This window comes from Mesoplodon densirostris, chromosome 8, assembly GCF_025265405.1.
Source record: "Mesoplodon densirostris isolate mMesDen1 chromosome 8, mMesDen1 primary haplotype, whole genome shotgun sequence".
Taxonomy (NCBI): Eukaryota; Metazoa; Chordata; class Mammalia; order Artiodactyla; family Ziphiidae; genus Mesoplodon; species Mesoplodon densirostris.
The window spans coordinates 112,619,191-112,757,338 of NC_082668.1; positions in this window are offsets into that span (position 1 = coordinate 112,619,191).

The window sequence follows — 138,148 nt, forward strand, 5'->3', positions numbered from 1 at the left end:
TGAGGGAAGAGGTTCCCTGTAGCTGGTGCAGTGCTGAGGAAATCTAGCTCCCTCCAGGGGGTGTGCAGTGCGTTGCCCTACACCCGGCATACACAGAGAGACTGGGAAGGGCTTTCCGGGCCTGGATGCCGCCGAGCAGGCCAGTGGAGCCTGCCGGTATTCAGGGGCCTTGCAGGGATTGGGTGCGAACGCGAGGGTCCTGGGTTTCCCGGGCGGCGCACTAACCAAGAAGAGAAGAAAAGAGAGGCGCGACGAAGGCCTCTTGGAAAGGGCTGCATGCCCCCGCTTCAGCAGGGCAATAAAGCGACTTTCCTCGAGGCGAGGGGCTGACGTTCGGTCTCCAGGTAGGTATTAGAGCATCGCAGCATGAGCTCCCGAGCGGGCCCTGGACGCACCCTGTTTTCCGAGAGAGAACTCATTTGCTTCCCAGAGCCATGCCTACCGTGACGAGAGGCCCGTCCCGAGGGGTGGTCTCATGGTGGAGTTCAAGGCCCGACCAAGGGAACTTTCACAGTGGGGAAGGCGGCCTGTGCCTTCAGGCCCGCATTGCAAGCCAGACAGGCAGGAAACGTAAGCTGGCCCCAAACCACACCAGGTACACAGTGGGCCCTCCCCTGCATCCACTTGTTGACGCAGGGTGTTCTGCGTGGAGCAAACGGCCTCAACCAAGGCAGGCTCTCGTGAGGCCTCTAAGCGCCTGCCTCTTCCAAAAGACCGCAGTGCTGTGTTTGCCTGAAGAACTCGGCTTTAGTTGCCGCTGCCGTGCAAGCTGACTCTCTCCGTGAGTAGAGTGACTTTCCAACCGAGGGGCCAGAAGGCGTTCGAAGCAGACTCTTTCCTCAGTGCAGCTGAGAGAAGGTCAATGTCGAACCCTTCCAGGGCACGGGGGACTGGCTAGCAAGGCGTGCCTGATGCTGTTGGAGTGCCGAGGCATCGTAGGCGTCCCCTTTAAAAGCGCTGGGTGTAGTCCTTCCCTCGGCATGCACAGTAGGCCCCTCTCTCAAGGGCCTAGGGGCCTGGGTGTGGCACAGCATGCCCCCAGGGGTCGGGGGTTTTCGCAGGGAAAAGGGGGCACACCCGAAGCGTCTAGGAGTCCTGAAACGGGCAGCACCGATCCAATAAAGCACACCAGTGACTAAGACCTCCAAGAGCTTGCTGCGTGCTCCGTTCCTGCAGGGCGACTCAAGGCCTTTCTCGAGGCAGGCACTCAAGGGGCCGTTCCCTGTAGTCCGACAGCCTGACAGGATGAGCTCTCAACACGGCTCCGGAGGCACCCTGATTATTCAGAGAAAATGCCTTCTCGTTCCCGAGCCCTGCCTCCAGTGCCGAGAGGCCCGTCCCAAAACGGGGTTATTCGGGTAGCTTCAAGGCAGCAGGAATGGAGCTTTCAAAATGGGAACACAAGGCTTCTGCCCTCAGACCCCCGCTTCCAGTCAACACGTAGTTCCCCTCCCTGTGCTTTCTAGCAAGTGCACAAGGACACTAGCTACACACTCGCTCCTCCCCTGAGTCCACTTTTCTTCACGGGGGGTTCCGCATGTAGCCAACTCCCGCATCCAAGGAAACCTCTAGGTAGCCTCTATCGGGGCTCAGCCTCTACCACAGGCCTGCCGGGTAAGAGGAAGCACTGTACTTCAGCGGCAGCAGGAACGCAAGCTGACTTTCTCCCCTAAGTATGGTTGCCCTCGGCTAAGGGTTCCTAGAAGGCCTGCGAAGCAGATTCTTTTCCTAAGTGCAGCTCCGACAAGGGCAATGAGGCCGAGTTCCTTGACAAGTAGGACGTGAGGGAAGAGGTTCCCTGTAGCTGGTGCAGTGCTGAGGAAATCTAGCTCCCTCCAGGGGGTGTGCAGTGCGTTGCCCGACACCCGGCATACACAGAGAGACTGGGAAGGGCTTTCCGGGCCTGGATGCCGCCGAGCAGGCCAGTGGAGCCTGCCGGTATTCAGGGGCCTTGCAGGGATTGGGTGCGAACGCGAGGGTCCTGGGTTTCCCGGGCGGCGCACTAACCAAGAAGAGAAGAAAAGAGAGGCGCGACGAAGGCCTCTTGGAAAGGGCTGCATGCCCCCGCTTCAGCAGGGCAATAAAGCGACTTTCCTCGAGGCGAGGGGCTGACGTTCGGTCTCCAGGTAGGTATTAGAGCATCGCAGCATGAGCTCCCGAGCGGGCCCTGGACGCACCCTGTTTTCCGAGAGAGAACTCATTTGCTTCCCAGAGCCATGCCTACCGTGACGAGAGGCCCGTCCCGAGGGGTGGTCTCATGGTGGAGTTCAAGGCCCGACCAAGGAAACTTTCACAGTGGGGAAGGCGGCCTGTGCCTTCAGGCCCGCATTGCAAGCCAGACAGGCAGGAAACGTAAGCTGGCCCCAAACCACACCAGGTACACAGTGGGCCCTCCCCTGCATCCACTTGTTGACGCAGGGTGTTCTGCGTGGAGCAAACGGCCTCAACCAAGGCAGGCTCTCGTGAGGCCTCTAAGCGCCTGCCTCTTCCAAAAGACCGCAGTGCTGTGTTTGCCTGAAGAACTCGGCTTTAGTTGCCGCTGCCGTGCAAGCTGACTCTCTCCGTGAGTAGAGTGACTTTCCAACCGAGGGGCCAGAAGGCGTTCGAAGCAGACTCTTTCCTCAGTGCAGCTGAGAGAAGGTCAATGTCGAACCCTTCCAGGGCACGGGGGACTGGCTAGCAAGGCGTGCCTGATGCTGTTGGAGTGCCGAGGCATCGTAGGCGTCCCCTTTAAAAGCGCTGGGTGTAGTCCTTCCCTCGGCATGCACAGTAGGCCCCTCTCTCAAGGGCCTAGGGGCCCTGGTGTGGCACAGCATGCCCACAGGGGTCGGGGGTTTTCGCAGGGAAAAGGGGGCACACCCGAAGCGTCTAGGAGTCCTGAAACGGGCAGCACCGATCCAATAAAGCACACCAGTGACTAAGACCTCCAAGAGCTTGCTGCGTGCTCCGTTCCTGCAGGGCGACTCAAGGCCTTTCTCGAGGCAGGCACTCAAGGGGCCGTTCCCTGTAGTCCGACAGCCTGACAGGATGAGCTCTCAACACGGCTCCGGAGGCACCCTGATTATTCAGAGAAAATGCCTTCTCGTTCCCGAGCCCTGCCTCCAGTGCCGAGAGGCCCGTCCCAAAACGGGGTTATTCGGGTAGCTTCAAGGCAGCAGGAATGGAGCTTTCAAAATGGGAACACAAGGCTTCTGCCCTCAGACCCCCGCTTCCAGTCGACACGTAGTTCCCCTCCCTGTGCTTTCTAGCAAGTGCACAGGGACACTAGCTACACACTCGCTCCTCCCGTGAGTCCACTTTTCTTCACGGGGGGTTCCGCATGTAGCCAACTCCCGCATCCAAGGAAACCTCTAGGTAGCCTCTATCGGGGCTCAGCCTCTACCACAGGCCTGCCGGGTAAGAGGAAGCACTGTACTTCAGCGGCAGCAGGAACGCAAGCTGACTTTCTCCCCTAAGTATGGTTGCCCTCGGCTAAGGGTTCCTAGAAGGCCTGCGAAGCAGATTCTTTTCCTAAGTGCAGCTCCGACAAGGGCAATGAGGCCGAGTTCCTTGACAAGTAGGACGTGAGGGAAGAGGTTCCCTGTAGCTGGTGCAGTGCTGAGGAAATCTAGCTCCCTCCAGGGGGTGTGCAGTGCGTTGCCCGACACCCGGCATACACAGAGAGACTGGGAAGGGCTTTCCGGGCCTGGATGCCGCTGAGCAGGCCAGTGGAGCCTGCCGGTATTCAGGGGCCTTGCAGGGACTAGGGTGCGAACGCGAGGGTCCTGGGTTTCCCGGGCGGCGCACTAACCAAGAAGAGAAGAAAAGAGAGGCGCGACGAAGGCCTCTTGGAAAGGGCTGCATGCCCCCGCTTCAGCAGGGCAATAAAGCGACTTTCCTCGAGGCGAGGGGCTGACGTTCGGTCTCCAGGTAGGTATTAGAGCATCGCAGCATGAGCTCCCGAGCGGGCCCTGGACGCACCCTGTTTTCCGAGAGAGAACTCATTTGCTTCCCAGAGCCATGCCTACCGTGACGAGAGGCCCGTCCCGAGGGGTGGTCTCATGGTGGAGTTCAAGGCCCGACCAAGGGAACTTTCACAGTGGGGAAGGCGGCCTGTGCCTTCAGGCCCGCATTGCAAGCCAGACAGGCAGGAAACGTAAGCTGGCCCCAAACCACACCAGGTACACAGTGGGCCCTCCCCTGCATCCACTTGTTGACGCAGGGTGTTCTGCGTGGAGCAAACGGCCTCAACCAAGGCAGGCTCTCGTGAGGCCTCTAAGCGCCTGCCTCTTCCAAAAGACCGCAGTGCTGTGTTTGCCTGAAGAACTCGGCTTTAGTTGCCGCTGCCGTGCAAGCTGACTCTCTCCGTGAGTAGAGTGACTTTCCAACCGAGGGGCCAGAAGGCGTTCGAAGCAGACTCTTTCCTCAGTGCAGCTGAGAGAAGGTCAATGTCGAACCCTTCCAGGGCACGGGGGACTGGCTAGCAAGGCGTGCCTGATGCTGTTGGAGTGCCGAGGCATCGTAGGCGTCCCCTTTAAAAGCGCTGGGTGTAGTCCTTCCCTCGGCATGCACAGTAGGCCCCTCTCTCAAGGGCCTAGGGGCCTGGGTGTGGCACAGCATGCCCACAGGGGCCGGGGGTTTTCGCAGGGAAAAGGGGGCACACCCGAAGCGTCTAGGAGTCCTGAAACGGGCAGCACCGATCCAATAAAGCACACCAGTGACTAAGACCTCCAAGAGCTTGCTGCGTGCTCCGTTCCTGCAGGGCGACTCAAGGCCTTTCTCGAGGCAGGCACTCAAGGGGCCGTTCCCTGTAGTCCGACAGCCTGACAGGATGAGCTCTCAACACGGCTCCGGAGGCACCCTGATTATTCAGAGAAAATGCCTTCTCGTTCCCGAGCCCTGCCTCCAGTGCCGAGAGGCCCGTCCCAAAACGGGGTTATTCGGGTAGCTTCAAGGCAGCAGGAATGGAGCTTTCAAAATGGGAACACAAGGCTTCTGCCCTCAGACCCCCGCTTCCAGTCAACACGTAGTTCCCCTCCCTGTGCTTTCTAGCAAGTGCACAAGGACACTAGCTACACACTCGCTCCTCCCCTGAGTCCACTTTTCTTCACGGGGGGTTCCGCATGTAGCCAACTCCCGCATCCAAGGAAACCTCTAGGTAGCCTCTATCGGGGCTCAGCCTCTACCACAGGCCTGCCGGGTAAGAGGAAGCACTGTACTTCAGCGGCAGCAGGAACGCAAGCTGACTTTCTCCCCTAAGTATGGTTGCCCTCGGCTAAGGGTTCCTAGAAGGCCTGCGAAGCAGATTCTTTTCCTAAGTGCAGCTCCGACAAGGGCAATGAGGCCGAGTTCCTTGACAAGTAGGACGTGAGGGAAGAGGTTCCCTGTAGCTGGTGCAGTGCTGAGGAAATCTAGCTCCCTCCAGGGGGTGTGCAGTGCGTTGCCCGACACCCGGCATACACAGAGAGACTGGGAAGGGCTTTCCGGGCCTGGATGCCGCCGAGCAGGCCAGTGGAGCCTGCCGGTATTCAGGGGCCTTGCAGGGATTGGGTGCGAACGCGAGGGTCCTGGGTTTCCCGGGCGGCGCACTAACCAAGAAGAGAAGAAAAGAGAGGCGCGACGAAGGCCTCTTGGAAAGGGCTGCATGCCCCCGCTTCAGCAGGGCAATAAAGCGACTTTCCTCGAGGCGAGGGGCTGACGTTCGGTCTCCAGGTAGGTATTAGAGCATCGCAGCATGAGCTCCCGAGCGGGCCCTGGACGCACCCTGTTTTCCGAGAGAGAACTCATTTGCTTCCCAGAGCCATGCCTACCGTGACGAGAGGCCCGTCCCGAGGGGTGGTCTCATGGTGGAGTTCAAGGCCCGACCAAGGGAACTTTCACAGTGGGGAAGGCGGCCTGTGCCTTCAGGCCCGCATTGCAAGCCAGACAGGCAGGAAACGTAAGCTGGCCCCAAACCACACCAGGTACACAGTGGGCCCTCCCCTGCATCCACTTGTTGACGCAGGGTGTTCTGCGTGGAGCAAACGGCCTCAACCAAGGCAGGCTCTCGTGAGGCCTCTAAGCGCCTGCCTCTTCCAAAAGACCGCAGTGCTGTGTTTGCCTGAAGAACTCGGCTTTAGTTGCCGCTGCCGTGCAAGCTGACTCTCTCCGTGAGTAGAGTGACTTTCCAACCGAGGGGCCAGAAGGCGTTCGAAGCAGACTCTTTCCTCAGTGCAGCTGAGAGAAGGTCAATGTCGAACCCTTCCAGGGCACGGGGGACTGGCTAGCAAGGCGTGCCTGATGCTGTTGGAGTGCCGAGGCATCGTAGGCGTCCCCTTTAAAAGCGCTGGGTGTAGTCCTTCCCTCGGCATGCACAGTAGGCCCCTCTCTCAAGGGCCTAGGGGCCTGGGTGTGGCACAGCATGCCCACAGGGGCCGGGGGTTTTCGCAGGGAAAAGGGGGCACACCCGAAGCGTCTAGGAGTCCTGAAACGGGCAGCACCGATCCAATAAAGCACACCAGTGACTAAGACCTCCAAGAGCTTGCTGCGTGCTCCGTTCCTGCAGGGCGACTCAAGGCCTTTCTCGAGGCAGGCACTCAAGGGGCCGTTCCCTGTAGTCCGACAGCCTGACAGGATGAGCTCTCAACACGGCTCCGGAGGCACCCTGATTATTCAGAGAAAATGCCTTCTCGTTCCCGAGCCCTGCCTCCAGTGCCGAGAGGCCCGTCCCAAAACGGGGTTATTCGGGTAGCTTCAAGGCAGCAGGAATGGAGCTTTCAAAATGGGAACACAAGGCTTCTGCCCTCAGACCCCCGCTTCCAGTCAACACGTAGTTCCCCTCCCTGTGCTTTCTAGCAAGTGCACAAGGACACTAGCTACACACTCGCTCCTCCCCTGAGTCCACTTTTCTTCACGGGGGGTTCCGCATGTAGCCAACTCCCGCATCCAAGGAAACCTCTAGGTAGCCTCTATCGGGGCTCAGCCTCTACCACAGGCCTGCCGGGTAAGAGGAAGCACTGTACTTCAGCGGCAGCAGGAACGCAAGCTGACTTTCTCCCCTAAGTATGGTTGCCCTCGGCTAAGGGTTCCTAGAAGGCCTGCGAAGCAGATTCTTTTCCTAAGTGCAGCTCCGACAAGGGCAATGAGGCCGAGTTCCTTGACAAGTAGGACGTGAGGGAAGAGGTTCCCTGTAGCTGGTGCAGTGCTGAGGAAATCTAGCTCCCTCCAGGGGGTGTGCAGTGCGTTGCCCGACACCCGGCATACACAGAGAGACTGGGAAGGGCTTTCCGGGCCTGGATGCCGCCGAGCAGGCCAGTGGAGCCTGCCGGTATTCAGGGGCCTTGCAGGGATTGGGTGCGAACGCGAGGGTCCTGGGTTTCCCGGGCGGCGCACTAACCAAGAAGAGAAGAAAAGAGAGGCGCGACGAAGGCCTCTTGGAAAGGGCTGCATGCCCCCGCTTCAGCAGGGCAATAAAGCGACTTTCCTCGAGGCGAGGGGCTGACGTTCGGTCTCCAGGTAGGTATTAGAGCATCGCAGCATGAGCTCCCGAGCGGGCCCTGGACGCACCCTGTTTTCCGAGAGAGAACTCATTTGCTTCCCAGAGCCATGCCTACCGTGACGAGAGGCCCGTCCCGAGGGGTGGTCTCATGGTGGAGTTCAAGGCCCGACCAAGGGAACTTTCACAGTGGGGAAGGCGGCCTGTGCCTTCAGGCCCGCATTGCAAGCCAGACAGGCAGGAAACGTAAGCTGGCCCCAAACCACACCAGGTACACAGTGGGCCCTCCCCTGCATCCACTTGTTGACGCAGGGTGTTCTGCGTGGAGCAAACGGCCTCAACCAAGGCAGGCTCTCGTGAGGCCTCTAAGCGCCTGCCTCTTCCAAAAGACCGCAGTGCTGTGTTTGCCTGAAGAACTCGGCTTTAGTTGCCGCTGCCGTGCAAGCTGACTCTCTCCGTGAGTAGAGTGACTTTCCAACCGAGGGGCCAGAAGGCGTTCGAAGCAGACTCTTTCCTCAGTGCAGCTGAGAGAAGGTCAATGTCGAACCCTTCCAGGGCACGGGGGACTGGCTAGCAAGGCGTGCCTGATGCTGTTGGAGTGCCGAGGCATCGTAGGCGTCCCCTTTAAAAGCGCTGGGTGTAGTCCTTCCCTCGGCATGCACAGTAGGCCCCTCTCTCAAGGGCCTAGGGGCCTGGGTGTGGCACAGCATGCCCACAGGGGCCGGGGGTTTTCGCAGGGAAAAGGGGGCACACCCGAAGCGTCTAGGAGTCCTGAAACGGGCAGCACCGATCCAATAAAGCACACCAGTGACTAAGACCTCCAAGAGCTTGCTGCGTGCTCCGTTCCTGCAGGGCGACTCAAGGCCTTTCTCGAGGCAGGCCCTCAAGGGGCCGTTCCCTGTAGTCCGACAGCCTGACAGGATGAGCTCCCAACACGGCTCCGGAGGCACCCTGATTATTCAGAGAAAATGCCTTCTCGTTCCCGAGCCCTGCCTCCAGTGCCGAGAGGCCCGTCCCAAAACGGGGTTATTCGGGTAGCTTCAAGGCAGCAGGAATGGAGCTTTCAAAATGGGAACACAAGGCTTCTGCCCTCAGACCCCCGCTTCCAGTCAACACGTAGTTCCCCTCCCTGTGCTTTCTAGCAAGTGCACAAGGACACTAGCTACACACTCGCTCCTCCCCTGAGTCCACTTTTCTTCACGGGGGGTTCCGCATGTAGCCAACTCCCGCATCCAAGGAAACCTCTAGGTAGCCTCTATCGGGGCTCAGCCTCTACCACAGGCCTGCCGGGTAAGAGGAAGCACTGTACTTCAGCGGCAGCAGGAACGCAAGCTGACTTTCTCCCCTAAGTATGGTTGCCCTCGGCTAAGAGTTCCTAGAAGGCCTGCGAAGCAGATTCTTTTCCTAAGTGCAGCTCCGACAAGGGCAATGAGGCCGAGTTCCTTGACAAGTAGGACGTGAGGGAAGAGGTTCCCTGTAGCTGGTGCAGTGCTGAGGAAATCTAGCTCCCTCCAGGGGGTGTGCAGTGCGTTGCCCTACACCCGGCATACACAGAGAGACTGGGAAGGGCTTTCCGGGCCTGGATGCCGCCGAGCAGGCCAGTGGAGCCTGCCGGTATTCAGGGGCCTTGCAGGGATTGGGTGCGAACGCGAGGGTCCTGGGTTTCCCGGGCGGCGCACTAACCAAGAAGAGAAGAAAAGAGAGGCGCGACGAAGGCCTCTTGGAAAGGGCTGCATGCCCCCGCTTCAGCAGGGCAAGAAAGCGACTTTCCTCGAGGCGAGGGGCTGACGTTCGGTCTCCAGGTAGGTATTAGAGCATCGCAGCATGAGCTCCCGAGCGGGCCCTGGACGCACCCTGTTTTCCGAGAGAGAACTCATTTGCTTCCCAGAGCCATGCCTACCGTGACGAGAGGCCCGTCCCGAGGGGTGGTCTCATGGTGGAGTTCAAGGCCCGACCAAGGGAACTTTCACAGTGGGGAAGGCGGCCTGTGCCTTCAGGCCCGCATTGCAAGCCAGACAGGCAGGAAACGTAAGCTGGCCCCAAACCACACCAGGTACACAGTGGGCCCTCCCCTGCATCCACTTGTTGACGCAGGGTGTTCTGCGTGGAGCAAACGGCCTCAACCAAGGCAGGCTCTCGTGAGGCCTCTAAGCGCCTGCCTCTTCCAAAAGACCGCAGTGCTGTGTTTGCCTGAAGAACTCGGCTTTAGTTGCCGCTGCCGTGCAAGCTGACTCTCTCCGTGAGTAGAGTGACTTTCCAACCGAGGGGCCAGAAGGCGTTCGAAGCAGACTCTTTCCTCAGTGCAGCTGAGAGAAGGTCAATGTCGAACCCTTCCAGGGCACGGGGGACTGGCTAGCAAGGCGTGCCTGATGCTGTTGGAGTGCCGAGGCATCGTAGGCGTCCCCTTTAAAAGCGCTGGGTGTAGTCCTTCCCTCGGCATGCACAGTAGGCCCCTCTCTCAAGGGCCTAGGGGCCCTGGTGTGGCACAGCATGCCCCCAGGGGCCGGGGGTTTTCGCAGGGAAAAGGGGGCACACCCGAAGCGTCTAGGAGTCCTGAAACGGGCAGCACCCATCCAATAAAGCACACCAGTGACTAAGACCTCCAAGAGCTTGCTGTGTGCTCCGTTCCTGCAGGGCGACTCAAGGCCTTTCTCGAGGCAGGCCCTCAAGGGGCCGTTCCCTGTAGTCCGACAGCCTGACAGGATGAGCTCCCAACACGGCTCCGGAAGCACCCTGATTATTCAGAGAAAATGCCTTCTCGTTCCCGAGCCCTGCCTCCAGTGCCGAGAGGCCCGTCCCAAAACGGGGTTATTCGGGTAGCTTCAAGGCAGCAGGAATGGAGCTTTCAAAACGGGAACACAAGGCTTCTGCCCTCAGCCCCCCGCTTCCAGTCGACACGTAGTTCCCCTCCCTGTGCTTTCTAGCAAGTGCACAGGGACACTAGCTACACACTCGCTCCTCCCCTGAGTCCACTTTTCTTCACGGGGTGTTCCGCATGTAGCCAACTCCCGCATCCAAGGAAACCTCTAGGTAGCCTCTATCGGGGCTCAGCCTCTACCACAGGCCTGCCGGGTAAGAGGAAGCACTGTACTTCAGCGGCAGCAGGAACGCAAGCTGACTTTCTCCCCTAAGTATGGTTGCCCTCGGCTAAGGGTTCCTAGAAGGCCTGCGAAGCAGATTCTTTTCCTAAGTGCAGCTCCGACAAGGGCAATGAGGCCGAGTTCCTTGACAAGTAGGACGTGAGGGAAGAGGTTCCCTGTAGCTGGTGCAGTGCTGAGGAAATCTAGCTCCCTCCAGGGGGTGTGCAGTGCGTTGCCCGACACCCGGCATACACAGAGAGACTGGGAAGGGCTTTCCGGGCCTGGATGCCGCCGAGCAGGCCAGTGGAGCCTGCCGGTATTCAGGGGCCTTGCAGGGACTAGGGTGCGAACGCGAGGGTCCTGGGTTTCCCGGGCGGCGCACTAACCAAGAAGAGAAGAAAAGAGAGGCGCGACGAAGGCCTCTTGGAAAGGGCTGCATGCCCCCGCTTCAGCAGGGCAAGAAAGCGACTTTCCTCGAGGCGAGGGGCTGACGTTCGGTCTCCAGGTAGGTATTAGAGCATCGCAGCATGAGCTCCCGAGCGGGCCCTGGACGCACCCTGTTTTCCGAGAGAGAACTCATTTGCTTCCCAGAGCCATGCCTACCGTGACGAGAGGCCCGTCCCGAGGGGTGGTCTCATGGTGGAGTTCAAGGCCCGACCAAGGGAACTTTCACAGTGGGGAAGGCGGCCTGTGCCTTCAGGCCCGCATTGCAAGCCAGACAGGCAGGAAACGTAAGCTGGCCCCAAACCACACCAGGTACACAGTGGGCCCTCCCCTGCATCCACTTGTTGACGCAGGGTGTTCTGCGTGGAGCAAACGGCCTCAACCAAGGCAGGCTCTCGTGAGGCCTCTAAGCGCCTGCCTCTTCCAAAAGACCGCAGTGCTGTGTTTGCCTGAAGAACTCGGCTTTAGTTGCCGCTGCCGTGCAAGCTGACTCTCTCCGTGAGTAGAGTGACTTTCCAACCGAGGGGCCAGAAGGCGTTCGAAGCAGACTCTTTCCTCAGTGCAGCTGAGAGAAGGTCAATGTCGAACCCTTCCAGGGCACGGGGGACTGGCTAGCAAGGCGTGCCTGATGCTGTTGGAGTGCCGAGGCATCGTAGGCGTCCCCTTTAAAAGCGCTGGGTGTAGTCCTTCCCTCGGCATGCACAGTAGGCCCCTCTCTCAAGGGCCTAGGGGCCCTGGTGTGGCACAGCATGCCCCCAGGGGCCGGGGGTTTTCGCAGGGAAAAGGGGGCACACCCGAAGCGTCTAGGAGTCCTGAAACGGGCAGCACCGATCCAATAAAGCACACCAGTGACTAAGACCTCCAAGAGCTTGCTGTGTGCTCCGTTCCTGCAGGGCGACTCAAGGCCTTTCTCGAGGCAGGCCCTCAAGGGGCCGTTCCCTGTAGTCCGACAGCCTGACAGGATGAGCTCCCAACACGGCTCCGGAGGCACCCTGATTATTCAGAGAAAATGCCTTCTCGTTCCCGAGCCCTGCCTCCAGTGCCGAGAGGCCCGTCCCAAAACGGGGTTATTCGGGTAGCTTCAAGGCAGCAGGAATGGAGCTTTCAAAACGGGAACACAAGGCTTCTGCCCTCAGACCCCCGCTTCCAGTCGACACGTAGTTCCCCTCCCTGTGCTTTCTAGCAAGTGCACAGGGACACTAGCTACACACTCGCTCCTCCCCTGAGTCCACTTTTCTTCACGGGGGGTTCCGCATGTAGCCAACTCCCGCATCCAAGGAAACCTCTAGGTAGCCTCTATCGGGCCTCAGCCTCTACCACAGGCCTGCCGGGTAAGAGGAAGCACTGTACTTCAGCGGCAGCAGGAACGCAAGCTGACTTTCTCCCCTAAGTATGGTTGCCCTCGGCTAAGGGTTCCTAGAAGGCCTGCGAAGCAGATTCTTTTCCTAAGTGCAGCTCCGACAAGGGCAATGAGGCCGAGTTCCTTGACAAGTAGGACGTGAGGGAAGAGGTTCCCTGTAGCTGGTGCAGTGCTGAGGACATCTAGCTCCCTCCAGGGGGTGTGCAGTGCGTTGCCCGACACCCGGCATACACAGAGAGACTGGGAAGGGCTTTCCGGGCCTGGATGCCGCCGAGCAGGCCAGTGGAGCCTGCCGGTATTCAGGGGCCTTGCAGGGACTAGGGTGCGAACGCGAGGGTCCTGGGTTTCCCGGGCGGCGCACTAACCAAGAAGAGAAGAAAAGAGAGGCGCGACGAAGGCCTCTTGGAAAGGGCTGCATGCCCCCGCTTCAGCAGGGCAAGAAAGCGACTTTCCTCGAGGCGAGGGGCTGACGTTCGGTCTCCAGGTAGGTATTAGAGCATCGCAGCATGAGCTCCCGAGCGGGCCCTGGACGCACCCTGTTTTCCGAGAGAGAACTCATTTGCTTCCCAGAGCCATGCCTACCGTGACGAGAGGCCCGTCCCGAGGGGTGGTCTCATGGTGGAGTTCAAGGCCCGACCAAGGGAACTTTCACAGTGGGGAAGGCGGCCTGTGCCTTCAGGCCCGCATTGCAAGCCAGACAGGCAGGAAACGTAAGCTGGCCCCAAACCACACCAGGTACACAGTGGGCCCTCCCCTGCATCCACTTGTTGACGCAGGGTGTTCTGCGTGGAGCAAACGGCCTCAACCAAGGCAGGCTCTCGTGAGGCCTCTAAGCGCCTGCCTCTTCCAAAAGACCGCAGTGCTGTGTTTGCCTGAAGAACTCGGCTTTAGTTGCCGCTGCCGTGCAAGCTGACTCTCTCCGTGAGTAGAGTGACTTTCCAACCGAGGGGCCAGAAGGCGTTCGAAGCAGACTCTTTCCTCAGTGCAGCTGAGAGAAGGTCAATGTCGAACCCTTCCAGGGCACGGGCGACTGGCTAGCAAGGCGTGCCTGATGCTGTTGGAGTGCCGAGGCATCGTAGGCGTCCCCTTTAAAAGCGCTGGGTGTAGTCCTTCCCTCGGCATGCACAGTAGGCCCCTCTCTCAAGGGCCTAGGGGCCTGGGTGTGGCACAGCATGCCCCCAGGGGCCGGGGGTTTTCGCAGGGAAAAGGGGGCACACCCGAAGCGTCTAGGAGTCCTGAAACGGGCAGCACCGATCCAATAAAGCACACCAGTGACTAAGACCTCCAAGAGCTTGCTGCGTGCTCCGTTCCTGCAGGGCGACTCAAGGCCTTTCTCGAGGCAGGCACTCAAGGGGCCGTTCCCTGTAGTCCGACAGCCTGACAGGATGAGCTCTCAACACGGCTCCGAAGGCACCCTGATTATTCAGAGAAAATGCCTTCTCGTTCCCGAGCCCTGCCTCCAGTGCCGAGAGGCCCGTCCCAAAACGGGGTCATTCGGGTAGCTTCAAGGCAGCAGGAATGGAGCTTTCAAAACGGGAACACAAGGCTTCTGCCCTCAGACCCCCGCTTCCAGTCGACACGTAGTTCCCCTCCCTGTGCTTTCTAGCAAGTGCACAGGGACACTAGCTACACACTCGCTCCTCCCCTGAGTCCACTTTTCTTCACGGGGGGTTCCGCATGTAGCCAACTCCCGCATCCAAGGAAACCTCTAGGTAGCCTCTATCGGGGCTCAGCCTCTACCACAGGCCTGCCGGGTAAGAGGAAGCACTGTACTTCAGCGGCAGCAGGAACGCAAGCTGACTTTCTCCCCTAAGTATGGTTGCCCTCGGCTAAGGGTTCCTAGAAGGCCTGCGAAGCAGATTCTTTTCCTAAGTGCAGCTCCGACAAGGGCAATGAGGCCGAGTTCCTTGACAAGTAGGACGTGAGGGAAGAGGTTCCCTGTAGCTGGTGCAGTGCTGAGGAAATCTAGCTCCCTCCAGGGGGTGTGCAGTGCGTTGCCCTACACCCGGCATACACAGAGAGACTGGGAAGGGCTTTCCGGGCCTGGATGCCGCCGAGCAGGCCAGTGGAGCCTGCCGGTATTCAGGGGCCTTGCAGGGACTAGGGTGCGAACGCGAGGGTCCTGGGTTTCCCGGGCGGCGCACTAACCAAGAAGAGAAGAAAAGAGAGGCGCGACGAAGGCCTCTTGGAAAGGGCTGCATGCCCCCGCTTCAGCAGGGCAATAAAGCGACTTTCCTCGAGGCGAGGGGCTGACGTTCGGTCTCCAGGTAGGTATTAGAGCATCGCAGCATGAGCTCCCGAGCGGGCCCTGGACGCACCCTGTTTTCCGAGAGAGAACTCATTTGCTTCCCAGAGCCATGCCTACCGTGACGAGAGGCCCGTCCCGAGGGGTGGTCTCATGGTGGAGTTCAAGGCCCGACCAAGGGAACTTTCACAGTGGGGAAGGCGGCCTGTGCCTTCAGGCCCGCATTGCAAGCCAGACAGGCAGGAAACGTAAGCTGGCCCCAAACCACACCAGGTACACAGTGGGCCCTCCCCTGCATCCACTTGTTGACGCAGGGTGTTCTGCGTGGAGCAAACGGCCTCAACCAAGGCAGGCTCTCGTGAGGCCTCTAAGCGCCTGCCTCTTCCAAAAGACCGCAGTGCTGTGTTTGCCTGAAGAACTCGGCTTTAGTTGCCGCTGCCGTGCAAGCTGACTCTCTCCGTGAGTAGAGTGACTTTCCAACCGAGGGGCCAGAAGGCGTTCGAAGCAGACTCTTTCCTCAGTGCAGCTGAGAGAAGGTCAATGTCGAACCCTTCCAGGGCACGGGGGACTGGCTAGCAAGGCGTGCCTGATGCTGTTGGAGTGCCGAGGCATCGTAGGCGTCCCCTTTAAAAGCGCTGGGTGTAGTCCTTCCCTCGGCATGCACAGTAGGCCCCTCTCTCAAGGGCCTAGGGGCCCTGGTGTGGCACAGCATGCCCACAGGGGTCGGGGGTTTTCGCAGGGAAAAGGGGGCACACCCGAAGCGTCTAGGAGTCCTGAAACGGGCAGCACCGATCCAATAAAGCACACCAGTGACTAAGACCTCCAAGAGCTTGCTGCGTGCTCCGTTCCTGCAGGGCGACTCAAGGCCTTTCTCGAGGCAGGCCCTCAAGGGGCCGTTCCCTGTAGTCCGACAGCCTGACAGGATGAGCTCCCAACACGGCTCCGGAGGCACCCTGATTATTCAGAGAAAATGCCTTCTCGTTCCCGAGCCCTGCCTCCAGTGCCGAGAGGCCCGTCCCAAAACGGGGTTATTCGGGTAGCTTCAAGGCAGCAGGAATGGAGCTTTCAAAATGGGAACACAAGGCTTCTGCCCTCAGACCCCCGCTTCCAGTCAACACGTAGTTCCCCTCCCTGTGCTTTCTAGCAAGTGCACAAGGACACTAGCTACACACTCGCTCCTCCCCTGAGTCCACTTTTCTTCACGGGGGGTTCCGCATGTAGCCAACTCCCGCATCCAAGGAAACCTCTAGGTAGCCTCTATCGGGGCTCAGCCTCTACCACAGGCCTGCCGGGTAAGAGGAAGCACTGTACTTCAGCGGCAGCAGGAACGCAAGCTGACTTTCTCCCCTAAGTATGGTTGCCCTCGGCTAAGAGTTCCTAGAAGGCCTGCGAAGCAGATTCTTTTCCTAAGTGCAGCTCCGACAAGGGCAATGAGGCCGAGTTCCTTGACAAGTAGGACGTGAGGGAAGAGGTTCCCTGTAGCTGGTGCAGTGCTGAGGAAATCTAGCTCCCTCCAGGGGGTGTGCAGTGCGTTGCCCTACACCCGGCATACACAGAGAGACTGGGAAGGGCTTTCCGGGCCTGGATGCCGCCGAGCAGGCCAGTGGAGCCTGCCGGTATTCAGGGGCCTTGCAGGGATTGGGTGCGAACGCGAGGGTCCTGGGTTTCCCGGGCGGCGCACTAACCAAGAAGAGAAGAAAAGAGAGGCGCGACGAAGGCCTCTTGGAAAGGGCTGCATGCCCCCGCTTCAGCAGGGCAAGAAAGCGACTTTCCTCGAGGCGAGGGGCTGACGTTCGGTCTCCAGGTAGGTATTAGAGCATCGCAGCATGAGCTCCCGAGCGGGCCCTGGACGCACCCTGTTTTCCGAGAGAGAACTCATTTGCTTCCCAGAGCCATGCCTACCGTGACGAGAGGCCCGTCCCGAGGGGTGGTCTCATGGTGGAGTTCAAGGCCCGACCAAGGGAACTTTCACAGTGGGGAAGGCGGCCTGTGCCTTCAGGCCCGCATTGCAAGCCAGACAGGCAGGAAACGTAAGCTGGCCCCAAACCACACCAGGTACACAGTGGGCCCTCCCCTGCATCCACTTGTTGACGCAGGGTGTTCTGCGTGGAGCAAACGGCCTCAACCAAGGCAGGCTCTCGTGAGGCCTCTAAGCGCCTGCCTCTTCCAAAAGACCGCAGTGCTGTGTTTGCCTGAAGAACTCGGCTTTAGTTGCCGCTGCCGTGCAAGCTGACTCTCTCCGTGAGTAGAGTGACTTTCCAACCGAGGGGCCAGAAGGCGTTCGAAGCAGACTCTTTCCTCAGTGCAGCTGAGAGAAGGTCAATGTCGAACCCTTCCAGGGCACGGGGGACTGGCTAGCAAGGCGTGCCTGATGCTGTTGGAGTGCCGAGGCATCGTAGGCGTCCCCTTTAAAAGCGCTGGGTGTAGTCCTTCCCTCGGCATGCACAGTAGGCCCCTCTCTCAAGGGCCTAGGGGCCCTGGTGTGGCACAGCATGCCCCCAGGGGCCGGGGGTTTTCGCAGGGAAAAGGGGGCACACCCGAAGCGTCTAGGAGTCCTGAAACGGGCAGCACCCATCCAATAAAGCACACCAGTGACTAAGACCTCCAAGAGCTTGCTGTGTGCTCCGTTCCTGCAGGGCGACTCAAGGCCTTTCTCGAGGCAGGCCCTCAAGGGGCCGTTCCCTGTAGTCCGACAGCCTGACAGGATGAGCTCCCAACACGGCTCCGGAAGCACCCTGATTATTCAGAGAAAATGCCTTCTCGTTCCCGAGCCCTGCCTCCAGTGCCGAGAGGCCCGTCCCAAAACGGGGTTATTCGGGTAGCTTCAAGGCAGCAGGAATGGAGCTTTCAAAACGGGAACACAAGGCTTCTGCCCTCAGCCCCCCGCTTCCAGTCGACACGTAGTTCCCCTCCCTGTGCTTTCTAGCAAGTGCACAGGGACACTAGCTACACACTCGCTCCTCCCCTGAGTCCACTTTTCTTCACGGGGTGTTCCGCATGTAGCCAACTCCCGCATCCAAGGAAACCTCTAGGTAGCCTCTATCGGGGCTCAGCCTCTACCACAGGCCTGCCGGGTAAGAGGAAGCACTGTACTTCAGCGGCAGCAGGAACGCAAGCTGACTTTCTCCCCTAAGTATGGTTGCCCTCGGCTAAGGGTTCCTAGAAGGCCTGCGAAGCAGATTCTTTTCCTAAGTGCAGCTCCGACAAGGGCAATGAGGCCGAGTTCCTTGACAAGTAGGACGTGAGGGAAGAGGTTCCCTGTAGCTGGTGCAGTGCTGAGGAAATCTAGCTCCCTCCAGGGGGTGTGCAGTGCGTTGCCCGACACCCGGCATACACAGAGAGACTGGGAAGGGCTTTCCGGGCCTGGATGCCGCCGAGCAGGCCAGTGGAGCCTGCCGGTATTCAGGGGCCTTGCAGGGACTAGGGTGCGAACGCGAGGGTCCTGGGTTTCCCGGGCGGCGCACTAACCAAGAAGAGAAGAAAAGAGAGGCGCGACGAAGGCCTCTTGGAAAGGGCTGCATGCCCCCGCTTCAGCAGGGCAAGAAAGCGACTTTCCTCGAGGCGAGGGGCTGACGTTCGGTCTCCAGGTAGGTATTAGAGCATCGCAGCATGAGCTCCCGAGCGGGCCCTGGACGCACCCTGTTTTCCGAGAGAGAACTCATTTGCTTCCCAGAGCCATGCCTACCGTGACGAGAGGCCCGTCCCGAGGGGTGGTCTCATGGTGGAGTTCAAGGCCCGACCAAGGGAACTTTCACAGTGGGGAAGGCGGCCTGTGCCTTCAGGCCCGCATTGCAAGCCAGACAGGCAGGAAACGTAAGCTGGCCCCAAACCACACCAGGTACACAGTGGGCCCTCCCCTGCATCCACTTGTTGACGCAGGGTGTTCTGCGTGGAGCAAACGGCCTCAACCAAGGCAGGCTCTCGTGAGGCCTCTAAGCGCCTGCCTCTTCCAAAAGACCGCAGTGCTGTGTTTGCCTGAAGAACTCGGCTTTAGTTGCCGCTGCCGTGCAAGCTGACTCTCTCCGTGAGTAGAGTGACTTTCCAACCGAGGGGCCAGAAGGCGTTCGAAGCAGACTCTTTCCTCAGTGCAGCTGAGAGAAGGTCAATGTCGAACCCTTCCAGGGCACGGGGGACTGGCTAGCAAGGCGTGCCTGATGCTGTTGGAGTGCCGAGGCATCGTAGGCGTCCCCTTTAAAAGCGCTGGGTGTAGTCCTTCCCTCGGCATGCACAGTAGGCCCCTCTCTCAAGGGCCTAGGGGCCCTGGTGTGGCACAGCATGCCCCCAGGGGCCGGGGGTTTTCGCAGGGAAAAGGGGGCACACCCGAAGCGTCTAGGAGTCCTGAAACGGGCAGCACCGATCCAATAAAGCACACCAGTGACTAAGACCTCCAAGAGCTTGCTGTGTGCTCCGTTCCTGCAGGGCGACTCAAGGCCTTTCTCGAGGCAGGCCCTCAAGGGGCCGTTCCCTGTAGTCCGACAGCCTGACAGGATGAGCTCCCAACACGGCTCCGGAGGCACCCTGATTATTCAGAGAAAATGCCTTCTCGTTCCCGAGCCCTGCCTCCAGTGCCGAGAGGCCCGTCCCAAAACGGGGTTATTCGGGTAGCTTCAAGGCAGCAGGAATGGAGCTTTCAAAACGGGAACACAAGGCTTCTGCCCTCAGACCCCCGCTTCCAGTCGACACGTAGTTCCCCTCCCTGTGCTTTCTAGCAAGTGCACAGGGACACTAGCTACACACTCGCTCCTCCCCTGAGTCCACTTTTCTTCACGGGGGGTTCCGCATGTAGCCAACTCCCGCATCCAAGGAAACCTCTAGGTAGCCTCTATCGGGCCTCAGCCTCTACCACAGGCCTGCCGGGTAAGAGGAAGCACTGTACTTCAGCGGCAGCAGGAACGCAAGCTGACTTTCTCCCCTAAGTATGGTTGCCCTCGGCTAAGGGTTCCTAGAAGGCCTGCGAAGCAGATTCTTTTCCTAAGTGCAGCTCCGACAAGGGCAATGAGGCCGAGTTCCTTGACAAGTAGGACGTGAGGGAAGAGGTTCCCTGTAGCTGGTGCAGTGCTGAGGACATCTAGCTCCCTCCAGGGGGTGTGCAGTGCGTTGCCCGACACCCGGCATACACAGAGAGACTGGGAAGGGCTTTCCGGGCCTGGATGCCGCCGAGCAGGCCAGTGGAGCCTGCCGGTATTCAGGGGCCTTGCAGGGACTAGGGTGCGAACGCGAGGGTCCTGGGTTTCCCGGGCGGCGCACTAACCAAGAAGAGAAGAAAAGAGAGGCGCGACGAAGGCCTCTTGGAAAGGGCTGCATGCCCCCGCTTCAGCAGGGCAAGAAAGCGACTTTCCTCGAGGCGAGGGGCTGACGTTCGGTCTCCAGGTAGGTATTAGAGCATCGCAGCATGAGCTCCCGAGCGGGCCCTGGACGCACCCTGTTTTCCGAGAGAGAACTCATTTGCTTCCCAGAGCCATGCCTACCGTGACGAGAGGCCCGTCCCGAGGGGTGGTCTCATGGTGGAGTTCAAGGCCCGACCAAGGGAACTTTCACAGTGGGGAAGGCGGCCTGTGCCTTCAGGCCCGCATTGCAAGCCAGACAGGCAGGAAACGTAAGCTGGCCCCAAACCACACCAGGTACACAGTGGGCCCTCCCCTGCATCCACTTGTTGACGCAGGGTGTTCTGCGTGGAGCAAACGGCCTCAACCAAGGCAGGCTCTCGTGAGGCCTCTAAGCGCCTGCCTCTTCCAAAAGACCGCAGTGCTGTGTTTGCCTGAAGAACTCGGCTTTAGTTGCCGCTGCCGTGCAAGCTGACTCTCTCCGTGAGTAGAGTGACTTTCCAACCGAGGGGCCAGAAGGCGTTCGAAGCAGACTCTTTCCTCAGTGCAGCTGAGAGAAGGTCAATGTCGAACCCTTCCAGGGCACGGGCGACTGGCTAGCAAGGCGTGCCTGATGCTGTTGGAGTGCCGAGGCATCGTAGGCGTCCCCTTTAAAAGCGCTGGGTGTAGTCCTTCCCTCGGCATGCACAGTAGGCCCCTCTCTCAAGGGCCTAGGGGCCTGGGTGTGGCACAGCATGCCCCCAGGGGCCGGGGGTTTTCGCAGGGAAAAGGGGGCACACCCGAAGCGTCTAGGAGTCCTGAAACGGGCAGCACCGATCCAATAAAGCACACCAGTGACTAAGACCTCCAAGAGCTTGCTGCGTGCTCCGTTCCTGCAGGGCGACTCAAGGCCTTTCTCGAGGCAGGCACTCAAGGGGCCGTTCCCTGTAGTCCGACAGCCTGACAGGATGAGCTCTCAACACGGCTCCGAAGGCACCCTGATTATTCAGAGAAAATGCCTTCTCGTTCCCGAGCCCTGCCTCCAGTGCCGAGAGGCCCGTCCCAAAACGGGGTTATTCGGGTAGCTTCAAGGCAGCAGGAATGGAGCTTTCAAAACGGGAACACAAGGCTTCTGCCCTCAGACCCCCGCTTCCAGTCGACACGTAGTTCCCCTCCCTGTGCTTTCTAGCAAGTGCACAGGGACACTAGCTACACACTCGCTCCTCCCCTGAGTCCACTTTTCTTCACGGGGGGTTCCGCATGTAGCCAACTCCCGCATCCAAGGAAACCTCTAGGTAGCCTCTATCGGGGCTCAGCCTCTACCACAGGCCTGCCGGGTAAGAGGAAGCACTGTACTTCAGCGGCAGCAGGAACGCAAGCTGACTTTCTCCCCTAAGTATGGTTGCCCTCGGCTAAGGGTTCCTAGAAGGCCTGCGAAGCAGATTCTTTTCCTAAGTGCAGCTCCGACAAGGGCAATGAGGCCGAGTTCCTTGACAAGTAGGACGTGAGGGAAGAGGTTCCCTGTAGCTGGTGCAGTGCTGAGGAAATCTAGCTCCCTCCAGGGGGTGTGCAGTGCGTTGCCCTACACCCGGCATACACAGAGAGACTGGGAAGGGCTTTCCGGGCCTGGATGCCGCCGAGCAGGCCAGTGGAGCCTGCCGGTATTCAGGGGCCTTGCAGGGACTAGGGTGCGAACGCGAGGGTCCTGGGTTTCCCGGGCGGCGCACTAACCAAGAAGAGAAGAAAAGAGAGGCGCGACGAAGGCCTCTTGGAAAGGGCTGCATGCCCCCGCTTCAGCAGGGCAATAAAGCGACTTTCCTCGAGGCGAGGGGCTGACGTTCGGTCTCCAGGTAGGTATTAGAGCATCGCAGCATGAGCTCCCGAGCGGGCCCTGGACGCACCCTGTTTTCCGAGAGAGAACTCATTTGCTTCCCAGAGCCATGCCTACCGTGACGAGAGGCCCGTCCCGAGGGGTGGTCTCATGGTGGAGTTCAAGGCCCGACCAAGGGAACTTTCACAGTGGGGAAGGCGGCCTGTGCCTTCAGGCCCGCATTGCAAGCCAGACAGGCAGGAAACGTAAGCTGGCCCCAAACCACACCAGGTACACAGTGGGCCCTCCCCTGCATCCACTTGTTGACGCAGGGTGTTCTGCGTGGAGCAAACGGCCTCAACCAAGGCAGGCTCTCGTGAGGCCTCTAAGCGCCTGCCTCTTCCAAAAGACCGCAGTGCTGTGTTTGCCTGAAGAACTCGGCTTTAGTTGCCGCTGCCGTGCAAGCTGACTCTCTCCGTGAGTAGAGTGACTTTCCAACCGAGGGGCCAGAAGGCGTTCGAAGCAGACTCTTTCCTCAGTGCAGCTGAGAGAAGGTCAATGTCGAACCCTTCCAGGGCACGGGGGACTGGCTAGCAAGGCGTGCCTGATGCTGTTGGAGTGCCGAGGCATCGTAGGCGTCCCCTTTAAAAGCGCTGGGTGTAGTCCTTCCCTCGGCATGCACAGTAGGCCCCTCTCTCAAGGGCCTAGGGGCCCTGGTGTGGCACAGCATGCCCACAGGGGTCGGGGGTTTTCGCAGGGAAAAGGGGGCACACCCGAAGCGTCTAGGAGTCCTGAAACGGGCAGCACCGATCCAATAAAGCACACCAGTGACTAAGACCTCCAAGAGCTTGCTGTGTGCTCCGTTCCTGCAGGGCGACTCAAGGCCTTTCTCGAGGCAGGCCCTCAAGGGGCCGTTCCCTGTAGTCCGACAGCCTGACAGGATGAGCTCCCAACACGGCTCCGGAAGCACCCTGATTATTCAGAGAAAATGCCTTCTCGTTCCCGAGCCCTGCCTCCAGTGCCGAGAGGCCCGTCCCAAAACGGGGTTATTCGGGTAGCTTCAAGGCAGCAGGAATGGAGCTTTCAAAACGGGAACACAAGGCTTCTGCCCTCAGCCCCCCGCTTCCAGTCGACACGTAGTTCCCCTCCCTGTGCTTTCTAGCAAGTGCACAGGGACACTAGCTACACACTCGCTCCTCCCCTGAGTCCACTTTTCTTCACGGGGGGTTCCGCATGTAGCCAACTCCCGCATCCAAGGAAACCTCTAGGTAGCCTCTATCGGGGCTCAGCCTCTACCACAGGCCTGCCGGGTAAGAGGAAGCACTGTACTTCAGCGGCAGCAGGAACGCAAGCTGACTTTCTCCCCTAAGTATGGTTGCCCTCGGCTAAGGGTTCCTAGAAGGCCTGCGAAGCAGATTCTTTTCCTAAGTGCAGCTCCGACAAGGGCAATGAGGCCGAGTTCCTTGACAAGTAGGACGTGAGGGAAGAGGTTCCCTGTAGCTGGTGCAGTGCTGAGGACATCTAGCTCCCTCCAGGGGGTGTGCAGTGCGTTGCCCGACACCCGGCATACACAGAGAGACTGGGAAGGGCTTTCCGGGCCTGGATGCCGCCGAGCAGGCCAGTGGAGCCTGCCGGTATTCAGGGGCCTTGCAGGGACTAGGGTGCGAACGCGAGGGTCCTGGGTTTCCCGGGCGGCGCACTAACCAAGAAGAGAAGAAAAGAGAGGCGCGACGAAGGCCTCTTGGAAAGGGCTGCATGCCCCCGCTTCAGCAGGGCAATAAAGCGACTTTCCTCGAGGCGAGGGGCTGACGTTCGGTCTCCAGGTAGGTATTAGAGCATCGCAGCATGAGCTCCCGAGCGGGCCCTGGACGCACCCTGTTTTCCGAGAGAGAACTCATTTGCTTCCCAGAGCCATGCCTACCGTGACGAGAGGCCCGTCCCGAGGGGTGGTCTCATGGTGGAGTTCAAGGTCCGACCAAGGGAACTTTCACAGTGGGGAAGGCGGCCTGTGCCTTCAGGCCCGCATTGCAAGCCAGACAGGCAGGAAACGTAAGCTGGCCCCAAACCACACCAGGTACACAGTGGGCCCTCCCCTGCATCCACTTGTTGACGCAGGGTGTTCTGCGTGGAGCAAACGGCCTCAACCAAGGCAGGCTCTCGTGAGGCCTCTAAGCGCCTGCCTCTTCCAAAAGACCGCAGTGCTGTGTTTGCCTGAAGAACTCGGCTTTAGTTGCCGCTGCCGTGCAAGCTGACTCTCTCCGTGAGTAGAGTGACTTTCCAACCGAGGGGCCAGAAGGCGTTCGAAGCAGACTCTTTCCTCAGTGCAGCTGAGAGAAGGTCAATGTCGAACCCTTCCAGGGCACGGGGGACTGGCTAGCAAGGCGTGCCTGATGCTGTTGGAGTGCCGAGGCATCGTAGGCGTCCCCTTTAAAAGCGCTGGGTGTAGTCCTTCCCTCGGCATGCACAGTAGGCCCCTCTCTCAAGGGCCTAGGGGCCCGGGTGTGGCACAGCATGCCCCCAGGGGCCGGGGGTTTTCGCAGGGAAAAGGGGGCACACCCGAAGCGTCTAGGAGTCCTGAAACGGGCAGCACCGATCCAATAAAGCACACCAGTGACTAAGACCTCCAAGAGCTTGCTGCGTGCTCCGTTCCTGCAGGGCGACTCAAGGCCTTTCTCGAGGCAGGCACTCAAGGGGCCGTTCCCTGGAGTCCGACAGCCTGACAGGATGAGCTCCCAACACGGCTCCGGAAGCACCCTGATTATTCAGAGAAAATGCCTTCTCGTTCCCGAGCCCTGCCTCCAGTGCCGAGAGGCCCGTCCCAAAACGGGGTTATTCGGGTAGCTTCAAGGCAGCAGGAATGGAGCTTTCAAAACGGGAACACAAGGCTTCTGCCCTCAGACCCCCGCTTCCAGTCGACACGTAGTTCCCCTCCCTGTGCTTTCTAGCAAGTGCACAGGGACACTAGCTACACACTCGCTCCTCCCCTGAGTCCACTTTTCTTCACGGGGGGTTCCGCATGTAGCCAACTCCCGCATCCAAGGAAACCTCTAGGTAGCCTCTATCGGGCCTCAGCCTCTACCACAGGCCTGCCGGGTAAGAGGAAGCACTGTACTTCAGCGGCAGCAGGAACGCAAGCTGACTTTCTCCCCTAAGTATGGTTGCCCTCGGCTAAGGGTTCCTAGAAGGCCTGCGAAGCAGATTCTTTTCCTAAGTGCAGCTCCGACAAGGGCAATGAGGCCGAGTTCCTTGACAAGTAGGACGTGAGGGAAGAGGTTCCCTGTAGCTGGTGCAGTGCTGAGGAAATCTAGCTCCCTCCAGGGGGTGTGCAGTGCGTTGCCCGACACCCGGCATACACAGAGAGACTGGGAAGGGCTTTCCGGGCCTGGATGCCGCCGAGCAGGCCAGTGGAGCCTGCCGGTATTCAGGGGCCTTGCAGGGACTAGGGTGCGAACGCGAGGGTCCTGGGTTTCCCGGGCGGCGCACTAACCAAGAAGAGAAGAAAAGAGAGGCGCGACGAAGGCCTCTTGGAAAGGGCTGCATGCCCCCGCTTCAGCAGGGCAATAAAGCGACTTTCCTCGAGGCGAGGGGCTGACGTTCGGTCTCCAGGTAGGTATTAGAGCATCGCAGCATGAGCTCCCGAGCGGGCCCTGGACGCACCCTGTTTTCCGAGAGAGAACTCATTTGCTTCCCAGAGCCATGCCTACCGTGACGAGAGGCCCGTCCCGAGGGGTGGTCTCATGGTGGAGTTCAAGGCCCGACCAAGGGAACTTTCTCAGTGGGGAAGGCGGCCTGTGCCTTCAGGCCCGCATTGCAAGCCAGACAGGCAGGAAACGTAAGCTGGCCCCAAACCACACCAGGTACACAGTGGGCCCTGCCCTGCATCCACTTGTTGACGCAGGGTGTTCTGCGTGGAGCAAACGGCCTCAACCAAGGCAGGCTCTCGTGAGGCCTCTAAGCGCCTGCCTCTTCCAAAAGACCGCAGTGCTGTGTTTGCCTGAAGAACTCGGCTTTAGTTGCCGCTGCCGTGCAAGCTGACTCTCTCCGTGAGTAGAGTGACTTTCCAACCGAGGGGCCAGAAGGCGTTCGAAGCAGACTCTTTCCTCAGTGCAGCTGAGAGAAGGTCAATGTCGAACCCTTCCAGGGCACGGGGGACTGGCTAGCAAGGCGTGCCTGATGCTGTTGGAGTGCCGAGGCATCGTAGGCGTCCCCTTTAAAAGCGCTGGGTGTAGTCCTTCCCTCGGCATGCACAGTAGGCCCCTCTCTCAAGGGCCTAGGGGCCTGGGTGTGGCACAGCATGCCCACAGGGGCCGGGGGTTTTCGCAGGGAAAAGGGGGCACACCCGAAGCGTCTAGGAGTCCTGAAACGGGCAGCACCGATCCAATAAAGCACACCAGTGACTAAGACCTCCAAGAGCTTGCTGTGTGCTCCGTTCCTGCAGGGCGACTCAAGGCCTTTCTCGAGGCAGGCCCTCAAGGGGCCGTTCCCTGGAGTCCGACAGCCTGACAGGATGAGCTCCCAACACGGCTCCGGAGGCACCCTGATTATTCAGAGAAAATGCCTTCTCGTTCCCGAGCCCTGCCTCCAGTGCCGAGAGGCCCGTCCCAAAACGGGGTTATTCGGGTAGCTTCAAGGCAGCAGGAATGGAGCTTTCAAAACGGGAACACAAGGCTTCTGCCCTCAGACCCCCGCTTCCAGTCGACACGTAGTTCCCCTCCCTGTGCTTTCTAGCAAGTGCACAGGGACACTAGCTACACACTCGCTCCTCCCCTGAGTCCACTTTTCTTCACGGGGGGTTCCGCATGTAGCCAACTCCCGCATCCAAGGAAACCTCTAGGTAGCCTCTATCGGGCCTCAGCCTCTACCACAGGCCTGCCGGGTAAGAGGAAGCACTGTACTTCAGCGGCAGCAGGAACGCAAGCTGACTTTCTCCCCTAAGTATGGTTGCCCTCGGCTAAGGGTTCCTAGAAGGCCTGCGAAGCAGATTCTTTTCCTAAGTGCAGCTCCGACAAGGGCAATGAGGCCGAGTTCCTTGACAAGTAGGACGTGAGGGAAGAGGTTCCCTGTAGCTGGTGCAGTGCTGAGGACATCTAGCTCCCTCCAGGGGGTGTGCAGTGCGTTGCCCGACACCCGGCATACACAGAGAGACTGGGAAGGGCTTTCCGGGCCTGGATGCCGCCGAGCAGGCCAGTGGAGCCTGCCGGTATTCAGGGGCCTTGCAGGGACTAGGGTGCGAACGCGAGGGTCCTGGGTTTCCCGGGCGGCGCACTAACCAAGAAGAGAAGAAAAGAGAGGCGCGACGAAGGCCTCTTGGAAAGGGCTGCATGCCCCCGCTTCAGCAGGGCAATAAAGCGACTTTCCTCGAGGCGAGGGGCTGACGTTCGGTCTCCAGGTAGGTATTAGAGCATCGCAGCATGAGCTCCCGAGCGGGCCCTGGACGCACCCTGTTTTCCGAGAGAGAACTCATTTGCTTCCCAGAGCCATGCCTACCGTGACGAGAGGCCCGTCCCGAGGGGTGGTCTCATGGTGGAGTTCAAGGCCCGACCAAGGGAACTTTCACAGTGGGGAAGGCGGCCTGTGCCTTCAGGCCCGCATTGCAAGCCAGACAGGCAGGAAACGTAAGCTGGCCCCAAACCACACCAGGTACACAGTGGGCCCTCCCCTGCATCCACTTGTTGACGCAGGGTGTTCTGCGTGGAGCAAACGGCCTCAACCAAGGCAGGCTCTCGTGAGGCCTCTAAGCGCCTGCCTCTTCCAAAAGACCGCAGTGCTGTGTTTGCCTGAAGAACTCGGCTTTAGTTGCCGCTGCCGTGCAAGCTGACTCTCTCCGTGAGTAGAGTGACTTTCCAACCGAGGGGCCAGAAGGCGTTCGAAGCAGACTCTTTCCTCAGTGCAGCTGAGAGAAGGTCAATGTCGAACCCTTCCAGGGCACGGGGGACTGGCTAGCAAGGCGTGCCTGATGCTGTTGGAGTGCCGAGGCATCGTAGGCGTCCCCTTTAAAAGCGCTGGGTGTAGTCCTTCCCTCGGCATGCACAGTAGGCCCCTCTCTCAAGGGCCTAGGGGCCTGGGTGTGGCACAGCATGCCCCCAGGGGCCGGGGGTTTTCGCAGGGAAAAGGGGGCACACCCGAAGCGTCTAGGAGTCCTGAAACGGGCAGCACCGATCCAATAAAGCACACCAGTGACTAAGACCTCCAAGAGCTTGCTGTGTGCTCCGTTCCTGCAGGGCGACTCAAGGCCTTTCTCGAGGCAGGCCCTCAAGGGGCCGTTCCCTGGAGTCCGACAGCCTGACAGGATGAGCTCCCAACACGGCTCCGGAAGCACCCTGATTATTCAGAGAAAATGCCTTCTCGTTCCCGAGCCCTGCCTCCAGTGCCGAGAGGCCCGTCCCAAAACGGGGTTATTCGGGTAGCTTCAAGGCAGCAGGAATGGAGCTTTCAAAACGGGAACACAAGGCTTCTGCCCTCAGACCCCCGCTTCCAGTCGACACGTAGTTCCCCTCCCTGTGCTTTCTAGCAAGTGCACAGGGACACTAGCTACACACTCGCTCCTCCCCTGAGTCCACTTTTCTTCACGGGGTGTTCCGCATGTAGCCAACTCCCGCATCCAAGGAAACCTCTAGGTAGCCTCTATCGGGGCTCAGCCTCTACCACAGGCCTGCCGGGTAAGAGGAAGCACTGTACTTCAGCGGCAGCAGGAACGCAAGCTGACTTTCTCCCCTAAGTATGGTTGCCCTCGGCTAAGGGTTCCTAGAAGGCCTGCGAAGCAGATTCTTTTCCTAAGTGCAGCTCCGACAAGGGCAATGAGGCCGAGTTCCTTGACAAGTAGGACGTGAGGGAAGAGGTTCCCTGTAGCTGGTGCAGTGCTGAGGACATCTAGGTCCCTCCAGGGGGTGTGCAGTGCGTTGCCCGACACCCGGCATACACAGAGAGACTGGGAAGGGCTTTCCGGGCCTGGATGCCGCCGAGCAGGCCAGTGGAGCCTGCCGGTATTCAGGGGCCTTGCAGGGACTAGGGTGCGAACGCGAGGGTCCTGGGTTTCCCGGGCGGCGCACTAACCAAGAAGAGAAGAAAAGAGAGGCGCGACGAAGGCCTCTTGGAAAGGGCTGCATGCCCCCGCTTCAGCAGGGCAATAAAGCGACTTTCCTCGAGGCGAGGGGCTGACGTTCGGTCTCCAGGTAGGTATTAGAGCATCGCAGCATGAGCTCCCGAGCGGGCCCTGGACGCACCCTGTTTTCCGAGAGAGAACTCATTTGCTTCCCAGAGCCATGCCTACCATGACGAGAGGCCCGTCCCGAGGGGTGGTCTCATGGTGGAGTTCAAGGCCCGACCAAGGGAACTTTCACAGTGGGGAAGGCGGCCTGTGCCTTCAGGCCCGCATTGCAAGCCAGACAGGCAGGAAACGTAAGCTGGCCCCAAACCACACCAGGTACACAGTGGGCCCTCCCCTGCATCCACTTGTTGACGCAGGGTGTTCTGCGTGGAGCAAACGGCCTCAACCAAGGCAGGCTCTCGTGAGGCCTCTAAGCGCCTGCCTCTTCCAAAAGACCGCAGTGCTGTGTTTGCCTGAAGAACTCGGCTTTAGTTGCCGCTGCCGTGCAAGCTGACTCTCTCCGTGAGTAGAGTGACTTTCCAACCGAGGGGCCAGAAGGCGTTCGAAGCAGACTCTTTCCTCAGTGCAGCTGAGAGAAGGTCAATGTCGAACCCTTCCAGGGCACGGGGGACTGGCTAGCAAGGCGTGCCTGATGCTGTTGGAGTGCCGAGGCATCGTAGGCGTCCCCTTTAAAAGCGCTGGGTGTAGTCCTTCCCTCGGCATGCACAGTAGGCCCCTCTCTCAAGGGCCTAGGGGCCTGGGTGTGGCACAGCATGCCCCCAGGGGTCGGGGGTTTTCGCAGGGAAAAGGGGGCACACCCGAAGCGTCTAGGAGTCCTGAAACGGGCAGCACCGATCCAATAAAGCACACCAGTGACTAAGACCTCCAAGAGCTTGCTGTGTGCTCCGTTCCTGCAGGGCGACTCAAGGCCTTTCTCGAGGCAGGCCCTCAAGGGGCCGTTCCCTGTAGTCCGACAGCCTGACAGGATGAGCTCCCAACACGGCTCCGGAAGCACCCTGATTATTCAGAGAAAATGCCTTCTCGTTCCCGAGCCCTGCCTCCAGTGCCGAGAGGCCCGTCCCAAAACGGGGTTATTCGGGTAGCTTCAAGGCAGCAGGAATGGAGCTTTCAAAACGGGAACACAAGGCTTCTGCCCTCAGACCCCCGCTTCCAGTCGACACGTAGTTCCCCTCCCTGTGCTTTCTAGCAAGTGCACAGGGACACTAGCTACACACTCGCTCCTCCCCTGAGTCCACTTTTCTTCACGGGGTGTTCCGCATGTAGCCAACTCCCGCATCCAAGGAAACCTCTAGGTAGCCTCTATCGGGGCTCAGCCTCTACCACAGGCCTGCCGGGTAAGAGGAAGCACTGTACTTCAGCGGCAGCAGGAACGCAAGCTGACTTTCTCCCCTAAGTATGGTTGCCCTCGGCTAAGGGTTCCTAGAAGGCCTGCGAAGCAGATTCTTTTCCTAAGTGCAGCTCCGACAAGGGCAATGAGGCCGAGTTCCTTGACAAGTAGGACGTGAGGGAAGAGGTTCCCTGTAGCTGGTGCAGTGCTGAGGACATCTAGGTCCCTCCAGGGGGTGTGCAGTGCGTTGCCCGACACCCGGCATACACAGAGAGACTGGGAAGGGCTTTCCGGGCCTGGATGCCGCCGAGCAGGCCAGTGGAGCCTGCCGGTATTCAGGGGCCTTGCAGGGACTAGGGTGCGAACGCGAGGGTCCTGGGTTTCCCGGGAGGCGCACTAACCAAGAAGAGAAGAAAAGAGAGGCACGACGAAGGCCTCTTGGAAAGGGCTGCATGCCCCCGCTTCAGCAGGGCAATAAAGCGACTTTCCTCGAGGCGAGGGGCTGACGTTCGGTCTCCAGGTAGGTATTAGAGCATCGCAGCATGAGCTCCCGAGCGGGCCCTGGACGCACCCTGTTTTCCGAGAGAGAACTCATTTGCTTCCCAGAGCCATGCCTACCGTGACGAGAGGCCCGTCCCGAGGGGTGGTCTCATGGTGGAGTTCAAGGCCCGACCAAGGGAACTTTCACAGTGGGGAAGGCGGCCTGTGCCTTCAGGCCCGCATTGCAAGCCAGACAGGCAGGAAACGTAAGCTGGCCCCAAACCACACCAGGTACACAGTGGGCCCTCCCCTGCATCCACTTGTTGACGCAGGGTGTTCTGCGTGGAGCAAACGGCCTCAACCAAGGCAGGCTCTCGTGAGGCCTCTAAGCGCCTGCCTCTTCCAAAAGACCGCAGTGCTGTGTTTGCCTGAAGAACTCGGCTTTAGTTGCCGCTGCCGTGCAAGCTGACTCTCTCCGTGAGTAGAGTGACTTTCCAACCGAGGGGCCAGAAGGCGTTCGAAGCAGACTCTTTCCTCAGTGCAGCTGAGAGAAGGTCAATGTCGAACCCTTCCAGGGCACGGGGGACTGGCTAGCAAGGCGTGCCTGATGCTGTTGGAGTGCCGAGGCATCGTAGGCGTCCCCTTTAAAAGCGCTGGGTGTAGTCCTTCCCTCGGCATGCACAGTAGGCCCCTCTCTCAAGGGCCTAGGGGCCTGGGTGTGGCACAGCATGCCCACAGGGGTCGGGGGTTTTCGCAGGGAAAAGGGGGCACACCCGAAGCGTTTAGGAGTCCTGAAACGGGCAGCACCGATCCAATAAAGCACACCAGTGACTAAGACCTCCAAGAGCTTGCTGTGTGCTCCGTTCCTGCAGGGCGACTCAAGGCCTTTCTCGAGGCAGGCCCTCAAGGGGCCGTTCCCTGTAGTCCGACAGCCTGACAGGATGAGCTCCCAACACGGCTCCGGAAGCACCCTGATTATTCAGAGAAAATGCCTTCTCGTTCCCGAGCCCTGCCTCCAGTGCCGAGAGGCCCGTCCCAAAACGGGGTTATTCGGGTAGCTTCAAGGCAGCAGGAATGGAGCTTTCAAAACGGGAACACAAGGCTTCTGCCCTCAGACCCCCGCTTCCAGTCGACACGTAGTTCCCCTCCCTGTGCTTTCTAGCAAGTGCACAGGGACACTAGCTACACACTCGCTCCTCCCCTGAGTCCACTTTTCTTCACGGGGTGTTCCGCATGTAGCCAACTCCCGCATCCAAGGAAACCTCTAGGTAGCCTCTATCGGGGCTCAGCCTCTACCACAGGCCTGCCGGGTAAGAGGAAGCACTGTACTTCAGCGGCAGCAGGAACGCAAGCTGACTTTCTCCCCTAAGTATGGTTGCCCTCGGCTAAGGGTTCCTAGAAGGCCTGCGAAGCAGATTCTTTTCCTAAGTGCAGCTCCGACAAGGGCAATGAGGCCGAGTTCCTTGACAAGTAGGACGTGAGGGAAGAGGTTCCCTGTAGCTGGTGCAGTGCTGAGGACATCTAGGTCCCTCCAGGGGGTGTGCAGTGCGTTGCCCGACACCCGGCATACACAGAGAGACTGGGAAGGGCTTTCCGGGCCTGGATGCCGCTGAGCAGGCCAGTGGAGCCTGCCGGTATTCAGGGGCCTTGCAGGGACTAGGGTGCGAACGCGAGGGTCCTGGGCTTCCCGGGCGGCGCACTAACCAAGAAGAGAAGAAAAGAGAGGCGCGACGAAGGCCTCTTGGAAAGGGCTGCATGCCCCCGCTTCATCAGGGCAATAAAGCGACTTTCCTCGAGGCGAGGGGCTGACGTTCGGTCTCCAGGTAGGTATTAGAGCATCGCAGCATGAGCTCCCGAGCGGGCCCTGGACGCACCCTGTTTTCCGAGAGAGAACTCATTTGCTTCCCAGAGCCATGCCTACCGTGACGAGAGGCCCGTCCCGAGGGGTGGTCTCATGGTGGAGTTCAAGGCCCGACCAAGGGAACTTTCACAGTGGGGAAGGCGGCCTGTGCCTTCAGGCCCGCATTGCAAGCCAGACAGGCAGGAAACGTAAGCTGGCCCCAAACCACACCAGGTACACAGTGGGCCCTCCCCTGCATCCACTTGTTGACGCAGGGTGTTCTGCGTGGAGCAAACGGCCTCAACCAAGGCAGGCTCTCGTGAGGCCTCTAAGCGCCTGCCTCTTCCAAAAGACCGCAGTGCTGTGTTTGCCTGAAGAACTCGGCTTTAGTTGCCGCTGCCGTGCAAGCTGACTCTCTCCGTGAGTAGAGTGACTTTCCAACCGAGGGGCCAGAAGGCGTTCGAAGCAGACTCTTTCCTCAGTGCAGCTGAGAGAAGGTCAATGTCGAACCCTTCCAGGGCACGGGGGACTGGCTAGCAAGGCGTGCCTGATGCTGTTGGAGTGCCGAGGCATCGTAGGCGTCCCCTTTAAAAGCGCTGGGTGTAGTCCTTCCCTCGGCATGCACAGTAGGCCCCTCTCTCAAGGGCCTAGGGGCCTGGGTGTGGCACAGCATGCCCACAGGGGCCGGGGGTTTTCGCAGGGAAAAGGGGGCACACCCGAAGCGTCTAGGAGTCCTGAAACGGGCAGCACCGATCCAATAAAGCACACCAGTGACTAAGACCTCCAAGAGCTTGCTGTGTGCTCCGTTCCTGCAGGGCGACTCAAGGCCTTTCTCGAGGCAGGCCCTCAAGGGGCCGTTCCCTGGAGTCCGACAGCCTGACAGGATGAGCTCCCAACACGGCTCCGGAGGCACCCTGATTATTCAGAGAAAATGCCTTCTCGTTCCCGAGCCCTGCCTCCAGTGCCGAGAGGCCCGTCCCAAAACGGGGTTATTCGGGTAGCTTCAAGGCAGCAGGAATGGAGCTTTCAAAACGGGAACACAAGGCTTCTGCCCTCAGCCCCCCGCTTCCAGTCGACACGTAGTTCCCCTCCCTGTGCTTTCTAGCAAGTGCACAGGGACACTAGCTACACACTCGCTCCTCCCCTGAGTCCACTTTTCTTCACGGGGGGTTCCGCATGTAGCCAACTCCCGCATCCAAGGAAACCTCTAGGTAGCCTCTATCGGGGCTCAGCCTCTACCACAGGCCTGCCGGGTAAGAGGAAGCACTGTACTTCAGCGGCAGCAGGAACGCAAGCTGACTTTCTCCCCTAAGTATGGTTGCCCTCGGCTAAGGGTTCCTAGAAGGCCTGCGAAGCAGATTCTTTTCCTAAGTGCAGCTCCGACAAGGGCAATGAGGCCGAGTTCCTTGACAAGTAGGACGTGAGGGAAGAGGTTCCCTGTAGCTGGTGCAGTGCTGAGGACATCTAGCTCCCTCCAGGGGGTGTGCAGTGCGTTGCCCGACACCCGGCATACACAGAGAGACTGGGAAGGGCTTTCCGGGCCTGGATGCCGCTGAGCAGGCCAGTGGAGCCTGCCGGTATTCAGGGGCCTTGCAGGGACTAGGGTGCGAACGCGAGGGTCCTGGGTTTCCCGGGCGGCGCACTAACCAAGAAGAGAAGAAAAGAGAGGCGCGACGAAGGCCTCTTGGAAAGGGCTGCATGCCCCCGCTTCAGCAGGGCAATAAAGCGACTTTCCTCGAGGCGAGGGGCTGACGTTCGGTCTCCAGGTAGGTATTAGAGCATCGCAGCATGAGCTCCCGAGCGGGCCCTGGACGCACCCTGTTTTCCGAGAGAGAACTCATTTGCTTCCCAGAGCCATGCCTACCGTGACGAGAGGCCCGTCCCGAGGGGTGGTCTCATGGTGGAGTTCAAGGCCCGACCAAGGGAACTTTCACAGTGGGGAAGGCGGCCTGTGCCTTCAGGCCCGCATTGCAAGCCAGACAGGCAGGAAACGTAAGCTGGCCCCAAACCACACCAGGTACACAGTGGGCCCTCCCCTGCATCCACTTGTTGACGCAGGGTGTTCTGCGTGGAGCAAACGGCCTCAACCAAGGCAGGCTCTCGTGAGGCCTCTAAGCGCCTGCCTCTTCCAAAAGACCGCAGTGCTGTGTTTGCCTGAAGAACTCGGCTTTAGTTGCCGCTGCCGTGCAAGCTGACTCTCTCCGTGAGTAGAGTGACTTTCCAACCGAGGGGCCAGAAGGCGTTCGAAGCAGACTCTTTCCTCAGTGCAGCTGAGAGAAGGTCAATGTCGAACCCTTCCAGGGCACGGGGGACTGGCTAGCAAGGCGTGCCTGATGCTGTTGGAGTGCCGAGGCATCGTAGGCGTCCCCTTTAAAAGCGCTGGGTGTAGTCCTTCCCTCGGCATGCACAGTAGGCCCCTCTCTCAAGGGCCTAGGGGCCTGGGTGTGGCACAACATGCCCCCAGGGGTCGGGGGTTTTCGCAGGGAAAAGGGGGCACACCCGAAGCGTCTAGGAGTCCTGAAACGGGCAGCACCGATCCAATAAAGCACACCAGTGACTAAGACCTCCAAGAGCTTGCTGTGTGCTCCGTTCCTGCAGGGCGACTCAAGGCCTTTCTCGAGGCAGGCCCTCAAGGGGCCGTTCCCTGGAGTCCGACAGCCTGACAGGATGAGCTCCCAACACGGCTCCGGAAGCACCCTGATTATTCAGAGAAAATGCCTTCTCGTTCCCGAGCCCTGCCTCCAGTGCCGAGAGGCCCGTCCCAAAACGGGGTTATTCGGGTAGCTTCAAGGCAGCAGGAATGGAGCTTTCAAAACGGGAACACAAGGCTTCTGCCCTCAGACCCCCGCTTCCAGTCGACACGTAGTTCCCCTCCCTGTGCTTTCTAGCAAGTGCACAAGGACACTAGCTACACACTCGCTCCTCCCCTGAGTCCACTTTTTTCACGGGGTGTTCCGCATGTAGCCAACTCCCGCATCCAAGGAAACCTCTAGGTAGCCTCTATCGGGGCTCAGCCTCTACCACAGGCCTGCCGGGTAAGAGGAAGCACTGTACTTCAGCGGCAGCAGGAACGCAAGCTGACTTTCTCCCCTAAGTATGGTTGCCCTCGGCTAAGGGTTCCTAGAAGGCCTGCGAAGCAGATTCTTTTCCTAAGTGCAGCTCCGACAAGGGCAATGAGGCCGAGTTCCTTGACAAGTAGGACGTGAGGGAAGAGGTTCCCTGTAGCTGGTGCAGTGCTGAGGAAATCTAGCTCCCTCCAGGGGGTGTGCAGTGCGTTGCCCTACACCCGGCATACACAGAGAGACTGGGAAGGGCTTTCCGGGCCTGGATGCCGCCGAGCAGGCCAGTGGAGCCTGCCGGTATTCAGGGGCCTTGCAGGGATTGGGTGCGAACGCGAGGGTCCTGGGTTTCCCGGGCGGCGCACTAACCAAGAAGAGAAGAAAAGAGAGGCGCGACGAAGGCCTCTTGGAAAGGGCTGCATGCCCCCGCTTCAGCAGGGCAATAAAGCGACTTTCCTCGAGGCGAGGGGCTGACGTTCGGTCTCCAGGTAGGTATTAGAGCATCGCAGCATGAGCTCCCGAGCGGGCCCTGGACGCACCCTGTTTTCCGAGAGAGAACTCATTTGCTTCCCAGAGCCATGCCTACCGTGACGAGAGGCCCGTCCCGAGGGGTGGTCTCATCGTGGAGTTCAAGGCCCGACCAAGGGAACTTTCACAGTGGGGAAGGCGGCCTGTGCCTTCAGGCCCGCATTGCAAGCCAGACAGGCAGGAAACGTAAGCTGGCCCCAAACCACACCAGGTACACAGTGGGCCCTCCCCTGCATCCACTTGTTGACGCAGGGTGTTCTGCGTGGAGCAAACGGCCTCAACCAAGGCAGGCTCTCGTGAGGCCTCTAAGCGCCTGCCTCTTCCAAAAGACCGCAGTGCTGTGTTTGCCTGAAGAACTCGGCTTTAGTTGCCGCTGCCGTGCAAGCTGACTCTCTCCGTGAGTAGAGTGACTTTCCAACCGAGGGGCCAGAAGGCGTTCGAAGCAGACTCTTTCCTCAGTGCAGCTGAGAGAAGGTCAATGTCGAACCCTTCCAGGGCACGGGGGACTGGCTAGCAAGGCGTGCCTGATGCTGTTGGAGTGCCGAGGCATCGTAGGCGTCCCCTTTAAAAGCGCTGGGTGTAGTCCTTCCCTCGGCATGCACAGTAGGCCCCTCTCTCAAGGGCCTAGGGGCCTGGGTGTGGCACAGCATGCCCACAGGGGTCGGGGGTTTTCGCAGGGAAAAGGGGGCACACCCGAAGCGTCTAGGAGTCCTGAAACGGGCAGCACCGATCCAATAAAGCACACCAGTGACTAAGACCTCCAAGAGCTTGCTGCGTGCTCCGTTCCTGCAGGGCGACTCAAGGCCTTTCTCGAGGCAGGCACTCAAGGGGCCGTTCCCTGTAGTCCGACAGCCTGACAGGATGAGCTCTCAACACGGCTCCGGAGGCACCCTGATTATTCAGAGAAAATGCCTTCTCGTTCCCGAGCCCTGCCTCCAGTGCCGAGAGGCCCGTCCCAAAACGGGGTTATTCGGGTAGCTTCAAGGCAGCAGGAATGGAGCTTTCAAAATGGGAACACAAGGCTTCTGCCCTCAGACCCCCGCTTCCAGTCGACACGTAGTTCCCCTCCCTGTGCTTTCTAGCAAGTGCACAAGGACACTAGCTACACACTCGCTCCTCCCCTGAGTCCACTTTTCTTCACGGGGGGTTCCGCATGTAGCCAACTCCCGCATCCAAGGAAACCTCTAGGTAGCCTCTATCGGGGCTCAGCCTCTACCACAGGCCTGCCGGGTAAGAGGAAGCACTGTACTTCAGCGGCAGCAGGAACGCAAGCTGACTTTCTCCCCTAAGTATGGTTGCCCTCGGCTAAGGGTTCCTAGAAGGCCTGCGAAGCAGATTCTTTTCCTAAGTGCAGCTCCGACAAGGGCAATGAGGCCGAGTTCCTTGACAAGTAGGACGTGAGGGAAGAGGTTCCCTGTAGCTGGTGCAGTGCTGAGGAAATCTAGCTCCCTCCAGGGGGTGTGCAGTGCGTTGCCCTACACCCAGCATACACAGAGAGACTGGGAAGGGCTTTCCGGGCCTGGATGCCGCCGAGCAGGCCAGTGGAGCCTGCCGGTATTCAGGGGCCTTGCAGGGATTGGGTGCGAACGCGAGGGTCCTGGGTTTCCCGGGCGGCGCACTAACCAAGAAGAGAAGAAAAGAGAGGCGCGACGAAGGCCTCTTGGAAAGGGCTGCATGCCCCCGCTTCAGCAGGGCAATAAAGCGACTTTCCTCGAGGCGAGGGGCTGACGTTCGGTCTCCAGGTAGGTATTAGAGCATCGCAGCATGAGCTCCCGAGCGGGCCCTGGACGCACCCTGTTTTCCGAGAGAGAACTCATTTGCTTCCCAGAGCCATGCCTACCGTGACGAGAGGCCCGTCCCGAGGGGTGGTCTCATGGTGGAGTTCAAGGCCCGACCAAGGGAACTTTCACAGTGGGGAAGGCGGCCTGTGCCTTCAGGCCCGCATTGCAAGCCAGACAGGCAGGAAACGTAAGCTGGCCCCAAACCACACCAGGTACACAGTGGGCCCTCCCCTGCATCCACTTGTTGACGCAGGGTGTTCTGCGTGGAGCAAACGGCCTCAACCAAGGCAGGCTCTCGTGAGGCCTCTAAGCGCCTGCCTCTTCCAAAAGACCGCAGTGCTGTGTTTGCCTGAAGAACTCGGCTTTAGTTGCCGCTGCCGTGCAAGCTGACTCTCTCCGTGAGTAGAGTGACTTTCCAACCGAGGGGCCAGAAGGCGTTCGAAGCAGACTCTTTCCTCAGTGCAGCTGAGAGAAGGTCAATGTCGAACCCTTCCAGGGCACGGGGGACTGGCTAGCAAGGCGTGCCTGATGCTGTTGGAGTGCCGAGGCATCGTAGGCGTCCCCTTTAAAAGCGCTGGGTGTAGTCCTTCCCTCGGCATGCACAGTAGGCCCCTCTCTCAAGGGCCTAGGGGCCTGGGTGTGGCACAGCATGCCCCCAGGGGTCGGGGGTTTTCGCAGGGAAAAGGGGGCACACCCGAAGCGTCTAGGAGTCCTGAAACGGGCAGCACCGATCCAATAAAGCACACCAGTGACTAAGACCTCCAAGAGCTTGCTGCGTGCTCCGTTCCTGCAGGGCGACTCAAGGCCTTTCTCGAGGCAGGCACTCAAGGGGCCGTTCCCTGTAGTCCGACAGCCTGACAGGATGAGCTCTCAACACGGCTCCGGAGGCACCCTGATTATTCAGAGAAAATGCCTTCTCGTTCCCGAGCCCTGCCTCCAGTGCCGAGAGGCCCGTCCCAAAACGGGGTTATTCGGGTAGCTTCAAGGCAGCAGGAATGGAGCTTTCAAAATGGGAACACAAGGCTTCTGCCCTCAGACCCCCGCTTCCAGTCAACACGTAGTTCCCCTCCCTGTGCTTTCTAGCAAGTGCACAAGGACACTAGCTACACACTCGCTCCTCCCCTGAGTCCACTTTTCTTCACGGGGGGTTCCGCATGTAGCCAACTCCCGCATCCAAGGAAACCTCAAGGTAGCCTCTATCGGGGCTCAGCCTCTACCACAGGCCTGCCGGGTAAGAGGAAGCACTGTACTTCAGCGGCAGCAGGAACGCAAGCTGACTTTCTCCCCTAAGTATGGTTGCCCTCGGCTAAGGGTTCCTAGAAGGCCTGCGAAGCAGATTCTTTTCCTAAGTGCAGCTCCGACAAGGGCAATGAGGCCGAGTTCCTTGACAAGTAGGACGTGAGGGAAGAGGTTCCCTGTAGCTGGTGCAGTGCTGAGGAAATCTAGCTCCCTCCAGGGGGTGTGCAGTGCGTTGCCCTACACCCGGCATACACAGAGAGACTGGGAAGGGCTTTCCGGGCCTGGATGCCGCCGAGCAGGCCAGTGGAGCCTGCCGGTATTCAGGGGCCTTGCAGGGATTGGGTGCGAACGCGAGGGTCCTGGGTTTCCCGGGCGGCGCACTAACCAAGAAGAGAAGAAAAGAGAGGCGCGACGAAGGCCTCTTGGAAAGGGCTGCATGCCCCCGCTTCAGCAGGGCAATAAAGCGACTTTCCTCGAGGCGAGGGGCTGACGTTCGGTCTCCAGGTAGGTATTAGAGCATCGCAGCATGAGCTCCCGAGCGGGCCCTGGACGCACCCTGTTTTCCGAGAGAGAACTCATTTGCTTCCCAGAGCCATGCCTACCGTGACGAGAGGCCCGTCCCGAGGGGTGGTCTCATGGTGGAGTTCAAGGCCCGACCAAGGGAACTTTCACAGTGGGGAAGGCGGCCTGTGCCTTCAGGCCCGCATTGCAAGCCAGACAGGCAGGAAACGTAAGCTGGCCCCAAACCACACCAGGTACACAGTGGGCCCTCCCCTGCATCCACTTGTTGACGCAGGGTGTTCTGCGTGGAGCAAACGGCCTCAACCAAGGCAGGCTCTCGTGAGGCCTCTAAGCGCCTGCCTCTTCCAAAAGACCGCAGTGCTGTGTTTGCCTGAAGAACTCGGCTTTAGTTGCCGCTGCCGTGCAAGCTGACTCTCTCCGTGAGTAGAGTGACTTTCCAACCGAGGGGCCAGAAGGCGTTCGAAGCAGACTCTTTCCTCAGTGCAGCTGAGAGAAGGTCAATGTCGAACCCTTCCAGGGCACGGGGGACTGGCTAGCAAGGCGTGCCTGATGCTGTTGGAGTGCCGAGGCATCGTAGGCGTCCCCTTTAAAAGCGCTGGGTGTAGTCCTTCCCTCGGCATGCACAGTAGGCCCCTCTCTCAAGGGCCTAGGGGCCTGGGTGTGGCACAGCATGCCCCCAGGGGCCGGGGGTTTTCGCAGGGAAAAGGGGGCACACCCGAAGCGTCTAGGAGTCCTGAAACGGGCAGCACCGATCCAATAAAGCACACCAGTGACTAAGACCTCCAAGAGCTTGCTGCGTGCTCCGTTCCTGCAGGGCGACTCAAGGCCTTTCTCGAGGCAGGCACTCAAGGGGCCGTTCCCTGTAGTCCGACAGCCTGACAGGATGAGCTCTCAACACGGCTCCGAAGGCACCCTGATTATTCAGAGAAAATGCCTTCTCGTTCCCGAGCCCTGCCTCCAGTGCCGAGAGGCCCGTCCCAAAACGGGGTTATTCGGGTAGCTTCAAGGCAGCAGGAATGGAGCTTTCAAAATGGGAACACAAGGCTTCTGCCCTCAGACCCCCGCTTCCAGTCAACACGTAGTTCCCCTCCCTGTGCTTTCTAGCAAGTGCACAAGGACACTAGCTACACACTCGCTCCTCCCCTGAGTCCACTTTTCTTCACGGGGGGTTCCGCATGTAGCCAACTCCCGCATCCAAGGAAACCTCTAGGTAGCCTCTATCGGGGCTCAGCCTCTACCACAGGCCTGCCGGGTAAGAGGAAGCACTGTACTTCAGCGGCAGCAGGAACGCAAGCTGACTTTCTCCCCTAAGTATGGTTGCCCTCGGCTAAGGGTTCCTAGAAGGCCTGCGAAGCAGATTCTTTTCCTAAGTGCAGCTCCGACAAGGGCAATGAGGCCGAGTTCCTTGACAAGTAGGACGTGAGGGAAGAGGTTCCCTGTAGCTGGTGCAGTGCTGAGGAAATCTAGCTCCCTCCAGGGGGTGTGCAGTGCGTTGCCCGACACCCGGCATACACAGAGAGACTGGGAAGGGCTTTCCAGGCCTGGATGCCGCCGAGCAGGCCAGTGGAGCCTGCCGGTATTCAGGGGCCTTGCAGGGATTGGGTGCGAACGCGAGGGTCCTGGGTTTCCCGGGCGGCGCACTAACCAAGAAGAGAAGAAAAGAGAGGCGCGACGAAGGCCTCTTGGAAAGGGCTGCATGCCCCCGCTTCAGCAGGGCAATAAAGCGACTTTCCTCGAGGCGAGGGGCTGACGTTCGGTCTCCAGGTAGGTATTAGAGCATCGCAGCATGAGCTCCCGAGCGGGCCCTGGACGCACCCTGTTTTCCGAGAGAGAACTCATTTGCTTCCCAGAGCCATGCCTACCGTGACGAGAGGCCCGTCCCGAGGGGTGGTCTCATGGTGGAGTTCAAGGCCCGACCAAGGGAACTTTCACAGTGGGGAAGGCGGCCTGTGCCTTCAGGCCCGCATTGCAAGCCAGACAGGCAGGAAACGTAAGCTGGCCCCAAACCACACCAGGTACACAGTGGGCCCTCCCCTGCATCCACTTGTTGACGCAGGGTGTTCTGCGTGGAGCAAACGGCCTCAACCAAGGCAGGCTCTCGTGAGGCCTCTAAGCGCCTGCCTCTTCCAAAAGACCGCAGTGCTGTGTTTGCCTGAAGAACTCGGCTTTAGTTGCCGCTGCCGTGCAAGCTGACTCTCTCCGTGAGTAGAGTGACTTTCCAACCGAGGGGCCAGAAGGCGTTCGAAGCAGACTCTTTCCTCAGTGCAGCTGAGAGAAGGTCAATGTCGAACCCTTCCAGGGCACGGGGGACTGGCTAGCAAGGCGTGCCTGATGCTGTTGGAGTGCCGAGGCATCGTAGGCGTCCCATTTAAAAGCGCTGGGTGTAGTCCTTCCCTCGGCATGCACAGTAGGCCCCTCTCTCAAGGGCCTAGGGGCCTGGGTGTGGCACAGCATGCCCACAGGGGTCGGGGGTTTTCGCAGGGAAAAGGGGGCACACCCGAAGCGTCTAGGAGTCCTGAAACGGGCAGCACCGATCCAATAAAGCACACCAGTGACTAAGACCTCCAAGAGCTTGCTGCGTGCTCCGTTCCTGCAGGGCGACTCAAGGCCTTTCTCGAGGCCGGCCCTCAAGGGGCCGTTCCCTGTAGTCCGACAGCCTGACAGGATGAGCTCCCAACACGGCTCCGGAAGCACCCTGATTATTCAGAGAAAATGCCTTCTCGTTCCCGAGCCCTGCCTCCAGTGCCGAGAGGCCCGTCCCAAAACGGGGTTATTCGGGTAGCTTCAAGGCAGCAGGAATGGAGCTTTCAAAACGGGAACACAAGGCTTCTGCCCTCAGACCCCCGCTTCCAGTCGACACGTAGTTCCCCTCCCTGTGCTTTCTAGCAAGTGCACAAGGACACTAGCTACACACTCGCTCCTCCCCTGAGTCCACTTTTCTTCACGGGGTGTTCCGCATGTAGCCAACTCCCGCATCCAAGGAAACCTCTAGGTAGCCTCTATCGGGGCTCAGCCTCTACCACAGGCCTGCCGGGTAAGAGGAAGCACTGTACTTCAGCGGCAGCAGGAACGCAAGCTGACTTTCTCCCCTAAGTATGGTTGCCCTCGGCTAAGGGTTCCTAGAAGGCCTGCGAAGCAGATTCTTTTCCTAAGTGCAGCTCCGACAAGGGCAATGAGGCCGAGTTCCTTGACAAGTAGGACGTGAGGGAAGAGGTTCCCTGTAGCTGGTGCAGTGCTGAGGAAATCTAGCTCCCTCCAGGGGGTGTGCAGTGCGTTGCCCTACACCCGGCATACACAGAGAGACTGGGAAGGGCTTTCCGGGCCTGGATGCCGCCGAGCAGGCCAGTGGAGCCTGCCGGTATTCAGGGGCCTTGCAGGGATTGGGTGCGAACGCGAGGGTCCTGGGTTTCCCGGGCGGCGCACTAACCAAGAAGAGAAGAAAAGAGAGGCGCGACGAAGGCCTCTTGGAAAGGGCTGCATGCCCCCGCTTCAGCAGGGCAATAAAGCGACTTTCCTCGAGGCGAGGGGCTGACGTTCGGTCTCCAGGTAGGTATTAGAGCATCGCAGCATGAGCTCCCGAGCGGGCCCTGGACGCACCCTGTTTTCCGAGAGAGAACTCATTTGCTTCCCAGAGCCATGCCTACCGTGACGAGAGGCCCGTCCCGAGGGGTGGTCTCATGGTGGAGTTCAAGGCCCGACCAAGGGAACTTTCACAGTGGGGAAGACGGCCTGTGCCTTCAGGCCCGCATTGCAAGCCAGACAGGCAGGAAACGTAAGCTGGCCCCAAACCACACCAGGTACACAGTGGGCCCTCCCCTGCATCCACTTGTTGACGCAGGGTGTTCTGCGTGGAGCAAACGGCCTCAACCAAGGCAGGCTCTCGTGAGGCCTCTAAGCGCCTGCCTCTTCCAAAAGACCGCAGTGCTGTGTTTGCCTGAAGAACTCGGCTTTAGTTGCCGCTGCCGTGCAAGCTGACTCTCTCCGTGAGTAGAGTGACTTTCCAACCGAGGGGCCAGAAGGCGTTCGAAGCAGACTCTTTCCTCAGTGCAGCTGAGAGAAGGTCAATGTCGAACCCTTCCAGGGCACGGGGGACTGGCTAGCAAGGCGTGCCTGATGCTGTTGGAGTGCCGAGGCATCGTAGGCGTCCCCTTTAAAAGCGCTGGGTGTAGTCCTTCCCTCGGCATGCACAGTAGGCCCCTCTCTCAAGGGCCTAGGGGCCTGGGTGTGGCACAGCATGCCCACAGGGGTCGGGGGTTTTCGCAGGGAAAAGGGGGCACACCCGAAGCGTCTAGGAGTCCTGAAACGGGCAGCACCGATCCAATAAAGCACACCAGTGACTAAGACCTCCAAGAGCTTGCTGCGTGCTCCGTTCCTGCAGGGCGACTCAAGGCCTTTCTCGAGGCCGGCCCTCAAGGGGCCGTTCCCTGTAGTCCGACAGCCTGACAGGATGAGCTCCCAACACGGCTCCGGAAGCACCCTGATTATTCAGAGAAAATGCCTTCTCGTTCCCGAGCCCTGCCTCCAGTGCCGAGAGGCCCGTCCCAAAACGGGGTTATTCGGGTAGCTTCAAGGCAGCAGGAATGGAGCTTTCAAAATGGGAACACAAGGCTTCTGCCCTCAGACCCCCGCTTCCAGTCGACACGTAGTTCCCCTCCCTGTGCTTTCTAGCAAGTGCACAGGGACACTAGCTACACACTCGCTCCTCCCCTGAGTCCACTTTTCTTCACGGGGTGTTCCGCATGTAGCCAACTCCCGCATCCAAGGAAACCTCTAGGTAGCCTCTATCGGGGCTCAGCCTCTACCACAGGCCTGCCGGGTAAGAGGAAGCACTGTACTTCAGCGGCAGCAGGAACGCAAGCTGACTTTCTCCCCTAAGTATGGTTGCCCTCGGCTAAGGGTTCCTAGAAGGCCTGCGAAGCAGATTCTTTTCCTAAGTGCAGCTCCGACAAGGGCAATGAGGCCGAGTTCCTTGACAAGTAGGACGTGAGGGAAGAGGTTCCCTGTAGCTGGTGCAGTGCTGAGGAAATCTAGCTCCCTCCAGGGGGTGTGCAGTGCGTTGCCCGACACCCGGCATACACAGAGAGACTGGGAAGGGCTTTCCGGGCCTGGATGCCGCTGAGCAGGCCAGTGGAGCCTGCCGGTATTCAGGGGCCTTGCAGGGACTAGGGTGCGAACGCGAGGGTCCTGGGTTTCCCGGGCGGCGCACTAACCAAGAAGTGAAGAAAAGAGAGGCGCGACGAAGGCCTCTTGGAAAGGGCTGCATGCCCCCGCTTCAGCAGGGCAATAAAGCGACTTTCCTCGAGGCGAGGGGCTGACGTTCGGTCTCCAGGTAGGTATTAGAGCATCGCAGCATGAGCTCCCGAGCGGGCCCTGGACGCACCCTGTTTTCCGAGAGAGAACTCATTTGCTTCCCAGAGCCATGCCTACCGTGACGAGAGGCCCGTCCCGAGGGGTGGTCTCATGGTGGAGTTCAAGGCCCGACCAAGGGAACTTTCACAGTGGGGAAGGCGGCCTGTGCCTTCAGGCCCGCATTGCAAGCCAGACAGGCAGGAAACGTAAGCTGGCCCCAAACCACACCAGGTACACAGTGGGCCCTCCCCTGCATCCACTTGTTGACGCAGGGTGTTCTGCGTGGAGCAAACGGCCTCAACCAAGGCAGGCTCTCGTGAGGCCTCTAAGCGCCTGCCTCTTCCAAAAGACCGCAGTGCTGTGTTTGCCTGAAGAACTCGGCTTTAGTTGCCGCTGCCGTGCAAGCTGACTCTCTCCGTGAGTAGAGTGACTTTCCAACCGAGGGGCCAGAAGGCGTTCGAAGCAGACTCTTTCCTCAGTGCAGCTGAGAGAAGGTCAATGTCGAACCCTTCCAGGGCACGGGGGACTGGCTAGCAAGGCGTGCCTGATGCTGTTGGAGTGCCGAGGCATCGTAGGCGTCCCCTTTAAAAGCGCTGGGTATAGTCCTTCCCTCGGCATGCACAGTAGGCCCCTCTCTCAAGGGCCTAGGGGCCTGGGTGTGGCACAGCATGCCCACAGGGGCCGGGGGTTTTCGCAGGGAAAAGGGGGCACACCCGAAGCGTCCAGGAGTCCTGAAACGGGCAGCAGCGATCCAATAAAGCACACCAGTGACTAAGACCTCCAAGAGCTTGCTGTGTGCTCCGTTCCTGCAGGGCGACTCAAGGCCTTTCTCGAGGCAGGCCCTCAAGGGGCCGTTCCCTGTAGTCCGACAGCCTGACAGGATGAGCTCCCAACACGGCTCCGGAAGCACCCTGATTATTCAGAGAAAATGCCTTCTCGTTCCCGAGCCCTGCCTCCAGTGCCGAGAGGCCCGTCCCAAAACGGGGTTATTCGGGTAGCTTCAAGGCAGCAGGAATGGAGCTTTCAAAACGGGAACACAAGGCTTCTGCCCTCAGACCCCCGCTTCCAGTCGACACGTAGTTCCCCTCCCTGTGCTTTCTAGCAAGTGCACAGGGACACTAGCTACACACTCGCTCCTCCCCTGAGTCCACTTTTTTCACGGGGTGTTCCGCATGTAGCCAACTCCCGCATCCAAGGAAACCTCTAGGTAGCCTCTATCGGGGCTCAGCCTCTACCACAGGCCTGCCGGGTAAGAGGAAGCACTGTACTTCAGCGGCAGCAGGAACGCAAGCTGACTTTCTCCCCTAAGTATGGTTGCCCTCGGCTAAGGGTTCCTAGAAGGCCTGCGAAGCAGATTCTTTTCCTAAGTGCAACTCCGACAAGGGCAATGAGGCCGAGTTCCTTGACAAGTAGGACGTGAGGGAAGAGGTTCCCTGTAGCTGGTGCAGTGCTGAGGACATCTAGCTCCCTCCAGGGGGTGTGCAGTGCGTTGCCCGACACCCGGCATACACAGAGAGACTGGGAAGGGCTTTCCGGGCCTGGATGCCGCCGAGCAGGCCAGTGGAGCCTGCCGGTATTCAGGGGCCTTGCAGGGACTAGGGTGCGAACGCGAGGGTCCTGGGTTTCCCGGGCGGCGCACTAACCAAGAAGAGAAGAAAAGAGAGGCGCGACGAAGGCCTCTTGGAAAGGGCTGCATGCCCCCGCTTCAGCAGGGCAATAAAGCGACTTTCCTCGAGGCGAGGGGCTGACGTTCGGTCTCCAGGTAGGTATTAGAGCATCGCAGCATGAGCTCCCGAGCGGGCCCTGGACGCACCCTGTTTTCCGAGAGAGAACTCATTTGCTTCCCAGAGCCATGCCTACCGTGACGAGAGGCCCGTCCCGAGGGGTGGTCTCATCGTGGAGTTCAAGGCCCGACCAAGGGAACTTTCACAGTGGGGAAGGCGGCCTGTGCCTTCAGGCCCGCATTGCAAGCCAGACAGGCAGGAAACGTAAGCTGGCCCCAAACCACACCAGGTACACAGTGGGCCCTCCCCTGCATCCACTTGTTGACGCAGGGTGTTCTGCGTGGAGCAAACGGCCTCAACCAAGGCAGGCTCTCGTGAGGCCTCTAAGCGCCTGCCTCTTCCAAAAGACCGCAGTGCTGTGTTTGCCTGAAGAACTCGGCTTTAGTTGCCGCTGCCGTGCAAGCTGACTCTCTCCGTGAGTAGAGTGACTTTCCAACCGAGGGGCCAGAAGGCGTTCGAAGCAGACTCTTTCCTCAGTGCAGCTGAGAGAAGGTCAATGTCGAACCCTTCCAGGGCACGGGGGACTGGCTAGCAAGGCGTGCCTGATGCTGTTGGAGTGCCGAGGCATCGTAGGCGACCCCTTTAAAAGCGCTGGGTGTAGTCCTTCCCTCGGCATGCACAGTAGGCCCCTCTCTCAAGGGCCTAGGGGCCTGGGTGTGGCACAGCATGCCCCCAGGGGCCGGGGGTTTTCGCAGGGAAAAGGGGGCACACCCGAAGCGTCTAGGAGTCCTGAAACGGGCAGCACCGATCCAATAAAGCACACCAGTGACTAAGACCTCCAAGAGCTTGCTGTGTGCTCCGTTCCTGCAGGGCGACTCAAGGCCTTTCTCGAGGCAGGCCCTCAAGGGGCCGTTCCCTGTAGTCCGACAGCCTGACAGGATGAGCTCCCAACACGGCTCCGGAAGCACCCTGATTATTCAGAGAAAATGCCTTCTCGTTCCCGAGCCCTGCCTCCAGTGCCGAGAGGCCCGTCCGAAAACGGGGTTATTCGGGTAGCTTCAAGGCAGCAGGAATGGAGCTTTCAAAACGGGAACACAAGGCTTCTGCCCTCAGACCCCCGCTTCCAGTCGACACGTAGTTCCCCTCCCTGTGCTTTCTAGCAAGTGCACAGGGACACTAGCTACACACTCGCTCCTCCCCTGAGTCCACTTTTCTTCACGGGGTGTTCCGCATGTAGCCAACTCCCGCATCCAAGGAAACCTCTAGGTAGCCTCTATCGGGGCTCAGCCTCTACCACAGGCCTGCCGGGTAAGAGGAAGCACTGTACTTCAGCGGCAGCAGGAACGCAAGCTGACTTTCTCCCCTAAGTATGGTTGCCCTCGGCTAAGGGTTCCTAGAAGGCCTGCGAAGCAGATTCTTTTCCTAAGTGCAGCTCCGACAAGGGCAATGAGGCCGAGTTCCTTGACAAGTAGGACGTGAGGGAAGAGGTTCCCTGTAGCTGGTGCAGTGCTGAGGACATCTAGCTCCCTCCAGGGGGTGTGCAGTGCGTTGCCCGACACCCGGCATACACAGAGAGACTGGGAAGGGCTTTCCGGGCCTGGATGCCGCTGAGCAGGCCAGTGGAGCCTGCCGGTATTCAGGGGCCTTGCAGGGACTAGGGTGCGAACGCAAGGGTCCTGGGTTTCCCGGGCGGCGCACTAACCAAGAAGTGAAGAAAAGAGAGGCGCGACGAAGGCCTCTTGGAAAGGGCTGCATGCCCCCGCTTCAGCAGGGCAATAAAGCGACTTTCCTCGAGGCGAGGGGCTGACGTTCGGTCTCCAGGTAGGTATTAGAGCATCGCAGCATGAGCTCCCGAGCGGGCCCTGGACGCACCCTGTTTTCCGAGAGAGAACTCATTTGCTTCCCAGAGCCATGCCTACCGTGACGAGAGGCCCGTCCCGAGGGGTGGTCTCATGGTGGAGTTCAAGGCCCGACCAAGGGAACTTTCACAGTGGGGAAGGCGGCCTGTGCCTTCAGGCCCGCATTGCAAGCCAGACAGGCAGGAAACGTAAGCTGGCCCCAAACCACACCAGGTACACAGTGGGCCCTCCCCTGCATCCACTTGTTGACGCAGGGTGTTCTGCGTGGAGCAAACGGCCTCAACCAAGGCAGGCTCTCGTGAGGCCTCTAAGCGCCTGCCTCTTCCAAAAGACCGCAGTGCTGTGTTTGCCTGAAGAACTCGGCTTTAGTTGCCGCTGCCGTGCAAGCTGACTCTCTCCGTGAGTAGAGTGACTTTCCAACCGAGGGGCCAGAAGGCGTTCGAAGCAGACTCTTTCCTCAGTGCAGCTGAGAGAAGGTCAATGTCGAACCCTTCCAGGGCACGGGGGACTGGCTAGCAAGGCGTGCCTGATGCTGTTGGAGTGCCGAGGCATCGTAGGCGTCCCCTTTAAAAGCGCTGGGTATAGTCCTTCCCTCGGCATGCACAGTAGGCCCCTCTCTCAAGGGCCTAGGGGCCTGGGTGTGGCACAGCATGCCCACAGGGGCCGGGGGTTTTCGCAGGGAAAAGGGGGCACACCCGAAGCGTCCAGGAGTCCTGAAACGGGCAGCAGCGATCCAATAAAGCACACCAGTGACTAAGACCTCCAAGAGCTTGCTGTGTGCTCCGTTCCTGCAGGGCGACTCAAGGCCTTTCTCGAGGCAGGCCCTCAAGGGGCCGTTCCCTGTAGTCCGACAGCCTGACAGGATGAGCTCCCAACACGGCTCCGGAAGCACCCTGATTATTCAGAGAAAATGCCTTCTCGTTCCCGAGCCCTGCCTCCAGTGCCGAGAGGCCCGTCCCAAAACGGGGTTATTCGGGTAGCTTCAAGGCAGCAGGAATGGAGCTTTCAAAACGGGAACACAAGGCTTCTGCCCTCAGACCCCCGCTTCCAGTCGACACGTAGTTCCCCTCCCTGTGCTTTCTAGCAAGTGCACAGGGACACTAGCTACACACTCGCTCCTCCCCTGAGTCCACTTTTTTCACGGGGTGTTCCGCATGTAGCCAACTCCCGCATCCAAGGAAACCTCTAGGTAGCCTCTATCGGGGCTCAGCCTCTACCACAGGCCTGCCGGGTAAGAGGAAGCACTGTACTTCAGCGGCAGCAGGAACGCAAGCTGACTTTCTCCCCTAAGTATGGTTGCCCTCGGCTAAGGGTTCCTAGAAGGCCTGCGAAGCAGATTCTTTTCCTAAGTGCAACTCCGACAAGGGCAATGAGGCCGAGTTCCTTGACAAGTAGGACGTGAGGGAAGAGGTTCCCTGTAGCTGGTGCAGTGCTGAGGACATCTAGCTCCCTCCAGGGGGTGTGCAGTGCGTTGCCCGACACCCGGCATACACAGAGAGACTGGGAAGGGCTTTCCGGGCCTGGATGCCGCCGAGCAGGCCAGTGGAGCCTGCCGGTATTCAGGGGCCTTGCAGGGACTAGGGTGCGAACGCGAGGGTCCTGGGTTTCCCGGGCGGCGCACTAACCAAGAAGAGAAGAAAAGAGAGGCGCGACGAAGGCCTCTTGGAAAGGGCTGCATGCCCCCGCTTCAGCAGGGCAATAAAGCGACTTTCCTCGAGGCGAGGGGCTGACGTTCGGTCTCCAGGTAGGTATTAGAGCATCGCAGCATGAGCTCCCGAGCGGGCCCTGGACGCACCCTGTTTTCCGAGAGAGAACTCATTTGCTTCCCAGAGCCATGCCTACCGTGACGAGAGGCCCGTCCCGAGGGGTGGTCTCATCGTGGAGTTCAAGGCCCGACCAAGGGAACTTTCACAGTGGGGAAGGCGGCCTGTGCCTTCAGGCCCGCATTGCAAGCCAGACAGGCAGGAAACGTAAGCTGGCCCCAAACCACACCAGGTACACAGTGGGCCCTCCCCTGCATCCACTTGTTGACGCAGGGTGTTCTGCGTGGAGCAAACGGCCTCAACCAAGGCAGGCTCTCGTGAGGCCTCTAAGCGCCTGCCTCTTCCAAAAGACCGCAGTGCTGTGTTTGCCTGAAGAACTCGGCTTTAGTTGCCGCTGCCGTGCAAGCTGACTCTCTCCGTGAGTAGAGTGACTTTCCAACCGAGGGGCCAGAAGGCGTTCGAAGCAGACTCTTTCCTCAGTGCAGCTGAGAGAAGGTCAATGTCGAACCCTTCCAGGGCACGGGGGACTGGCTAGCAAGGCGTGCCTGATGCTGTTGGAGTGCCGAGGCATCGTAGGCGACCCCTTTAAAAGCGCTGGGTGTAGTCCTTCCCTCGGCATGCACAGTAGGCCCCTCTCTCAAGGGCCTAGGGGCCTGGGTGTGGCACAGCATGCCCCCAGGGGCCGGGGGTTTTCGCAGGGAAAAGGGGGCACACCCGAAGCGTCTAGGAGTCCTGAAACGGGCAGCACCGATCCAATAAAGCACACCAGTGACTAAGACCTCCAAGAGCTTGCTGTGTGCTCCGTTCCTGCAGGGCGACTCAAGGCCTTTCTCGAGGCAGGCCCTCAAGGGGCCGTTCCCTGTAGTCCGACAGCCTGACAGGATGAGCTCCCAACACGGCTCCGGAAGCACCCTGATTATTCAGAGAAAATGCCTTCTCGTTCCCGAGCCCTGCCTCCAGTGCCGAGAGGCCCGTCCGAAAACGGGGTTATTCGGGTAGCTTCAAGGCAGCAGGAATGGAGCTTTCAAAACGGGAACACAAGGCTTCTGCCCTCAGACCCCCGCTTCCAGTCGACACGTAGTTCCCCTCCCTGTGCTTTCTAGCAAGTGCACAGGGACACTAGCTACACACTCGCTCCTCCCCTGAGTCCACTTTTCTTCACGGGGTGTTCCGCATGTAGCCAACTCCCGCATCCAAGGAAACCTCTAGGTAGCCTCTATCGGGGCTCAGCCTCTACCACAGGCCTGCCGGGTAAGAGGAAGCACTGTACTTCAGCGGCAGCAGGAACGCAAGCTGACTTTCTCCCCTAAGTATGGTTGCCCTCGGCTAAGGGTTCCTAGAAGGCCTGCGAAGCAGATTCTTTTCCTAAGTGCAGCTCCGACAAGGGCAATGAGGCCGAGTTCCTTGACAAGTAGGACGTGAGGGAAGAGGTTCCCTGTAGCTGGTGCAGTGCTGAGGACATCTAGCTCCCTCCAGGGGGTGTGCAGTGCGTTGCCCGACACCCGGCATACACAGAGAGACTGGGAAGGGCTTTCCGGGCCTGGATGCCGCTGAGCAGGCCAGTGGAGCCTGCCGGGATTCAGGGGCCTTGCAGGGACTAGGGTGCGAACGCGAGGGTCCTGGGTTTCCCGGGCGGCGCACTAACCAAGAAGTGAAGAAAAGAGAGGCGCGACGAAGGCCTCTTGGAAAGGGCTGCATGCCCCCGCTTCAGCAGGGCAATAAAGCGACTTTCCTCGAGGCGAGGGGCTGACGTTCGGTCTCCAGGTAGGTATTAGAGCATCGCAGCATGAGCTCCCGAGCGGGCCCTGGACGCACCCTGTTTTCCGAGAGAGAACTCATTTGCTTCCCAGAGCCATGCCTACCGTGACGAGAGGCCCGTCCCGAGGGGTGGTCTCATGGTGGAGTTCAAGGCCCGACCAAGGGAACTTTCACAGTGGGGAAGGCGGCCTGTGCCTTCAGGCCCGCATTGCAAGCCAGACAGGCAGGAAACGTAAGCTGGCCCCAAACCACACCAGGTACACAGTGGGCCCTCCCCTGCATCCACTTGTTGACGCAGGGTGTTCTGCGTGGAGCAAACGGCCTCAACCAAGGCAGGCTCTCGTGAGGCCTCTAAGCGCCTGCCTCTTCCAAAAGACCGCAGTGCTGTGTTTGCCTGAAGAACTCGGCTTTAGTTGCCGCTGCCGTGCAAGCTGACTCTCTCCGTGAGTAGAGTGACTTTCCAACCGAGGGGCCAGAAGGCGTTCGAAGCAGACTCTTTCCTCAGTGCAGCTGAGAGAAGGTCAATGTCGAACCCTTCCAGGGCACGGGGGACTGGCTAGCAAGGCGTGCCTGATGCTGTTGGAGTGCCGAGGCATCGTAGGCGTCCCCTTTAAAAGCGCTGGGTATAGTCCTTCCCTCGGCATGCACAGTAGGCCCCTCTCTCAAGGGCCTAGGGGCCTGGGTGTGGCACAGCATGCCCACAGGGGCCGGGGGTTTTCGCAGGGAAAAGGGGGCACACCCGAAGCGTCCAGGAGTCCTGAAACGGGCAGCAGCGATCCAATAAAGCACACCAGTGACTAAGACCTCCAAGAGCTTGCTGTGTGCTCCGTTCCTGCAGGGCGACTCAAGGCCTTTCTCGAGGCAGGCCCTCAAGGGGCCGTTCCCTGTAGTCCGACAGCCTGACAGGATGAGCTCCCAACACGGCTCCGGAAGCACCCTGATTATTCAGAGAAAATGCCTTCTCGTTCCCGAGCCCTGCCTCCAGTGCCGAGAGGCCCGTCCCAAAACGGGGTTATTCGGGTAGCTTCAAGGCAGCAGGAATGGAGCTTTCAAAACGGGAACACAAGGCTTCTGCCCTCAGACCCCCGCTTCCAGTCGACACGTAGTTCCCCTCCCTGTGCTTTCTAGCAAGTGCACAGGGACACTAGCTACACACTCGCTCCTCCCCTGAGTCCACTTTTTTCACGGGGTGTTCCGCATGTAGCCAACTCCCGCATCCAAGGAAACCTCTAGGTAGCCTCTATCGGGGCTCAGCCTCTACCACAGGCCTGCCGGGTAAGAGGAAGCACTGTACTTCAGCGGCAGCAGGAACGCAAGCTGACTTTCTCCCCTAAGTATGGTTGCCCTCGGCTAAGGGTTCCTAGAAGGCCTGCGAAGCAGATTCTTTTCCTAAGTGCAACTCCGACAAGGGCAATGAGGCCGAGTTCCTTGACAAGTAGGACGTGAGGGAAGAGGTTCCCTGTAGCTGGTGCAGTGCTGAGGACATCTAGCTCCCTCCAGGGGGTGTGCAGTGCGTTGCCCGACACCCGGCATACACAGAGAGACTGGGAAGGGCTTTCCGGGCCTGGATGCCGCCGAGCAGGCCAGTGGAGCCTGCCGGTATTCAGGGGCCTTGCAGGGACTAGGGTGCGAACGCGAGGGTCCTGGGTTTCCCGGGCGGCGCACTAACCAAGAAGAGAAGAAAAGAGAGGCGCGACGAAGGCCTCTTGGAAAGGGCTGCATGCCCCCGCTTCAGCAGGGCAATAAAGCGACTTTCCTCGAGGCGAGGGGCTGACGTTCGGTCTCCAGGTAGGTATTAGAGCATCGCAGCATGAGCTCCCGAGCGGGCCCTGGACGCACCCTGTTTTCCGAGAGAGAACTCATTTGCTTCCCAGAGCCATGCCTACCGTGACGAGAGGCCCGTCCCGAGGGGTGGTCTCATCGTGGAGTTCAAGGCCCGACCAAGGGAACTTTCACAGTGGGGAAGGCGGCCTGTGCCTTCAGGCCCGCATTGCAAGCCAGACAGGCAGGAAACGTAAGCTGGCCCCAAACCACACCAGGTACACAGTGGGCCCTCCCCTGCATCCACTTGTTGACGCAGGGTGTTCTGCGTGGAGCAAACGGCCTCAACCAAGGCAGGCTCTCGTGAGGCCTCTAAGCGCCTGCCTCTTCCAAAAGACCGCAGTGCTGTGTTTGCCTGAAGAACTCGGCTTTAGTTGCCGCTGCCGTGCAAGCTGACTCTCTCCGTGAGTAGAGTGACTTTCCAACCGAGGGGCCAGAAGGCGTTCGAAGCAGACTCTTTCCTCAGTGCAGCTGAGAGAAGGTCAATGTCGAACCCTTCCAGGGCACGGGGGACTGGCTAGCAAGGCGTGCCTGATGCTGTTGGAGTGCCGAGGCATCGTAGGCGACCCCTTTAAAAGCGCTGGGTGTAGTCCTTCCCTCGGCATGCACAGTAGGCCCCTCTCTCAAGGGCCTAGGGGCCTGGGTGTGGCACAGCATGCCCCCAGGGGCCGGGGGTTTTCGCAGGGAAAAGGGGGCACACCCGAAGCGTCTAGGAGTCCTGAAACGGGCAGCACCGATCCAATAAAGCACACCAGTGACTAAGACCTCCAAGAGCTTGCTGTGTGCTCCGTTCCTGCAGGGCGACTCAAGGCCTTTCTCGAGGCAGGCCCTCAAGGGGCCGTTCCCTGTAGTCCGACAGCCTGACAGGATGAGCTCCCAACACGGCTCCGGAAGCACCCTGATTATTCAGAGAAAATGCCTTCTCGTTCCCGAGCCCTGCCTCCAGTGCCGAGAGGCCCGTCCCAAAACGGGGTTATTCGGGTAGCTTCAAGGCAGCAGGAATGGAGCTTTCAAAACGGGAACACAAGGCTTCTGCCCTCAGACCCCCGCTTCCAGTCGACACGTAGTTCCCCTCCCTGTGCTTTCTAGCAAGTGCACAGGGACACTAGCTACACACTCGCTCCTCCCCTGAGTCCACTTTTCTTCACGGGGTGTTCCGCATGTAGCCAACTCCCGCATCCAAGGAAACCTCTAGGTAGCCTCTATCGGGGCTCAGCCTCTACCACAGGCCTGCCGGGTAAGAGGAAGCACTGTACTTCAGCGGCAGCAGGAACGCAAGCTGACTTTCTCCCCTAAGTATGGTTGCCCTCGGCTAAGGGTTCCTAGAAGGCCTGCGAAGCAGATTCTTTTCCTAAGTGCAGCTCCGACAAGGGCAATGAGGCCGAGTTCCTTGACAAGTAGGACGTGAGGGAAGAGGTTCCCTGTAGCTGGTGCAGTGCTGAGGACATCTAGCTCCCTCCAGGGGGTGTGCAGTGCGTTGCCCGACACCCGGCATACACAGAGAGACTGGGAAGGGCTTTCCGGGCCTGGATGCCGCTGAGCAGGCCAGTGGAGCCTGCCGGGATTCAGGGGCCTTGCAGGGACTAGGGTGCGAACGCGAGGGTCCTGGGTTTCCCGGGCGGCGCACTAACCAAGAAGTGAAGAAAAGAGAGGCGCGACGAAGGCCTCTTGGAAAGGGCTGCATGCCCCCGCTTCAGCAGGGCAATAAAGCGACTTTCCTCGAGGCGAGGGGCTGACGTTCGGTCTCCAGGTAGGTATTAGAGCATCGCAGCATGAGCTCCCGAGCGGGCCCTGGACGCACCCTGTTTTCCGAGAGAGAACTCATTTGCTTCCCAGAGCCATGCCTACCGTGACGAGAGGCCCGTCCCGAGGGGTGGTCTCATGGTGGAGTTCAAGGCCCGACCAAGGGAACTTTCACAGTGGGGAAGGCGGCCTGTGCCTTCAGGCCCGCATTGCAAGCCAGACAGGCAGGAAACGTAAGCTGGCCCCAAACCACACCAGGTACACAGTGGGCCCTCCCCTGCATCCACTTGTTGACGCAGGGTGTTCTGCGTGGAGCAAACGGCCTCAACCAAGGCAGGCTCTCGTGAGGCCTCTAAGCGCCTGCCTCTTCCAAAAGACCGCAGTGCTGTGTTTGCCTGAAGAACTCGGCTTTAGTTGCCGCTGCCGTGCAAGCTGACTCTCTCCGTGAGTAGAGTGACTTTCCAACCGAGGGGCCAGAAGGCGTTCGAAGCAGACTCTTTCCTCAGTGCAGCTGAGAGAAGGTCAATGTCGAACCCTTCCAGGGCACGGGGGACTGGCTAGCAAGGCGTGCCTGATGCTGTTGGAGTGCCGAGGCATCGTAGGCGTCCCCTTTAAAAGCGCTGGGTATAGTCCTTCCCTCGGCATGCACAGTAGGCCCCTCTCTCAAGGGCCTAGGGGCCTGGGTGTGGCACAGCATGCCCCCAGGGGCCGGGGGTTTTCGCAGGGAAAAGGGGGCACACCCGAAGCGTCCAGGAGTCCTGAAACGGGCAGCAGCGATCCAATAAAGCACACCAGTGACTAAGACCTCCAAGAGCTTGCTGTGTGCTCCGTTCCTGCAGGGCGACTCAAGGCCTTTCTCGAGGCAGGCCCTCAAGGGGCCGTTCCCTGTAGTCCGACAGCCTGACAGGATGAGCTCCCAACACGGCTCCGGAAGCACCCTGATTATTCAGAGAAAATGCCTTCTCGTTCCCGAGCCCTGCCTCCAGTGCCGAGAGGCCCGTCCCAAAACGGGGTTATTCGGGTAGCTTCAAGGCAGCAGGAATGGAGCTTTCAAAACGGGAACACAAGGCTTCTGCCCTCAGACCCCCGCTTCCAGTCGACACGTAGTTCCCCTCCCTGTGCTTTCTAGCAAGTGCACAGGGACACTAGCTACACACTCGCTCCTCCCCTGAGTCCACTTTTTTCACGGGGTGTTCCGCATGTAGCCAACTCCCGCATCCAAGGAAACCTCTAGGTAGCCTCTATCGGGGCTCAGCCTCTACCACAGGCCTGCCGGGTAAGAGGAAGCACTGTACTTCAGCGGCAGCAGGAACGCAAGCTGACTTTCTCCCCTAAGTATGGTTGCCCTCGGCTAAGGGTTCCTAGAAGGCCTGCGAAGCAGATTCTTTTCCTAAGTGCAGCTCCGACTAGAGCAATGAGGCCAAGTTCCTTGACAAGTAGGACGTGAGGGAAGAGGTTCCCTGTAGCTGGTGCAGTGCTGAGGAAATCTAGCTCCCTCCAGGGGGTGTGCAGTGCGTTGCCCGACACCCGGCATACACAGAGAGACTGGGAAGGGCTTTCCGGGCCTGGATGCCGCTGAGCAGGCCAGTGGAGCCTGCCGGTATTCAGGGGCCTTGCAGGGACTAGGGTGCGAACGCGAGGGTCCTGGGTTTCCCGGGCGGCGCACTAACCAAGAAGAGAAGAAAAGAGAGGCGCGACGAAGGCCTCTTGGAAAGGGCTGCATGCCCCCGCTTCAGCAGGGCAATAAAGCGACTTTCCTCGAGGCGAGGGGCTGACGTTCGGTCTCCAGGTAGGTATTAGAGCATCGCAGCATGAGCTCCCGAGCGGGCCCTGGACGCACCCTGTTTTCCGAGAGAGAACTCATTTGCTTCCCAGAGCCATGCCTACCGTGACGAGAGGCCCGTCCCGAGGGGTGGTCTCATGGTGGAGTTCAAGGCCCGACCAAGGGAACTTTCACAGTGGGGAAGGCGGCCTGTGCCTTCAGGCCCGCATTGCAAGCCAGACAGGCAGGAAACGTAAGCTGGCCCCAAACCACACCAGGTACACAGTGGGCCCTCCCCTGCATCCACTTGTTGACGCAGGGTGTTCTGCGTGGAGCAAACGGCCTCAACCAAGGCAGGCTCTCGTGAGGCCTCTAAGCGCCTGCCTCTTCCAAAAGACCGCAGTGCTGTGTTTGCCTGAAGAACTCGGCTTTAGTTGCCGCTGCCGTGCAAGCTGACTCTCTCCGTGAGTAGAGTGACTTTCCAACCGAGGGGCCAGAAGGCGTTCGAAGCAGACTCTTTCCTCAGTGCAGCTGAGAGAAGGTCAATGTCGAACCCTTCCAGGGCACGGGGGACTGGCTAGCAAGGCGTGCCTGATGCTGTTGGAGTGCCGAGGCATCGTAGGCGTCCCCTTTAAAAGCGCTGGGTGTAGTCCTTCCCTCGGCATGCACAGTAGGCCCCTCTCTCAAGGGCCTAGGGGCCTGGGTGTGGCACAGCATGCCCACAGGGGTCGGGGGTTTTCGCAGGGAAAAGGGGGCACACCCGAAGCGTCTAGGAGTCCTGAAACGGGCAGCACCGATCCAATAAAGCACACCAGTGACTAAGACCTCCAAGAGCTTGCTGCGTGCTCCGTTCCTGCAGGGCGACTCAAGGCCTTTCTCGAGGCAGGCACTCAAGGGGCCGTTCCCTGTAGTCCGACAGCCTGACAGGATGAGCTCTCAACACGGCTCCGGAGGCACCCTGATTATTCAGAGAAAATGCCTTCTCGTTCCCGAGCCCTGCCTCCAGTGCCGAGAGGCCCGTCCCAAAACGGGGTTATTCGGGTAGCTTCAAGGCAGCAGGAATGGAGCTTTCAAAATGGGAACACAAGGCTTCTGCCCTCAGACCCCCGCTTCCAGTCGACACGTAGTTCCCCTCCCTGTGCTTTCTAGCAAGTGCACAAGGACACTAGCTACACACTCGCTCCTCCCCTGAGTCCACTTTTCTTCACGGGGGGTTCCGCATGTAGCCAACTCCCGCATCCAAGGAAACCTCTAGGTAGCCTCTATCGGGGCTCAGCCTCTACCACAGGCCTGCCGGGTAAGAGGAAGCACTGTACTTCAGCGGCAGCAGGAACGCAAGCTGACTTTCTCCCCTAAGTATGGTTGCCCTCGGCTAAGGGTTCCTAGAAGGCCTGCGAAGCAGATTCTTTTCCTAAGTGCAGCTCCGACAAGGGCAATGAGGCCGAGTTCCTTGACAAGTAGGACGTGAGGGAAGAGGTTCCCTGTAGCTGGTGCAGTGCTGAGGAAATCTAGCTCCCTCCAGGGGGTGTGCAGTGCGTTGCCCTACACCCGGCATACACAGAGAGACTGGGAAGGGCTTTCCGGGCCTGGATGCCGCCGAGCAGGCCAGTGGAGCCTGCCGGTATTCAGGGGCCTTGCAGGGATTGGGTGCGAACGCGAGGGTCCTGGGTTTCCCGGGCGGCGCACTAACCAAGAAGAGAAGAAAAGAGAGGCGCGACGAAGGCCTCTTGGAAAGGGCTGCATGCCCCCGCTTCAGCAGGGCAATAAAGCGACTTTCCTCGAGGCGAGGGGCTGACGTTCGGTCTCCAGGTAGGTATTAGAGCATCGCAGCATGAGCTCCCGAGCGGGCCCTGGACGCACCCTGTTTTCCGAGAGAGAACTCATTTGCTTCCCAGAGCCATGCCTACCGTGACGAGAGGCCCGTCCCGAGGGGTGGTCTCATGGTGGAGTTCAAGGCCCGACCAAGGGAACTTTCACAGTGGGGAAGGCGGCCTGTGCCTTCAGGCCCGCATTGCAAGCCAGACAGGCAGGAAACGTAAGCTGGCCCCAAACCACACCAGGTACACAGTGGGCCCTCCCCTGCATCCACTTGTTGACGCAGGGTGTTCTGCGTGGAGCAAACGGCCTCAACCAAGGCAGGCTCTCGTGAGGCCTCTAAGCGCCTGCCTCTTCCAAAAGACCGCAGTGCTGTGTTTGCCTGAAGAACTCGGCTTTAGTTGCCGCTGCCGTGCAAGCTGACTCTCTCCGTGAGTAGAGTGACTTTCCAACCGAGGGGCCAGAAGGCGTTCGAAGCAGACTCTTTCCTCAGTGCAGCTGAGAGAAGGTCAATGTCGAACCCTTCCAGGGCACGGGGGACTGGCTAGCAAGGCGTGCCTGATGCTGTTGGAGTGCCGAGGCATCGTAGGCGTCCCCTTTAAAAGCGCTGGGTGTAGTCCTTCCCTCGGCATGCACAGTAGGCCCCTCTCTCAAGGGCCTAGGGGCCTGGGTGTGGCACAGCATGCCCCCAGGGGTCGGGGGTTTTCGCAGGGAAAAGGGGGCACACCCGAAGCGTCTAGGAGTCCTGAAACGGGCAGCACCGATCCAATAAAGCACACCAGTGACTAAGACCTCCAAGAGCTTGCTGCGTGCTCCGTTCCTGCAGGGCGACTCAAGGCCTTTCTCGAGGCAGGCACTCAAGGGGCCGTTCCCTGTAGTCCGACAGCCTGACAGGATGAGCTCTCAACACGGCTCCGGAGGCACCCTGATTATTCAGAGAAAATGCCTTCTCGTTCCCGAGCCCTGCCTCCAGTGCCGAGAGGCCCGTCCCAAAACGGGGTTATTCGGGTAGCTTCAAGGCAGCAGGAATGGAGCTTTCAAAATGGGAACACAAGGCTTCTGCCCTCAGACCCCCGCTTCCAGTCAACACGTAGTTCCCCTCCCTGTGCTTTCTAGCAAGTGCACAAGGACACTAGCTACACACTCGCTCCTCCCCTGAGTCCACTTTTCTTCACGGGGGGTTCCGCATGTAGCCAACTCCCGCATCCAAGGAAACCTCAAGGTAGCCTCTATCGGGGCTCAGCCTCTACCACAGGCCTGCCGGGTAAGAGGAAGCACTGTACTTCAGCGGCAGCAGGAACGCAAGCTGACTTTCTCCCCTAAGTATGGTTGCCCTCGGCTAAGGGTTCCTAGAAGGCCTGCGAAGCAGATTCTTTTCCTAAGTGCAGCTCCGACAAGGGCAATGAGGCCGAGTTCCTTGACAAGTAGGACGTGAGGGAAGAGGTTCCCTGTAGCTGGTGCAGTGCTGAGGAAATCTAGCTCCCTCCAGGGGGTGTGCAGTGCGTTGCCCTACACCCGGCATACACAGAGAGACTGGGAAGGGCTTTCCGGGCCTGGATGCCGCCGAGCAGGCCAGTGGAGCCTGCCGGTATTCAGGGGCCTTGCAGGGATTGGGTGCGAACGCGAGGGTCCTGGGTTTCCCGGGCGGCGCACTAACCAAGAAGAGAAGAAAAGAGAGGCGCGACGAAGGCCTCTTGGAAAGGGCTGCATGCCCCCGCTTCAGCAGGGCAATAAAGCGACTTTCCTCGAGGCGAGGGGCTGACGTTCGGTCTCCAGGTAGGTATTAGAGCATCGCAGCATGAGCTCCCGAGCGGGCCCTGGACGCACCCTGTTTTCCGAGAGAGAACTCATTTGCTTCCCAGAGCCATGCCTACCGTGACGAGAGGCCCGTCCCGAGGGGTGGTCTCATGGTGGAGTTCAAGGCCCGACCAAGGGAACTTTCACAGTGGGGAAGGCGGCCTGTGCCTTCAGGCCCGCATTGCAAGCCAGACAGGCAGGAAACGTAAGCTGGCCCCAAACCACACCAGGTACACAGTGGGCCCTCCCCTGCATCCACTTGTTGACGCAGGGTGTTCTGCGTGGAGCAAACGGCCTCAACCAAGGCAGGCTCTCGTGAGGCCTCTAAGCGCCTGCCTCTTCCAAAAGACCGCAGTGCTGTGTTTGCCTGAAGAACTCGGCTTTAGTTGCCGCTGCCGTGCAAGCTGACTCTCTCCGTGAGTAGAGTGACTTTCCAACCGAGGGGCCAGAAGGCGTTCGAAGCAGACTCTTTCCTCAGTGCAGCTGAGAGAAGGTCAATGTCGAACCCTTCCAGGGCACGGGGGACTGGCTAGCAAGGCGTGCCTGATGCTGTTGGAGTGCCGAGGCATCGTAGGCGTCCCCTTTAAAAGCGCTGGGTGTAGTCCTTCCCTCGGCATGCACAGTAGGCCCCTCTCTCAAGGGCCTAGGGGCCTGGGTGTGGCACAGCATGCCCCCAGGGGCCGGGGGTTTTCGCAGGGAAAAGGGGGCACACCCGAAGCGTCTAGGAGTCCTGAAACGGGCAGCACCGATCCAATAAAGCACACCAGTGACTAAGACCTCCAAGAGCTTGCTGCGTGCTCCGTTCCTGCAGGGCGACTCAAGGCCTTTCTCGAGGCAGGCACTCAAGGGGCCGTTCCCTGTAGTCCGACAGCCTGACAGGATGAGCTCTCAACACGGCTCCGAAGGCACCCTGATTATTCAGAGAAAATGCCTTCTCGTTCCCGAGCCCTGCCTCCAGTGCCGAGAGGCCCGTCCCAAAACGGGGTTATTCGGGTAGCTTCAAGGCAGCAGGAATGGAGCTTTCAAAATGGGAACACAAGGCTTCTGCCCTCAGACCCCCGCTTCCAGTCAACACGTAGTTCCCCTCCCTGTGCTTTCTAGCAAGTGCACAAGGACACTAGCTACACACTCGCTCCTCCCCTGAGTCCACTTTTCTTCACGGGGGGTTCCGCATGTAGCCAACTCCCGCATCCAAGGAAACCTCTAGGTAGCCTCTATCGGGGCTCAGCCTCTACCACAGGCCTGCCGGGTAAGAGGAAGCACTGTACTTCAGCGGCAGCAGGAACGCAAGCTGACTTTCTCCCCTAAGTATGGTTGCCCTCGGCTAAGGGTTCCTAGAAGGCCTGCGAAGCAGATTCTTTTCCTAAGTGCAGCTCCGACAAGGGCAATGAGGCCGAGTTCCTTGACAAGTAGGACGTGAGGGAAGAGGTTCCCTGTAGCTGGTGCAGTGCTGAGGAAATCTAGCTCCCTCCAGGGGGTGTGCAGTGCGTTGCCCGACACCCGGCATACACAGAGAGACTGGGAAGGGCTTTCCAGGCCTGGATGCCGCCGAGCAGGCCAGTGGAGCCTGCCGGTATTCAGGGGCCTTGCAGGGATTGGGTGCGAACGCGAGGGTCCTGGGTTTCCCGGGCGGCGCACTAACCAAGAAGAGAAGAAAAGAGAGGCGCGACGAAGGCCTCTTGGAAAGGGCTGCATGCCCCCGCTTCAGCAGGGCAATAAAGCGACTTTCCTCGAGGCGAGGGGCTGACGTTCGGTCTCCAGGTAGGTATTAGAGCATCGCAGCATGAGCTCCCGAGCGGGCCCTGGACGCACCCTGTTTTCCGAGAGAGAACTCATTTGCTTCCCAGAGCCATGCCTACCGTGACGAGAGGCCCGTCCCGAGGGGTGGTCTCATCGTGGAGTTCAAGGCCCGACCAAGGGAACTTTCACAGTGGGGAAGGCGGCCTGTGCCTTCAGGCCCGCATTGCAAGCCAGACAGGCAGGAAACGTAAGCTGGCCCCAAACCACACCAGGTACACAGTGGGCCCTCCCCTGCATCCACTTGTTGACGCAGGGTGTTCTGCGTGGAGCAAACGGCCTCAACCAAGGCAGGCTCTCGTGAGGCCTCTAAGCGCCTGCCTCTTCCAAAAGACCGCAGTGCTGTGTTTGCCTGAAGAACTCGGCTTTAGTTGCCGCTGCCGTGCAAGCTGACTCTCTCCGTGAGTAGAGTGACTTTCCAACCGAGGGGCCAGAAGGCGTTCGAAGCAGACTCTTTCCTCAGTGCAGCTGAGAGAAGGTCAATGTCGAACCCTTCCAGGGCACGGGGGACTGGCTAGCAAGGCGTGCCTGATGCTGTTGGAGTGCCGAGGCATCGTAGGCGTCCCCTTTAAAAGCGCTGGGTGTAGTCCTTCCCTCGGCATGCACAGTAGGCCCCTCTCTCAAGGGCCTAGGGGCCTGGGTGTGGCACAGCATGCCCCCAGGGGCCGGGGGTTTTCGCAGGGAAAAGGGGGCACACCCGAAGCGTCTAGGAGTCCTGAAACGGGCAGCACCGATCCAATAAAGCACACCAGTGACTAAGACCTCCAAGAGCTTGCTGCGTGCTCCGTTCCTGCAGGGCGACTCAAGGCCTTTCTCGAGGCAGGCACTCAAGGGGCCGTTCCCTGTAGTCCGACAGCCTGACAGGATGAGCTCTCAACACGGCTCCGAAGGCACCCTGATTATTCAGAGAAAATGCCTTCTCGTTCCCGAGCCCTGCCTCCAGTGCCGAGAGGCCCGTCCCAAAACGGGGTTATTCGGGTAGCTTCAAGGCAGCAGGAATGGAGCTTTCAAAATGGGAACACAAGGCTTCTGCCCTCAGACCCCCGCTTCCAGTCAACACGTAGTTCCCCTCCCTGTGCTTTCTAGCAAGTGCACAAGGACACTAGCTACACACTCGCTCCTCCCCTGAGTCCACTTTTCTTCACGGGGGGTTCCGCATGTAGCCAACTCCCGCATCCAAGGAAACCTCTAGGTAGCCTCTATCGGGGCTCAGCCTCTACCACAGGCCTGCCGGGTAAGAGGAAGCACTGTACTTCAGCGGCAGCAGGAACGCAAGCTGACTTTCTCCCCTAAGTATGGTTGCCCTCGGCTAAGGGTTCCTAGAAGGCCTGCGAAGCAGATTCTTTTCCTAAGTGCAGCTCCGACAAGGGCAATGAGGCCGAGTTCCTTGACAAGTAGGACGTGAGGGAAGAGGTTCCCTGTAGCTGGTGCAGTGCTGAGGAAATCTAGCTCCCTCCAGGGGGTGTGCAGTGCGTTGCCCGACACCCGGCATACACAGAGAGACTGGGAAGGGCTTTCCAGGCCTGGATGCCGCCGAGCAGGCCAGTGGAGCCTGCCGGTATTCAGGGGCCTTGCAGGGATTGGGTGCGAACGCGAGGGTCCTGGGTTTCCCGGGCGGCGCACTAACCAAGAAGAGAAGAAAAGAGAGGCGCGACGAAGGCCTCTTGGAAAGGGCTGCATGCCCCCGCTTCAGCAGGGCAATAAAGCGACTTTCCTCGAGGCGAGGGGCTGACGTTCGGTCTCCAGGTAGGTATTAGAGCATCGCAGCATGAGCTCCCGAGCGGGCCCTGGACGCACCCTGTTTTCCGAGAGAGAACTCATTTGCTTCCCAGAGCCATGCCTACCGTGACGAGAGGCCCGTCCCGAGGGGTGGTCTCATCGTGGAGTTCAAGGCCCGACCAAGGGAACTTTCACAGTGGGGAAGGCGGCCTGTGCCTTCAGGCCCGCATTGCAAGCCAGACAGGCAGGAAACGTAAGCTGGCCCCAAACCACACCAGGTACACAGTGGGCCCTCCCCTGCATCCACTTGTTGACGCAGGGTGTTCTGCGTGGAGCAAACGGCCTCAACCAAGGCAGGCTCTCGTGAGGCCTCTAAGCGCCTGCCTCTTCCAAAAGACCGCAGTGCTGTGTTTGCCTGAAGAACTCGGCTTTAGTTGCCGCTGCCGTGCAAGCTGACTCTCTCCGTGAGTAGAGTGACTTTCCAACCGAGGGGCCAGAAGGCGTTCGAAGCAGACTCTTTCCTCAGTGCAGCTGAGAGAAGGTCAATGTCGAACCCTTCCAGGGCACGGGGGACTGGCTAGCAAGGCGTGCCTGATGCTGTTGGAGTGCCGAGGCATCGTAGGCGTCCCATTTAAAAGCGCTGGGTGTAGTCCTTCCCTCGGCATGCACAGTAGGCCCCTCTCTCAAGGGCCTAGGGGCCTGGGTGTGGCACAGCATGCCCACAGGGGTCGGGGGTTTTCGCAGGGAAAAGGGGGCACACCCGAAGCGTCTAGGAGTCCTGAAACGGGCAGCACCGATCCAATAAAGCACACCAGTGACTAAGACCTCCAAGAGCTTGCTGCGTGCTCCGTTCCTGCAGGGCGACTCAAGGCCTTTCTCGAGGCCGGCCCTCAAGGGGCCGTTCCCTGTAGTCCGACAGCCTGACAGGATGAGCTCCCAACACGGCTCCGGAAGCACCCTGATTATTCAGAGAAAATGCCTTCTCGTTCCCGAGCCCTGCCTCCAGTGCCGAGAGGCCCGTCCCAAAACGGGGTTATTCGGGTAGCTTCAAGGCAGCAGGAATGGAGCTTTCAAAACGGGAACACAAGGCTTCTGCCCTCAGACCCCCGCTTCCAGTCGACACGTAGTTCCCCTCCCTGTGCTTTCTAGCAAGTGCACAAGGACACTAGCTACACACTCGCTCCTCCCCTGAGTCCACTTTTCTTCACGGGGTGTTCCGCATGTAGCCAACTCCCGCATCCAAGGAAACCTCTAGGTAGCCTCTATCGGGGCTCAGCCTCTACCACAGGCCTGCCGGGTAAGAGGAAGCACTGTACTTCAGCGGCAGCAGGAACGCAAGCTGACTTTCTCCCCTAAGTATGGTTGCCCTCGGCTAAGGGTTCCTAGAAGGCCTGCGAAGCAGATTCTTTTCCTAAGTGCAGCTCCGACAAGGGCAATGAGGCCGAGTTCCTTGACAAGTAGGACGTGAGGGAAGAGGTTCCCTGTAGCTGGTGCAGTGCTGAGGAAATCTAGCTCCCTCCAGGGGGTGTGCAGTGCGTTGCCCTACACCCGGCATACACAGAGAGACTGGGAAGGGCTTTCCGGGCCTGGATGCCGCCGAGCAGGCCAGTGGAGCCTGCCGGTATTCAGGGGCCTTGCAGGGATTGGGTGCGAACGCGAGGGTCCTGGGTTTCCCGGGCGGCGCACTAACCAAGAAGAGAAGAAAAGAGAGGCGCGACGAAGGCCTCTTGGAAAGGGCTGCATGCCCCCGCTTCAGCAGGGCAATAAAGCGACTTTCCTCGAGGCGAGGGGCTGACGTTCGGTCTCCAGGTAGGTATTAGAGCATCGCAGCATGAGCTCCCGAGCGGGCCCTGGACGCACCCTGTTTTCCGAGAGAGAACTCATTTGCTTCCCAGAGCCATGCCTACCGTGACGAGAGGCCCGTCCCGAGGGGTGGTCTCATGGTGGAGTTCAAGGCCCGACCAAGGGAACTTTCACAGTGGGGAAGACGGCCTGTGCCTTCAGGCCCGCATTGCAAGCCAGACAGGCAGGAAACGTAAGCTGGCCCCAAACCACACCAGGTACACAGTGGGCCCTCCCCTGCATCCACTTGTTGACGCAGGGTGTTCTGCGTGGAGCAAACGGCCTCAACCAAGGCAGGCTCTCGTGAGGCCTCTAAGCGCCTGCCTCTTCCAAAAGACCGCAGTGCTGTGTTTGCCTGAAGAACTCGGCTTTAGTTGCCGCTGCCGTGCAAGCTGACTCTCTCCGTGAGTAGAGTGACTTTCCAACCGAGGGGCCAGAAGGCGTTCGAAGCAGACTCTTTCCTCAGTGCAGCTGAGAGAAGGTCAATGTCGAACCCTTCCAGGGCACGGGGGACTGGCTAGCAAGGCGTGCCTGATGCTGTTGGAGTGCCGAGGCATCGTAGGCGTCCCCTTTAAAAGCGCTGGGTGTAGTCCTTCCCTCGGCATGCACAGTAGGCCCCTCTCTCAAGGGCCTAGGGGCCTGGGTGTGGCACAGCATGCCCACAGGGGTCGGGGGTTTTCGCAGGGAAAAGGGGGCACACCCGAAGCGTCTAGGAGTCCTGAAACGGGCAGCACCGATCCAATAAAGCACACCAGTGACTAAGACCTCCAAGAGCTTGCTGCGTGCTCCGTTCCTGCAGGGCGACTCAAGGCCTTTCTCGAGGCCGGCCCTCAAGGGGCCGTTCCCTGTAGTCCGACAGCCTGACAGGATGAGCTCCCAACACGGCTCCGGAAGCACCCTGATTATTCAGAGAAAATGCCTTCTCGTTCCCGAGCCCTGCCTCCAGTGCCGAGAGGCCCGTCCCAAAACGGGGTTATTCGGGTAGCTTCAAGGCAGCAGGAATGGAGCTTTCAAAATGGGAACACAAGGCTTCTGCCCTCAGACCCCCGCTTCCAGTCGACACGTAGTTCCCCTCCCTGTGCTTTCTAGCAAGTGCACAGGGACACTAGCTACACACTCGCTCCTCCCCTGAGTCCACTTTTCTTCACGGGGTGTTCCGCATGTAGCCAACTCCCGCATCCAAGGAAACCTCTAGGTAGCCTCTATCGGGGCTCAGCCTCTACCACAGGCCTGCCGGGTAAGAGGAAGCACTGTACTTCAGCGGCAGCAGGAACGCAAGCTGACTTTCTCCCCTAAGTATGGTTGCCCTCGGCTAAGGGTTCCTAGAAGGCCTGCGAAGCAGATTCTTTTCCTAAGTGCAGCTCCGACAAGGGCAATGAGGCCGAGTTCCTTGACAAGTAGGACGTGAGGGAAGAGGTTCCCTGTAGCTGGTGCAGTGCTGAGGACATCTAGCTCCCTCCAGGGGGTGTGCAGTGCGTTGCCCGACACCCGGCATACACAGAGAGACTGGGAAGGGCTTTCCGGGCCTGGATGCCGCTGAGCAGGCCAGTGGAGCCTGCCGGGATTCAGGGGCCTTGCAGGGACTAGGGTGCGAACGCGAGGGTCCTGGGTTTCCCGGGCGGCGCACTAACCAAGAAGTGAAGAAAAGAGAGGCGCGACGAAGGCCTCTTGGAAAGGGCTGCATGCCCCCGCTTCAGCAGGGCAATAAAGCGACTTTCCTCGAGGCGAGGGGCTGACGTTCGGTCTCCAGGTAGGTATTAGAGCATCGCAGCATGAGCTCCCGAGCGGGCCCTGGACGCACCCTGTTTTCCGAGAGAGAACTCATTTGCTTCCCAGAGCCATGCCTACCGTGACGAGAGGCCCGTCCCGAGGGGTGGTCTCATGGTGGAGTTCAAGGCCCGACCAAGGGAACTTTCACAGTGGGGAAGGCGGCCTGTGCCTTCAGGCCCGCATTGCAAGCCAGACAGGCAGGAAACGTAAGCTGGCCCCAAACCACACCAGGTACACAGTGGGCCCTCCCCTGCATCCACTTGTTGACGCAGGGTGTTCTGCGTGGAGCAAACGGCCTCAACCAAGGCAGGCTCTCGTGAGGCCTCTAAGCGCCTGCCTCTTCCAAAAGACCGCAGTGCTGTGTTTGCCTGAAGAACTCGGCTTTAGTTGCCGCTGCCGTGCAAGCTGACTCTCTCCGTGAGTAGAGTGACTTTCCAACCGAGGGGCCAGAAGGCGTTCGAAGCAGACTCTTTCCTCAGTGCAGCTGAGAGAAGGTCAATGTCGAACCCTTCCAGGGCACGGGGGACTGGCTAGCAAGGCGTGCCTGATGCTGTTGGAGTGCCGAGGCATCGTAGGCGTCCCCTTTAAAAGCGCTGGGTATAGTCCTTCCCTCGGCATGCACAGTAGGCCCCTCTCTCAAGGGCCTAGGGGCCTGGGTGTGGCACAGCATGCCCACAGGGGCCGGGGGTTTTCGCAGGGAAAAGGGGGCACACCCGAAGCGTCCAGGAGTCCTGAAACGGGCAGCAGCGATCCAATAAAGCACACCAGTGACTAAGACCTCCAAGAGCTTGCTGTGTGCTCCGTTCCTGCAGGGCGACTCAAGGCCTTTCTCGAGGCAGGCCCTCAAGGGGCCGTTCCCTGTAGTCCGACAGCCTGACAGGATGAGCTCCCAACACGGCTCCGGAAGCACCCTGATTATTCAGAGAAAATGCCTTCTCGTTCCCGAGCCCTGCCTCCAGTGCCGAGAGGCCCGTCCCAAAACGGGGTTATTCGGGTAGCTTCAAGGCAGCAGGAATGGAGCTTTCAAAACGGGAACACAAGGCTTCTGCCCTCAGACCCCCGCTTCCAGTCGACACGTAGTTCCCCTCCCTGTGCTTTCTAGCAAGTGCACAGGGACACTAGCTACACACTCGCTCCTCCCCTGAGTCCACTTTTTTCACGGGGTGTTCCGCATGTAGCCAACTCCCGCATCCAAGGAAACCTCTAGGTAGCCTCTATCGGGGCTCAGCCTCTACCACAGGCCTGCCGGGTAAGAGGAAGCACTGTACTTCAGCGGCAGCAGGAACGCAAGCTGACTTTCTCCCCTAAGTATGGTTGCCCTCGGCTAAGGGTTCCTAGAAGGCCTGCGAAGCAGATTCTTTTCCTAAGTGCAACTCCGACAAGGGCAATGAGGCCGAGTTCCTTGACAAGTAGGACGTGAGGGAAGAGGTTCCCTGTAGCTGGTGCAGTGCTGAGGACATCTAGCTCCCTCCAGGGGGTGTGCAGTGCGTTGCCCGACACCCGGCATACACAGAGAGACTGGGAAGGGCTTTCCGGGCCTGGATGCCGCCGAGCAGGCCAGTGGAGCCTGCCGGTATTCAGGGGCCTTGCAGGGACTAGGGTGCGAACGCGAGGGTCCTGGGTTTCCCGGGCGGCGCACTAACCAAGAAGAGAAGAAAAGAGAGGCGCGACGAAGGCCTCTTGGAAAGGGCTGCATGCCCCCGCTTCAGCAGGGCAATAAAGCGACTTTCCTCGAGGCGAGGGGCTGACGTTCGGTCTCCAGGTAGGTATTAGAGCATCGCAGCATGAGCTCCCGAGCGGGCCCTGGACGCACCCTGTTTTCCGAGAGAGAACTCATTTGCTTCCCAGAGCCATGCCTACCGTGACGAGAGGCCCGTCCCGAGGGGTGGTCTCATGGTGGAGTTCAAGGCCCGACCAAGGGAACTTTCACAGTGGGGAAGGCGGCCTGTGCCTTCAGGCCCGCATTGCAAGCCAGACAGGCAGGAAACGTAAGCTGGCCCCAAACCACACCAGGTACACAGTGGGCCCTCCCCTGCATCCACTTGTTGACGCAGGGTGTTCTGCGTGGAGCAAACGGCCTCAACCAAGGCAGGCTCTCGTGAGGCCTCTAAGCGCCTGCCTCTTCCAAAAGACCGCAGTGCTGTGTTTGCCTGAAGAACTCGGCTTTAGTTGCCGCTGCCGTGCAAGCTGACTCTCTCCGTGAGTAGAGTGACTTTCCAACCGAGGGGCCAGAAGGCGTTCGAAGCAGACTCTTTCCTCAGTGCAGCTGAGAGAAGGTCAATGTCGAACCCTTCCAGGGCACGGGGGACTGGCTAGCAAGGCGTGCCTGATGCTGTTGGAGTGCCGAGGCATCGTAGGCGTCCCCTTTAAAAGCGCTGGGTGTAGTCCTTCCCTCGGCATGCACAGTAGGCCCCTCTCTCAAGGGCCTAGGGGCCTGGGTGTGGCACAGCATGCCCACAGGGGTCGGGGGTTTTCGCAGGGAAAAGGGGGCACACCCGAAGCGTCTAGGAGTCCTGAAACGGGCAGCACCGATCCAATAAAGCACACCAGTGACTAAGACCTCCAAGAGCTTGCTGCGTGCTCCGTTCCTGCAGGGCGACTCAAGGCCTTTCTCGAGGCAGGCACTCAAGGGGCCGTTCCCTGTAGTCCGACAGCCTGACAGGATGAGCTCTCAACACGGCTCCGGAGGCACCCTGATTATTCAGAGAAAATGCCTTCTCGTTCCCGAGCCCTGCCTCCAGTGCCGAGAGGCCCGTCCCAAAACGGGGTTATTCGGGTAGCTTCAAGGCAGCAGGAATGGAGCTTTCAAAATGGGAACACAAGGCTTCTGCCCTCAGACCCCCGCTTCCAGTCGACACGTAGTTCCCCTCCCTGTGCTTTCTAGCAAGTGCACAAGGACACTAGCTACACACTCGCTCCTCCCCTGAGTCCACTTTTCTTCACGGGGGGTTCCGCATGTAGCCAACTCCCGCATCCAAGGAAACCTCTAGGTAGCCTCTATCGGGGCTCAGCCTCTACCACAGGCCTGCCGGGTAAGAGGAAGCACTGTACTTCAGCGGCAGCAGGAACGCAAGCTGACTTTCTCCCCTAAGTATGGTTGCCCTCGGCTAAGGGTTCCTAGAAGGCCTGCGAAGCAGATTCTTTTCCTAAGTGCAGCTCCGACAAGGGCAATGAGGCCGAGTTCCTTGACAAGTAGGACGTGAGGGAAGAGGTTCCCTGTAGCTGGTGCAGTGCTGAGGAAATCTAGCTCCCTCCAGGGGGTGTGCAGTGCGTTGCCCTACACCCGGCATACACAGAGAGACTGGGAAGGGCTTTCCGGGCCTGGATGCCGCCGAGCAGGCCAGTGGAGCCTGCCGGTATTCAGGGGCCTTGCAGGGATTGGGTGCGAACGCGAGGGTCCTGGGTTTCCCGGGCGGCGCACTAACCAAGAAGAGAAGAAAAGAGAGGCGCGACGAAGGCCTCTTGGAAAGGGCTGCATGCCCCCGCTTCAGCAGGGCAATAAAGCGACTTTCCTCGAGGCGAGGGGCTGACGTTCGGTCTCCAGGTAGGTATTAGAGCATCGCAGCATGAGCTCCCGAGCGGGCCCTGGACGCACCCTGTTTTCCGAGAGAGAACTCATTTGCTTCCCAGAGCCATGCCTACCGTGACGAGAGGCCCGTCCCGAGGGGTGGTCTCATGGTGGAGTTCAAGGCCCGACCAAGGGAACTTTCACAGTGGGGAAGGCGGCCTGTGCCTTCAGGCCCGCATTGCAAGCCAGACAGGCAGGAAACGTAAGCTGGCCCCAAACCACACCAGGTACACAGTGGGCCCTCCCCTGCATCCACTTGTTGACGCAGGGTGTTCTGCGTGGAGCAAACGGCCTCAACCAAGGCAGGCTCTCGTGAGGCCTCTAAGCGCCTGCCTCTTCCAAAAGACCGCAGTGCTGTGTTTGCCTGAAGAACTCGGCTTTAGTTGCCGCTGCCGTGCAAGCTGACTCTCTCCGTGAGTAGAGTGACTTTCCAACCGAGGGGCCAGAAGGCGTTCGAAGCAGACTCTTTCCTCAGTGCAGCTGAGAGAAGGTCAATGTCGAACCCTTCCAGGGCACGGGGGACTGGCTAGCAAGGCGTGCCTGATGCTGTTGGAGTGCCGAGGCATCGTAGGCGTCCCCTTTAAAAGCGCTGGGTGTAGTCCTTCCCTCGGCATGCACAGTAGGCCCCTCTCTCAAGGGCCTAGGGGCCTGGGTGTGGCACAGCATGCCCCCAGGGGTCGGGGGTTTTCGCAGGGAAAAGGGGGCACACCCGAAGCGTCTAGGAGTCCTGAAACGGGCAGCACCGATCCAATAAAGCACACCAGTGACTAAGACCTCCAAGAGCTTGCTGCGTGCTCCGTTCCTGCAGGGCGACTCAAGGCCTTTCTCGAGGCAGGCACTCAAGGGGCCGTTCCCTGTAGTCCGACAGCCTGACAGGATGAGCTCTCAACACGGCTCCGGAGGCACCCTGATTATTCAGAGAAAATGCCTTCTCGTTCCCGAGCCCTGCCTCCAGTGCCGAGAGGCCCGTCCCAAAACGGGGTTATTCGGGTAGCTTCAAGGCAGCAGGAATGGAGCTTTCAAAATGGGAACACAAGGCTTCTGCCCTCAGACCCCCGCTTCCAGTCAACACGTAGTTCCCCTCCCTGTGCTTTCTAGCAAGTGCACAAGGACACTAGCTACACACTCGCTCCTCCCCTGAGTCCACTTTTCTTCACGGGGGGTTCCGCATGTAGCCAACTCCCGCATCCAAGGAAACCTCAAGGTAGCCTCTATCGGGGCTCAGCCTCTACCACAGGCCTGCCGGGTAAGAGGAAGCACTGTACTTCAGCGGCAGCAGGAACGCAAGCTGACTTTCTCCCCTAAGTATGGTTGCCCTCGGCTAAGGGTTCCTAGAAGGCCTGCGAAGCAGATTCTTTTCCTAAGTGCAGCTCCGACAAGGGCAATGAGGCCGAGTTCCTTGACAAGTAGGACGTGAGGGAAGAGGTTCCCTGTAGCTGGTGCAGTGCTGAGGAAATCTAGCTCCCTCCAGGGGGTGTGCAGTGCGTTGCCCTACACCCGGCATACACAGAGAGACTGGGAAGGGCTTTCCGGGCCTGGATGCCGCCGAGCAGGCCAGTGGAGCCTGCCGGTATTCAGGGGCCTTGCAGGGATTGGGTGCGAACGCGAGGGTCCTGGGTTTCCCGGGCGGCGCACTAACCAAGAAGAGAAGAAAAGAGAGGCGCGACGAAGGCCTCTTGGAAAGGGCTGCATGCCCCCGCTTCAGCAGGGCAATAAAGCGACTTTCCTCGAGGCGAGGGGCTGACGTTCGGTCTCCAGGTAGGTATTAGAGCATCGCAGCATGAGCTCCCGAGCGGGCCCTGGACGCACCCTGTTTTCCGAGAGAGAACTCATTTGCTTCCCAGAGCCATGCCTACCGTGACGAGAGGCCCGTCCCGAGGGGTGGTCTCATGGTGGAGTTCAAGGCCCGACCAAGGGAACTTTCACAGTGGGGAAGGCGGCCTGTGCCTTCAGGCCCGCATTGCAAGCCAGACAGGCAGGAAACGTAAGCTGGCCCCAAACCACACCAGGTACACAGTGGGCCCTCCCCTGCATCCACTTGTTGACGCAGGGTGTTCTGCGTGGAGCAAACGGCCTCAACCAAGGCAGGCTCTCGTGAGGCCTCTAAGCGCCTGCCTCTTCCAAAAGACCGCAGTGCTGTGTTTGCCTGAAGAACTCGGCTTTAGTTGCCGCTGCCGTGCAAGCTGACTCTCTCCGTGAGTAGAGTGACTTTCCAACCGAGGGGCCAGAAGGCGTTCGAAGCAGACTCTTTCCTCAGTGCAGCTGAGAGAAGGTCAATGTCGAACCCTTCCAGGGCACGGGGGACTGGCTAGCAAGGCGTGCCTGATGCTGTTGGAGTGCCGAGGCATCGTAGGCGTCCCCTTTAAAAGCGCTGGGTGTAGTCCTTCCCTCGGCATGCACAGTAGGCCCCTCTCTCAAGGGCCTAGGGGCCTGGGTGTGGCACAGCATGCCCCCAGGGGCCGGGGGTTTTCGCAGGGAAAAGGGGGCACACCCGAAGCGTCTAGGAGTCCTGAAACGGGCAGCACCGATCCAATAAAGCACACCAGTGACTAAGACCTCCAAGAGCTTGCTGCGTGCTCCGTTCCTGCAGGGCGACTCAAGGCCTTTCTCGAGGCAGGCACTCAAGGGGCCGTTCCCTGTAGTCCGACAGCCTGACAGGATGAGCTCTCAACACGGCTCCGAAGGCACCCTGATTATTCAGAGAAAATGCCTTCTCGTTCCCGAGCCCTGCCTCCAGTGCCGAGAGGCCCGTCCCAAAACGGGGTTATTCGGGTAGCTTCAAGGCAGCAGGAATGGAGCTTTCAAAATGGGAACACAAGGCTTCTGCCCTCAGACCCCCGCTTCCAGTCAACACGTAGTTCCCCTCCCTGTGCTTTCTAGCAAGTGCACAAGGACACTAGCTACACACTCGCTCCTCCCCTGAGTCCACTTTTCTTCACGGGGGGTTCCGCATGTAGCCAACTCCCGCATCCAAGGAAACCTCTAGGTAGCCTCTATCGGGGCTCAGCCTCTACCACAGGCCTGCCGGGTAAGAGGAAGCACTGTACTTCAGCGGCAGCAGGAACGCAAGCTGACTTTCTCCCCTAAGTATGGTTGCCCTCGGCTAAGGGTTCCTAGAAGGCCTGCGAAGCAGATTCTTTTCCTAAGTGCAGCTCCGACAAGGGCAATGAGGCCGAGTTCCTTGACAAGTAGGACGTGAGGGAAGAGGTTCCCTGTAGCTGGTGCAGTGCTGAGGAAATCTAGCTCCCTCCAGGGGGTGTGCAGTGCGTTGCCCGACACCCGGCATACACAGAGAGACTGGGAAGGGCTTTCCAGGCCTGGATGCCGCCGAGCAGGCCAGTGGAGCCTGCCGGTATTCAGGGGCCTTGCAGGGATTGGGTGCGAACGCGAGGGTCCTGGGTTTCCCGGGCGGCGCACTAACCAAGAAGAGAAGAAAAGAGAGGCGCGACGAAGGCCTCTTGGAAAGGGCTGCATGCCCCCGCTTCAGCAGGGCAATAAAGCGACTTTCCTCGAGGCGAGGGGCTGACGTTCGGTCTCCAGGTAGGTATTAGAGCATCGCAGCATGAGCTCCCGAGCGGGCCCTGGACGCACCCTGTTTTCCGAGAGAGAACTCATTTGCTTCCCAGAGCCATGCCTACCGTGACGAGAGGCCCGTCCCGAGGGGTGGTCTCATCGTGGAGTTCAAGGCCCGACCAAGGGAACTTTCACAGTGGGGAAGGCGGCCTGTGCCTTCAGGCCCGCATTGCAAGCCAGACAGGCAGGAAACGTAAGCTGGCCCCAAACCACACCAGGTACACAGTGGGCCCTCCCCTGCATCCACTTGTTGACGCAGGGTGTTCTGCGTGGAGCAAACGGCCTCAACCAAGGCAGGCTCTCGTGAGGCCTCTAAGCGCCTGCCTCTTCCAAAAGACCGCAGTGCTGTGTTTGCCTGAAGAACTCGGCTTTAGTTGCCGCTGCCGTGCAAGCTGACTCTCTCCGTGAGTAGAGTGACTTTCCAACCGAGGGGCCAGAAGGCGTTCGAAGCAGACTCTTTCCTCAGTGCAGCTGAGAGAAGGTCAATGTCGAACCCTTCCAGGGCACGGGGGACTGGCTAGCAAGGCGTGCCTGATGCTGTTGGAGTGCCGAGGCATCGTAGGCGTCCCATTTAAAAGCGCTGGGTGTAGTCCTTCCCTCGGCATGCACAGTAGGCCCCTCTCTCAAGGGCCTAGGGGCCTGGGTGTGGCACAGCATGCCCACAGGGGTCGGGGGTTTTCGCAGGGAAAAGGGGGCACACCCGAAGCGTCTAGGAGTCCTGAAACGGGCAGCACCGATCCAATAAAGCACACCAGTGACTAAGACCTCCAAGAGCTTGCTGCGTGCTCCGTTCCTGCAGGGCGACTCAAGGCCTTTCTCGAGGCCGGCCCTCAAGGGGCCGTTCCCTGTAGTCCGACAGCCTGACAGGATGAGCTCCCAACACGGCTCCGGAAGCACCCTGATTATTCAGAGAAAATGCCTTCTCGTTCCCGAGCCCTGCCTCCAGTGCCGAGAGGCCCGTCCCAAAACGGGGTTATTCGGGTAGCTTCAAGGCAGCAGGAATGGAGCTTTCAAAACGGGAACACAAGGCTTCTGCCCTCAGACCCCCGCTTCCAGTCGACACGTAGTTCCCCTCCCTGTGCTTTCTAGCAAGTGCACAAGGACACTAGCTACACACTCGCTCCTCCCCTGAGTCCACTTTTCTTCACGGGGTGTTCCGCATGTAGCCAACTCCCGCATCCAAGGAAACCTCTAGGTAGCCTCTATCGGGGCTCAGCCTCTACCACAGGCTTGCCGGGTAAGAGGAAGCACTGTACTTCAGCGGCAGCAGGAACGCAAGCTGACTTTCTCCCCTAAGTATGGTTGCCCTCGGCTAAGGGTTCCTAGAAGGCCTGCGAAGCAGATTCTTTTCCTAAGTGCAGCTCCGACAAGGGCAATGAGGCCGAGTTCCTTGACAAGTAGGACGTGAGGGAAGAGGTTCCCTGTAGCTGGTGCAGTGCTGAGGAAATCTAGCTCCCTCCAGGGGGTGTGCAGTGCGTTGCCCTACACCCGGCATACACAGAGAGACTGGGAAGGGCTTTCCGGGCCTGGATGCCGCCGAGCAGGCCAGTGGAGCCTGCCGGTATTCAGGGGCCTTGCAGGGATTGGGTGCGAACGCGAGGGTCCTGGGTTTCCCGGGCGGCGCACTAACCAAGAAGAGAAGAAAAGAGAGGCGCGACGAAGGCCTCTTGGAAAGGGCTGCATGCCCCCGCTTCAGCAGGGCAATAAAGCGACTTTCCTCGAGGCGAGGGGCTGACGTTCGGTCTCCAGGTAGGTATTAGAGCATCGCAGCATGAGCTCCCGAGCGGGCCCTGGACGCACCCTGTTTTCCGAGAGAGAACTCATTTGCTTCCCAGAGCCATGCCTACCGTGACGAGAGGCCCGTCCCGAGGGGTGGTCTCATGGTGGAGTTCAAGGCCCGACCAAGGGAACTTTCACAGTGGGGAAGACGGCCTGTGCCTTCAGGCCCGCATTGCAAGCCAGACAGGCAGGAAACGTAAGCTGGCCCCAAACCACACCAGGTACACAGTGGGCCCTCCCCTGCATCCACTTGTTGACGCAGGGTGTTCTGCGTGGAGCAAACGGCCTCAACCAAGGCAGGCTCTCGTGAGGCCTCTAAGCGCCTGCCTCTTCCAAAAGACCGCAGTGCTGTGTTTGCCTGAAGAACTCGGCTTTAGTTGCCGCTGCCGTGCAAGCTGACTCTCTCCGTGAGTAGAGTGACTTTCCAACCGAGGGGCCAGAAGGCGTTCGAAGCAGACTCTTTCCTCAGTGCAGCTGAGAGAAGGTCAATGTCGAACCCTTCCAGGGCACGGGGGACTGGCTAGCAAGGCGTGCCTGATGCTGTTGGAGTGCCGAGGCATCGTAGGCGTCCCCTTTAAAAGCGCTGGGTGTAGTCCTTCCCTCGGCATGCACAGTAGGCCCCTCTCTCAAGGGCCTAGGGGCCTGGGTGTGGCACAGCATGCCCACAGGGGTCGGGGGTTTTCGCAGGGAAAAGGGGGCACACCCGAAGCGTCTAGGAGTCCTGAAACGGGCAGCACCGATCCAATAAAGCACACCAGTGACTAAGACCTCCAAGAGCTTGCTGCGTGCTCCGTTCCTGCAGGGCGACTCAAGGCCTTTCTCGAGGCCGGCCCTCAAGGGGCCGTTCCCTGTAGTCCGACAGCCTGACAGGATGAGCTCTCAACACGGCTCCGGAAGCACCCTGATTATTCAGAGAAAATGCCTTCTCGTTCCCGAGCCCTGCCTCCAGTGCCGAGAGGCCCGTCCCAAAACGGGGTTATTCGGGTAGCTTCAAGGCAGCAGGAATGGAGCTTTCAAAATGGGAACACAAGGCTTCTGCCCTCAGACCCCCGCTTCCAGTCGACACGTAGTTCCCCTCCCTGTGCTTTCTAGCAAGTGCACAGGGACACTAGCTACACACTCGCTCCTCCCCTGAGTCCACTTTTCTTCACGGGGTGTTCCGCATGTAGCCAACTCCCGCATCCAAGGAAACCTCTAGGTAGCCTCTATCGGGGCTCAGCCTCTACCACAGGCCTGCCGGGTAAGAGGAAGCACTGTACTTCAGCGGCAGCAGGAACGCAAGCTGACTTTCTCCCCTAAGTATGGTTGCCCTCGGCTAAGGGTTCCTAGAAGGCCTGCGAAGCAGATTCTTTTCCTAAGTGCAGCTCCGACAAGGGCAATGAGGCCGAGTTCCTTGACAAGTAGGACGTGAGGGAAGAGGTTCCCTGTAGCTGGTGCAGTGCTGAGGACATCTAGCTCCCTCCAGGGGGTGTGCAGTGCGTTGCCCGACACCCGGCATACACAGAGAGACTGGGAAGGGCTTTCCGGGCCTGGATGCCGCTGAGCAGGCCAGTGGAGCCTGCCGGGATTCAGGGGCCTTGCAGGGACTAGGGTGCGAACGCGAGGGTCCTGGGTTTCCCGGGCGGCGCACTAACCAAGAAGTGAAGAAAAGAGAGGCGCGACGAAGGCCTCTTGGAAAGGGCTGCATGCCCCCGCTTCAGCAGGGCAATAAAGCGACTTTCCTCGAGGCGAGGGGCTGACGTTCGGTCTCCAGGTAGGTATTAGAGCATCGCAGCATGAGCTCCCGAGCGGGCCCTGGACGCACCCTGTTTTCCGAGAGAGAACTCATTTGCTTCCCAGAGCCATGCCTACCGTGACGAGAGGCCCGTCCCGAGGGGTGGTCTCATGGTGGAGTTCAAGGCCCGACCAAGGGAACTTTCACAGTGGGGAAGGCGGCCTGTGCCTTCAGGCCCGCATTGCAAGCCAGACAGGCAGGAAACGTAAGCTGGCCCCAAACCACACCAGGTACACAGTGGGCCCTCCCCTGCATCCACTTGTTGACGCAGGGTGTTCTGCGTGGAGCAAACGGCCTCAACCAAGGCAGGCTCTCGTGAGGCCTCTAAGCGCCTGCCTCTTCCAAAAGACCGCAGTGCTGTGTTTGCCTGAAGAACTCGGCTTTAGTTGCCGCTGCCGTGCAAGCTGACTCTCTCCGTGAGTAGAGTGACTTTCCAACCGAGGGGCCAGAAGGCGTTCGAAGCAGACTCTTTCCTCAGTGCAGCTGAGAGAAGGTCAATGTCGAACCCTTCCAGGGCACGGGGGACTGGCTAGCAAGGCGTGCCTGATGCTGTTGGAGTGCCGAGGCATCGTAGGCGTCCCCTTTAAAAGCGCTGGGTATAGTCCTTCCCTCGGCATGCACAGTAGGCCCCTCTCTCAAGGGCCTAGGGGCCTGGGTGTGGCACAGCATGCCCACAGGGGCCGGGGGTTTTCGCAGGGAAAAGGGGGCACACCCGAAGCGTCCAGGAGTCCTGAAACGGGCAGCAGCGATCCAATAAAGCACACCAGTGACTAAGACCTCCAAGAGCTTGCTGTGTGCTCCGTTCCTGCAGGGCGACTCAAGGCCTTTCTCGAGGCAGGCCCTCAAGGGGCCGTTCCCTGGAGTCCGACAGCCTGACAGGATGAGCTCCCAACACGGCTCCGGAAGCACCCTGATTATTCAGAGAAAATGCCTTCTCGTTCCCGAGCCCTGCCTCCAGTGCCGAGAGGCCCGTCCCAAAACGGGGTTATTCGGGTAGCTTCAAGGCAGCAGGAATGGAGCTTTCAAAACGGGAACACAAGGCTTCTGCCCTCAGACCCCCGCTTCCAGTCGACACGTAGTTCCCCTCCCTGTGCTTTCTAGCAAGTGCACAGGGACACTAGCTACACACTCGCTCCTCCCCTGAGTCCACTTTTTTCACGGGGTGTTCCGCATGTAGCCAACTCCCGCATCCAAGGAAACCTCTAGGTAGCCTCTATCGGGGCTCAGCCTCTACCACAGGCCTGCCGGGTAAGAGGAAGCACTGTACTTCAGCGGCAGCAGGAACGCAAGCTGACTTTCTCCCCTAAGTATGGTTGCCCTCGGCTAAGGGTTCCTAGAAGGCCTGCGAAGCAGATTCTTTTCCTAAGTGCAACTCCGACAAGGGCAATGAGGCCGAGTTCCTTGACAAGTAGGACGTGAGGGAAGAGGTTCCCTGTAGCTGGTGCAGTGCTGAGGACATCTAGCTCCCTCCAGGGGGTGTGCAGTGCGTTGCCCGACACCCGGCATACACAGAGAGACTGGGAAGGGCTTTCCGGGCCTGGATGCCGCCGAGCAAGCCAGTGGATCCTGCCGGTATTCAGGGGCCTTGCAGGGACTAGGGTGCGAACGCGAGGGTCCTGGGTTTCCCGGGCGGCGCACTAACCAAGAAGAGAAGAAAAGAGAGGCGCGACGAAGGCCTCTTGGAAAGGGCTGCATGCCCCCGCTTCAGCAGGGCAATAAAGCGACTTTCCTCGAGGCGAGGGGCTGACGTTCGGTCTCCAGGTAGGTATTAGAGCATCGCAGCATGAGCTCCCGAGCGGGCCCTGGACGCACCCTGTTTTCCGAGAGAGAACTCATTTGCTTCCCAGAGCCATGCCTACCGTGACGAGAGGCCCGTCCCGAGGGGTGGTCTCATCGTGGAGTTCAAGGCCCGACCAAGGGAACTTTCACAGTGGGGAAGGCGGCCTGTGCCTTCAGGCCCGCATTGCAAGCCAGACAGGCAGGAAACGTAAGCTGGCCCCAAACCACACCAGGTACACAGTGGGCCCTCCCCTGCATCCACTTGTTGACGCAGGGTGTTCTGCGTGGAGCAAACGGCCTCAACCAAGGCAGGCTCTCGTGAGGCCTCTAAGCGCCTGCCTCTTCCAAAAGACCGCAGTGCTGTGTTTGCCTGAAGAACTCGGCTTTAGTTGCCGCTGCCGTGCAAGCTGACTCTCTCCGTGAGTAGAGTGACTTTCCAACCGAGGGGCCAGAAGGCGTTCGAAGCAGACTCTTTCCTCAGTGCAGCTGAGAGAAGGTCAATGTCGAACCCTTCCAGGGCACGGGGGACTGGCTAGCAAGGCGTGCCTGATGCTGTTGGAGTGCCGAGGCATCGTAGGCGACCCCTTTAAAAGCGCTGGGTGTAGTCCTTCCCTCGGCATGCACAGTAGGCCCCTCTCTCAAGGGCCTAGGGGCCTGGGTGTGGCACAGCATGCCCCCAGGGGCCGGGGGTTTTCGCAGGGAAAAGGGGGCACACCCGAAGCGTCTAGGAGTCCTGAAACGGGCAGCACCGATCCAATAAAGCACACCAGTGACTAAGACCTCCAAGAGCTTGCTGTGTGCTCCGTTCCTGCAGGGCGACTCAAGGCCTTTCTCGAGGCAGGCCCTCAAGGGGCCGTTCCCTGTAGTCCGACAGCCTGACAGGATGAGCTCCCAACACGGCTCCGGAAGCACCCTGATTATTCAGAGAAAATGCCTTCTCGTTCCCGAGCCCTGCCTCCAGTGCCGAGAGGCCCGTCCGAAAACGGGGTTATTCGGGTAGCTTCAAGGCAGCAGGAATGGAGCTTTCAAAACGGGAACACAAGGCTTCTGCCCTCAGACCCCCGCTTCCAGTCGACACGTAGTTCCCCTCCCTGTGCTTTCTAGCAAGTGCACAGGGACACTAGCTACACACTCGCTCCTCCCCTGAGTCCACTTTTCTTCACGGGGTGTTCCGCATGTAGCCAACTCCCGCATCCAAGGAAACCTCTAGGTAGCCTCTATCGGGGCTCAGCCTCTACCACAGGCCTGCCGGGTAAGAGGAAGCACTGTACTTCAGCGGCAGCAGGAACGCAAGCTGACTTTCTCCCCTAAGTATGGTTGCCCTCGGCTAAGGGTTCCTAGAAGGCCTGCGAAGCAGATTCTTTTCCTAAGTGCAGCTCCGACAAGGGCAATGAGGCCGAGTTCCTTGACAAGTAGGACGTGAGGGAAGAGGTTCCCTGTAGCTGGTGCAGTGCTGAGGACATCTAGCTCCCTCCAGGGGGTGTGCAGTGCGTTGCCCGACACCCGGCATACACAGAGAGACTGGGAAGGGCTTTCCGGGCCTGGATGCCGCTGAGCAGGCCAGTGGAGCCTGCCGGGATTCAGGGGCCTTGCAGGGACTAGGGTGCGAACGCGAGGGTCCTGGGTTTCCCGGGCGGCGCACTAACCAAGAAGTGAAGAAAAGAGAGGCGCGACGAAGGCCTCTTGGAAAGGGCTGCATGCCCCCGCTTCAGCAGGGCAATAAAGCGACTTTCCTCGAGGCGAGGGGCTGACGTTCGGTCTCCAGGTAGGTATTAGAGCATCGCAGCATGAGCTCCCGAGCGGGCCCTGGACGCACCCTGTTTTCCGAGAGAGAACTCATTTGCTTCCCAGAGCCATGCCTACCGTGACGAGAGGCCCGTCCCGAGGGGTGGTCTCATGGTGGAGTTCAAGGCCCGACCAAGGGAACTTTCACAGTGGGGAAGGCGGCCTGTGCCTTCAGGCCCGCATTGCAAGCCAGACAGGCAGGAAACGTAAGCTGGCCCCAAACCACACCAGGTACACAGTGGGCCCTCCCCTGCATCCACTTGTTGACGCAGGGTGTTCTGCGTGGAGCAAACGGCCTCAACCAAGGCAGGCTCTCGTGAGGCCTCTAAGCGCCTGCCTCTTCCAAAAGACCGCAGTGCTGTGTTTGCCTGAAGAACTCGGCTTTAGTTGCCGCTGCCGTGCAAGCTGACTCTCTCCGTGAGTAGAGTGACTTTCCAACCGAGGGGCCAGAAGGCGTTCGAAGCAGACTCTTTCCTCAGTGCAGCTGAGAGAAGGTCAATGTCGAACCCTTCCAGGGCACGGGGGACTGGCTAGCAAGGCGTGCCTGATGCTGTTGGAGTGCCGAGGCATCGTAGGCGTCCCCTTTAAAAGCGCTGGGTATAGTCCTTCCCTCGGCATGCACAGTAGGCCCCTCTCTCAAGGGCCTAGGGGCCTGGGTGTGGCACAGCATGCCCACAGGGGCCGGGGGTTTTCGCAGGGAAAAGGGGGCACACCCGAAGCGTCCAGGAGTCCTGAAACGGGCAGCAGCGATCCAATAAAGCACACCAGTGACTAAGACCTCCAAGAGCTTGCTGTGTGCTCCGTTCCTGCAGGGCGACTCAAGGCCTTTCTCGAGGCAGGCCCTCAAGGGGCCGTTCCCTGTAGTCCGACAGCCTGACAGGATGAGCTCCCAACACGGCTCCGGAAGCACCCTGATTATTCAGAGAAAATGCCTTCTCGTTCCCGAGCCCTGCCTCCAGTGCCGAGAGGCCCGTCCCAAAACGGGGTTATTCGGGTAGCTTCAAGGCAGCAGGAATGGAGCTTTCAAAACGGGAACACAAGGCTTCTGCCCTCAGACCCCCGCTTCCAGTCGACACGTAGTTCCCCTCCCTGTGCTTTCTAGCAAGTGCACAGGGACACTAGCTACACACTCGCTCCTCCCCTGAGTCCACTTTTTTCACGGGGTGTTCCGCATGTAGCCAACTCCCGCATCCAAGGAAACCTCTAGGTAGCCTCTATCGGGGCTCAGCCTCTACCACAGGCCTGCCGGGTAAGAGGAAGCACTGTACTTCAGCGGCAGCAGGAACGCAAGCTGACTTTCTCCCCTAAGTATGGTTGCCCTCGGCTAAGGGTTCCTAGAAGGCCTGCGAAGCAGATTCTTTTCCTAAGTGCAACTCCGACAAGGGCAATGAGGCCGAGTTCCTTGACAAGTAGGACGTGAGGGAAGAGGTTCCCTGTAGCTGGTGCAGTGCTGAGGACATCTAGCTCCCTCCAGGGGGTGTGCAGTGCGTTGCCCGACACCCGGCATACACAGAGAGACTGGGAAGGGCTTTCCGGGCCTGGATGCCGCCGAGCAGGCCAGTGGAGCCTGCCGGTATTCAGGGGCCTTGCAGGGACTAGGGTGCGAACGCGAGGGTCCTGGGTTTCCCGGGCGGCGCACTAACCAAGAAGAGAAGAAAAGAGAGGCGCGACGAAGGCCTCTTGGAAAGGGCTGCATGCCCCCGCTTCAGCAGGGCAATAAAGCGACTTTCCTCGAGGCGAGGGGCTGACGTTCGGTCTCCAGGTAGGTATTAGAGCATCGCAGCATGAGCTCCCGAGCGGGCCCTGGACGCACCCTGTTTTCCGAGAGAGAACTCATTTGCTTCCCAGAGCCATGCCTACCGTGACGAGAGGCCCGTCCCGAGGGGTGGTCTCATCGTGGAGTTCAAGGCCCGACCAAGGGAACTTTCACAGTGGGGAAGGCGGCCTGTGCCTTCAGGCCCGCATTGCAAGCCAGACAGGCAGGAAACGTAAGCTGGCCCCAAACCACACCAGGTACACAGTGGGCCCTCCCCTGCATCCACTTGTTGACGCAGGGTGTTCTGCGTGGAGCAAACGGCCTCAACCAAGGCAGGCTCTCGTGAGGCCTCTAAGCGCCTGCCTCTTCCAAAAGACCGCAGTGCTGTGTTTGCCTGAAGAACTCGGCTTTAGTTGCCGCTGCCGTGCAAGCTGACTCTCTCCGTGAGTAGAGTGACTTTCCAACCGAGGGGCCAGAAGGCGTTCGAAGCAGACTCTTTCCTCAGTGCAGCTGAGAGAAGGTCAATGTCGAACCCTTCCAGGGCACGGGGGACTGGCTAGCAAGGCGTGCCTGATGCTGTTGGAGTGCCGAGGCATCGTAGGCGACCCCTTTAAAAGCGCTGGGTGTAGTCCTTCCCTCGGCATGCACAGTAGGCCCCTCTCTCAAGGGCCTAGGGGCCTGGGTGTGGCACAGCATGCCCCCAGGGGCCGGGGGTTTTCGCAGGGAAAAGGGGGCACACCCGAAGCGTCTAGGAGTCCTGAAACGGGCAGCACCGATCCAATAAAGCACACCAGTGACTAAGACCTCCAAGAGCTTGCTGTGTGCTCCGTTCCTGCAGGGCGACTCAAGGCCTTTCTCGAGGCAGGCCCTCAAGGGGCCGTTCCCTGGAGTCCGACAGCCTGACAGGATGAGCTCCCAACACGGCTCCGGAAGCACCCTGATTATTCAGAGAAAATGCCTTCTCGTTCCCGAGCCCTGCCTCCAGTGCCGAGAGGCCCGTCCCAAAACGGGGTTATTCGGGTAGCTTCAAGGCAGCAGGAATGGAGCTTTCAAAACGGGAACACAAGGCTTCTGCCCTCAGACCCCCGCTTCCAGTCGACACGTAGTTCCCCTCCCTGTGCTTTCTAGCAAGTGCACAGGGACACTAGCTACACACTCGCTCCTCCCCTGAGTCCACTTTTCTTCACGGGGTGTTCCGCATGTAGCCAACTCCCGCATCCAAGGAAACCTCTAGGTAGCCTCTATCGGGGCTCAGCCTCTACCACAGGCCTGCCGGGTAAGAGGAAGCACTGTACTTCAGCGGCAGCAGGAACGCAAGCTGACTTTCTCCCCTAAGTATGGTTGCCCTCGGCTAAGGGTTCCTAGAAGGCCTGCGAAGCAGATTCTTTTCCTAAGTGCAGCTCCGACAAGGGCAATGAGGCCGAGTTCCTTGACAAGTAGGACGTGAGGGAAGAGGTTCCCTGTAGCTGGTGCAGTGCTGAGGACATCTAGCTCCCTCCAGGGGGTGTGCAGTGCGTTGCCCGACACCCGGCATACACAGAGAGACTGGGAAGGGCTTTCCGGGCCTGGATGCCGCTGAGCAGGCCAGTGGAGCCTGCCGGGATTCAGGGGCCTTGCAGGGACTAGGGTGCGAACGCGAGGGTCCTGGGTTTCCCGGGCGGCGCACTAACCAAGAAGTGAAGAAAAGAGAGGCGCGACGAAGGCCTCTTGGAAAGGGCTGCATGCCCCCGCTTCAGCAGGGCAATAAAGCGACTTTCCTCGAGGCGAGGGGCTGACGTTCGGTCTCCAGGTAGGTATTAGAGCATCGCAGCATGAGCTCCCGAGCGGGCCCTGGACGCACCCTGTTTTCCGAGAGAGAACTCATTTGCTTCCCAGAGCCATGCCTACCGTGACGAGAGGCCCGTCCCGAGGGGTGGTCTCATGGTGGAGTTCAAGGCCCGACCAAGGGAACTTTCACAGTGGGGAAGGCGGCCTGTGCCTTCAGGCCCGCATTGCAAGCCAGACAGGCAGGAAACGTAAGCTGGCCCCAAACCACACCAGGTACACAGTGGGCCCTCCCCTGCATCCACTTGTTGACGCAGGGTGTTCTGCGTGGAGCAAACGGCCTCAACCAAGGCAGGCTCTCGTGAGGCCTCTAAGCGCCTGCCTCTTCCAAAAGACCGCAGTGCTGTGTTTGCCTGAAGAACTCGGCTTTAGTTGCCGCTGCCGTGCAAGCTGACTCTCTCCGTGAGTAGAGTGACTTTCCAACCGAGGGGCCAGAAGGCGTTCGAAGCAGACTCTTTCCTCAGTGCAGCTGAGAGAAGGTCAATGTCGAACCCTTCCAGGGCACGGGGGACTGGCTAGCAAGGCGTGCCTGATGCTGTTGGAGTGCCGAGGCATCGTAGGCGTCCCCTTTAAAAGCGCTGGGTATAGTCCTTCCCTCGGCATGCACAGTAGGCCCCTCTCTCAAGGGCCTAGGGGCCTGGGTGTGGCACAGCATGCCCACAGGGGCCGGGGGTTTTCGCAGGGAAAAGGGGGCACACCCGAAGCGTCCAGGAGTCCTGAAACGGGCAGCAGCGATCCAATAAAGCACACCAGTGACTAAGACCTCCAAGAGCTTGCTGTGTGCTCCGTTCCTGCAGGGCGACTCAAGGCCTTTCTCGAGGCAGGCCCTCAAGGGGCCGTTCCCTGTAGTCCGACAGCCTGACAGGATGAGCTCCCAACACGGCTCCGGAAGCACCCTGATTATTCAGAGAAAATGCCTTCTCGTTCCCGAGCCCTGCCTCCAGTGCCGAGAGGCCCGTCCCAAAACGGGGTTATTCGGGTAGCTTCAAGGCAGCAGGAATGGAGCTTTCAAAACGGGAACACAAGGCTTCTGCCCTCAGACCCCCGCTTCCAGTCGACACGTAGTTCCCCTCCCTGTGCTTTCTAGCAAGTGCACAGGGACACTAGCTACACACTCGCTCCTCCCCTGAGTCCACTTTTTTCACGGGGTGTTCCGCATGTAGCCAACTCCCGCATCCAAGGAAACCTCTAGGTAGCCTCTATCGGGGCTCAGCCTCTACCACAGGCCTGCCGGGTAAGAGGAAGCACTGTACTTCAGCGGCAGCAGGAACGCAAGCTGACTTTCTCCCCTAAGTATGGTTGCCCTCGGCTAAGGGTTCCTAGAAGGCCTGCGAAGCAGATTCTTTTCCTAAGTGCAACTCCGACAAGGGCAATGAGGCCGAGTTCCTTGACAAGTAGGACGTGAGGGAAGAGGTTCCCTGTAGCTGGTGCAGTGCTGAGGACATCTAGCTCCCTCCAGGGGGTGTGCAGTGCGTTGCCCGACACCCGGCATACACAGAGAGACTGGGAAGGGCTTTCCGGGCCTGGATGCCGCCGAGCAGGCCAGTGGAGCCTGCCGGTATTCAGGGGCCTTGCAGGGACTAGGGTGCGAACGCGAGGGTCCTGGGTTTCCCGGGCGGCGCACTAACCAAGAAGAGAAGAAAAGAGAGGCGCGACGAAGGCCTCTTGGAAAGGGCTGCATGCCCCCGCTTCAGCAGGGCAATAAAGCGACTTTCCTCGAGGCGAGGGGCTGACGTTCGGTCTCCAGGTAGGTATTAGAGCATCGCAGCATGAGCTCCCGAGCGGGCCCTGGACGCACCCTGTTTTCCGAGAGAGAACTCATTTGCTTCCCAGAGCCATGCCTACCGTGACGAGAGGCCCGTCCCGAGGGGTGGTCTCATGGTGGAGTTCAAGGCCCGACCAAGGGAACTTTCACAGTGGGGAAGGCGGCCTGTGCCTTCAGGCCCGCATTGCAAGCCAGACAGGCAGGAAACGTAAGCTGGCCCCAAACCACACCAGGTACACAGTGGGCCCTCCCCTGCATCCACTTGTTGACGCAGGGTGTTCTGCGTGGAGCAAACGGCCTCAACCAAGGCAGGCTCTCGTGAGGCCTCTAAGCGCCTGCCTCTTCCAAAAGACCGCAGTGCTGTGTTTGCCTGAAGAACTCGGCTTTAGTTGCCGCTGCCGTGCAAGCTGACTCTCTCCGTGAGTAGAGTGACTTTCCAACCGAGGGGCCAGAAGGCGTTCGAAGCAGACTCTTTCCTCAGTGCAGCTGAGAGAAGGTCAATGTCGAACCCTTCCAGGGCACGGGGGACTGGCTAGCAAGGCGTGCCTGATGCTGTTGGAGTGCCGAGGCATCGTAGGCGACCCCTTTAAAAGCGCTGGGTGTAGTCCTTCCCTCGGCATGCACAGTAGGCCCCTCTCTCAAGGGCCTAGGGGCCTGGGTGTGGCACAGCATGCCCCCAGGGGCCGGGGGTTTTCGCAGGGAAAAGGGGGCACACCCGAAGCGTCTAGGAGTCCTGAAACGGGCAGCACCGATCCAATAAAGCACACCAGTGACTAAGACCTCCAAGAGCTTGCTGTGTGCTCCGTTCCTGCAGGGCGACTCAAGGCCTTTCTCGAGGCAGGCCCTCAAGGGGCCGTTCCCTGTAGTCCGACAGCCTGACAGGATGAGCTCCCAACACGGCTCCGGAAGCACCCTGATTATTCAGAGAAAATGCCTTCTCGTTCCCGAGCCCTGCCTCCAGTGCCGAGAGGCCCGTCCGAAAACGGGGTTATTCGGGTAGCTTCAAGGCAGCAGGAATGGAGCTTTCAAAACGGGAACACAAGGCTTCTGCCCTCAGACCCCCGCTTCCAGTCGACACGTAGTTCCCCTCCCTGTGCTTTCTAGCAAGTGCACAGGGACACTAGCTACACACTCGCTCCTCCCCTGAGTCCACTTTTCTTCACGGGGTGTTCCGCATGTAGCCAACTCCCGCATCCAAGGAAACCTCTAGGTAGCCTCTATCGGGGCTCAGCCTCTACCACAGGCCTGCCGGGTAAGAGGAAGCACTGTACTTCAGCGGCAGCAGGAACGCAAGCTGACTTTCTCCCCTAAGTATGGTTGCCCTCGGCTAAGGGTTCCTAGAAGGCCTGCGAAGCAGATTCTTTTCCTAAGTGCAGCTCCGACAAGGGCAATGAGGCCGAGTTCCTTGACAAGTAGGACGTGAGGGAAGAGGTTCCCTGTAGCTGGTGCAGTGCTGAGGACATCTAGCTCCCTCCAGGGGCTGTGCAGTGCGTTGCCCGACACCCGGCATACACAGAGAGACTGGGAAGGGCTTTCCAGGCCTGGATGCCACCGAGCAGGCCAGTGGAGCCTGCCGGTATTCAGGGGCCTTGCAGGGACTAGGGTGCGAACGCGAGGGTCCTGGGTTTCCCGGGCGGCGCACTAACCAAGAAGAGAAGAAAAGAGAGGCGCGACGAAGGCCTCTTGGAAAGGGCTGCATGCCCCCGCTTCAGCAGGGCAATAAAGCGACTTTCCTCGAGGCGAGGGGCTGACGTTCGGTCTCCAGGTAGGTATTAGAGCATCGCAGCATGAGCTCCCGAGCGGGCCCTGGACGCACCCTGTTTTCCGAGAGAGAACTCATTTGCTTCCCAGAGCCATGCCTACCGTGACGAGAGGCCCGTCCCGAGGGGTGGTCTCATGGTGGAGTTCAAGGCCCGACCAAGGGAACTTTCACAGTGGGGAAGGCGGCCTGTGCCTTCAGGCCCGCATTGCAAGCCAGACAGGCAGGAAACGTAAGCTGGCCCCAAACCACACCAGGTACACAGTGGGCCCTCCCCTGCATCCACTTGTTGACGCAGGGTGTTCTGCGTGGAGCAAACGGCCTCAACCAAGGCAGGCTCTCGTGAGGCCTCTAAGCGCCTGCCTCTTCCAAAAGACCGCAGTGCTGTGTTTGCCTGAAGAACTCGGCTTTAGTTGCCGCTGCCGTGCAAGCTGACTCTCTCCGTGAGTAGAGTGACTTTCCAACCGAGGGGCCAGAAGGCGTTCGAAGCAGACTCTTTCCTCAGTGCAGCTGAGAGAAGGTCAATGTCGAACCCTTCCAGGGCACGGGGGACTGGCTAGCAAGGCGTGCCTGATGCTGTTGGAGTGCCGAGGCATCGTAGGCGTCCCCTTTAAAAGCGCTGGGTGTAGTCCTTCCCTCGGCATGCACAGTAGGCCCCTCTCTCAAGGGCCTAGGGGCCTGGGTGTGGCACAGCATGCCCACAGGGGTCGGGGGTTTTCGCAGGGAAAAGGGGGCACACCCGAAGCGTCTAGGAGTCCTGAAACGGGCAGCACCGATCCAATAAAGCACACCAGTGACTAAGACCTCCAAGAGCTTGCTGCGTGCTCCGTTCCTGCAGGGCGACTCAAGGCCTTTCTCGAGGCAGGCACTCAAGGGGCCGTTCCCTGTAGTCCGACAGCCTGACAGGATGAGCTCTCAACACGGCTCCGGAGGCACCCTGATTATTCAGAGAAAATGCCTTCTCGTTCCCGAGCCCTGCCTCCAGTGCCGAGAGGCCCGTCCCAAAACGGGGTTATTCGGGTAGCTTCAAGGCAGCAGGAATGGAGCTTTCAAAATGGGAACACAAGGCTTCTGCCCTCAGACCCCCGCTTCCAGTCAACACGTAGTTCCCCTCCCTGTGCTTTCTAGCAAGTGCACAAGGACACTAGCTACACACTCGCTCCTCCCCTGAGTCCACTTTTCTTCACGGGGGGTTCCGCATGTAGCCAACTCCCGCATCCAAGGAAACCTCTAGGTAGCCTCTATCGGGGCTCAGCCTCTACCACAGGCCTGCCGGGTAAGAGGAAGCACTGTACTTCAGCGGCAGCAGGAACGCAAGCTGACTTTCTCCCCTAAGTATGGTTGCCCTCGGCTAAGGGTTCCTAGAAGGCCTGCGAAGCAGATTCTTTTCCTAAGTGCAGCTCCGACAAGGGCAATGAGGCCGAGTTCCTTGACAAGTAGGACGTGAGGGAAGAGGTTCCCTGTAGCTGGTGCAGTGCTGAGGAAATCTAGCTCCCTCCAGGGGGTGTGCAGTGCGTTGCCCTACACCCGGCATACACAGAGAGACTGGGAAGGGCTTTCCGGGCCTGGATGCCGCCGAGCAGGCCAGTGGAGCCTGCCGGTATTCAGGGGCCTTGCAGGGACTAGGGTGCGAACGCGAGGGTCCTGGGTTTCCCGGGCGGCGCACTAACCAAGAAGAGAAGAAAAGAGAGGCGCGACGAAGGCCTCTTGGAAAGGGCTGCATGCCCCCGCTTCAGCAGGGCAATAAAGCGACTTTCCTCGAGGCGAGGGGCTGACGTTCGGTCTCCAGGTAGGTATTAGAGCATCGCAGCATGAGCTCCCGAGCGGGCCCTGGACGCACCCTGTTTTCCGAGAGAGAACTCATTTGCTTCCCAGAGCCATGCCTACCGTGACGAGAGGCCCGTCCCGAGGGGTGGTCTCATCGTGGAGTTCAAGGCCCGACCAAGGGAACTTTCACAGTGGGGAAGGCGGCCTGTGCCTTCAGGCCCGCATTGCAAGCCAGACAGGCAGGAAACGTAAGCTGGCCCCAAACCACACCAGGTACACAGTGGGCCCTCCCCTGCATCCACTTGTTGACGCAGGGTGTTCTGCGTGGAGCAAACGGCCTCAACCAAGGCAGGCTCTCGTGAGGCCTCTAAGCGCCTGCCTCTTCCAAAAGACCGCAGTGCTGTGTTTGCCTGAAGAACTCGGCTTTAGTTGCCGCTGCCGTGCAAGCTGACTCTCTCCGTGAGTAGAGTGACTTTCCAACCGAGGGGCCAGAAGGCGTTCGAAGCAGACTCTTTCCTCAGTGCAGCTGAGAGAAGGTCAATGTCGAACCCTTCCAGGGCACGGGGGACTGGCTAGCAAGGCGTGCCTGATGCTGTTGGAGTGCCGAGGCATCGTAGGCGTCCCCTTTAAAAGCGCTGGGTGTAGTCCTTCCCTCGGCATGCACAGTAGGCCCCTCTCTCAAGGGCCTAGGGGCCCTGGTGTGGCACAGCATGCCCACAGGGGTCGGGGGTTTTCGCAGGGAAAAGGGGGCACACCCGAAGCGTCTAGGAGTCCTGAAACGGGCAGCACCGATCCAATAAAGCACACCAGTGACTAAGACCTCCAAGAGCTTGCTGCGTGCTCCGTTCCTGCAGGGCGACTCAAGGCCTTTCTCGAGGCAGGCACTCAAGGGGCCGTTCCCTGTAGTCCGACAGCCTGACAGGATGAGCTCTCAACACGGCTCCGGAGGCACCCTGATTATTCAGAGAAAATGCCTTCTCGTTCCCGAGCCCTGCCTCCAGTGCCGAGAGGCCCGTCCCAAAACGGGGTTGTTCGGGTAGCTTCAAGGCAGCAGGAATGGAGCTTTCAAAATGGGAACACAAGGCTTCTGCCCTCAGACCCCCGCTTCCAGTCGACACGTAGTTCCCCTCCCTGTGCTTTCTAGCAAGTGCACAGGGACACTAGCTACACACTCGCTCCTCCCCTGAGTCCACTTTTCTTCACGGGGGGTTCCGCATGTAGCCAACTCCCGCATCCAAGGAAACCTCTAGGTAGCCTCTATCGGGGCTCAGCCTCTACCACAGGCCTGCCGGGTAAGAGGAAGCACTGTACTTCAGCGGCAGCAGGAACGCAAGCTGACTTTCTCCCCTAAGTATGGTTGCCCTCGGCTAAGGGTTCCTAGAAGGCCTGCGAAGCAGATTCTTTTCCTAAGTGCAGCTCCGACTAGAGCAATGAGGCCAAGTTCCTTGACAAGTAGGACGTGAGGGAAGAGGTTCCCTGTAGCTGGTGCAGTGCTGAGGAAATCTAGCTCCCTCCAGGGGGTGTGCAGTGCGTTGCCCGACACCCGGCATACACAGAGAGACTGGGAAGGGCTTTCCGGGCCTGGATGCCGCCGAGCAGGCCAGTGGAGCCTGCCGGTATTCAGGGGCCTTGCAGGGACTAGGGTGCGAACGCGAGGGTCCTGGGTTTCCCGGGCGGCGCACTAACCAAGAAGAGAAGAAAAGAGAGGCGCGACGAAGGCCTCTTGGAAAGGGCTGCATGCCCCCGCTTCAGCAGGGCAATAAAGCGACTTTCCTCGAGGCGAGGGGCTGACGTTCGGTCTCCAGGTAGGTATTAGAGCATCGCAGCATGAGCTCCCGAGCGGGCCCTGGACGCACCCTGTTTTCCGAGAGAGAACTCATTTGCTTCCCAGAGCCATGCCTACCGTGACGAGAGGCCCGTCCCGAGGGGTGGTCTCATGGTGGAGTTCAAGGCCCGACCAAGGGAACTTTCACAGTGGGGAAGGCGGCCTGTGCCTTCAGGCCCGCATTGCAAGCCAGACAGGCAGGAAACGTAAGCTGGCCCCAAACCACACCAGGTACACAGTGGGCCCTCCCCTGCATCCACTTGTTGACGCAGGGTGTTCTGCGTGGAGCAAACGGCCTCAACCAAGGCAGGCTCTCGTGAGGCCTCTAAGCGCCTGCCTCTTCCAAAAGACCGCAGTGCTGTGTTTGCCTGAAGAACTCGGCTTTAGTTGCCGCTGCCGTGCAAGCTGACTCTCTCCGTGAGTAGAGTGACTTTCCAACCGAGGGGCCAGAAGGCGTTCGAAGCAGACTCTTTCCTCAGTGCAGCTGAGAGAAGGTCAATGTCGAACCCTTCCAGGGCACGGGGGACTGGCTAGCAAGGCGTGCCTGATGCTGTTGGAGTGCCGAGGCATCGTAGGCGTCCCCTTTAAAAGCGCTGGGTGTAGTCCTTCCCTCGGCATGCACAGTAGGCCCCTCTCTCAAGGGCCTAGGGGCCCTGGTGTGGCACAGCATGCCCACAGGGGTCGGGGGTTTTCGCAGGGAAAAGGGGGCACACCCGAAGCGTCTAGGAGTCCTGAAACGGGCAGCACCGATCCAATAAAGCACACCAGTGACTAAGACCTCCAAGAGCTTGCTGCGTGCTCCGTTCCTGCAGGGCGACTCAAGGCCTTTCTCGAGGCAGGCACTCAAGGGGCCGTTCCCTGTAGTCCGACAGCCTGACAGGATGAGCTCTCAACACGGCTCCGGAGGCACCCTGATTATTCAGAGAAAATGCCTTCTCGTTCCCGAGCCCTGCCTCCAGTGCCGAGAGGCCCGTCCCAAAACGGGGTTATTCGGGTAGCTTCAAGGCAGCAGGAATGGAGCTTTCAAAATGGGAACACAAGGCTTCTGCCCTCAGACCCCCGCTTCCAGTCGACACGTAGTTCCCCTCCCTGTGCTTTCTAGCAAGTGCACAGGGACACTAGCTACACACTCGCTCCTCCCCTGAGTCCACTTTTCTTCACGGGGGGTTCCGCATGTAGCCAACTCCCGCATCCAAGGAAACCTCTAGGTAGCCTCTATCGGGGCTCAGCCTCTACCACAGGCCTGCCGGGTAAGAGGAAGCACTGTACTTCAGCGGCAGCAGGAACGCAAGCTGACTTTCTCCCCTAAGTATGGTTGCCCTCGGCTAAGGGTTCCTAGAAGGCCTGCGAAGCAGATTCTTTTCCTAAGTGCAGCTCCGACAAGGGCAATGAGGCCGAGTTCCTTGACAAGTAGGACGTGAGGGAAGAGGTTCCCTGTAGCTGGTGCAGTGCTGAGGAAATCTAGCTCCCTCCAGGGGGTGTGCAGTGCGTTGCCCTACACCCGGCATACACAGAGAGACTGGGAAGGGCTTTCCGGGCCTGGATGCCGCCGAGCAGGCCAGTGGAGCCTGCCGGTATTCAGGGGCCTTGCAGGGATTGGGTGCGAACGCGAGGGTCCTGGGTTTCCCGGGCGGCGCACTAACCAAGAAGAGAAGAAAAGAGAGGCGCGACGAAGGCCTCTTGGAAAGGGCTGCATGCCCCCGCTTCAGCAGGGCAATAAAGCGACTTTCCTCGAGGCGAGGGGCTGACGTTCGGTCTCCAGGTAGGTATTAGAGCATCGCAGCATGAGCTCCCGAGCGGGCCCTGGACGCACCCTGTTTTCCGAGAGAGAACTCATTTGCTTCCCAGAGCCATGCCTACCGTGACGAGAGGCCCGTCCCGAGGGGTGGTCTCATGGTGGAGTTCAAGGCCCGACCAAGGGAACTTTCACAGTGGGGAAGGCGGCCTGTGCCTTCAGGCCCGCATTGCAAGCCAGACAGGCAGGAAACGTAAGCTGGCCCCAAACCACACCAGGTACACAGTGGGCCCTCCCCTGCATCCACTTGTTGACGCAGGGTGTTCTGCGTGGAGCAAACGGCCTCAACCAAGGCAGGCTCTCGTGAGGCCTCTAAGCGCCTGCCTCTTCCAAAAGACCGCAGTGCTGTGTTTGCCTGAAGAACTCGGCTTTAGTTGCCGCTGCCGTGCAAGCTGACTCTCTCCGTGAGTAGAGTGACTTTCCAACCGAGGGGCCAGAAGGCGTTCGAAGCAGACTCTTTCCTCAGTGCAGCTGAGAGAAGGTCAATGTCGAACCCTTCCAGGGCACGGGGGACTGGCTAGCAAGGCGTGCCTGATGCTGTTGGAGTGCCGAGGCATCGTAGGCGTCCCCTTTAAAAGCGCTGGGTGTAGTCCTTCCCTCGGCATGCACAGTAGGCCCCTCTCTCAAGGGCCTAGGGGCCCTGGTGTGGCACAGCATGCCCACAGGGGTCGGGGGTTTTCGCAGGGAAAAGGGGGCACACCCGAAGCGTCTAGGAGTCCTGAAACGGGCAGCACCGATCCAATAAAGCACACCAGTGACTAAGACCTCCAAGAGCTTGCTGCGTGCTCCGTTCCTGCAGGGCGACTCAAGGCCTTTCTCGAGGCAGGCACTCAAGGGGCCGTTCCCTGTAGTCCGACAGCCTGACAGGATGAGCTCTCAACACGGCTCCGGAGGCACCCTGATTATTCAGAGAAAATGCCTTCTCGTTCCCGAGCCCTGCCTCCAGTGCCGAGAGGCCCGTCCCAAAACGGGGTTGTTCGGGTAGCTTCAAGGCAGCAGGAATGGAGCTTTCAAAATGGGAACACAAGGCTTCTGCCCTCAGACCCCCGCTTCCAGTCGACACGTAGTTCCCCTCCCTGTGCTTTCTAGCAAGTGCACAGGGACACTAGCTACACACTCGCTCCTCCCCTGAGTCCACTTTTCTTCACGGGGGGTTCCGCATGTAGCCAACTCCCGCATCCAAGGAAACCTCTAGGTAGCCTCTATCGGGGCTCAGCCTCTACCACAGGCCTGCCGGGTAAGAGGAAGCACTGTACTTCAGCGGCAGCAGGAACGCAAGCTGACTTTCTCCCCTAAGTATGGTTGCCCTCGGCTAAGGGTTCCTAGAAGGCCTGCGAAGCAGATTCTTTTCCTAAGTGCAGCTCCGACTAGAGCAATGAGGCCAAGTTCCTTGACAAGTAGGACGTGAGGGAAGAGGTTCCCTGTAGCTGGTGCAGTGCTGAGGAAATCTAGCTCCCTCCAGGGGGTGTGCAGTGCGTTGCCCGACACCCGGCATACACAGAGAGACTGGGAAGGGCTTTCCGGGCCTGGATGCCGCTGAGCAGGCCAGTGGAGCCTGCCGGTATTCAGGGGCCTTGCAGGGACTAGGGTGCGAACGCGAGGGTCCTGGGTTTCCCGGGCCGCGCACTAACCAAGAAGAGAAGAAAAGAGAGGCGCGACGAAGGCCTCTTGGAAAGGGCTGCATGCCCCCGCTTCAGCAGGGCAATAAAGCGACTTTCCTCGAGGCGAGGGGCTGACGTTCGGTCTCCAGGTAGGTATTAGAGCATCGCAGCATGAGCTCCCGAGCGGGCCCTGGACGCACCCTGTTTTCCGAGAGAGAACTCATTTGCTTCCCAGAGCCATGCCTACCGTGACGAGAGGCCCGTCCCGAGGGGTGGTCTCATCGTGGAGTTCAAGGCCCGACCAAGGGAACTTTCACAGTGGGGAAGGCGGCCTGTGCCTTCAGGCCCGCATTGCAAGCCAGACAGGCAGGAAACGTAAGCTGGCCCCAAACCACACCAGGTACACAGTGGGCCCTCCCCTGCATCCACTTGTTGACGCAGGGTGTTCTGCGTGGAGCAAACGGCCTCAACCAAGGCAGGCTCTCGTGAGGCCTCTAAGCGCCTGCCTCTTCCAAAAGACCGCAGTGCTGTGTTTGCCTGAAGAACTCGGCTTTAGTTGCCGCTGCCGTGCAAGCTGACTCTCTCCGTGAGTAGAGTGACTTTCCAACCGAGGGGCCAGAAGGCGTTCGAAGCAGACTCTTTCCTCAGTGCAGCTGAGAGAAGGTCAATGTCGAACCCTTCCAGGGCACGGGGGAACTGGCTAGCAAGGCGTGCCTGATGCTGTTGGAGTGCCGAGGCATCGTAGGCGTCCCCTTTAAAAGCGCTGGGTGTAGTCCTTCCCTCGGCATGCACAGTAGGCCCCTCTCTCAAGGGCCTAGGGGCCTGGGTGTGGCACAGCATGCCCCCAGGGGTCGGGGGTTTTCGCAGGGAAAAGGGGGCACACCCGAAGCGTCTAGGAGTCCTGAAACGGGCAGCACCGATCCAATAAAGCACACCAGTGACTAAGACCTCCAAGAGCTTGCTGCGTGCTCCGTTCCTGCAGGGCGACTCAAGGCCTTTCTCGAGGCAGGCACTCAAGGGGCCGTTCCCTGTAGTCCGACAGCCTGACAGGATGAGCTCTCAACACGGCTCCGGAGGCACCCTGATTATTCAGAGAAAATGCCTTCTCGTTCCCGAGCCCTGCCTCCAGTGCCGAGAGGCCCGTCCCAAAACGGGGTTATTCGGGTAGCTTCAAGGCAGCAGGAATGGAGCTTTCAAAATGGGAACACAAGGCTTCTGCCCTCAGACCCCCGCTTCCAGTCGACACGTAGTTCCCCTCCCTGTGCTTTCTAGCAAGTGCACAAGGACACTAGCTACACACTCGCTCCTCCCCTGAGTCCACTTTTCTTCACGGGGGGTTCCGCATGTAGCCAACTCCCGCATCCAAGGAAACCTCTAGGTAGCCTCTATCGGGGCTCAGCCTCTACCACAGGCCTGCCGGGTAAGAGGAAGCACTGTACTTCAGCGGCAGCAGGAACGCAAGCTGACTTTCTCCCCTAAGTATGGTTGCCCTCGGCTAAGGGTTCCTAGAAGGCCTGCGAAGCAGATTCTTTTCCTAAGTGCAGCTCCGACAAGGGCAATGAGGCCGAGTTCCTTGACAAGTAGGACGTGAGGGAAGAGGTTCCCTGTAGCTGGTGCAGTGCTGAGGAAATCTAGCTCCCTCCAGGGGGTGTGCAGTGCGTTGCCCTACACCCGGCATACACAGAGAGACTGGGAAGGGCTTTCCGGGCCTGGATGCCGCCGAGCAGGCCAGTGGAGCCTGCCGGTATTCAGGGGCCTTGCAGGGATTGGGTGCGAACGCGAGGGTCCTGGGTTTCCCGGGCGGCGCACTAACCAAGAAGAGAAGAAAAGAGAGGCGCGACGAAGGCCTCTTGGAAAGGGCTGCATGCCCCCGCTTCAGCAGGGCAATAAAGCGACTTTCCTCGAGGCGAGGGGCTGACGTTCGGTCTCCAGGTAGGTATTAGAGCATCGCAGCATGAGCTCCCGAGCGGGCCCTGGACGCACCCTGTTTTCCGAGAGAGAACTCATTTGCTTCCCAGAGCCATGCCTACCGTGACGAGAGGCCCGTCCCGAGGGGTGGTCTCATGGTGGAGTTCAAGGCCCGACCAAGGGAACTTTCACAGTGGGGAAGGCGGCCTGTGCCTTCAGGCCCGCATTGCAAGCCAGACAGGCAGGAAACGTAAGCTGGCCCCAAACCACACCAGGTACACAGTGGGCCCTCCCCTGCATCCACTTGTTGACGCAGGGTGTTCTGCGTGGAGCAAACGGCCTCAACCAAGGCAGGCTCTCGTGAGGCCTCTAAGCGCCTGCCTCTTCCAAAAGACCGCAGTGCTGTGTTTGCCTGAAGAACTCGGCTTTAGTTGCCGCTGCCGTGCAAGCTGACTCTCTCCGTGAGTAGAGTGACTTTCCAACCGAGGGGCCAGAAGGCGTTCGAAGCAGACTCTTTCCTCAGTGCAGCTGAGAGAAGGTCAATGTCGAACCCTTCCAGGGCACGGGGGACTGGCTAGCAAGGCGTGCCTGATGCTGTTGGAGTGCCGAGGCATCGTAGGCGTCCCCTTTAAAAGCGCTGGGTGTAGTCCTTCCCTCGGCATGCACAGTAGGCCCCTCTCTCAAGGGCCTAGGGGCCTGGGTGTGGCACAGCATGCCCCCAGGGGTCGGGGGTTTTCGCAGGGAAAAGGGGGCACACCCGAAGCGTCTAGGAGTCCTGAAACGGGCAGCACCGATCCAATAAAGCACACCAGTGACTAAGACCTCCAAGAGCTTGCTGCGTGCTCCGTTCCTGCAGGGCGACTCAAGGCCTTTCTCGAGGCAGGCACTCAAGGGGCCGTTCCCTGTAGTCCGACAGCCTGACAGGATGAGCTCTCAACACGGCTCCGGAGGCACCCTGATTATTCAGAGAAAATGCCTTCTCGTTCCCGAGCCCTGCCTCCAGTGCCGAGAGGCCCGTCCCAAAACGGGGTTATTCGGGTAGCTTCAAGGCAGCAGGAATGGAGCTTTCAAAATGGGAACACAAGGCTTCTGCCCTCAGACCCCCGCTTCCAGTCAACACGTAGTTCCCCTCCCTGTGCTTTCTAGCAAGTGCACAAGGACACTAGCTACACACTCGCTCCTCCCCTGAGTCCACTTTTCTTCACGGGGGGTTCCGCATGTAGCCAACTCCCGCATCCAAGGAAACCTCTAGGTAGCCTCTATCGGGGCTCAGCCTCTACCACAGGCCTGCCGGGTAAGAGGAAGCACTGTACTTCAGCGGCAGCAGGAACGCAAGCTGACTTTCTCCCCTAAGTATGGTGCCCTCGGCTAAGGGTTCCTAGAAGGCCTGCGAAGCAGATTCTTTTCCTAAGTGCAGCTCCGACAAGGGCAATGAGGCCGAGTTCCTCGACAAGTAGGACGTGAGGGAAGAGGTTCCCTGTAGCTGGTGCAGTGCTGAGGAAATCTAGCTCCCTCCAGGGGGTGTGCAGTGCGTTGCCCGACACCCGGCATACACAGAGAGACTGGGAAGGGCTTTCCGGGCCTGGATGCCGCCGAGCAGGCCAGTGGAGCCTGCCGGTATTCAGGGGCCTTGCAGGGATTGGGTGCGAACGCGAGGGTCCTGGGTTTCCCGGGCGGCGCACTAACCAAGAAGAGAAGAAAAGAGAGGCGCGACGAAGGCCTCTTGGAAAGGGCTGCATGCCCCCGCTTCAGCAGGGCAATAAAGCGACTTTCCTCGAGGCGAGGGGCTGACGTTCGGTCTCCAGGTAGGTATTAGAGCATCGCAGCATGAGCTCCCGAGCGGGCCCTGGACGCACCCTGTTTTCCGAGAGAGAACTCATTTGCTTCCCAGAGCCATGCCTACCGTGACGAGAGGCCCGTCCCGAGGGGTGGTCTCATGGTGGAGTTCAAGGCCCGACCAAGGGAACTTTCACAGTGGGGAAGGCGGCCTGTGCCTTCAGGCCCGCATTGCAAGCCAGACAGGCAGGAAACGTAAGCTGGCCCCAAACCACACCAGGTACACAGTGGGCCCTCCCCTGCATCCACTTGTTGACGCAGGGTGTTCTGCGTGGAGCAAACGGCCTCAACCAAGGCAGGCTCTCGTGAGGCCTCTAAGCGCCTGCCTCTTCCAAAAGACCGCAGTGCTGTGTTTGCCTGAAGAACTCGGCTTTAGTTGCCGCTGCCGTGCAAGCTGACTCTCTCCGTGAGTAGAGTGACTTTCCAACCGAGGGGCCAGAAGGCGTTCGAAGCAGACTCTTTCCTCAGTGCAGCTGAGAGAAGGTCAATGTCGAACCCTTCCAGGGCACGGGGGACTGGCTAGCAAGGCGTGCCTGATGCTGTTGGAGTGCCGAGGCATCGTAGGCGTCCCCTTTAAAAGCGCTGGGTGTAGTCCTTCCCTCGGCATGCACAGTAGGCCCCTCTCAAGGGCCTAGGGGCCTGGGTGTGGCACAGCATGCCCACAGGGGTCGGGGGTTTTCGCAGGGAAAAGGGGGCACACCCGAAGCGTCTAGGAGTCCTGAAACGGGCAGCACCGATCCAATAAAGCACACCAGTGACTAAGACCTCCAAGAGCTTGCTGCGTGCTCCGTTCCTGCAGGGCGACTCAAGGCCTTTCTCGAGGCAGGCACTCAAGGGGCCGTTCCCTGTAGTCCGACAGCCTGACAGGATGAGCTCTCAACACGGCTCCGGAGGCACCCTGATTATTCAGAGAAAATGCCTTCTCGTTCCCGAGCCCTGCCTCCAGTGCCGAGAGGCCCGTCCCAAAACGGGGTTATTCGGGTAGCTTCAAGGCAGCAGGAATGGAGCTTTCAAAATGGGAACACAAGGCTTCTGCCCTCAGACCCCCGCTTCCAGTCGACACGTAGTTCCCCTCCCTGTGCTTTCTAGCAAGTGCACAGGGACACTAGCTACACACTCGCTCCTCCCGTGAGTCCACTTTTCTTCACGGGGGGTTCCGCATGTAGCCAACTCCCGCATCCAAGGAAACCTCTAGGTAGCCTCTATCGGGGCTCAGCCTCTACCACAGGCCTGCCGGGTAAGAGGAAGCACTGTACTTCAGCGGCAGCAGGAACGCAAGCTGACTTTCTCCCCTAAGTATGGTTGCCCTCGGCTAAGGGTTCCTAGAAGGCCTGCGAAGCAGATTCTTTTCCTAAGTGCAGCTCCGACAAGGGCAATGAGGCCGAGTTCCTTGACAAGTAGGACGTGAGGGAAGAGGTTCCCTGTAGCTGGTGCAGTGCTGAGGAAATCTAGCTCCCTCCAGGGGGTGTGCAGTGCGTTGCCCGACACCCGGCATACACAGAGAGACTGGGAAGGGCTTTCCGGGCCTGGATGCCGCCGAGCAGGCCAGTGGAGCCTGCCGGTATTCAGGGGCCTTGCAGGGATTGGGTGCGAACGCGAGGGTCCTGGGTTTCCCGGGCGGCGCACTAACCAAGAAGAGAAGAAAAGAGAGGCGCGACGAAGGCCTCTTGGAAAGGGCTGCATGCCCCCGCTTCAGCAGGGCAATAAAGCGACTTTCCTCGAGGCGAGGGGCTGACGTTCGGTCTCCAGGTAGGTATTAGAGCATCGCAGCATGAGCTCCCGAGCGGGCCCTGGACGCACCCTGTTTTCCGAGAGAGAACTCATTTGCTTCCCAGAGCCATGCCTACCGTGACGAGAGGCCCGTCCCGAGGGGTGGTCTCATGGTGGAGTTCAAGGCCCGACCAAGGGAACTTTCACAGTGGGGAAGGCGGCCTGTGCCTTCAGGCCCGCATTGCAAGCCAGACAGGCAGGAAACGTAAGCTGGCCCCAAACCACACCAGGTACACAGTGGGCCCTCCCCTGCATCCACTTGTTGACGCAGGGTGTTCTGCGTGGAGCAAACGGCCTCAACCAAGGCAGGCTCTCGTGAGGCCTCTAAGCGCCTGCCTCTTCCAAAAGACCGCAGTGCTGTGTTTGCCTGAAGAACTCGGCTTTAGTTGCCGCTGCCGTGCAAGCTGACTCTCTCCGTGAGTAGAGTGACTTTCCAACCGAGGGGCCAGAAGGCGTTCGAAGCAGACTCTTTCCTCAGTGCAGCTGAGAGAAGGTCAATGTCGAACCCTTCCAGGGCACGGGGGACTGGCTAGCAAGGCGTGCCTGATGCTGTTGGAGTGCCGAGGCATCGTAGGCGTCCCCTTTAAAAGCGCTGGGTGTAGTCCTTCCCTCGGCATGCACAGTAGGCCCCTCTCTCAAGGGCCTAGGGGCCTGGGTGTGGCACAGCATGCCCACAGGGGCCGGGGGTTTTCGCAGGGAAAAGGGGGCACACCCGAAGCGTCTAGGAGTCCTGAAACGGGCAGCACCGATCCAATAAAGCACACCAGTGACTAAGACCTCCAAGAGCTTGCTGCGTGCTCCGTTCCTGCAGGGCGACTCAAGGCCTTTCTCGAGGCAGGCCCTCAAGGGGCCGTTCCCTGTAGTCCGACAGCCTGACAGGATGAGCTCCCAACACGGCTCCGGAGGCACCCTGATTATTCAGAGAAAATGCCTTCTCGTTCCCGAGCCCTGCCTCCAGTGCCGAGAGGCCCGTCCCAAAACGGGGTTATTCGGGTAGCTTCAAGGCAGCAGGAATGGAGCTTTCAAAATGGGAACACAAGGCTTCTGCCCTCAGACCCCCGCTTCCAGTCAACACGTAGTTCCCCTCCCTGTGCTTTCTAGCAAGTGCACAAGGACACTAGCTACACACTCGCTCCTCCCCTGAGTCCACTTTTCTTCACGGGGGGTTCCGCATGTAGCCAACTCCCGCATCCAAGGAAACCTCTAGGTAGCCTCTATCGGGGCTCAGCCTCTACCACAGGCCTGCCGGGTAAGAGGAAGCACTGTACTTCAGCGGCAGCAGGAACGCAAGCTGACTTTCTCCCCTAAGTATGGTTGCCCTCGGCTAAGGGTTCCTAGAAGGCCTGCGAAGCAGATTCTTTTCCTAAGTGCAGCTCCGACAAGGGCAATGAGGCCGAGTTCCTTGACAAGTAGGACGTGAGGGAAGAGGTTCCCTGTAGCTGGTGCAGTGCTGAGGAAATCTAGCTCCCTCCAGGGGGTGTGCAGTGCGTTGCCCTACACCCGGCATACACAGAGAGACTGGGAAGGGCTTTCCGGGCCTGGATGCCGCCGAGCAGGCCAGTGGAGCCTGCCGGTATTCAGGGGCCTTGCAGGGATTGGGTGCGAACGCGAGGGTCCTGGGTTTCCCGGGCGGCGCACTAACCAAGAAGAGAAGAAAAGAGAGGCGCGACGAAGGCCTCTTGGAAAGGGCTGCATGCCCCCGCTTCAGCAGGGCAATAAAGCGACTTTCCTCGAGGCGAGGGGCTGACGTTCGGTCTCCAGGTAGGTATTAGAGCATCGCAGCATGAGCTCCCGAGCGGGCCCTGGACGCACCCTGTTTTCCGAGAGAGAACTCATTTGCTTCCCAGAGCCATGCCTACCGTGACGAGAGGCCCGTCCCGAGGGGTGGTCTCATGGTGGAGTTCAAGGCCCGACCAAGGGAACTTTCACAGTGGGGAAGGCGGCCTGTGCCTTCAGGCCCGCATTGCAAGCCAGACAGGCAGGAAACGTAAGCTGGCCCCAAACCACACCAGGTACACAGTGGGCCCTCCCCTGCATCCACTTGTTGACGCAGGGTGTTCTGCGTGGAGCAAACGGCCTCAACCAAGGCAGGCTCTCGTGAGGCCTCTAAGCGCCTGCCTCTTCCAAAAGACCGCAGTGCTGTGTTTGCCTGAAGAACTCGGCTTTAGTTGCCGCTGCCGTGCAAGCTGACTCTCTCCGTGAGTAGAGTGACTTTCCAACCGAGGGGCCAGAAGGCGTTCGAAGCAGACTCTTTCCTCAGTGCAGCTGAGAGAAGGTCAATGTCGAACCCTTCCAGGGCACGGGGGACTGGCTAGCAAGGCGTGCCTGATGCTGTTGGAGTGCCGAGGCATCGTAGGCGTCCCCTTTAAAAGCGCTGGGTGTAGTCCTTCCCTCGGCATGCACAGTAGGCCCCTCTCTCAAGGGCCTAGGGGCCTGGGTGTGGCACAGCATGCCCCCAGGGGCCGGGGGTTTTCGCAGGGAAAAGGGGGCACACCCGAAGCGTCTAGGAGTCCTGAAACGGGCAGCACCGATCCAATAAAGCACACCAGTGACTAAGACCTCCAAGAGCTTGCTGCGTGCTCCGTTCCTGCAGGGCGACTCAAGGCCTTTCTCGAGGCAGGCACTCAAGGGGCCGTTCCCTGTAGTCCGACAGCCTGACAGGATGAGCTCTCAACACGGCTCCGGAGGCACCCTGATTATTCAGAGAAAATGCCTTCTCGTTCCCGAGCCCTGCCTCCAGTGCCGAGAGGCCCGTCCCAAAACGGGGTTATTCGGGTAGCTTCAAGGCAGCAGGAATGGAGCTTTCAAAATGGGAACACAAGGCTTCTGCCCTCAGACCCCCGCTTCCAGTCAACACGTAGTTCCCCTCCCTGTGCTTTCTAGCAAGTGCACAAGGACACTAGCTACACACTCGCTCCTCCCCTGAGTCCACTTTTCTTCACGGGGGGTTCCGCATGTAGCCAACTCCCGCATCCAAGGAAACCTCTAGGTAGCCTCTATCGGGGCTCAGCCTCTACCACAGGCCTGCCGGGTAAGAGGAAGCACTGTACTTCAGCGGCAGCAGGAACGCAAGCTGACTTTCTCCCCTAAGTATGGTTGCCCTCGGCTAAGGGTTCCTAGAAGGCCTGCGAAGCAGATTCTTTTCCTAAGTGCAGCTCCGACAAGGGCAATGAGGCCGAGTTCCTTGACAAGTAGGACGTGAGGGAAGAGGTTCCCTGTAGCTGGTGCAGTGCTGAGGAAATCTAGCTCCCTCCAGGGGGTGTGCAGTGCGTTGCCCGACACCCGGCATACACAGAGAGACTGGGAAGGGCTTTCCGGGCCTGGATGCCGCCGAGCAGGCCAGTGGAGCCTGCCGGTATTCAGGGGCCTTGCAGGGATTGGGTGCGAACGCGAGGGTCCTGGGTTTCCCGGGCGGCGCACTAACCAAGAAGAGAAGAAAAGAGAGGCGCGACGAAGGCCTCTTGGAAAGGGCTGCATGCCCCCGCTTCAGCAGGGCAATAAAGCGACTTTCCTCGAGGCGAGGGGCTGACGTTCGGTCTCCAGGTAGGTATTAGAGCATCGCAGCATGAGCTCCCGAGCGGGCCCTGGACGCACCCTGTTTTCCGAGAGAGAACTCATTTGCTTCCCAGAGCCATGCCTACCGTGACGAGAGGCCCGTCCCGAGGGGTGGTCTCATGGTGGAGTTCAAGGCCCGACCAAGGGAACTTTCACAGTGGGGAAGGCGGCCTGTGCCTTCAGGCCCGCATTGCAAGCCAGACAGGCAGGAAACGTAAGCTGGCCCCAAACCACACCAGGTACACAGTGGGCCCTCCCCTGCATCCACTTGTTGACGCAGGGTGTTCTGCGTGGAGCAAACGGCCTCAACCAAGGCAGGCTCTCGTGAGGCCTCTAAGCGCCTGCCTCTTCCAAAAGACCGCAGTGCTGTGTTTGCCTGAAGAACTCGGCTTTAGTTGCCGCTGCCGTGCAAGCTGACTCTCTCCGTGAGTAGAGTGACTTTCCAACCGAGGGGCCAGAAGGCGTTCGAAGCAGACTCTTTCCTCAGTGCAGCTGAGAGAAGGTCAATGTCGAACCCTTCCAGGGCACGGGGGACTGGCTAGCAAGGCGTGCCTGATGCTGTTGGAGTGCCGAGGCATCGTAGGCGTCCCCTTTAAAAGCGCTGGGTGTAGTCCTTCCCTCGGCATGCACAGTAGGCCCCTCTCTCAAGGGCCTAGGGGCCTGGGTGTGGCACAGCATGCCCCCAGGGGCCGGGGGTTTTCGCAGGGAAAAGGGGGCACACCCGAAGCGTCTAGGAGTCCTGAAACGGGCAGCACCGATCCAATAAAGCACACCAGTGACTAAGACCTCCAAGAGCTTGCTGCGTGCTCCGTTCCTGCAGGGCGACTCAAGGCCTTTCTCGAGGCAGGCACTCAAGGGGCCGTTCCCTGTAGTCCGACAGCCTGACAGGATGAGCTCTCAACACGGCTCCGGAGGCACCCTGATTATTCAGAGAAAATGCCTTCTCGTTCCCGAGCCCTGCCTCCAGTGCCGAGAGGCCCGTCCCAAAACGGGGTTATTCGGGTAGCTTCAAGGCAGCAGGAATGGAGCTTTCAAAATGGGAACACAAGGCTTCTGCCCTCAGACCCCCGCTTCCAGTCAACACGTAGTTCCCCTCCCTGTGCTTTCTAGCAAGTGCACAAGGACACTAGCTACACACTCGCTCCTCCCCTGAGTCCACTTTTCTTCACGGGGGGTTCCGCATGTAGCCAACTCCCGCATCCAAGGAAACCTCTAGGTAGCCTCTATCGGGGCTCAGCCTCTACCACAGGCCTGCCGGGTAAGAGGAAGCACTGTACTTCAGCGGCAGCAGGAACGCAAGCTGACTTTCTCCCCTAAGTATGGTTGCCCTCGGCTAAGGGTTCCTAGAAGGCCTGCGAAGCAGATTCTTTTCCTAAGTGCAGCTCCGACAAGGGCAATGAGGCCGAGTTCCTTGACAAGTAGGACGTGAGGGAAGAGGTTCCCTGTAGCTGGTGCAGTGCTGAGGAAATCTAGCTCCCTCCAGGGGGTGTGCAGTGCGTTGCCCGACACCCGGCATACACAGAGAGACTGGGAAGGGCTTTCCGGGCCTGGATGCCGCCGAGCAGGCCAGTGGAGCCTGCCGGTATTCAGGGGCCTTGCAGGGATTGGGTGCGAACGCGAGGGTCCTGGGTTTCCCGGGCGGCGCACTAACCAAGAAGAGAAGAAAAGAGAGGCGCGACGAAGGCCTCTTGGAAAGGGCTGCATGCCCCCGCTTCAGCAGGGCAATAAAGCGACTTTCCTCGAGGCGAGGGGCTGACGTTCGGTCTCCAGGTAGGTATTAGAGCATCGCAGCATGAGCTCCCGAGCGGGCCCTGGACGCACCCTGTTTTCCGAGAGAGAACTCATTTGCTTCCCAGAGCCATGCCTACCGTGACGAGAGGCCCGTCCCGAGGGGTGGTCTCATGGTGGAGTTCAAGGCCCGACCAAGGGAACTTTCACAGTGGGGAAGGCGGCCTGTGCCTTCAGGCCCGCATTGCAAGCCAGACAGGCAGGAAACGTAAGCTGGCCCCAAACCACACCAGGTACACAGTGGGCCCTCCCCTGCATCCACTTGTTGACGCAGGGTGTTCTGCGTGGAGCAAACGGCCTCAACCAAGGCAGGCTCTCGTGAGGCCTCTAAGCGCCTGCCTCTTCCAAAAGACCGCAGTGCTGTGTTTGCCTGAAGAACTCGGCTTTAGTTGCCGCTGCCATGCAAGCTGACTCTCTCCGTGAGTAGAGTGACTTTCCAACCGAGGGGCCAGAAGGCGTTCGAAGCAGACTCTTTCCTCAGTGCAGCTGAGAGAAGGTCAATGTCGAACCCTTCCAGGGCACGGGGGACTGGCTAGCAAGGCGTGCCTGATGCTGTTGGAGTGCCGAGGCATCGTAGGCGTCCCCTTTAAAAGCGCTGGGTGTAGTCCTTCCCTCGGCATGCACAGTAGGCCCCTCTCTCAAGGGCCTAGGGGCCTGGGTGTGGCACAGCATGCCCACAGGGGCCGGGGGTTTTCGCAGGGAAAAGGGGGCACACCCGAAGCGTCTAGGAGTCCTGAAACGGGCAGCACCGATCCAATAAAGCACACCAGTGACTAAGACCTCCAAGAGCTTGCTGCGTGCTCCGTTCCTGCAGGGCGACTCAAGGCCTTTCTCGAGGCAGGCCCTCAAGGGGCCGTTCCCTGTAGTCCGACAGCCTGACAGGATGAGCTCCCAACACGGCTCCGGAGGCACCCTGATTATTCAGAGAAAATGCCTTCTCGTTCCCGAGCCCTGCCTCCAGTGCCGAGAGGCCCGTCCCAAAACGGGGTTATTCGGGTAGCTTCAAGGCAGCAGGAATGGAGCTTTCAAAATGGGAACACAAGGCTTCTGCCCTCAGACCCCCGCTTCCAGTCAACACGTAGTTCCCCTCCCTGTGCTTTCTAGCAAGTGCACAAGGACACTAGCTACACACTCGCTCCTCCCCTGAGTCCACTTTTCTTCACGGGGGGTTCCGCATGTAGCCAACTCCCGCATCCAAGGAAACCTCTAGGTAGCCTCTATCGGGGCTCAGCCTCTACCACAGGCCTGCCGGGTAAGAGGAAGCACTGTACTTCAGCGGCAGCAGGAACGCAAGCTGACTTTCTCCCCTAAGTATGGTTGCCCTCGGCTAAGAGTTCCTAGAAGGCCTGCGAAGCAGATTCTTTTCCTAAGTGCAGCTCCGACAAGGGCAATGAGGCCGAGTTCCTTGACAAGTAGGACGTGAGGGAAGAGGTTCCCTGTAGCTGGTGCAGTGCTGAGGAAATCTAGCTCCCTCCAGGGGGTGTGCAGTGCGTTGCCCTACACCCGGCATACACAGAGAGACTGGGAAGGGCTTTCCGGGCCTGGATGCCGCCGAGCAGGCCAGTGGAGCCTGCCGGTATTCAGGGGCCTTGCAGGGATTGGGTGCGAACGCGAGGGTCCTGGGTTTCCCGGGCGGCGCACTAACCAAGAAGAGAAGAAAAGAGAGGCGCGACGAAGGCCTCTTGGAAAGGGCTGCATGCCCCCGCTTCAGCAGGGCAATAAAGCGACTTTCCTCGAGGCGAGGGGCTGACGTTCGGTCTCCAGGTAGGTATTAGAGCATCGCAGCATGAGCTCCCGAGCGGGCCCTGGACGCACCCTGTTTTCCGAGAGAGAACTCATTTGCTTCCCAGAGCCATGCCTACCGTGACGAGAGGCCCGTCCCGAGGGGTGGTCTCATGGTGGAGTTCAAGGCCCGACCAAGGGAACTTTCACAGTGGGGAAGGCGGCCTGTGCCTTCAGGCCCGCATTGCAAGCCAGACAGGCAGGAAACGTAAGCTGGCCCCAAACCACACCAGGTACACAGTGGGCCCTCCCCTGCATCCACTTGTTGACGCAGGGTGTTCTGCGTGGAGCAAACGGCCTCAACCAAGGCAGGCTCTCGTGAGGCCTCTAAGCGCCTGCCTCTTCCAAAAGACCGCAGTGCTGTGTTTGCCTGAAGAACTCGGCTTTAGTTGCCGCTGCCGTGCAAGCTGACTCTCTCCGTGAGTAGAGTGACTTTCCAACCGAGGGGCCAGAAGGCGTTCGAAGCAGACTCTTTCCTCAGTGCAGCTGAGAGAAGGTCAATGTCGAACCCTTCCAGGGCACGGGGGACTGGCTAGCAAGGCGTGCCTGATGCTGTTGGAGTGCCGAGGCATCGTAGGCGTCCCCTTTAAAAGCGCTGGGTGTAGTCCTTCCCTCGGCATGCACAGTAGGCCCCTCTCTCAAGGGCCTAGGGGCCTGGGTGTGGCACAGCATGCCCCCAGGGGTCGGGGGTTTTCGCAGGGAAAAGGGGGCACACCCGAAGCGTCTAGGAGTCCTGAAACGGGCAGCACCGATCCAATAAAGCACACCAGTGACTAAGACCTCCAAGAGCTTGCTGCGTGCTCCGTTCCTGCAGGGCGACTCAAGGCCTTTCTCGAGGCAGGCACTCAAGGGGCCGTTCCCTGTAGTCCGACAGCCTGACAGGATGAGCTCTCAACACGGCTCCGGAGGCACCCTGATTATTCAGAGAAAATGCCTTCTCGTTCCCGAGCCCTGCCTCCAGTGCCGAGAGGCCCGTCCCAAAACGGGGTTATTCGGGTAGCTTCAAGGCAGCAGGAATGGAGCTTTCAAAATGGGAACACAAGGCTTCTGCCCTCAGACCCCCGCTTCCAGTCAACACGTAGTTCCCCTCCCTGTGCTTTCTAGCAAGTGCACAAGGACACTAGCTACACACTCGCTCCTCCCCTGAGTCCACTTTTCTTCACGGGGGGTTCCGCATGTAGCCAACTCCCGCATCCAAGGAAACCTCTAGGTAGCCTCTATCGGGGCTCAGCCTCTACCACAGGCCTGCCGGGTAAGAGGAAGCACTGTACTTCAGCGGCAGCAGGAACGCAAGCTGACTTTCTCCCCTAAGTATGGTTGCCCTCGGCTAAGGGTTCCTAGAAGGCCTGCGAAGCAGATTCTTTTCCTAAGTGCAGCTCCGACAAGGGCAATGAGGCCGAGTTCCTTGACAAGTAGGACGTGAGGGAAGAGGTTCCCTGTAGCTGGTGCAGTGCTGAGGAAATCTAGCTCCCTCCAGGGGGTGTGCAGTGCGTTGCCCGACACCCGGCATACACAGAGAGACTGGGAAGGGCTTTCCGGGCCTGGATGCCGCCGAGCAGGCCAGTGGAGCCTGCCGGTATTCAGGGGCCTTGCAGGGATTGGGTGCGAACGCGAGGGTCCTGGGTTTCCCGGGCGGCGCACTAACCAAGAAGAGAAGAAAAGAGAGGCGCGACGAAGGCCTCTTGGAAAGGGCTGCATGCCCCCGCTTCAGCAGGGCAATAAAGCGACTTTCCTCGAGGCGAGGGGCTGACGTTCGGTCTCCAGGTAGGTATTAGAGCATCGCAGCATGAGCTCCCGAGCGGGCCCTGGACGCACCCTGTTTTCCGAGAGAGAACTCATTTGCTTCCCAGAGCCATGCCTACCGTGACGAGAGGCCCGTCCCGAGGGGTGGTCTCATGGTGGAGTTCAAGGCCCGACCAAGGGAACTTTCACAGTGGGGAAGGCGGCCTGTGCCTTCAGGCCCGCATTGCAAGCCAGACAGGCAGGAAACGTAAGCTGGCCCCAAACCACACCAGGTACACAGTGGGCCCTCCCCTGCATCCACTTGTTGACGCAGGGTGTTCTGCGTGGAGCAAACGGCCTCAACCAAGGCAGGCTCTCGTGAGGCCTCTAAGCGCCTGCCTCTTCCAAAAGACCGCAGTGCTGTGTTTGCCTGAAGAACTCGGCTTTAGTTGCCGCTGCCGTGCAAGCTGACTCTCTCCGTGAGTAGAGTGACTTTCCAACCGAGGGGCCAGAAGGCGTTCGAAGCAGACTCTTTCCTCAGTGCAGCTGAGAGAAGGTCAATGTCGAACCCTTCCAGGGCACGGGGGACTGGCTAGCAAGGCGTGCCTGATGCTGTTGGAGTGCCGAGGCATCGTAGGCGTCCCCTTTAAAAGCGCTGGGTGTAGTCCTTCCCTCGGCATGCACAGTAGGCCCCTCTCTCAAGGGCCTAGGGGCCCTGGTGTGGCACAGCATGCCCACAGGGGTCGGGGGTTTTCGCAGGGAAAAGGGGGCACACCCGAAGCGTCTAGGAGTCCTGAAACGGGCAGCACCGATCCAATAAAGCACACCAGTGACTAAGACCTCCAAGAGCTTGCTGCGTGCTCCGTTCCTGCAGGGCGACTCAAGGCCTTTCTCGAGGCAGGCACTCAAGGGGCCGTTCCCTGTAGTCCGACAGCCTGACAGGATGAGCTCTCAACACGGCTCCGGAGGCACCCTGATTATTCAGAGAAAATGCCTTCTCGTTCCCGAGCCCTGCCTCCAGTGCCGAGAGGCCCGTCCCAAAACGGGGTTATTCGGGTAGCTTCAAGGCAGCAGGAATGGAGCTTTCAAAATGGGAACACAAGGCTTCTGCCCTCAGACCCCCGCTTCCAGTCGACACGTAGTTCCCCTCCCTGTGCTTTCTAGCAAGTGCACAGGGACACTAGCTACACACTCGCTCCTCCCGTGAGTCCACTTTTCTTCACGGGGGGTTCCGCATGTAGCCAACTCCCGCATCCAAGGAAACCTCTAGGTAGCCTCTATCGGGGCTCAGCCTCTACCACAGGCCTGCCGGGTAAGAGGAAGCACTGTACTTCAGCGGCAGCAGGAACGCAAGCTGACTTTCTCCCCTAAGTATGGTTGCCCTCGGCTAAGGGTTCCTAGAAGGCCTGCGAAGCAGATTCTTTTCCTAAGTGCAGCTCCGACAAGGGCAATGAGGCCGAGTTCCTTGACAAGTAGGACGTGAGGGAAGAGGTTCCCTGTAGCTGGTGCAGTGCTGAGGAAATCTAGCTCCCTCCAGGGGGTGTGCAGTGCGTTGCCCGACACCCGGCATACACAGAGAGACTGGGAAGGGCTTTCCGGGCCTGGATGCCGCTGAGCAGGCCAGTGGAGCCTGCCGGTATTCAGGGGCCTTGCAGGGACTAGGGTGCGAACGCGAGGGTCCTGGGTTTCCCGGGCGGCGCACTAACCAAGAAGAGAAGAAAAGAGAGGCGCGACGAAGGCCTCTTGGAAAGGGCTGCATGCCCCCGCTTCAGCAGGGCAATAAAGCGACTTTCCTCGAGGCGAGGGGCTGACGTTCGGTCTCCAGGTAGGTATTAGAGCATCGCAGCATGAGCTCCCGAGCGGGCCCTGGACGCACCCTGTTTTCCGAGAGAGAACTCATTTGCTTCCCAGAGCCATGCCTACCGTGACGAGAGGCCCGTCCCGAGGGGTGGTCTCATGGTGGAGTTCAAGGCCCGACCAAGGGAACTTTCACAGTGGGGAAGGCGGCCTGTGCCTTCAGGCCCGCATTGCAAGCCAGACAGGCAGGAAACGTAAGCTGGCCCCAAACCACACCAGGTACACAGTGGGCCCTCCCCTGCATCCACTTGTTGACGCAGGGTGTTCTGCGTGGAGCAAACGGCCTCAACCAAGGCAGGCTCTCGTGAGGCCTCTAAGCGCCTGCCTCTTCCAAAAGACCGCAGTGCTGTGTTTGCCTGAAGAACTCGGCTTTAGTTGCCGCTGCCGTGCAAGCTGACTCTCTCCGTGAGTAGAGTGACTTTCCAACCGAGGGGCCAGAAGGCGTTCGAAGCAGACTCTTTCCTCAGTGCAGCTGAGAGAAGGTCAATGTCGAACCCTTCCAGGGCACGGGGGACTGGCTAGCAAGGCGTGCCTGATGCTGTTGGAGTGCCGAGGCATCGTAGGCGTCCCCTTTAAAAGCGCTGGGTGTAGTCCTTCCCTCGGCATGCACAGTAGGCCCCTCTCTCAAGGGCCTAGGGGCCTGGGTGTGGCACAGCATGCCCACAGGGGCCGGGGGTTTTCGCAGGGAAAAGGGGGCACACCCGAAGCGTCTAGGAGTCCTGAAACGGGCAGCACCGATCCAATAAAGCACACCAGTGACTAAGACCTCCAAGAGCTTGCTGCGTGCTCCGTTCCTGCAGGGCGACTCAAGGCCTTTCTCGAGGCAGGCACTCAAGGGGCCGTTCCCTGTAGTCCGACAGCCTGACAGGATGAGCTCTCAACACGGCTCCGGAGGCACCCTGATTATTCAGAGAAAATGCCTTCTCGTTCCCGAGCCCTGCCTCCAGTGCCGAGAGGCCCGTCCCAAAACGGGGTTATTCGGGTAGCTTCAAGGCAGCAGGAATGGAGCTTTCAAAATGGGAACACAAGGCTTCTGCCCTCAGACCCCCGCTTCCAGTCAACACGTAGTTCCCCTCCCTGTGCTTTCTAGCAAGTGCACAAGGACACTAGCTACACACTCGCTCCTCCCCTGAGTCCACTTTTCTTCACGGGGGGTTCCGCATGTAGCCAACTCCCGCATCCAAGGAAACCTCTAGGTAGCCTCTATCGGGGCTCAGCCTCTACCACAGGCCTGCCGGGTAAGAGGAAGCACTGTACTTCAGCGGCAGCAGGAACGCAAGCTGACTTTCTCCCCTAAGTATGGTTGCCCTCGGCTAAGGGTTCCTAGAAGGCCTGCGAAGCAGATTCTTTTCCTAAGTGCAGCTCCGACAAGGGCAATGAGGCCGAGTTCCTTGACAAGTAGGACGTGAGGGAAGAGGTTCCCTGTAGCTGGTGCAGTGCTGAGGAAATCTAGCTCCCTCCAGGGGGTGTGCAGTGCGTTGCCCGACACCCGGCATACACAGAGAGACTGGGAAGGGCTTTCCGGGCCTGGATGCCGCCGAGCAGGCCAGTGGAGCCTGCCGGTATTCAGGGGCCTTGCAGGGATTGGGTGCGAACGCGAGGGTCCTGGGTTTCCCGGGCGGCGCACTAACCAAGAAGAGAAGAAAAGAGAGGCGCGACGAAGGCCTCTTGGAAAGGGCTGCATGCCCCCGCTTCAGCAGGGCAATAAAGCGACTTTCCTCGAGGCGAGGGGCTGACGTTCGGTCTCCAGGTAGGTATTAGAGCATCGCAGCATGAGCTCCCGAGCGGGCCCTGGACGCACCCTGTTTTCCGAGAGAGAACTCATTTGCTTCCCAGAGCCATGCCTACCGTGACGAGAGGCCCGTCCCGAGGGGTGGTCTCATGGTGGAGTTCAAGGCCCGACCAAGGGAACTTTCACAGTGGGGAAGGCGGCCTGTGCCTTCAGGCCCGCATTGCAAGCCAGACAGGCAGGAAACGTAAGCTGGCCCCAAACCACACCAGGTACACAGTGGGCCCTCCCCTGCATCCACTTGTTGACGCAGGGTGTTCTGCGTGGAGCAAACGGCCTCAACCAAGGCAGGCTCTCGTGAGGCCTCTAAGCGCCTGCCTCTTCCAAAAGACCGCAGTGCTGTGTTTGCCTGAAGAACTCGGCTTTAGTTGCCGCTGCCGTGCAAGCTGACTCTCTCCGTGAGTAGAGTGACTTTCCAACCGAGGGGCCAGAAGGCGTTCGAAGCAGACTCTTTCCTCAGTGCAGCTGAGAGAAGGTCAATGTCGAACCCTTCCAGGGCACGGGGGACTGGCTAGCAAGGCGTGCCTGATGCTGTTGGAGTGCCGAGGCATCGTAGGCGTCCCCTTTAAAAGCGCTGGGTGTAGTCCTTCCCTCGGCATGCACAGTAGGCCCCTCTCTCAAGGGCCTAGGGGCCTGGGTGTGGCACAGCATGCCCACAGGGGCCGGGGGTTTTCGCAGGGAAAAGGGGGCACACCCGAAGCGTCTAGGAGTCCTGAAACGGGCAGCACCGATCCAATAAAGCACACCAGTGACTAAGACCTCCAAGAGCTTGCTGCGTGCTCCGTTCCTGCAGGGCGACTCAAGGCCTTTCTCGAGGCAGGCCCTCAAGGGGCCGTTCCCTGTAGTCCGACAGCCTGACAGGATGAGCTCCCAACACGGCTCCGGAGGCACCCTGATTATTCAGAGAAAATGCCTTCTCGTTCCCGAGCCCTGCCTCCAGTGCCGAGAGGCCCGTCCCAAAACGGGGTTATTCGGGTAGCTTCAAGGCAGCAGGAATGGAGCTTTCAAAATGGGAACACAAGGCTTCTGCCCTCAGACCCCCGCTTCCAGTCAACACGTAGTTCCCCTCCCTGTGCTTTCTAGCAAGTGCACAAGGACACTAGCTACACACTCGCTCCTCCCCTGAGTCCACTTTTCTTCACGGGGGGTTCCGCATGTAGCCAACTCCCGCATCCAAGGAAACCTCTAGGTAGCCTCTATCGGGGCTCAGCCTCTACCACAGGCCTGCCGGGTAAGAGGAAGCACTGTACTTCAGCGGCAGCAGGAACGCAAGCTGACTTTCTCCCCTAAGTATGGTTGCCCTCGGCTAAGAGTTCCTAGAAGGCCTGCGAAGCAGATTCTTTTCCTAAGTGCAGCTCCGACAAGGGCAATGAGGCCGAGTTCCTTGACAAGTAGGACGTGAGGGAAGAGGTTCCCTGTAGCTGGTGCAGTGCTGAGGAAATCTAGCTCCCTCCAGGGGGTGTGCAGTGCGTTGCCCTACACCCGGCATACACAGAGAGACTGGGAAGGGCTTTCCGGGCCTGGATGCCGCCGAGCAGGCCAGTGGAGCCTGCCGGTATTCAGGGGCCTTGCAGGGATTGGGTGCGAACGCGAGGGTCCTGGGTTTCCCGGGCGGCGCACTAACCAAGAAGAGAAGAAAAGAGAGGCGCGACGAAGGCCTCTTGGAAAGGGCTGCATGCCCCCGCTTCAGCAGGGCAATAAAGCGACTTTCCTCGAGGCGAGGGGCTGACGTTCGGTCTCCAGGTAGGTATTAGAGCATCGCAGCATGAGCTCCCGAGCGGGCCCTGGACGCACCCTGTTTTCCGAGAGAGAACTCATTTGCTTCCCAGAGCCATGCCTACCGTGACGAGAGGCCCGTCCCGAGGGGTGGTCTCATGGTGGAGTTCAAGGCCCGACCAAGGGAACTTTCACAGTGGGGAAGGCGGCCTGTGCCTTCAGGCCCGCATTGCAAGCCAGACAGGCAGGAAACGTAAGCTGGCCCCAAACCACACCAGGTACACAGTGGGCCCTCCCCTGCATCCACTTGTTGACGCAGGGTGTTCTGCGTGGAGCAAACGGCCTCAACCAAGGCAGGCTCTCGTGAGGCCTCTAAGCGCCTGCCTCTTCCAAAAGACCGCAGTGCTGTGTTTGCCTGAAGAACTCGGCTTTAGTTGCCGCTGCCGTGCAAGCTGACTCTCTCCGTGAGTAGAGTGACTTTCCAACCGAGGGGCCAGAAGGCGTTCGAAGCAGACTCTTTCCTCAGTGCAGCTGAGAGAAGGTCAATGTCGAACCCTTCCAGGGCACGGGGGACTGGCTAGCAAGGCGTGCCTGATGCTGTTGGAGTGCCGAGGCATCGTAGGCGTCCCCTTTAAAAGCGCTGGGTGTAGTCCTTCCCTCGGCATGCACAGTAGGCCCCTCTCTCAAGGGCCTAGGGGCCTGGGTGTGGCACAGCATGCCCCCAGGGGCCGGGGGTTTTCGCAGGGAAAAGGGGGCACACCCGAAGCGTCTAGGAGTCCTGAAACGGGCAGCACCCATCCAATAAAGCACACCAGTGACTAAGACCTCCAAGAGCTTGCTGCGTGCTCCGTTCCTGCAGGGCGACTCAAGGCCTTTCTCGAGGCAGGCACTCAAGGGGCCGTTCCCTGTAGTCCGACAGCCTGACAGGATGAGCTCTCAACACGGCTCCGAAGGCACCCTGATTATTCAGAGAAAATGCCTTCTCGTTCCCGAGCCCTGCCTCCAGTGCCGAGAGGCCCGTCCCAAAACGGGGTTATTCGGGTAGCTTCAAGGCAGCAGGAATGGAGCTTTCAAAATGGGAACACAAGGCTTCTGCCCTCAGACCCCCGCTTCCAGTCAACACGTAGTTCCCCTCCCTGTGCTTTCTAGCAAGTGCACAAGGACACTAGCTACACACTCGCTCCTCCCCTGAGTCCACTTTTCTTCACGGGGGGTTCCGCATGTAGCCAACTCCCGCATCCAAGGAAACCTCTAGGTAGCCTCTATCGGGGCTCAGCCTCTACCACAGGCCTGCCGGGTAAGAGGAAGCACTGTACTTCAGCGGCAGCAGGAACGCAAGCTGACTTTCTCCCCTAAGTATGGTTGCCCTCGGCTAAGGGTTCCTAGAAGGCCTGCGAAGCAGATTCTTTTCCTAAGTGCAGCTCCGACAAGGGCAATGAGGCCGAGTTCCTTGACAAGTAGGACGTGAGGGAAGAGGTTCCCTGTAGCTGGTGCAGTGCTGAGGAAATCTAGCTCCCTCCAGGGGGTGTGCAGTGCGTTGCCCGACACCCGGCATACACAGAGAGACTGGGAAGGGCTTTCCGGGCCTGGATGCCGCCGAGCAGGCCAGTGGAGCCTGCCGGTATTCAGGGGCCTTGCAGGGATTGGGTGCGAACGCGAGGGTCCTGGGTTTCCCGGGCGGCGCACTAACCAAGAAGAGAAGAAAAGAGAGGCGCGACGAAGGCCTCTTGGAAAGGGCTGCATGCCCCCGCTTCAGCAGGGCAATAAAGCGACTTTCCTCGAGGCGAGGGGCTGACGTTCGGTCTCCAGGTAGGTATTAGAGCATCGCAGCATGAGCTCCCGAGCGGGCCCTGGACGCACCCTGTTTTCCGAGAGAGAACTCATTTGCTTCCCAGAGCCATGCCTACCGTGACGAGAGGCCCGTCCCGAGGGGTGGTCTCATGGTGGAGTTCAAGGCCCGACCAAGGGAACTTTCACAGTGGGGAAGGCGGCCTGTGCCTTCAGGCCCGCATTGCAAGCCAGACAGGCAGGAAACGTAAGCTGGCCCCAAACCACACCAGGTACACAGTGGGCCCTCCCCTGCATCCACTTGTTGACGCAGGGTGTTCTGCGTGGAGCAAACGGCCTCAACCAAGGCAGGCTCTCGTGAGGCCTCTAAGCGCCTGCCTCTTCCAAAAGACCGCAGTGCTGTGTTTGCCTGAAGAACTCGGCTTTAGTTGCCGCTGCCGTGCAAGCTGACTCTCTCCGTGAGTAGAGTGACTTTCCAACCGAGGGGCCAGAAGGCGTTCGAAGCAGACTCTTTCCTCAGTGCAGCTGAGAGAAGGTCAATGTCGAACCCTTCCAGGGCACGGGGGACTGGCTAGCAAGGCGTGCCTGATGCTGTTGGAGTGCCGAGGCATCGTAGGCGTCCCCTTTAAAAGCGCTGGGTGTAGTCCTTCCCTCGGCATGCACAGTAGGCCCCTCTCTCAAGGGCCTAGGGGCCCTGGTGTGGCACAGCATGCCCACAGGGGTCGGGGGTTTTCGCAGGGAAAAGGGGGCACACCCGAAGCGTCTAGGAGTCCTGAAACGGGCAGCACCGATCCAATAAAGCACACCAGTGACTAAGACCTCCAAGAGCTTGCTGCGTGCTCCGTTCCTGCAGGGCGACTCAAGGCCTTTCTCGAGGCCGGCCCTCAAGGGGCCGTTCCCTGTAGTCCGACAGCCTGACAGGATGAGCTCCCAACACGGCTCCGGAAGCACCCTGATTATTCAGAGAAAATGCCTTCTCGTTCCCGAGCCCTGCCTCCAGTGCCGAGAGGCCCGTCCCAAAACGGGGTTATTCGGGTAGCTTCAAGGCAGCAGGAATGGAGCTTTCAAAACGGGAACACAAGGCTTCTGCCCTCAGACCCCCGCTTCCAGTCGACACGTAGTTCCCCTCCCTGTGCTTTCTAGCAAGTGCACAAGGACACTAGCTACACACTCGCTCCTCCCCTGAGTCCACTTTTCTTCACGGGGTGTTCCGCATGTAGCCAACTCCCGCATCCAAGGAAACCTCTAGGTAGCCTCTATCGGGGCTCAGCCTCTACCACAGGCCTGCCGGGTAAGAGGAAGCACTGTACTTCAGCGGCAGCAGGAACGCAAGCTGACTTTCTCCCCTAAGTATGGTTGCCCTCGGCTAAGGGTTCCTAGAAGGCCTGCGAAGCAGATTCTTTTCCTAAGTGCAGCTCCGACAAGGGCAATGAGGCCGAGTTCCTTGACAAGTAGGACGTGAGGGAAGAGGTTCCCTGTAGCTGGTGCAGTGCTGAGGAAATCTAGCTCCCTCCAGGGGGTGTGCAGTGCGTTGCCCTACACCCGGCATACACAGAGAGACTGGGAAGGGCTTTCCGGGCCTGGATGCCGCCGAGCAGGCCAGTGGAGCCTGCCGGTATTCAGGGGCCTTGCAGGGATTGGGTGCGAACGCGAGGGTCCTGGGTTTCCCGGGCGGCGCACTAACCAAGAAGAGAAGAAAAGAGAGGCGCGACGAAGGCCTCTTGGAAAGGGCTGCATGCCCCCGCTTCAGCAGGGCAATAAAGCGACTTTCCTCGAGGCGAGGGGCTGACGTTCGGTCTCCAGGTAGGTATTAGAGCATCGCAGCATGAGCTCCCGAGCGGGCCCTGGACGCACCCTGTTTTCCGAGAGAGAACTCATTTGCTTCCCAGAGCCATGCCTACCGTGACGAGAGGCCCGTCCCGAGGGGTGGTCTCATGGTGGAGTTCAAGGCCCGACCAAGGGAACTTTCACAGTGGGGAAGGCGGCCTGTGCCTTCAGGCCCGCATTGCAAGCCAGACAGGCAGGAAACGTAAGCTGGCCCCAAACCACACCAGGTACACAGTGGGCCCTCCCCTGCATCCACTTGTTGACGCAGGGTGTTCTGCGTGGAGCAAACGGCCTCAACCAAGGCAGGCTCTCGTGAGGCCTCTAAGCGCCTGCCTCTTCCAAAAGACCGCAGTGCTGTGTTTGCCTGAAGAACTCGGCTTTAGTTGCCGCTGCCGTGCAAGCTGACTCTCTCCGTGAGTAGAGTGACTTTCCAACCGAGGGGCCAGAAGGCGTTCGAAGCAGACTCTTTCCTCAGTGCAGCTGAGAGAAGGTCAATGTCGAACCCTTCCAGGGCACGGGGGACTGGCTAGCAAGGCGTGCCTGATGCTGTTGGAGTGCCGAGGCATCGTAGGCGTCCCCTTTAAAAGCGCTGGGTGTAGTCCTTCCCTCGGCATGCACAGTAGGCCCCTCTCTCAAGGGCCTAGGGGCCTGGGTGTGGCACAGCATGCCCACAGGGGTCGGGGGTTTTCGCAGGGAAAAGGGGGCACACCCGAAGCGTCTAGGAGTCCTGAAACGGGCAGCACCGATCCAATAAAGCACACCAGTGACTAAGACCTCCAAGAGCTTGCTGTGTGCTCCGTTCCTGCAGGGCGACTCAAGGCCTTTCTCGAGGCCGGCCCTCAAGGGGCCGTTCCCTGTAGTCCGACAGCCTGACAGGATGAGCTCCCAACACGGCTCCGGAAGCACCCTGATTATTCAGAGAAAATGCCTTCTCGTTCCCGAGCCCTGCCTCCAGTGCCGAGAGGCCCGTCCCAAAACGGGGTTATTCGGGTAGCTTCAAGGCAGCAGGAATGGAGCTTTCAAAACGGGAACACAAGGCTTCTGCCCTCAGACCCCCGCTTCCAGTCGACACGTAGTTCCCCTCCCTGTGCTTTCTAGCAAGTGCACAAGGACACTAGCTACACACTCGCTCCTCCCCTGAGTCCACTTTTCTTCACGGGGTGTTCCGCATGTAGCCAACTCCCGCATCCAAGGAAACCTCTAGGTAGCCTCTATCGGGGCTCAGCCTCTACCACAGGCCTGCCGGGTAAGAGGAAGCACTGTACTTCAGCGGCAGCAGGAACGCAAGCTGACTTTCTCCCCTAAGTATGGTTGCCCTCGGCTAAGGGTTCCTAGAAGGCCTGCGAAGCAGATTCTTTTCCTAAGTGCAGCTCCGACAAGGGCAATGAGGCCGAGTTCCTTGACAAGTAGGACGTGAGGGAAGAGGTTCCCTGTAGCTGGTGCAGTGCTGAGGAAATCTAGCTCCCTCCAGGGGGTGTGCAGTGCGTTGCCCTACACCCGGCATACACAGAGAGACTGGGAAGGGCTTTCCGGGCCTGGATGCCGCTGAGCAGGCCAGTGGAGCCTGCCGGTATTCAGGGGCCTTGCAGGGACTAGGGTGCGAACGCGAGGGTCCTGGGTTTCCCGGGCGGCGCACTAACCAAGAAGAGAAGAAAAGAGAGGCGCGACGAAGGCCTCTTGGAAAGGGCTGCATGCCCCCGCTTCAGCAGGGCAATAAAGCGACTTTCCTCGAGGCGAGGGGCTGACGTTCGGTCTCCAGGTAGGTATTAGAGCATCGCAGCATGAGCTCCCGAGCGGGCCCTGGACGCACCCTGTTTTCCGAGAGAGAACTCATTTGCTTCCCAGAGCCATGCCTACCGTGACGAGAGGCCCGTCCCGAGGGGTGGTCTCATGGTGGAGTTCAAGGCCCGACCAAGGGAACTTTCACAGTGGGGAAGGCGGCCTGTGCCTTCAGGCCCGCATTGCAAGCCAGACAGGCAGGAAACGTAAGCTGGCCCCAAACCACACCAGGTACACAGTGGGCCCTCCCCTGCATCCACTTGTTGACGCAGGGTGTTCTGCGTGGAGCAAACGGCCTCAACCAAGGCAGGCTCTCGTGAGGCCTCTAAGCGCCTGCCTCTTCCAAAAGACCGCAGTGCTGTGTTTGCCTGAAGAACTCGGCTTTAGTTGCCGCTGCCGTGCAAGCTGACTCTCTCCGTGAGTAGAGTGACTTTCCAACCGAGGGGCCAGAAGGCGTTCGAAGCAGACTCTTTCCTCAGTGCAGCTGAGAGAAGGTCAATGTCGAACCCTTCCAGGGCACGGGGGACTGGCTAGCAAGGCGTGCCTGATGCTGTTGGAGTGCCGAGGCATCGTAGGCGTCCCCTTTAAAAGCGCTGGGTATAGTCCTTCCCTCGGCATGCACAGTAGGCCCCTCTCTCAAGGGCCTAGGGGCCTGGGTGTGGCACAGCATGCCCACAGGGGCCGGGGGTTTTCGCAGGGAAAAGGGGGCACACCCGAAGCGTCCAGGAGTCCTGAAACGGGCAGCAGCGATCCAATAAAGCACACCAGTGACTAAGACCTCCAAGAGCTTGCTGTGTGCTCCGTTCCTGCAGGGCGACTCAAGGCCTTTCTCGAGGCAGGCCCTCAAGGGGCCGTTCCCTGGAGTCCGACAGCCTGACAGGATGAGCTCCCAACACGGCTCCGGAAGCACCCTGATTATTCAGAGAAAATGCCTTCTCGTTCCCGAGCCCTGCCTCCAGTGCCGAGAGGCCCGTCCCAAAACGGGGTTATTCGGGTAGCTTCAAGGCAGCAGGAATGGAGCTTTCAAAACGGGAACACAAGGCTTCTGCCCTCAGACCCCCGCTTCCAGTCGACACGTAGTTCCCCTCCCTGTGCTTTCTAGCAAGTGCACAGGGACACTAGCTACACACTCGCTCCTCCCCTGAGTCCACTTTTCTTCACGGGGTGTTCCGCATGTAGCCAACTCCCGCATCCAAGGAAACCTCTAGGTAGCCTCTATCGGGGCTCAGCCTCTACCACAGGCCTGCCGGGTAAGAGGAAGCACTGTACTTCAGCGGCAGCAGGAACGCAAGCTGACTTTCTCCCCTAAGTATGGTTGCCCTCGGCTAAGGGTTCCTAGAAGGCCTGCGAAGCAGATTCTTTTCCTAAGTGCAGCTCCGACAAGGGCAATGAGGCCGAGTTCCTTGACAAGTAGGACGTGAGGGAAGAGGTTCCCTGTAGCTGGTGCAGTGCTGAGGAAATCTAGCTCCCTCCAGGGGGTGTGCAGTGCGTTGCCCGACACCCGGCATACACAGAGAGACTGGGAAGGGCTTTCCGGGCCTGGATGCCGCTGAGCAGGCCAGTGGAGCCTGCCGGTATTCAGGGGCCTTGCAGGGACTAGGGTGCGAACGCGAGGGTCCTGGGTTTCCCGGGCGGCGCACTAACCAAGAAGTGAAGAAAAGAGAGGCGCGACGAAGGCCTCTTGGAAAGGGCTGCATGCCCCCGCTTCAGCAGGGCAATAAAGCGACTTTCCTCGAGGCGAGGGGCTGACGTTCGGTCTCCAGGTAGGTATTAGAGCATCGCAGCATGAGCTCCCGAGCGGGCCCTGGACGCACCCTGTTTTCCGAGAGAGAACTCATTTGCTTCCCAGAGCCATGCCTACCGTGACGAGAGGCCCGTCCCGAGGGGTGGTCTCATGGTGGAGTTCAAGGCCCGACCAAGGGAACTTTCACAGTGGGGAAGGCGGCCTGTGCCTTCAGGCCCGCATTGCAAGCCAGACAGGCAGGAAACGTAAGCTGGCCCCAAACCACACCAGGTACACAGTGGGCCCTCCCCTGCATCCACTTGTTGACGCAGGGTGTTCTGCGTGGAGCAAACGGCCTCAACCAAGGCAGGCTCTCGTGAGGCCTCTAAGCGCCTGCCTCTTCCAAAAGACCGCAGTGCTGTGTTTGCCTGAAGAACTCGGCTTTAGTTGCCGCTGCCGTGCAAGCTGACTCTCTCCGTGAGTAGAGTGACTTTCCAACCGAGGGGCCAGAAGGCGTTCGAAGCAGACTCTTTCCTCAGTGCAGCTGAGAGAAGGTCAATGTCGAACCCTTCCAGGGCACGGGGGACTGGCTAGCAAGGCGTGCCTGATGCTGTTGGAGTGCCGAGGCATCGTAGGCGTCCCCTTTAAAAGCGCTGGGTATAGTCCTTCCCTCGGCATGCACAGTAGGCCCCTCTCTCAAGGGCCTAGGGGCCTGGGTGTGGCACAGCATGCCCACAGGGGCCGGGGGTTTTCGCAGGGAAAAGGGTGCACACCCGAAGCGTCCAGGAGTCCTGAAACGGGCAGCAGCGATCCAATAAAGCACACCAGTGACTAAGACCTCCAAGAGCTTGCTGTGTGCTCCGTTCCTGCAGGGCGACTCAAGGCCTTTCTCGAGGCAGGCCCTCAAGGGGCCGTTCCCTGGAGTCCGACAGCCTGACAGGATGAGCTCCCAACACGGCTCCGGAAGCACCCTGATTATTCAGAGAAAATGCCTTCTCGTTCCCGAGCCCTGCCTCCAGTGCCGAGAGGCCCGTCCCAAAACGGGGTTATTCGGGTAGCTTCAAGGCAGCAGGAATGGAGCTTTCAAAACGGGAACACAAGGCTTCTGCCCTCAGACCCCCGCTTCCAGTCGACACGTAGTTCCCCTCCCTGTGCTTTCTAGCAAGTGCACAGGGACACTAGCTACACACTCGCTCCTCCCCTGAGTCCACTTTTCTTCACGGGGTGTTCCGCATGTAGCCAACTCCCGCATCCAAGGAAACCTCTAGGTAGCCTCTATCGGGGCTCAGCCTCTACCACAGGCCTGCCGGGTAAGAGGAAGCACTGTACTTCAGCGGCAGCAGGAACGCAAGCTGACTTTCTCCCCTAAGTATGGTTGCCCTCGGCTAAGGGTTCCTAGAAGGCCTGCGAAGCAGATTCTTTTCCTAAGTGCAGCTCCGACAAGGGCAATGAGGCCGAGTTCCTTGACAAGTAGGACGTGAGGGAAGAGGTTCCCTGTAGCTGGTGCAGTGCTGAGGAAATCTAGCTCCCTCCAGGGGGTGTGCAGTGCGTTGCCCGACACCCGGCATACACAGAGAGACTGGGAAGGGCTTTCCGGGCCTGGATGCCGCTGAGCAGGCCAGTGGAGCCTGCCGGTATTCAGGGGCCTTGCAGGGACTAGGGTGCGAACGCGAGGGTCCTGGGTTTCCCGGGCGGCGCACTAACCAAGAAGTGAAGAAAAGAGAGGCGCGACGAAGGCCTCTTGGAAAGGGCTGCATGCCCCCGCTTCAGCAGGGCAATAAAGCGACTTTCCTCGAGGCGAGGGGCTGACGTTCGGTCTCCAGGTAGGTATTAGAGCATCGCAGCATGAGCTCCCGAGCGGGCCCTGGACGCACCCTGTTTTCCGAGAGAGAACTCATTTGCTTCCCAGAGCCATGCCTACCGTGACGAGAGGCCCGTCCCGAGGGGTGGTCTCATGGTGGAGTTCAAGGCCCGACCAAGGGAACTTTCACAGTGGGGAAGGCGGCCTGTGCCTTCAGGCCCGCATTGCAAGCCAGACAGGCAGGAAACGTAAGCTGGCCCCAAACCACACCAGGTACACAGTGGGCCCTCCCCTGCATCCACTTGTTGACGCAGGGTGTTCTGCGTGGAGCAAACGGCCTCAACCAAGGCAGGCTCTCGTGAGGCCTCTAAGCGCCTGCCTCTTCCAAAAGACCGCAGTGCTGTGTTTGCCTGAAGAACTCGGCTTTAGTTGCCGCTGCCGTGCAAGCTGACTCTCTCCGTGAGTAGAGTGACTTTCCAACCGAGGGGCCAGAAGGCGTTCGAAGCAGACTCTTTCCTCAGTGCAGCTGAGAGGTCAATGTCGAACCCTTCCAGGGCACGGGGGACTGGCTAGCAAGGCGTGCCTGATGCTGTTGGAGTGCCGAGGCATCGTAGGCGTCCCCTTTAAAAGCGCTGGGTATAGTCCTTCCCTCGGCATGCACAGTAGGCCCCTCTCTCAAGGGCCTAGGGGCCTGGGTGTGGCACAGCATGCCCACAGGGGCCGGGGGTTTTCGCAGGGAAAAGGGGGCACACCCGAAGCGTCCAGGAGTCCTGAAACGGGCAGCAGCGATCCAATAAAGCACACCAGTGACTAAGACCTCCAAGAGCTTGCTGCGTGCTCCGTTCCTGCAGGGCGACTCAAGGCCTTTCTCGAGGCAGGCACTCAAGGGGCCGTTCCCTGTAGTCCGACAGCCTGACAGGATGAGCTCTCAACACGGCTCCGGAGGCACCCTGATTATTCAGAGAAAATGCCTTCTCGTTCCCGAGCCCTGCCTCCAGTGCCGAGAGGCCCGTCCCAAAACGGGGTTATTCGGGTAGCTTCAAGGCAGCAGGAATGGAGCTTTCAAAATGGGAACACAAGGCTTCTGCCCTCAGACCCCCGCTTCCAGTCGACACGTAGTTCCCCTCCCTGTGCTTTCTAGCAAGTGCACAGGGACACTAGCTACACACTCGCTCCTCCCGTGAGTCCACTTTTCTTCACGGGGGGTTCCGCATGTAGCCAACTCCCGCATCCAAGGAAACCTCTAGGTAGCCTCTATCGGGGCTCAGCCTCTACCACAGGCCTGCCGGGTAAGAGGAAGCACTGTACTTCAGCGGCAGCAGGAACGCAAGCTGACTTTCTCCCCTAAGTATGGTTGCCCTCGGCTAAGGGTTCCTAGAAGGCCTGCGAAGCAGATTCTTTTCCTAAGTGCAGCTCCGACAAGGGCAATGAGGCCGAGTTCCTTGACAAGTAGGACGTGAGGGAAGAGGTTCCCTGTAATTGGTGCAGTGCTGAGGAAATCTAGCTCCCTCCAGGGGGTGTGCAGTGCGTTGCCCGACACCCGGCATACACAGAGAGACTGGGAAGGGCTTTCCGGGCCTGGATGCCGCTGAGCAGGCCAGTGGAGCCTGCCGGTATTCAGGGGCCTTGCAGGGACTAGGGTGCGAACGCGAGGGTCCTGGGTTTCCCGGGCGGCGCACTAACCAAGAAGAGAAGAAAAGAGAGGCGCGACGAAGGCCTCTTGGAAAGGGCTGCATGCCCCCGCTTCAGCAGGGCAATAAAGCGACTTTCCTCGAGGCGAGGGGCTGACGTTCGGTCTCCAGGTAGGTATTAGAGCATCGCAGCATGAGCTCCCGAGCGGGCCCTGGACGCACCCTGTTTTCCGAGAGAGAACTCATTTGCTTCCCAGAGCCATGCCTACCGTGACGAGAGGCCCGTCCCGAGGGGTGGTCTCATGGTGGAGTTCAAGGCCCGACCAAGGGAACTTTCACAGTGGGGAAGGCGGCCTGTGCCTTCAGGCCCGCATTGCAAGCCAGACAGGCAGGAAACGTAAGCTGGCCCCAAACCACACCAGGTACACAGTGGGCCCTCCCCTGCATCCACTTGTTGACGCAGGGTGTTCTGCGTGGAGCAAACGGCCTCAACCAAGGCAGGCTCTCGTGAGGCCTCTAAGCGCCTGCCTCTTCCAAAAGACCGCAGTGCTGTGTTTGCCTGAAGAACTCGGCTTTAGTTGCCGCTGCCGTGCAAGCTGACTCTCTCCGTGAGTAGAGTGACTTTCCAACCGAGGGGCCAGAAGGCGTTCGAAGCAGACTCTTTCCTCAGTGCAGCTGAGAGAAGGTCAATGTCGAACCCTTCCAGGGCACGGGGGACTGGCTAGCAAGGCGTGCCTGATGCTGTTGGAGTGCCGAGGCATCGTAGGCGTCCCCTTTAAAAGCGCTGGGTATAGTCCTTCCCTCGGCATGCACAGTAGGCCCCTCTCTCAAGGGCCTAGGGGCCTGGGTGTGGCACAGCATGCCCACAGGGGCCGGGGGTTTTCGCAGGGAAAAGGGGGCACACCCGAAGCGTCCAGGAGTCCTGAAACGGGCAGCAGCGATCCAATAAAGCACACCAGTGACTAAGACCTCCAAGAGCTTGCTGCGTGCTCCGTTCCTGCAGGGCGACTCAAGGCCTTTCTCGAGGCAGGCACTCAAGGGGCCGTTCCCTGTAGTCCGACAGCCTGACAGGATGAGCTCTCAACACGGCTCCGGAGGCACCCTGATTATTCAGAGAAAATGCCTTCTCGTTCCCGAGCCCTGCCTCCAGTGCCGAGAGGCCCGTCCCAAAACGGGGTTATTCGGGTAGCTTCAAGGCAGCAGGAATGGAGCTTTCAAAATGGGAACACAAGGCTTCTGCCCTCAGACCCCCGCTTCCAGTCGACACGTAGTTCCCCTCCCTGTGCTTTCTAGCAAGTGCACAGGGACACTAGCTACACACTCGCTCCTCCCGTGAGTCCACTTTTCTTCACGGGGGGTTCCGCATGTAGCCAACTCCCGCATCCAAGGAAACCTCTAGGTAGCCTCTATCGGGGCTCAGCCTCTACCACAGGCCTGCCGGGTAAGAGGAAGCACTGTACTTCAGCGGCAGCAGGAACGCAAGCTGACTTTCTCCCCTAAGTATGGTTGCCCTCGGCTAAGGGTTCCTAGAAGGCCTGCGAAGCAGATTCTTTTCCTAAGTGCAGCTCCGACAAGGGCAATGAGGCCGAGTTCCTTGACAAGTAGGACGTGAGGGAAGAGGTTCCCTGTAATTGGTGCAGTGCTGAGGAAATCTAGCTCCCTCCAGGGGGTGTGCAGTGCGTTGCCCGACACCCGGCATACACAGAGAGACTGGGAAGGGCTTTCCGGGCCTGGATGCCGCTGAGCAGGCCAGTGGAGCCTGCCGGTATTCAGGGGCCTTGCAGGGACTAGGGTGCGAACGCGAGGGTCCTGGGTTTCCCGGGCGGCGCACTAACCAAGAAGAGAAGAAAAGAGAGGCGCGACGAAGGCCTCTTGGAAAGGGCTGCATGCCCCCGCTTCAGCAGGGCAATAAAGCGACTTTCCTCGAGGCGAGGGGCTGACGTTCGGTCTCCAGGTAGGTATTAGAGCATCGCAGCATGAGCTCCCGAGCGGGCCCTGGACGCACCCTGTTTTCCGAGAGAGAACTCATTTGCTTCCCAGAGCCATGCCTACCGTGACGAGAGGCCCGTCCCGAGGGGTGGTCTCATGGTGGAGTTCAAGGCCCGACCAAGGGAACTTTCACAGTGGGGAAGGCGGCCTGTGCCTTCAGGCCCGCATTGCAAGCCAGACAGGCAGGAAACGTAAGCTGGCCCCAAACCACACCAGGTACACAGTGGGCCCTCCCCTGCATCCACTTGTTGACGCAGGGTGTTCTGCGTGGAGCAAACGGCCTCAACCAAGGCAGGCTCTCGTGAGGCCTCTAAGCGCCTGCCTCTTCCAAAAGACCGCAGTGCTGTGTTTGCCTGAAGAACTCGGCTTTAGTTGCCGCTGCCGTGCAAGCTGACTCTCTCCGTGAGTAGAGTGACTTTCCAACCGAGGGGCCAGAAGGCGTTCGAAGCAGACTCTTTCCTCAGTGCAGCTGAGAGAAGGTCAATGTCGAACCCTTCCAGGGCACGGGGGACTGGCTAGCAAGGCGTGCCTGATGCTGTTGGAGTGCCGAGGCATCGTAGGCGTCCCCTTTAAAAGCGCTGGGTGTAGTCCTTCCCTCGGCATGCACAGTAGGCCCCTCTCTCAAGGGCCTAGGGGCCTGGGTGTGGCACAGCATGCCCCCAGGGGCCGGGGGTTTTCGCAGGGAAAAGGGGGCACACCCGAAGCGTCTAGGAGTCCTGAAACGGGCAGCACCGATCCAATAAAGCACACCAGTGACTAAGACCTCCAAGAGCTTGCTGCGTGCTCCGTTCCTGCAGGGCGACTCAAGGCCTTTCTCGAGGCAGGCACTCAAGGGGCCGTTCCCTGTAGTCCGACAGCCTGACAGGATGAGCTCTCAACACGGCTCCGAAGGCACCCTGATTATTCAGAGAAAATGCCTTCTCGTTCCCGAGCCCTGCCTCCAGTGCCGAGAGGCCCGTCCCAAAACGGGGTTATTCGGGTAGCTTCAAGGCAGCAGGAATGGAGCTTTCAAAATGGGAACACAAGGCTTCTGCCCTCAGACCCCCGCTTCCAGTCAACACGTAGTTCCCCTCCCTGTGCTTTCTAGCAAGTGCACAGGGACACTAGCTACACACTCGCTCCTCCCCTGAGTCCACTTTTCTTCACGGGGGGTTCCGCATGTAGCCAACTCCCGCATCCAAGGAAACCTCTAGGTAGCCTCTATCGGGGCTCAGCCTCTACCACAGGCCTGCCGGGTAAGAGGAAGCACTGTACTTCAGCGGCAGCAGGAACGCAAGCTGACTTTCTCCCCTAAGTATGGTTGCCCTCGGCTAAGGGTTCCTAGAAGGCCTGCGAAGCAGATTCTTTTCCTAAGTGCAGCTCCGACAAGGGCAATGAGGCCGAGTTCCTTGACAAGTAGGACGTGAGGGAAGAGGTTCCCTGTAGCTGGTGCAGTGCTGAGGAAATCTAGCTCCCTCCAGGGGGTGTGCAGTGCGTTGCCCGACACCCGGCATACACAGAGAGACTGGGAAGGGCTTTCCGGGCCTGGATGCCGCCGAGCAGGCCAGTGGAGCCTGCCGGTATTCAGGGGCCTTGCAGGGATTGGGTGCGAACGCGAGGGTCCTGGGTTTCCCGGGCGGCGCACTAACCAAGAAGAGAAGAAAAGAGAGGCGCGACGAAGGCCTCTTGGAAAGGGCTGCATGCCCCCGCTTCAGCAGGGCAATAAAGCGACTTTCCTCGAGGCGAGGGGCTGACGTTCGGTCTCCAGGTAGGTATTAGAGCATCGCAGCATGAGCTCCCGAGCGGGCCCTGGACGCACCCTGTTTTCCGAGAGAGAACTCATTTGCTTCCCAGAGCCATGCCTACCGTGACGAGAGGCCCGTCCCGAGGGGTGGTCTCATGGTGGAGTTCAAGGCCCGACCAAGGGAACTTTCACAGTGGGGAAGGCGGCCTGTGCCTTCAGGCCCGCATTGCAAGCCAGACAGGCAGGAAACGTAAGCTGGCCCCAAACCACACCAGGTACACAGTGGGCCCTCCCCTGCATCCACTTGTTGACGCAGGGTGTTCTGCGTGGAGCAAACGGCCTCAACCAAGGCAGGCTCTCGTGAGGCCTCTAAGCGCCTGCCTCTTCCAAAAGACCGCAGTGCTGTGTTTGCCTGAAGAACTCGGCTTTAGTTGCCGCTGCCGTGCAAGCTGACTCTCTCCGTGAGTAGAGTGACTTTCCAACCGAGGGGCCAGAAGGCGTTCGAAGCAGACTCTTTCCTCAGTGCAGCTGAGAGAAGGTCAATGTCGAACCCTTCCAGGGCACGGGGGACTGGCTAGCAAGGCGTGCCTGATGCTGTTGGAGTGCCGAGGCATCGTAGGCGTCCCCTTTAAAAGCGCTGGGTGTAGTCCTTCCCTCGGCATGCACAGTAGGCCCCTCTCTCAAGGGCCTAGGGGCCTGGGTGTGGCACAGCATGCCCACAGGGGCCGGGGGTTTTCGCAGGGAAAAGGGGGCACACCCGAAGCGTCTAGGAGTCCTGAAACGGGCAGCACCGATCCAATAAAGCACACCAGTGACTAAGACCTCCAAGAGCTTGCTGCGTGCTCCGTTCCTGCAGGGCGACTCAAGGCCTTTCTCGAGGCAGGCCCTCAAGGGGCCGTTCCCTGTAGTCCGACAGCCTGACAGGATGAGCTCCCAACACGGCTCCGGAGGCACCCTGATTATTCAGAGAAAATGCCTTCTCGTTCCCGAGCCCTGCCTCCAGTGCCGAGAGGCCCGTCCCAAAACGGGGTTATTCGGGTAGCTTCAAGGCAGCAGGAATGGAGCTTTCAAAATGGGAACACAAGGCTTCTGCCCTCAGACCCCCGCTTCCAGTCAACACGTAGTTCCCCTCCCTGTGCTTTCTAGCAAGTGCACAGGGACACTAGCTACACACTCGCTCCTCCCCTGAGTCCACTTTTCTTCACGGGGGGTTCCGCATGTAGCCAACTCCCGCATCCAAGGAAACCTCTAGGTAGCCTCTATCGGGGCTCAGCCTCTACCACAGGCCTGCCGGGTAAGAGGAAGCACTGTACTTCAGCGGCAGCAGGAACGCAAGCTGACTTTCTCCCCTAAGTATGGTTGCCCTCGGCTAAGGGTTCCTAGAAGGCCTGCGAAGCAGATTCTTTTCCTAAGTGCAGCTCCGACAAGGGCAATGAGGCCGAGTTCCTTGACAAGTAGGACGTGAGGGAAGAGGTTCCCTGTAGCTGGTGCAGTGCTGAGGAAATCTAGCTCCCTCCAGGGGGTGTGCAGTGCGTTGCCCGACACCCGGCATACACAGAGAGACTGGGAAGGGCTTTCCGGGCCTGGATGCCGCCGAGCAGGCCAGTGGAGCCTGCCGGTATTCAGGGGCCTTGCAGGGATTGGGTGCGAACGCGAGGGTCCTGGGTTTCCCGGGCGGCGCACTAACCAAGAAGAGAAGAAAAGAGAGGCGCGACGAAGGCCTCTTGGAAAGGGCTGCATGCCCCCGCTTCAGCAGGGCAATAAAGCGACTTTCCTCGAGGCGAGGGGCTGACGTTCGGTCTCCAGGTAGGTATTAGAGCATCGCAGCATGAGCTCCCGAGCGGGCCCTGGACGCACCCTGTTTTCCGAGAGAGAACTCATTTGCTTCCCAGAGCCATGCCTACCGTGACGAGAGGCCCGTCCCGAGGGGTGGTCTCATGGTGGAGTTCAAGGCCCGACCAAGGGAACTTTCACAGTGGGGAAGGCGGCCTGTGCCTTCAGGCCCGCATTGCAAGCCAGACAGGCAGGAAACGTAAGCTGGCCCCAAACCACACCAGGTACACAGTGGGCCCTCCCCTGCATCCACTTGTTGACGCAGGGTGTTCTGCGTGGAGCAAACGGCCTCAACCAAGGCAGGCTCTCGTGAGGCCTCTAAGCGCCTGCCTCTTCCAAAAGACCGCAGTGCTGTGTTTGCCTGAAGAACTCGGCTTTAGTTGCCGCTGCCGTGCAAGCTGACTCTCTCCGTGAGTAGAGTGACTTTCCAACCGAGGGGCCAGAAGGCGTTCGAAGCAGACTCTTTCCTCAGTGCAGCTGAGAGAAGGTCAATGTCGAACCCTTCCAGGGCACGGGGGACTGGCTAGCAAGGCGTGCCTGATGCTGTTGGAGTGCCGAGGCATCGTAGGCGTCCCCTTTAAAAGCGCTGGGTGTAGTCCTTCCCTCGGCATGCACAGTAGGCCCCTCTCTCAAGGGCCTAGGGGCCTGGGTGTGGCACAGCATGCCCACAGGGGCCGGGGGTTTTCGCAGGGAAAAGGGGGCACACCCGAAGCGTCTAGGAGTCCTGAAACGGGCAGCACCGATCCAATAAAGCACACCAGTGACTAAGACCTCCAAGAGCTTGCTGCGTGCTCCGTTCCTGCAGGGCGACTCAAGGCCTTTCTCGAGGCAGGCCCTCAAGGGGCCGTTCCCTGTAGTCCGACAGCCTGACAGGATGAGCTCCCAACACGGCTCCGGAGGCACCCTGATTATTCAGAGAAAATGCCTTCTCGTTCCCGAGCCCTGCCTCCAGTGCCGAGAGGCCCGTCCCAAAACGGGGTTATTCGGGTAGCTTCAAGGCAGCAGGAATGGAGCTTTCAAAATGGGAACACAAGGCTTCTGCCCTCAGACCCCCGCTTCCAGTCGACACGTAGTTCCCCTCCCTGTGCTTTCTAGCAAGTGCACAAGGACACTAGCTACACACTCGCTCCTCCCCTGAGTCCACTTTTCTTCACGGGGGGTTCCGCATGTAGCCAACTCCCGCATCCAAGGAAACCTCTAGGTAGCCTCTATCGGGGCTCAGCCTCTACCACAGGCCTGCCGGGTAAGAGGAAGCACTGTACTTCAGCGGCAGCAGGAACGCAAGCTGACTTTCTCCCCTAAGTATGGTTGCCCTCGGCTAAGAGTTCCTAGAAGGCCTGCGAAGCAGATTCTTTTCCTAAGTGCAGCTCCGACAAGGGCAATGAGGCCGAGTTCCTTGACAAGTAGGACGTGAGGGAAGAGGTTCCCTGTAGCTGGTGCAGTGCTGAGGAAATCTAGCTCCCTCCAGGGGGTGTGCAGTGCGTTGCCCTACACCCGGCATACACAGAGAGACTGGGAAGGGCTTTCCGGGCCTGGATGCCGCCGAGCAGGCCAGTGGAGCCTGCCGGTATTCAGGGGCCTTGCAGGGATTGGGTGCGAACGCGAGGGTCCTGGGTTTCCCGGGCGGCGCACTAACCAAGAAGAGAAGAAAAGAGAGGCGCGACGAAGGCCTCTTGGAAAGGGCTGCATGCCCCCGCTTCAGCAGGGCAATAAAGCGACTTTCCTCGAGGCGAGGGGCTGACGTTCGGTCTCCAGGTAGGTATTAGAGCATCGCAGCATGAGCTCCCGAGCGGGCCCTGGACGCACCCTGTTTTCCGAGAGAGAACTCATTTGCTTCCCAGAGCCATGCCTACCGTGACGAGAGGCCCGTCCCGAGGGGTGGTCTCATGGTGGAGTTCAAGGCCCGACCAAGGGAACTTTCACAGTGGGGAAGGCGGCCTGTGCCTTCAGGCCCGCATTGCAAGCCAGACAGGCAGGAAACGTAAGCTGGCCCCAAACCACACCAGGTACACAGTGGGCCCTCCCCTGCATCCACTTGTTGACGCAGGGTGTTCTGCGTGGAGCAAACGGCCTCAACCAAGGCAGGCTCTCGTGAGGCCTCTAAGCGCCTGCCTCTTCCAAAAGACCGCAGTGCTGTGTTTGCCTGAAGAACTCGGCTTTAGTTGCCGCTGCCGTGCAAGCTGACTCTCTCCGTGAGTAGAGTGACTTTCCAACCGAGGGGCCAGAAGGCGTTCGAAGCAGACTCTTTCCTCAGTGCAGCTGAGAGAAGGTCAATGTCGAACCCTTCCAGGGCACGGGGGACTGGCTAGCAAGGCGTGCCTGATGCTGTTGGAGTGCCGAGGCATCGTAGGCGTCCCCTTTAAAAGCGCTGGGTGTAGTCCTTCCCTCGGCATGCACAGTAGGCCCCTCTCTCAAGGGCCTAGGGGCCCTGGTGTGGCACAGCATGCCCACAGGGGTCGGGGGTTTTCGCAGGGAAAAGGGGGCACACCCGAAGCGTCTAGGAGTCCTGAAACGGGCAGCACCGATCCAATAAAGCACACCAGTGACTAAGACCTCCAAGAGCTTGCTGCGTGCTCCGTTCCTGCAGGGCGACTCAAGGCCTTTCTCGAGGCAGGCACTCAAGGGGCCGTTCCCTGTAGTCCGACAGCCTGACAGGATGAGCTCTCAACACGGCTCCGGAGGCACCCTGATTATTCAGAGAAAATGCCTTCTCGTTCCCGAGCCCTGCCTCCAGTGCCGAGAGGCCCGTCCCAAAACGGGGTTGTTCGGGTAGCTTCAAGGCAGCAGGAATGGAGCTTTCAAAATGGGAACACAAGGCTTCTGCCCTCAGACCCCCGCTTCCAGTCGACACGTAGTTCCCCTCCCTGTGCTTTCTAGCAAGTGCACAGGGACACTAGCTACACACTCGCTCCTCCCCTGAGTCCACTTTTCTTCACGGGGGGTTCCGCATGTAGCCAACTCCCGCATCCAAGGAAACCTCTAGGTAGCCTCTATCGGGGCTCAGCCTCTACCACAGGCCTGCCGGGTAAGAGGAAGCACTGTACTTCAGCGGCAGCAGGAACGCAAGCTGACTTTCTCCCCTAAGTATGGTTGCCCTCGGCTAAGGGTTCCTAGAAGGCCTGCGAAGCAGATTCTTTTCCTAAGTGCAGCTCCGACTAGAGCAATGAGGCCGAGTTCCTTGACAAGTAGGACGTGAGGGAAGAGGTTCCCTGTAGCTGGTGCAGTGCTGAGGAAATCTAGCTCCCTCCAGGGGGTGTGCAGTGCGTTGCCCGACACCCGGCATACACAGAGAGACTGGGAAGGGCTTTCCGGGCCTGGATGCCGCTGAGCAGGCCAGTGGAGCCTGCCGGTATTCAGGGGCCTTGCAGGGACTAGGGTGCGAACGCGAGGGTCCTGGGTTTCCCGGGCCGCGCACTAACCAAGAAGAGAAGAAAAGAGAGGCGCGACGAAGGCCTCTTGGAAAGGGCTGCATGCCCCCGCTTCAGCAGGGCAATAAAGCGACTTTCCTCGAGGCGAGGGGCTGACGTTCGGTCTCCAGGTAGGTATTAGAGCATCGCAGCATGAGCTCCCGAGCGGGCCCTGGACGCACCCTGTTTTCCGAGAGAGAACTCATTTGCTTCCCAGAGCCATGCCTACCGTGACGAGAGGCCCGTCCCGAGGGGTGGTCTCATCGTGGAGTTCAAGGCCCGACCAAGGGAACTTTCACAGTGGGGAAGGCGGCCTGTGCCTTCAGGCCCGCATTGCAAGCCAGACAGGCAGGAAACGTAAGCTGGCCCCAAACCACACCAGGTACACAGTGGGCCCTCCCCTGCATCCACTTGTTGACGCAGGGTGTTCTGCGTGGAGCAAACGGCCTCAACCAAGGCAGGCTCTCGTGAGGCCTCTAAGCGCCTGCCTCTTCCAAAAGACCGCAGTGCTGTGTTTGCCTGAAGAACTCGGCTTTAGTTGCCGCTGCCGTGCAAGCTGACTCTCTCCGTGAGTAGAGTGACTTTCCAACCGAGGGGCCAGAAGGCGTTCGAAGCAGACTCTTTCCTCAGTGCAGCTGAGAGAAGGTCAATGTCGAACCCTTCCAGGGCACGGGGGACTGGCTAGCAAGGCGTGCCTGATGCTGTTGGAGTGCCGAGGCATCGTAGGCGTCCCCTTTAAAAGCGCTGGGTGTAGTCCTTCCCTCGGCATGCACAGTAGGCCCCTCTCTCAAGGGCCTAGGGGCCTGGGTGTGGCACAGCATGCCCCCAGGGGTCGGGGGTTTTCGCAGGGAAAAGGGGGCACACCCGAAGCGTCTAGGAGTCCTGAAACGGGCAGCACCGATCCAATAAAGCACACCAGTGACTAAGACCTCCAAGAGCTTGCTGCGTGCTCCGTTCCTGCAGGGCGACTCAAGGCCTTTCTCGAGGCAGGCACTCAAGGGGCCGTTCCCTGTAGTCCGACAGCCTGACAGGATGAGCTCTCAACACGGCTCCGGAGGCACCCTGATTATTCAGAGAAAATGCCTTCTCGTTCCCGAGCCCTGCCTCCAGTGCCGAGAGGCCCGTCCCAAAACGGGGTTATTCGGGTAGCTTCAAGGCAGCAGGAATGGAGCTTTCAAAACGGGAACACAAGGCTTCTGCCCTCAGACCCCCGCTTCCAGTCGACACGTAGTTCCCCTCCCTGTGCTTTCTAGCAAGTGCACAAGGACACTAGCTACACACTCGCTCCTCCCCTGAGTCCACTTTTCTTCACGGGGGGTTCCGCATGTAGCCAACTCCCGCATCCAAGGAAACCTCTAGGTAGCCTCTATCGGGGCTCAGCCTCTACCACAGGCCTGCCGGGTAAGAGGAAGCACTGTACTTCAGCGGCAGCAGGAACGCAAGCTGACTTTCTCCCCTAAGTATGGTTGCCCTCGGCTAAGGGTTCCTAGAAGGCCTGCGAAGCAGATTCTTTTCCTAAGTGCAGCTCCGACAAGGGCAATGAGGCCGAGTTCCTTGACAAGTAGGACGTGAGGGAAGAGGTTCCCTGTAATTGGTGCAGTGCTGAGGAAATCTAGCTCCCTCCAGGGGGTGTGCAGTGCGTTGCCCTACACCCGGCATACACAGAGAGACTGGGAAGGGCTTTCCGGGCCTGGATGCCGCCGAGCAGGCCAGTGGAGCCTGCCGGTATTCAGGGGCCTTGCAGGGATTGGGTGCGAACGCGAGGGTCCTGGGTTTCCCGGGCGGCGCACTAACCAAGAAGAGAAGAAAAGAGAGGCGCGACGAAGGCCTCTTGGAAAGGGCTGCATGCCCCCGCTTCAGCAGGGCAATAAAGCGACTTTCCTCGAGGCGAGGGGCTGACGTTCGGTCTCCAGGTAGGTATTAGAGCATCGCAGCATGAGCTCCCGAGCGGGCCCTGGACGCACCCTGTTTTCCGAGAGAGAACTCATTTGCTTCCCAGAGCCATGCCTACCGTGACGAGAGGCCCGTCCCGAGGGGTGGTCTCATGGTGGAGTTCAAGGCCCGACCAAGGGAACTTTCACAGTGGGGAAGGCGGCCTGTGCCTTCAGGCCCGCATTGCAAGCCAGACAGGCAGGAAACGTAAGCTGGCCCCAAACCACACCAGGTACACAGTGGGCCCTCCCCTGCATCCACTTGTTGACGCAGGGTGTTCTGCGTGGAGCAAACGGCCTCAACCAAGGCAGGCTCTCGTGAGGCCTCTAAGCGCCTGCCTCTTCCAAAAGACCGCAGTGCTGTGTTTGCCTGAAGAACTCGGCTTTAGTTGCCGCTGCCGTGCAAGCTGACTCTCTCCGTGAGTAGAGTGACTTTCCAACCGAGGGGCCAGAAGGCGTTCGAAGCAGACTCTTTCCTCAGTGCAGCTGAGAGAAGGTCAATGTCGAACCCTTCCAGGGCACGGGGGACTGGCTAGCAAGGCGTG